At 40.3% G+C, this 116,178-nt stretch overlaps 1 long non-coding RNA gene across 1 annotated transcript; it reads right to left on the bottom strand.

Moving 5' to 3' along the window:
• Positions 1 to 4,929: 4,929 nt before the first annotated feature.
• Positions 4,930 to 64,106, bottom strand: LOC134537802 (uncharacterized). Its single transcript, XR_010076045.1, has 2 exons — positions 63,988 to 64,106; positions 4,930 to 10,518 (listed from the first exon to the last, which is right to left on the bottom strand). It is a non-coding gene; the product is annotated as an uncharacterized LOC134537802 (long non-coding RNA).
• Between the last annotated feature and the right edge of the window lie 52,072 nt (positions 64,107 to 116,178).

Raw genomic sequence — 116,178 nt, 5'->3', positions numbered from 1 at the left:
GAAGCCTATACACCCTACTATGCGGGTTTCGAACCATGCAGGACAAGGGCGCGTGCAATCGTGTGCGTAGTGGGGTTTACTGGCCAGCCATGGCTGCAACCCCGCACTTTCCTCAACAAAAGCAGTTTGGCATCTGTCGGTTCAGGATGGAAATATTACCTGATATGACCAAAATTATTATTAGAAAATCAGTTTTAATTAATGCAAAATGTAATAAAATATAATACTAAAAAAGTATAATATTATAAAATAATTGAGTAAATCATTGAGAAAATGGCATAAAAAATTTCCGGGGGGGGGGGGCCGCATCATTAGGTTAGGGGGGGGGGGGGCACCTCTGCCTTCTATACTGGTTGCTTTAGTATGTGGAAACTGAAACTGTCATGTAATGCATATAGAAGGCTCTGCGATTGTAATTAATCGTTACGCTTGTGTTTCTTTATTTATGTTTTGGGCTGGCATTCTTCTAGTGAATACAGCGCAATGGAGGAAGCTGATGAATTTCTTGTTCAGCTTATCCAAAATTTTCCCTGCCTGTACGATAAGTACAACAAAGATTTTAAAAATAATCATGACTTATTCCTGAATTTTTTTTTGACGTTGGCGATGGCCGGCGTCCTTGCGTTTTTTATAAACGACTGTGAATTTCTTGCGGTTGTCGCGTCCTGCTTCTTGCGTTTCTGCGTTCTTGCGTTTTCTATAAACCCAGCCTTAGTAAAACATACACACAACTTACAAATCTGAAATACTTCCAAATCTGGTACCTATACGACTTTGAAGTTGAAGCTGAACAACTGATTTATTGCAAATAATCGAGAAAGTATTGAAGATGGCACAATAAGCTATGATGTTTCACTGATTAAAACAAAACAAAAAAAAAATACCTAGCTGGATTACGTGTAAATTCATCGTTCTCAAAAAAAGCTAGTCTAAAATTTAAAACGAAAACACTTGAACTCCTGGAAGACGTGCAAAACGCTCAACGCTGTATTCTAGAGCTGCTACAAATCAGGGGAAATACGTGTTTGTTAACTCAAATTATTTCACTGGAATCATATTTATGCATGCGACGAGTTTTTTCAGTGGTTGTGGAACTTTGCTCAAATGAAAATTAACCAGACGCTTAGTGTTTTCCATTTTCAGAATTTTTTTCCCCGTTCATTTGCAATAACTTAAAACATACAGATGTTCAGCTCCTACTTCAAAGTGTTACACCAGTGTTGGGATGTTGGGAAGCGCTTTAGACTAGAACGTGTTTCAATGTTTCCAACTTAACTTTTTTTTTTCGTTTTGAATTTGCAGTTCACGTTTGTTTTACAAATTTATCAGACTTGACTCTGAGTGGGTCTGGGCACTGCGCGTTGAGACTTTATTGCGAACTGTTTAATCGCAGCATGCATGCTTACTTTATCTGATTAGGTACTTGGAAATAGTGTGCGTTGCTGTTGTTAGGATTTGAATCTATGTGTTTATCTTTGTTCGTTTATATGTGATTGGCAACAGTGGCGCACTGGGCGCAAGAAAAGGCAGTAGTTAATAGTATGGCGGCCGTATGTTGTTGTGTAGTAAAGGAAGAGAAGTAAAGATTAAGTTTTCTCAAATTATGATCACCTTTAAAGGCTAACTTTAACAGCTGTCATTCTTCACAAGAAGCTTTTATTTTTCGCATGTGTGTGTGTGTGTGTGTGTGTGTGTGTTTCTACACCTGGGTACTAACGTCGTGGGCAGCCGAGATGTTTCACGCAGCGGGTTGATGCGCGCGAGGGTCGTGGGTTCGATGCCCAACTCCTCGACGTGACACGGGCTTGCGAACACACAGTTGGTACCCGGGTTGTTCGGAACCTGCTATCATCTCGGAGGTCCCGTCGCCTTCGAAGCATGGATTAAGAGCATGTTAATCGTGTTGTATGCAGTCTTAAATTAATCGTTTGTGTGTGACTTTTGTCATGATTTACTTAATTTTTTGAATATCATATATACCAATAAAAAAATATGGTTTTCCTACAATTCTACAAACCTGTGAAAAAATCTAATTTTTATTAATTTATAAATTTATATACAAAATATAAAGTAATACGTGTAAAAGGCTACACATAAAAATTATAGGAAGCAACACAAAAACTATGGTAGCAAAATAACTTAGGATATTACCAACTTTTCGGAAAATCACGTTTGTATTTCATGTAGTAAGTACTGAACTGTGCACAGAGTACTAAATATCCTATTTATTTTATAAGAAATTTTAAACAGAGTACTTCTTTACAAAATTAAAAACCGGAGCTAAATTATACCCAAGTTAAATTATACCCAAGAAATTAATTGTGCATCTTCACATGCCCTGTGAATCAAAACTTTGATTAAATGTTATACAATCTGAGTACAATTTGTTCAAAAATATTTTGCGAAGTGCTAAAATAGAAATGGCACTCCTGGAGATACCGAGGTGATAAAACGCTGCACAAAGACGACTGCAGTCTTAATTTGTCTTTTTTCTCGGTGATAATATATCCTCAAGTAGATTTAACTAAAACGTTTTTTCCTTGTGCATCATAATCCTCATAAAAAATATTTTATTTATAAAGTTTTTTTATTAATGAATTCTGTGTTTGTTTGAACGATTGTGCGCACAGGAGCAAACATTTTCCGCGAAAATAAACAGGACCATTATTGAATAAGTAATGCTCGGGCCAGTGTTCTCTTCCTTTGTGATTGGCGGCCGTCGCCAAGAGAAGTCATTGCCTTAAGTGTCCTGGCCATTCAGAAAGCGTTTACGGGTCGTTACCACAACGCCGAAATACCATAACGCCGAATGTCAAAATTGACCACAACGCCGACAGCTAGAATACTGCTGTGTACCACAACGCCGAAATAACAACTTATTGAATTTGTGTGTGTTTCTTAAATGTACCTTAACACCGAAATACCACAATCAAACCTAACCTAACCTAACCTAACCTAGCATAATATAACCTAACCTTTCTTAACCTAGCCTATTCTAGCCTAGCCTTACCTAACCTAACCTAACCTAGTCTAACCTAACCTAACCTTTGTGGCAGTCCTGCAATGACATTTTTCGGCGTTAGTGTATTTCGGCGTTGTGGTAATTCGGCGTTGTGGTACACAGCATTTTTCTAGCTGTCGGCGTTGTGATCAATTTGGCATTTCGGCGTTGTGGTGCGTCCCCAGCGTTTACTGCCGCACAGAACTACTGCTATTCGTGTGCCAACAGCGGGCGTGCACCTTAAACGAAGCACTGCCCATTGCGAAGCACAGACATGATACCGTGATTTAACAACTTAACATGCCTCTATTTATACATATAACAAAAGATTTAAAAAAATTACTACTACTACTACTATAAAATAGGAACCCCCATATCGACATTGGCTTTCAAAAACTCCAATCAAACTCAAGGATAATCGTTTACAATCGGAACACAAGAGCCACTGTATTTATTATTATTATTAATTTCTATTTCAAGTTGTAACGAGAGAAGTTTTCCCCAGAAGTGCTTATATTTCCAACTCAATAAATTGATCTGATCTGATATGATAAACAGTTGGTTAAGCTTGCGTAAATTCCGTAAAAATGTGCACCAGACCGTGAAAACATTTGAACGATATCGTGGTGTGAATGTCGGCAGTTTACATCATTTCCAACAACTAGCAATGTTAAGCACCGGTTGCTCGAAATCACCTTGGTACTTGGCCAGTTTCTAGGCAAACTCACACACAACTCACTTTCCAGAAAGATGACATCCGATTCAGGGAGTGGAGTGGACACCGGACTTGAATTTTCGCCTGATCTCAGTGATTACTTTCAAGAAATTAGACTAAACTGGTGATTGTTATAACTTCCATTAAATAAACAGAATTTTAAATGATGTATTAGTTGAAAGTTTTTCAATTCAGTGACATAAAAATCAAATTCGGAATTGTACTTTTAAAACTGAACAAAAATGTTCAGTGTAAATTGAAGAATTTATTTTTAACTAATACTTTGGTATAATGTTGCTCTCCGTTTTTGATTTTGATTTAAATAAAACTCTATTTAAAATTTCTGCTAAAAAAAATTCAATGTTTACTAAATTATACGCAGTTCAAAACTTAGTACATGAAAGAAAAAGGTAAATTTTTGTAAAGGAGTTAATATTCTAAGTTATTTTGCTTCCATAATTTTGTATTGTTGATATAAGTTTAAATAAAAATGTTCAATATAATCGCTTGTGTGCAGCCTTTGACACGTATTACCTCATTTTTGTATATCATTTATAATTCAATAAAAAAATCAGTTTTCCACAGGATTGTGGGTAAACCAATTTTTTATTGATTTATGAAAGATACACAAAAATGAAGTAATACATGTCAAAAGATACACACAAACGTTTCATTTAAAACTGTGTAGAACATGATTACAGGCTCTTAGATCATGCTGTGTGTTAAAATATGGACATTTAGTTTCTTAAAACTATCAAGTAAATATTTTTTAAATATATAAATCACATTCTTTTTAACAATTAACGATAGTTATCTTATGAATGTATTAAAAATAATGAATAAATACATGAAATTAAGGAAGAAAAATAATTTGGGTTACAACCCCCTTAAATGACTCTATGGAGAGTTATATATTTAGTTACTTTAACATTTAGTTAAAATATCGTCGGTAAGGTACTGAATATAGTAAAAATTGAACGATTATTTTACGTCCTTCTTTAAACTAGATGAAGATCATACTCATAGTAGAAGCAATGTGATTTTTTGTTTCATAACCACTTGTCTTGCCATTGACATATTACATTTCTTTACAGTCAGAAAAAACACCACTACTGTAGATTTAAAAAGATGTATACATTAAAATGGCTTCTAGGGATACATAAAATACTTTTCTTTAAATGTTAGCTGTCTGATAGTTTAAAAGAAATACACATGGTTTTTATTGTTTTATTCTAATCATTTGTCTTAAATGTTTTATGTACATAAATTCATGTAGTAACACACAGTGTATAGTACAAAATAAATTAAGTTGAAAGATTGGAAAGACCAGACATGCACAGTTTTCCTTGAAAAGAAACCGATCACATAAATTAACAAGAATCAACAGCTAATGCTACAGGTTACTCATTCTTGAATATTTTAGCAAATTATGCATCATGTTTATATACACATACACAATATAATGTGCTCGTAATTATTACCAAACACAGACATTTTCTACTTTCAGTAAAAAAAATCGATCATACGTTTTAATTTCATTAGTACTAACGAAATTAGGAGTAACTTCATAATATACTATTACAGACAGATTTATCTTCAGTACATTCCAAAAGAAACGGTGAAGGTATTTGCTTCTTAAATTCTAAAATTTGATGTTTTATTTGCAAAGCGCAATTTTTATACAATTGTATATACAATTCATATGCAAATTCCAGCATTTAGACATTATTCTCCTTTCAAAGTATTTTCTGTACACTTGACAAATAGTTTCCTGGGCTTATTTCAGTTCCATGCTTAATTTTTGGGAACAAAATTTTCTACTAGTGCTGAAACTCATCACCTTATAGAAATATTGTCGATTTTTATAACTATAAATAAATAGTTTAAATCACTTATTTAATTTGCAATTAAAGAAAAGTTATAAACGAAATATATATTTTCTCATCTGTGCAAGATAGTTGGTATATGGCTTTATTGATCAAACAGTTGCGATTTGTGCGTTCTCTAGAATCTGCTTAGGTATCTTTTGGTTTAACTTTATGCCATCACCGCTAATAAAACCAATTACTTTGCTGTTAACACTTAATTTCTCTCTGCTGTAGACAGCATTCTGCGTATCGAAATGGAGATTTTAATGAGGGCATGGAATAAGCTAATTATATATTGTGTCAACGAAAAGTAACAAACAGACCAATGAACCTGTTTCGCTGTGGCTGTCTTAGAGCTGGACAGATTTGGGCTACTTATATAAATCATTATTGCAAATAAAATTCATTACTGGGTAAAGTCAGTTAAGTTTGATTCCCTCCATGCTAAAATTACGGTAAATTCAACTTTAGTATTACAATAATATTGGTTAATGTGATCAGATTAATTATCTACATAAAAAAATTTTAACTAATAGAGTAACACTTAATATTTCTTGTTTACTTTAGTAAATTTATGATTGGATACCATCAATTAAAGCACAAAAAGTTGCTAGAAGGGGATGATTGTTTTTTAAAAAAAGGGTCACATTTTTACCTTCCTAAAATAAATAAAATAGCTATTTCATCGCCCAAGAAATTTTAGGCATATTTTATAGGCTGCCTAAAGTATAGCGTTTTCACGTCTTATAGTTAATGACAGCTATAATTTTTTTTCTTCCAGATCACACAAAACTATGATGTTATCAGGGAAAACTGAGATCAGTTTTAGGTATTAAATGCAGAATTATCCTGCTATAAAGTACTCTATCCCAAAATCTGTTCCTTATAGGTGCCGTATACTTCTGTGCTTAGCCAGTACTAGGCCAGCGCAATTCCTTCATCATCGAGAGAAAGAGAGAGCATGTTTAATTGACATGAATTGCAGCCGGCTTGGTCACATCTATCATGAACCTATGATTCAACTAAATTTGTGACTAAAATGTATTATTATTTACTGCCAAGGAAGATACCTTATACTTCTTAGGAACGTAGATAGTTAGATCATTTTCAGGATAAAAACAACCAGATGATTACCCACTGTGTAAAATATTAAGACACCAGGAATCGTTCAAATTTAAGATGTATTATGTAAATGTTTCTTTGGAATGATGTGTGATGTGACGCTATTTTTTTCTATTGTGATAATATTTCTAATCAGTCTTGGAAATTAATTAAATGTTAATTCCAATCAAACCATACTTTATAGGATCACTGTTTACTTTGTGGCAATCCATTCGTTCACTATGGCTTGGTAGAGACAAAAAACACAAGAATTTACTTTACATAGAGTGGTCAAATTGCATTTAGTGAATACAAGATGGTCTACACGTGTATATTTTACCCGAAGATTCCACATTATTTGAATCTAAGTTTACTTTTGTAGTAGTTAAATCATGCACTCTTAAATCAATGCATGCATATATAACAAAATACCGCGTCCGCATCTTAACAAGGTTCGTTGTTGTACTCTGCGGTAGTCCATTCGCACACGCTGTCTTGGCAGAGTCCTATTCCCAAACATGCACGTGGCGTAGAGATCGTGGCTGGAAGCAGATGAATGCCAGCAGGTATCTGCCGGGATCTTGGTCGGCGGTCACGCCCCGAGCAGAGACTGGAGGCAGATGAATCCCAGCATGTCTCTGCCGGGATCTTGGTCGGCGGTCACGCCCCAAGCAGAGACGGGAGGCAGATGAAGGTCTCTGCCGGGATCTTGGTCGGCGATCACGCCCCGAGCAGGGACTGGAGGCAGATGAATGCCAGCAGGTCTCTGCCGGGATCTTGGTCGGCGATCACGCCCCGAGCAGAGACGGGAGGCAGATGAATGCCAGCAGGTATCTGCCGGGATCTTGGTCGGCGGTCACGCCCCAAGCAGAGACGGGAGGCAGATGAAGGTCTCTGCCAGGATCTTGGTCGGCGGTCACGCCCCGAGCAGAGACTGGAGGCAGATGAATCCCAGCATGTCTCTGCCGGGATCTTGGTCGGCGGTCACGCCCCAAGCAGAGACGGGAGGCAGATGAAGGTCTCTGCCGGGATCTTGGTCGGCGATCACGCCCCAAGCAGAGACGGGAGGCAGATGAATCCCAGCATGTCTCTGCCGGGATCTTGGTCGGCGGTCACGCCCCAAGCAGAGACGGGAGGCAGATGAAGGTCTCTGCCGGGATCTTGGTCGGCGATCACGCCCCAAGCAGGGACGGGAGGCAGATGAATGCCAGCAGGTATCTGCCGGGATCTTGGTCGGCGGTCACGCCCCAAGCAGAGACGGGAGGCAGATGAAGGTCTCTGCCAGGATCTTGGTCGGCGGTCACGCCCCGAGCAGAGACTGGAGGCAGATGAATCCCAGCATGTCTCTGCCGGGATCTTGGTCGGCGGTCACGCCCCAAGCAGAGACGGGAGGCAGATGAAGGTCTCTGCCGGGATCTTGGTCGGCGATCACGCCCCGAGCAGGGACTGGAGGCAGATGAATGCCAGCAGGTCTCTGCCGGGATCTTGGTCGGCGATCACGCCCCGAGCAGAGACGGGAGGCAGATGAATGCCAGCAGGTATCTGCCGGGATCTTGGTCGGCGGTCACGCCCCAAGCAGAGACGGGAGGCAGATGAAGGTCTCTGCCAGGATCTTGGTCGGCGGTCACGCCCCGAGCAGAGACTGGAGGCAGATGAATCCCAGCATTTCTCTGCCGGGATCTTGGTCGGCGGTCACGCCCCAAGCAGAGACGGGAGGCAGATGAAGGTCTCTGCCGGGATCTTGGTCGGCGATCACGCCCCAAGCAGAGACGGGAGGCAGATGAATCCCAGCATGTCTCTGCCGGGATCTTGGTCGGCGGTCACGCCCCAAGCTGAGACGGGAGGCAGATGAAGGTCTCTGCCGGGATCTTGGTCGGCGATCACGCCCCAAGCAGGGACGGGAGGCAGATGAATGCCAGCAGGTATCTGCCGGGATCTTGGTCGGCGGTCACGCCCCAAGCAGAGACGGGAGGCAGATGAAGGTCTCTGCCAGGATCTTGGTCGGCGGTCACGCCCCGAGCAGAGACTGGAGGCAGATGAATCCCAGCATGTCTCTGCCGGGATCTTGGTCGGCGATCACGCCCCAAGCAGAGACGGGAGGCAGATGAATGCCAGCAGGTCTCTGCCGGGATCTTGGTCGGCGATCACGCCCCGAGCAGAGACGGGAGGCAGATGAATCCCAGCATGTCTCTGCCGGGATCTTGGTCGGCGGTCACGCCCCAAGCAGAGACGGGAGGCAGATGAATCCCAGCATGTCTCTGCCGGGATCTTGGTCGGCGGTCACGCCCCAAGCAGAGACGGGAGGCATATGAAGGTCTCTGCCGGGATCTTGGTCGGCGATCACGCCCCGAGCAGGGACTGGAGGCAGATGAATGCCAGCAGGTCTCTGCCGGGATCTTGGTCGGCGATCACGCCCCGAGCAGGGACTGGAGGCAGATGAATGCCAGCAGGTCTCTGCCAGGATCTTGGTCGGCGATCACGCCCCGAGCAGAGACGGGAGGCAGATGAATCCCAGCATGTCTCTGCCGGGATCTTGGTCGGCGATCACGCCCCGAGCAGAGACGGGAGGCAGATGAATCCCAGCAGGTCTCTGCCGGGATCTTGGTCGGCGGTCACGCCCCAAGCAGAGACGGGAGGCATATGAAGGTCTCTGCCGGGATCTTGGTCGGCGATCACGCCCCGAGCAGGGACTGGAGGCAGATGAATGCCAGCAGGTCTCTGCCAGGATCTTGGTCGGCGATCACGCCCCGAGCAGAGACGGGAGGCAGATGAATCCCAGCAGGTCTCTGCCGGGATCTTGGTCGGCGATCACGCCCCGAGCAGGGACTGGAGGCAGATGAATGCCAGCATGTCTCTGCCAGGATCTTGGTCGGCGATCACGCCCCAAGCAGAGGCGGGAGGCAGATGAATGCCAGCATGTCTCTGCCGGGATCTTGGTCGGCGATCACGCCCCAAGCAGAGGCGGGAGGCAGATGAATGCCAGCAGGTCTCTGCCGGGATCTTGGTCGGCGATCACGCCCCGAGCAGGGACTGGAGGCAGATGAATGCCAGCAGGTCTCTGCCAGGATCTTGGTCGGCGATCACGCCCCGAGCAGGGACTGGAGGCAGATGAATGCCAGCAGGTCTCTGCCGGGATCTTGGTCGGCGATCACGCCCCGAGCAGAGACGGGAGGCAGATGAATGCCAGCAGGTATCTGCCGGGATCTTGGTCGGCGGTCACGCCCCAAGCAGAGACGGGAGGCAGATGAAGGTCTCTGCCAGGATCTTGGTCGGCGGTCACGCCCCGAGCAGAGACTGGAGGCAGATGAATCCCAGCATTTCTCTGCCGGGATCTTGGTCGGCGGTCACGCCCCAAGCAGAGACGGGAGGCAGATGAAGGTCTCTGCCAGGATCTTGGTCGGCGGTCACGCCCCGAGCAGAGACTGGAGGCAGATGAATCCCAGCATTTCTCTGCCGGGATCTTGGTCGGCGATCACGCCCCAAGCAGAGGCGGGAGGCAGATGAATGCCAGCAGGTCTCTGCCGGGATCTTGGTCGGCGATCACGCCCCGAGCAGAGACGGGAGGCAGATGAAGGTCTCTGCCGGGATCTTGGTCGGCGGTCACGCCCCGAGCAGAGGCTGGGCTACAGCTTCTCCTGGACCGCCCGCCGAAGCTCCTCCGTCGCCTTGTCCAGGTCCCGGGACGCGAACCCCCGAGGCTTGATGGCGTCTCGGGACGACACGTCCAGGTAGTCCTTGGGCGGCTCCGCCGGGGACCGCGTCGACGAGAACTTGGGCCGGGGAATGCGCACCCGCTTCACGTCCAGCAGCCAGGACTCCATCTCCAGTGCTTGCTGCGAACAGAACAATGCCATTGGTCAGCGCCTCGGAGATGCACTGCACTTGTCTTTTGACAAGAACACATTCAGTACACACTAGTAGAATCAAGAGTAATCGGCCACAGTCTACAATAACACGTCACAGCATTGACCTGGTGTAAATCTGGAAACCTGGGTCATCCAGAAGGAAAGCTCAAAATTTTATAGTTTCTCCGTATCCTGTGGTTTATGGATTGCAGTTTCATTTTGCAGCCAAGGCCATCGAGATGGATGGGGAAAAATTCGATGTGCCCAGGCTCCAAAGGGTCCCAGTTCAGTTTTTAGATTATAAATATAATTCATAGGAAACGTTAGAAATTATGTGATACGTGAAAATCACATTTAAAGTTATGGTCACAGTGACATTTAAAGAGTTTTTTTTTTACTTTAAATTTTAGAGTTTGATAAGTTCTGCATTAAATAATAGGAAAGGGGCCCGTCAAAATGATTTTCCTTCAGGGCCTTGATTTCTCTTGATACCTCTGTTTGCAGTGATATATTGAAATTAATATAGTGTAATTTGTTCCCAATAAAAAGAGTTTATCATATAAAACTTTAAAGTAAAAATAGAACAGATATTAATTTTTTGTTTTAACAGTTTCAAGTTAACCATGAGCGATACATGACTTGATGACCTAGTGCGATATAATATTCGTTGGCAGGACTTTCCGAAGTACTTAAAAACCTAAATTGCATCGCATGTTGAAATGTAGGTCGAACCGATGGATACTTTTAAGCCTCTGGAAAATTCGTATTCTAGCAAACAACCAACCCTTTTCCCGCTCTCTTCTTCAGGTTTTCCGCGCCAGTTCGCGACCACGGCGAGTGGCGAGTCTGGTAGTGTGGAGTGGCGAGTCAGGTAGTGCGGAGTGGCGAGTCAGGTAGTGCGGAGTGGCGAGTCAGGTAGTGCGGAGTGGCGAGTCTGGTAGTGCGGAGTGGCGAGTCAGGTAGTGCGGAGTGGGGAGTCAGGTAGTGCGGAGTGGCGAGTCAGGTAGTGCGGAGTGGCGAGTCAGGTAGTGCGGAGTGGCGAGTCTTGTAGTGCGGAGTGGCGAGTCAGGTAGTGCGGAGTGGCGAGTCTGGTAGTGCGGAGTGGGGAGTCAGGTAGTGCGAAGTGGCGAGTCTGGTAGTGCGGAGTGACGAGTCTGGTAGTGCGGAGTGACGAGTCTGGTAGTGCGGAGTGGGGAGTCTGGTAGTGCGGAGTGGCGAGACTGGTAGTGCGGAGTGGCGAGTATGGTATTGCGGAGTGGCGAGTCTGGTAGTGCGGAGTGGCGAGTCTTGTAGTGCGGAGTGGCGAGTCAGGTAGTGCGGAGTGGCGAGTCAGGTAGTGCGGAGTGGCGAGTCTGGTAGTGCGGAGTGGGGAGTCAGGTAGTGCGAAGTGGCGAGTCTGGTAGTGCGGAGTGACGAGTCTGGTAGTGCGGAGTGGCGAGTCTGGTAGTACGGAGTGGGGTGTCTGGTAGTGCGGAGTGGCGAGTCTGGTAGTGCGGAGTGGGGAGTCAGGTAGTGCGGAGTGGCGAGTCAGGTAGTGCGGAGTGGCGAGTCAGGTAGTGCGGAGTGGCGAGTCTGGTAGTGCGGAGTGGCGAGTCTGGTAGTGCGGAGTGGGGAGTCTGGTAGTGCGGAGTGGCGAGACTGGTAGTGCGGAGTGGCGAGTCTGGTATTGCGGAGTGGCGAGTCTGGTAGTGCAGAGTGGCGAGTCTGGTAGTGCAGAGTGGCGAGTCTGGTAGTGCAGAGTGGCGAGTCAGGTAGTGCGGAGTGGCGAGTCTGGTAGTGCGGAGTGGCGAGTCTGGTAGTGCGGAGTGGCGAGTCTCGTAGTGCGGAGTGGCGAGTCTGGTAGTGCGGAGTGGCGAGTCTGGTAGTGCGGAGTGGCGAGACTGGTAGTGCGGAGTGGCGAGACTGGTAGTGCGGAGTGGCGAGTCTGGTATTGCGGAGTGGCGAGTCTCGTAGTGCGGAGTGGCGAGTCTCGTAGTGCGGAGTGGCGAGTCTGGTAGTGGGGAGTGGCGAGTCTGGTAGTGCGGAGTGGCGAGTCTGGTAGTGCGGAGTGGCGAGTCTGGTATTGCGGAGTGGCGAGTCTGGTATTGCGGAGTGGCGAGACTGGTAGTGCGGAGTGGCGAGTCTGGTATTGCGGAGTGGCGAGTCTGGTAGTGCGGAGTGGCGAGTCAGGTAGTGCGGAGTGGCGAGTCTGGTAGTACGGAGTGGCGAGTCTCGTAGTGCGGAGTGGCGAGTCTGGTACTGCGGAGTGGCGAGTCTGGTAGTGCGGAGTGGGGAGTCAGGTAGTGCGGAGTGGCGAGTCTGGTAGTGCGGAGTGGGGAGTCAGGTAGTGCGGAGTGGCGAGTCAGGTAGTGCGGAGTGGCGAGTCTGGTAGTGCGGAGTGGCGAGTCTGGTAGTGCGGAGTGGCGAGTCTGGTAGTGCGGAGTGGCGAGTCAGGACGCGTGGAGTGGCGAGTCTGGTAGTGCGGAGTGGCGAGTCTGGTAGTGCGGAGTGGCGAGTCTGGTAGTGCGGAGTGGCGAGTCAGGACGCGTGGAGTGGCGAGTCTGGTAGTGCGGAGTGGCGAGTCAGGTAGTGTGGAGTGGCGAGTCTGGTAGTGCGAAGTGGCGAGTCTGGTAGTGCGGAGTGGCGAGTCAGGTAGTGCGGAGTGGCGAGTCAGGACGCGTGGAGTGGCGAGTCAGGTCGTGCGGAGTGGCGAGTCTGGTAGTGCGGAGTGGCGAGTCAGGTAGTGCGGAGTGGCGAGTCAGAGCCTTGCGTTTAGATGCTATACTGCGCTAGAAGAACCAGCGAGCGCTGCGCTTATCATACCGCCTCAACAACACACATACACCCCTGACGAGGCGGGCACCCGTAGACGGTTCATTGGGAGGTCGTGATGACCAGCAGTAATCAGGTTCCCACGGCGCGGAGGGACATCAACCTCCTGCCGTGCGCCGTGGGAACCAAGGCTTCGTAAGGTCGACACGAGAAGCCTGCAGCTATTCACGTAGCGCGCTAACCGACGGACGAGCGTATATATATTTTTTTTCTGTTCGTCTCGTTTGGGTTGGAAACGACCGGGTGTACACTGTAAATTTTTTTTTGCGAGTGGAACTAAAATATTTATGTAGAATTACATTTGCATGATGATGTATCACCGCAAGATAAGAACTCGCAGCGATGCTGGGTTTACATTCTTACCCGGACATTATTTATGCTTTGTATTGTCCCAGTACCTCCAATAGTTAAAAAAAAAGAAGCCTATCGTAAACCATTGCCTGAATAGTTTTCCAATATTAACAGCGCAAATAATAAGCATGATGCAACAAAAGTAATGTCAAATTGTTGAATATTCGATTATCTTTTCCGTTAAATTAAAAAAAATGATGCTTGTATGAAATATAAAAAAAATTGTGCCAAGATTTTTAAGAAATGCTCAGTTTCATCTCGAAAAAAAATGTGTTTTATATTTGCAAAAATAACCACAGCAATGTATTGTACAAAGTCACGATATATTTCTTGTAGTATTACAAACTGGTTTCCAAAGGAATCTCTTTTTTTTTTTCTGTGAAGAGAGTTTCTGGCCCCGAAGCCTCCTTGCTCACTTTACTTTTATTTTCCCCCGCATGCAATAGCGCAGATCTCCGGCCAAGTTCAAGGGTGATCCGGCACGATGTGGCCATTAAGGGGAAAAAAATGATAAACGAGAAGAAGGAAATAAAAGGAGGAGGAAAACAGCATCGGCCGGGAGGTCTTTTGTCGGTGTACACAAGAGCGCTGGAGATGAGTGGAGGGGAAGATGGGAGATAATGAGTTGACCGCGTCTCCACTCCCCTACACCCCTCCCTTCTCCACTATATCCGCCGAGCTGGGATTTCCACACATTACACCCGGGTGGGCTGTTCCGACAGCGCGCGGAAGCACGGCTCGCCCGCCGCCTGTACCCGAACCGACGTTACGAAACTACTTGCTCGGGCCTGCGCGGCCCCGCCTCAGCCAGTCCGGACCCGAGCTCGTAGCACGCGGAGTCCACGTGTCTCAATGAACCAGTGAACAATGAATCACGAATCAGTTGGATGAATAAAGAATGAACGCATGAATGAAAGGTGGATGTATGCATGAAAATTAATGTATGATGTATGAAGTAATGGAAAAGTTGTTAACTCACAAAAAAAAAAAAAGGTACAAGCATTTTGAGGGAAACAGAAAACTATGTCTAACAAAAATACTTATGTGTAAAACACTAATAAAGAATATACTCTGCACTTCCTTAGTATTTACAGAGACATAAATTATCTGAAATATTGTTTTTAAAAACCTATTTTCAAAAATTTTATTGACCTTTTTTTTTCCAGTCTAGCATACTACTCCTAATTTATTCTTGTCACAAGGTGATAGTTCCCGAAGCAGTTAAACAGCGAGTTATGCACGCAGTTGTAAAAATAAATGGTAAAAATCAGTGAAAGCGGAATGTTGTTTTGGGTGATGCAAGGTGAGCAGTTACAACATTGGCAATGTCACTGCGTAGGAGGCCGCGTATCCTACCATTATTTTTCTAGACCCTTGTGTCAGTGATTTAGTGTCAGTCGAAATTATTATTTTTTTTTTTTCACTTTTCCAAATTTTAAAATTGTTTCCTATTTTCTGTTAAATCCCCAGCCACTGGTTCTGCAAGTTCTACATTCAAATTCAGATCCACTAGGAAACCTGCGTGTATCTAAAATAAAAATAAAATAATTTGATCGAGTGTTTCAGTGCTCGTCTGTGATGTGTAACATCTAACCGCGGTAACGAGCAAATTCATGTCTTTTCATGTTGAAAATCATACGAAACTCTTTATTTAACGTAGAATTCCTTAAAATAATGCCGAGCTTGATACACATACGCAATTTGTGTTTTCGCATACATTTTTTGCCGCTAGAATTCGTTGCCGGAATCGTTCTTTTTGTAGAGCGAAATATTAAACTATACCTTTAATGAAAACAGCTTCGATAAAGGCGAAAAATACTTGAAACAATACTAAACCGTGGGTCTGGACCCGTTTTTCCGAAATGAATTTTATTTAAATACTGCCCATCTTGTTAAAAAAAAAATTTAAAAAAAGTTAATACTAATAAATTTCCCTTTGGCTTTGTGATCTTTGGTTCGTGCCATCCGCCAAAGATGGCAGCACCGTGGCATAGGCGTGCCTACAGGGGGGGCCAGGTGGGCCATGGCCCCCCCTAATGTAATCACTCAGATCGGCATTTTCTCTAATGCGTTCGTTAATATTCGTATATTCCTGCCACTGTGACACTCAAACTGTGTTTCAGTGTTGCAGCATGCTAATTAACAATATTTTTAAACATTTTATCGTTCTGGAAATACAGCCGCCTTAGTTTATTTAAAACACGAGGTCCCTTAAAATGGCCAAGCAAAAAAATTTTTTTTTTAAGAGGTTTGTTAAAGTTCTGTTGTCTGAATTGCTGTGTTTGCATTCACTAAAAAGAAGTTCATTTCAAGGGAGATCTGGACCAAGCTATTGGAAAATTTGAGGGGGGGGAAATGTGTAAGTACCCTTTAATCATTGTCTATGGAAAAAAAAAAAAACATATTTTCAAGATTGTTAAAATTATACGGATATAAATATTAACTAGTAAACATATCTCGTTGATACTGCACAAAAATATAAACACGGCAATGAGTGAATGTATTTGGGCTATTTAACATTCTGAATTCAGCTTCTGATTTAAAAATTTAGCAGGGCCCCCCCTAATGGAAATGTCTGGGCTCGCCTATGCACCGTGGTAAGGGAATTCCGTTCCAATGCGACTTGAATTCCATTCAAGGAATTAACTCCCACCAAATGCCGTGTACCGAGATATAAGATGTTGAGCTTAAAAAAAAATAAAAAAAACATCCGGCAGGCAGCAAGCCACGCAGCCGGTCTGGTCTGGACGTCCGTCTTCGTCCGTCTCCGTCCGTCTTCGTCCGTCTCCCCCCCCCCCCCTTCCCCCGGACCACCTTTGTTGTTTCCCAAGCGGCTGTGACCAGAAGTCTGACGTTACTCACTCCGGCCACGGGGCAGCGGCCGACCCACACCTCGTCCGCTGACCCTCGCCAGGGAATATTGCAATATTGATAACCCCGCACACGGACCGCCGGATTGCTCGCCTTCCCCCACCCCGCTTCCCCTTCCGACCGTCCACCGGGGCCTGGGTGGTCTTCGGACGGGAGCTGGTGCCTCGTGGGTCGGCACGCGATGGTGCTGCTGCACCTTGGGAACTGTCGGGACGGCACGTTGTGGCGTGGTTCAAGTCAGTTCCTACCCCTCCTCTTCCCCCCCCCCTTCACGGGCCATTCCCGCAACGTCTGGAACACTACAAATAAAAAAAGGTTCTTCACCACGCATGAAGACGTTAAAGACACCCGCCTACACTCTCAAAAAATTTTAACCTCTTCAAATCACGAAGATCGCTGGTTGCAAATTAATTATCCAGGGGTGTTACGCGAATTTACGGCTATCTTCGTTCGTTCACTTTCCCACGAACAATAATTTCAAAAGATCATCATTGGTATACCAACCTAACGTTCAAAAACTACTACAAGTCCACAGGTTTGTCCACGTGTGTGTTTGTTTACGTTTGTTTTTGTATCGAAACATACAGCTTCGGAAGTCGAAATCCCGCGTTACTTCTACGAAGATTGAGTTATTTGTAATTACGATGAATTCTGATAAGAAAATAATTGCTTTTCAAATATCAATGTTTCTGTATGCGAATCACTCGCGTACTTTCTGCGCCCGCCGCTAGAATTCGCTGTCTGAATCGTAACCGTTGCTTGCCACAATCACGCGCAGGTAGCAGCACAGAACACTCTGGGAAAAAAATACTTGAAAAAAACTTTTAATAATATAAAGTTTCCGCACACTTTAAAAATTACACTTATACACATATTATAACACTTAATATATATTTAATTTTGTTTTTGCTTAAACGACTTAAAGCAATCCATAAATACTTTGTACAAATAAAATCCTAAACCTTATTCAGCGGATTCAGCATCAGGATTACATAATATTTAATTATTTAATTATTTAATTATATATATATATCCAGTAACGAGGTATGAACCACGTCAAAATTTCGCCCTGAATATTTACAAGCACTCACTCTACCGCTGTTCTAGCGAGCCTGTAAGGATTTCGCAAGGAGAAATTATGTAATAATCAATGTAATGCTACTTTTTACGTATTTTTAAACTTGATATTACTCTTTACTATGACTATTTTAGTTTACAAAATATATTCCAGGGTAGTTTCACCATCATAAAGTATCATTTGGCACACCAATACGTATGGTACGACCCCGGCACACCAAAACTTTTTGTATGACCCCTAATGTTTACGAATGTGACTATATACGGGTTTATGTTGCTACACGTGGGTCCGCCATCTTGACGACTTCGGCACCGTGGTTACACATTTCCGTTCATTCGACTTCCGTTCCATTCACAAAATCACTCTTACCAAATGCCTTACAACCGAGAGCTACGGCTATCTTCGTTTAATAATTTGTTTAACATGAATAAAATATGTTTGGTACCTAACCTTTATAGAAACTCATTTTAATATGTATTTCGTGTTAATTGTTATGCGATTATAATAAATTATTACAACCAAGATAAAATGCAGATTACATTTTTTTAATAAAAAAAATTAGTTTTTGTTACAGTTGTAATTAAACTACCACAGCTATGTGTCTTATTTCGACATAGAGTGGTAATTTAGGCTATTAAACCTTCATTGCTCTTGTGGTGACGAAAAAATATACTTATTGTTAATTTTTTTAAAAAAATTTTATTTAGATGTCTATAGTTTTAACTGTTTTTCACAGGCGTTGTTTACGAGTTGTGAAATTTTTTTTCGTTCTTTATTTTCGTTTAAGTAAAATAATGTAATTTTTTACCCACGATGACGGCTTCACCACAGAACATGGTACGAGTACCTGGATGGTGGTACCAGTCAGGGCCGGATTTAGGGGAGGGCAACCGGGGCGAAAGCCCCGGGGCCTCCACAAACGGAGGGCCCCCACAAATCCTTTGATATACTTTTTTCGCTGTTTTACCTTTACCTACAGTACTTTGTACATATACATGATTATATTATTGTTAAATATTAACAGAAATATTCATTAACACTTAAAATTTAATTTCATATAATTCTTGTCTCCGATTATATTTATGTATGTTTTTTTTTTTAAATACTAAGAGAATCTACTTGATTTCACAATAAATTATTTATTGGAAAACTCGACTGAAAAAAAAAATGGTTCATTTTACTTGTAAAATAATTTGGGGCCAGGGGGCCTCCGCTCCTCTGTGGCCCCGAGGCCTCCAGACCTCTAAATCCGGCCCTGGTACCACTGGCTTGTAAATGGTGGCGAGTACCTTGATAATGGTACGTCCAGACATCCCGGCGGCCTGGTGCAACAGGACCCGGAGACCGTGGAGGGAGGAAGGAAGGCGAGGAGAGAGAGAGAGTGAGAGAGAGAGAGAGAGAGAGTGAGACGCCATTGACGCCCCGTAGTGGAGTAACGGTACGTTGCGTACGGTTCCCACGGCTGACCCCCGGCGGCGCGACCGTCGCGTCGGGAAGTCCTCGCGGGGTCACGACGGGTATAAGAACCTCCCTCCCTCCCTCCCTCCACGACATCCTCGCTCTCCGGACCACGAGAGTGGGAGAGTGCTTCAACGGGGCCGCGGTCTGCCTCTTGCGGTACCCTGAGCCCGTTCGACCCGACAGACGCTGCCTGGGACCTCCTGTCGCAGTTCGCCGCTGGGAAACTCCGGGTCGTTACCACAACGCCGAAATACCACAACGCCGAATGCCAAATTGACCACAACGCCGACAGCTAGAAAACTGCTGTGTACCACAACGCCGAAAATACAGTAACGTCGAAAAATGTTGCTGCGGGGTGGTGGTGGGGGGGGGGGGGGGGCACAGGAGCAAAATGGAAAAAACAACTGAATGAATTTGTGTGCCAACCTTACCTAACCTAACCTTCGTGGCAGTCCTGCAATGGCATTTTTCGGCGTTAATGTATTTCGGCGTTGTGGTACACAGCAGTTTTCTAGCTGTCGGCGTTGTGGTCAATTTGGCATGTCGGCGTTATGGTTTTCGGCGTTATTGTACGTTCGGCGTTGTGGTATTTGTATTTCGGCGTTGTGGTGCGTCCCCGAAACTCCAAAAGCAAACGACTTCCAGGCGTCTGCCTGCAATTTTCAATGTATCATACGTAACATATTTTTACAGTTAGGAAATTAGATACCTTAACCAAGTTAAACGTTAAACAAAGGGTATTTTTGTCTGTCTGTAAAAAAAATAATTCCACCAAAGCAAATGTGGTACTCTTTCAGAACTCGCCAATGATGTGTAATTCTCTAACCTCCGTAACGAGCAAATTCGGGTGTTCTCGTGTTGCCAAATACACTCATTGTACGAAACTTGGACCCGAAATTTTAAAGTAGATTTATTATTTTTAATAATGCCGAGCGTGATAAATATACAAAATTTATGTTTTCAACTACATTTCTTTGACGCGAATCACACGTAGTTTCCACGTCCGCCATTATAATTTCGCTGCTGGAGCAGCTACGTCGATCGTTGAATCGTTCGATTTGCAGCGCGAAAGATTGAACCATGTAATGAAACGGCTCCAATAAAAATTAAAAAGACTTGAACAATACTAAAAAAAACGGCTTTGTTAACCTGATTTTTTTTACGAGGAATGTTGTCGAAGTATTTCCCAACTTGTTAAAATTCACAAAATAATAAATATTATAAAGTTGCCCTTTGTCTTTGTGAACTTTGGTTCGTTCCATCAGTCACAGATGGCAGCTGTGTGGTTACACATTCCTGTTCCGTGCGACTTCCGTCGCAATCACCGAAATCACTCCTACCGAATGTTAAGATGTTACACAAAAATATTTATATGTATATGGCATAAAAGCTGTTGGAAACGATATGTTGTTTTTAGTTTCCTGTCTCGCGCCCTCTCTCCAGGGAATCGTGCGGCGACAGTTACGCAAGTCGCCGAGAGAGACCGCAATGTAGCTGTGAAACCACGGGGAGGGGCTAAGTACAGCTCTTGTGATCACGACCGCGACACATCAGCTCCGCGCGACTGCGGTGAATTAACTGCTGGCTCGCGTGAACGCGACGGTGAAAGGTTACTCCAGCGTCTATCCCGCTGCGGGTAGGCGTCTGCGTCTACTTCGCTGTGTTTCCAGTGCTCATAGTTAGCGACACGGAAATTTCGCAGATTCGTCTGGCTTCAGAGTAGAATGTAAGGTAATAGCGTAGAGACCCGACAAATTCGTGGGTTCAGTGACCTCCAGGATAGACTCCAATATCCTCTACACACTCGGGCAAACGCCAACTGTTCATTGGCTGCTGACTTGTGTGTCGTCTCGACTGGGTGGCCTGTGATTCGACACTTCTATGAGTGAGGGTCTCTAATTGGCCCTCAGTCCTCCAGATTAACAGTGAACCAATGACAGAAGCAGCACTAAGGTATAATTATTTGAATTTTAGCATAACACGAAATGAACCCGCAAATTTCACGGGTCTCTAGTGCTCAACCCATGTTCGCTTTCCCATTGGTCGATTTCTTAGCGAGGGCATGTTTATCCTTGTTAATCGGTACTACCCGATTCGCCTACTTCTCTCCTAGCTGTGGGCGTCGTTGGCTCACGGTCTCGGAGGGGCGTGTCCAAATAACTGCAGTCCAATCATGAACACAGTGCGAGAGTGTGAAGGTTTGCATTCTAACTTGCGACTAAATGAATGCGCGAAATTTCCGTGTCTCTACTCATAGTTAGAGACCGAAAAAATTCGCGGATTCATTTCGCGATACGCTAAAATCCAAATACATATACCTTTAAGATGCTTTTGTTATTGGGTTCACCGTTAATCCGGACGACTCGGGCCAATGGGAAATACTCAACCAAAGAAGTATCGTATCACAAGCAAACTAGTTGAGACTACTCGCAAGTCAGCAGCCAATGAAAAGGCGCTATTTTACCGAGTATAAGTACTGAGGACTGTGTAGTCTATCTTGAAGGTCGTCGAAACCGCGAATTTTTCCAGTCTCTACTCATAGTCGACCGAGCGAAGCGAGGTTCTGTTTATAACAAAAGTGATCGGCGTTTGTACGCATACACGTGACTTTGTACGACGATAACTGTCGAACCTCTTTGAATGGATTTTTCATAAAACTTAGCGGGTAGGCAGGTGTGGCCAATAGAATTTCTCTGTTCATGCAAAAAAAAAAAGTAATGGTTTTTTATATGTTTAATGAATTCACGTGAAGCTTTCCAAATCGAAAGTATTATTTCTTTTATGGTTTAAAATCCATATATGTTCATAAATATGATAACGCATGCCTCAAAGCGGACTAAAGAAAAAAAAACAGTCAGTAAAATGTAACTGAATTTTATTTTATTTCTTGGAATCAAATCTGCATAGTGTCCACAGAGATCATCACACAGCATGTCTCAACGTAAACCAAATAAAATAAAAAATCAATTAAATTTAAGTGAATTATATCTACAGCTTCTGTAATGGTGTATACATTGTGTGACTTAGAAAAATTTTGCACAGTTATCTAAGTTTCTTATTATTTAGTCGGTAGGTCAGTTATTAGTTATGGGGTTAAATTTTCAAAAGTCACTAAAAACGGAACATCTGGAGCTGAACTACTACCAAATACCCTAGCGACTTATACCGGATAGCAATAAGATTTTTGTGTGAAAACCTGACGTTGTGACGTCAGTTCGATAGATGTCAGGCGATATGCCCATTATGAACGACGTATCTGTTTAATACTTATGTAACAAACATTATGAAATAGAAAAATAACTTACTTCTCTCTTAGAAAAAATAGAAAAAACTTTGTATTATTATTATTATATAGATTTATAGGAGATAATAAACTTCCAGAGCTTCAATTTCTTAAAAATAAGTTACTCATGTTTGACAATATATATTTTAACAATTCATGTGTAAAATATTTCTGTGGTCACATCTCTTACTGCTAGGTTATTTTTCACTTTTTCGTCTGTGTTGTTAGTATAGAGCAGTCCAGTATTAGTCTCTAGAGTATTTGCTACTACTATTACCGTCCAAATGTGTGTGACTATGTAGTATAATGACCTCTATAAATCACGTATCACGATTCCCACGCACTTTCTCTAACCGATTCCCCTGAGATTTGCCTGTTTTCCTAGTACAGCCAAATATTTTTCCTCTCTTTATCATCACTCAAACTTGCAAGATAAAATAAAATAATTAAATTCGTATACATACAGTATTTATACATACAAATACTTATTAAAGCACTTTACAACAACATATAACATTTAAACTTGAAAATAAAATTGTTTCCCTCTCAATGCACAGTTTGCACTGTTATTTCCATGTGAGATAGAAAATTAATTTCAACAATTCATTATTAAATGTGACCTTGTTCATGACTATTGTCATTATTCCTGATTCAAATCATTAACTAAATACACAGTTGATTCGTTATTTTTATATCTGGATTAGTTTTGATAAAAAAAATGCGATTTCAACCACACCTGAATTTTTGACTAAAGTACAGACAGTTTTTTAGACACTGGTGTTAACAATGACTATTCCAGTTTGGTACCTGCTAACATTTTATTTCCTTGTGTTTTCCAGGGTTTGAAAACATATTTTCAATTATCTCAGCTTCTTTTTCCTGTTTTCCAGATTGTCAATTTATGCAGGAACCTTATGTAAAATTATTTACATATTTCGTTACTCACGAAAATGCACAGCAGAATTCAAAGTAATTCAGCGATGCCATAAATTGTAAACCATAACTTTTTTTAAATTAAAGCTTATTTATTCATCCTTTAATATGCAAATGATTCAAACGATGCATGAAAATTATTCCATCACCCAATCACTCTTAGCCATCGTAATTAAACTGACGAATATAGTAGTCACTCCGATGACAGGTTTTATGATCGCTGGTCGTCGAGCTAGCTTGCCGAATGGAAGACTGTCTCTAAAGAAAGAAAATTTGTGATTTATTATTGCTAGGCCATGATAGGGGGAGGGTAAATACTACTTATTCAAAAATTGGTTGTCTGTAAAGTCGGTTTACGGACGATAGTTTAACGTGACAACGTCATAACAAAACATTGATGAAATGATTTATCCAGAAGAAAATGAAATATATTCGGCCTGAGACTGAGCCGCAATAGGTTTTTGTAACCAAACCATTTAGGCATTAAAAATATTATATTCTTTGAAAAAGAATTTTTTTTAAATTTTTCTATCTTTTGTATGATAAAATCTCCCTCTGCATACTTTTATGAATAAAATTGAATCATTTTTATTGAATTATCACTATTTTGTATGGATACAAAGAAGGAGTGAAATTAAATATACAATTGAATAAATAAATTTACTTTTATTTGCATTCATTAATTCAAATGTATTTATTACTTTTGAAGTGTCGTGCGCGCCGTATTTATTTTTACAAGTACAAAAAAAAATTCAGCCGCCGGAATTTAATCCGTTAACCTATCGACAGCGTTGCTAACCTCACAGCCACGAGGCCATATTGAAAACAATTAATTGTTTCAGATGTTATAGATTAATAATATTCCACGCACGATATTTGTTTGAATTTCTTTTAACTAGCATATTCTCTGTTGGACTCGAAATATTTACAAGCTCGTGGGCGCATAACTATAATACGGTGTGTGATTTAGTTGATCAAATAATAACTATGTGGGACATCCGTAGTGGGACAATTTTTCGTGCGTGCAGCCAGCGTTCATCGATTTATTAGACGTTGTCACTTCAAAAATATCGCTATATGTGACAAGTCAAAATTTGACATATTTTAAAAACCGAGCCATTTTTTAATGTTCGAAGTATAGTTATTTTTTTATTTGCATTCAAATTGAATCTAGCTTCAGGTAATTATGCGACACCTAAGTTATAATTTGCGGCCATTAGTCACGCCTTTTCATCACCGCCAACTACGATGAGCGTTATTAAGCTGCGGACGGCGGAACGAATATTAAGGTCGTGGCCCTGTCGCCTTGAGATGAAAGGGGGAGAGAAAAACGCCTGGCTTAAATCGCGTTGATGAGCTTCATTCAGCCCACGTTCGCGATAAGAAGACCCGTGCTTCTTTCCGTACACTGTGAAGGACGCCCTGTCTTCGCTACACTGTTAAAAAAATCTTCACATTCAATTTACGTAGAACGCTGGTTACAAATTTTCCAAGGCTTTCTTAAATGTACGAATATCTTCTGAGTTCACTTATTCAGAACATGGATTCAAAAGAATTGCCTTGGTATACTAACAAAACATTAAAAAAAAAAATATTAAGTCTACCGCAAGAACTCTCTTATTTTACCTAGGTGTGTGTGTCCTTGGTTTAGAACGAAACATGCGATTCAGAAGTCGAAATACAGCGTAGTTTCTAAGAAGATTCAGTTATTTGAAATTTAACCAGAAATCTTCGTTCATTTGAGGTAAGTTCTTCGTTTAAAAGTCAGTAAATTTAATTTGATTTCTAACAGTGTACGTATACGTGTGTATTCGCGGGAGTAAAAACAAAAAAACAGGTTTACATCAATATGCATAAGTTTGCCTATTTCTTGGAACTGCTGTGTCAAGTTGTTATTTTTCTAAGATTAACTGTATGTCTTCCACATAATTTATTTTAGACAAAAACACATTTTTTTCCCATCTTCACACATCTTCACATTTGGGTTCTGCGTAGCGATAAACCAACAGAAAAATCAACAAAAATCTCAGAAACGTATCCTGAAGAAATGTTGGCAGAAGGTGTTTAAAGTTATTCTTCTAGTTCAGGGGTCGGCAACCTGCGGCTCGCGAGCCACATGCGGCTCTTTGGATGTGAAGCTGCGGCCCTTTAGTTCCGTTCCAGAAATACTGCATCACCAGGTCATCTATACAGAAAATACTTTTTTATTACAAACCAGTAGTAAGCCTGGTTTTTTTCCACGCTTGTTAAATTTTACTAAACAATTTGTCATCTACCAGTTAAATTATCAATTTAAAGCTATCCATCCGCCCGAGGTTTTCGTTTTACTAGTACTTACGGGCAGTGCTGTAAGTGTTTAATTGTTTTAATTTTTTACTAATATAATAAGTGATTATCTAATAAGACCATTTATATTATCAATTTTGTTGTGAAAAAACACTTCTTATATATATGAATATATTTTTCTTATGAATAAAAAAATAGATTAGTTTTTTATCGAAAATCTTTATTATGCAAGTACTATTTATTGTTGGGAAGAAAACTTTTTGTGGCTCTTAAAAAACTTTGAAATTTTGTAAATTGTAATTTTTGGCTCTTCCGACTAAAAAGGTTTCCGACCCCTGTTCTAGTTGCATCATTATGCGCTGTTTCCCTAAATTGGGAACGAAAAGAACTGAATGATGCCATTAACGTTTAAGTAGCTTTTAGGCAATAACAGTTTCGTATAGTTTGATTTTACTTCGGTAAAGCATATTGATGTATAATTTAGCTGAATGCCTAAAACTAATAACAGTGACTAGCTATTTCCCCTGTGAAGTCATTGACGTCCACTAATGATTTGATTTTTGGGAGTGAATACAATTGTAATAATACTGCCAATAGGCACTATCGTATGGTCTTTGAAAATCTTTTAATGGGTGCTATCTGCCTTAACGAAAGAAAATTTCAAAATTAAAAGTTAAAAATTATGTCATATTTTACTTTATTTTTTGCTAAAAAATAAATGGAGCTCGTTGGTATTTTCTCTCCAGCAAGAATAAGCTTTCATTTATAATGTGCACGCACACATAGACGTGTGTGTGTTTGTGTTTGTGTGTGTGTATATAAAGCGAAACGTGACGTAAGAAAAAAAAATGGTTGTCTGTAAAGTCGCTTTACGGACGATAGTTTAACGTGACAACGTCATAACAAAACATTGATGAAATGATTGCATACTTTTATGAATAAAATTGAATCATATTTATTGAATTATCACTATTTTGTATGGATACAAAGAAGGAGTGAAATTAAATCTACAATTTAATTGATAAACTTACTTTTATTTGCTCTCATTAATTCAAATACGTTTATTACTTTAACGAAGAGATTATTTTAACTATAACTTTTATAAATGTTTGCTATTTAACTTCTTCCAATCTGTGTTATTCTGTTAAGGATAGGACGATGATAGGAAAAGCAGGAAACGAATGGGAGTGTTTAAAGTTTAATGTGCCTCGAAAAAGTCAAATCGATGGTTGTTCCAATCGAGTGGAAGAGAGATAGATGCGGCGCAAGCGTACAATGAGCGTAACGGGACTCAGCATAACGGGACAATGTGCGTAACGGGACACTTTTTCGTGCGTGCAGCCGGCGTTTTTCGATTTATTAGACGTCACGTCAAAAAGAGCGTGTGTAACTCAGTAGGCTACACGTGATGGAAGTGAAACTTCTTTGGAAATTCAAATCTCAACTAGTAAGTATATCGTAAGGGGTAAAAGCGGCAGAAAGAGAGAGAGATATAGAAAGAAGAGAATTTTCTAAAAATGATTAATTAACAATAAATATTACCATTCAAATACTCAAACGATAAATAAAAACTGTGCTTGTTACTGTTTCTTCAAACAATTCTGCAATTTAAAACATGCCAAGTCTCTGAACAAAATATGAAATGCATAACAGACAGCGCTATCTATGCGGGAAATGCAGGGACTGTCTCAACAGCTCTCTCTACGCTGCTGGTTGAACAAGGAGGAACGCGAGTGAGCTGGTAGCAAATATAAAATTCAAGGCATCGACAGCTGACTGTATAGGACACCTATATCGTTTTTTTTTTGGGGGGGGGGGATAAAAAATGTGCACACTCACTGTCTTATTTCGTTTATATATATATGTGTCTCTTTTTTTTTTGCGACGGTATTATCGTCGCACAAAGAGAACGAAAACAAGCCCAGCAACGTATATACATAGTGCTCTCTGTATATATTTCGGGCCAGTTACCTATTCTTTGTCCTTTTCGAGTCGGAAATATTTCACTACAATGTTTCACAAAAATATTGCATTAAAATTCGGCCTTGAAATTTTACTCTTATCGCGCCCAAAGAAGCTTTGCTTCGCTTCAAAAAAATATATAACATGGAATCTTGTACCGAAATGATACGTTTCGCTGCAAGACATGCTGTAGTTCAAAACCTGTTATCATTGCAGGCACAAATATTACATTAAAAAAAACCATAAGCACTACACTTAAAAATTATTTCGGGTGTATTGATTTCATGTTCTGCCTTTTTTCCTTAATGGACTGAATTTTCTACCACTAGCCTTGAAGGAAAGAACCAAAGTCTGCGTAAAATAAGTACCAGCTGTCACTTGCAAGTCAACACATGGTTATTTTGTTAACAAACACTGAGAATGACGTGACTTTTTTTTTTTACGAGCAACGTTGACAGAACAACAGTGTGGCAGAAGGATGAAAAAAAAAAAAAACATTACGACATCTTTCAACAGCTGTCAAATATGAGACACGTTACACGACACGTCATTCTTCCGGACTGACACGCGTCTGCTGTCTGCTGAAGTCGGGAACGTACGGGTGCAAGGAGTTTGGTCTGACCACCCAACAACCTCGAACCCTCCCACGCAATGAGTTCCGTTCTCACGGGGTTACCTTGCGTATCCAAGATTAAATATTCACGGTCCACCTCTTCACCAGGGTCTGAGGAAGAATGGCGGGTCATGCCCCAAGATTAGGGGTTCATACACCCCCCCCCCCCCCCACTTATTCAGCCGAACAACCCAAGACTCAAGACTTGAGATGTGCGGGGATCTTGAAGTGGAAAAAATTTTCAGACGTAGTGTATAAAAACTACGGGCTTTAGTCTATGCACTAATTATGAGCTGTTAGATTGATGTTCCGGCAGATGGGTTAGATAATTTATTTTCCTACAATCACGTACTTAAGATTAATTTATCATTTAAGTATTGATAGGTCGAATCCCAATTTTCTCATATCCAAATCTCGAGTTCGAATCCCCTAAGAGTACATCGAATATACCCCTTGAATTTGGATCTATGTCTAAAGAACAGTCGAAAAAAAAATATAATGTATAAGAAATGAAAAAAAAATCTATAAACTGTGGTGTTGTAAATTAAACCCTTTAAATGCTTGTTTCACAAACTAAGTTTCTAGTATTGATATTTATGTAATTACATGTTGAAAGTACACTATCATGGGGAATGGTAACAGGATAGGTATGAAGAAAATAAATTTACCTAGTAAATTTCAGAAGTTATCGGTGTTTAATTTTTTTTTAATTTATTTTTATTTTCTCTGGTATTTTTCCTTCAAATACCGAACCCTTCGAATACTAAGGTTTTGATGTGATTTGAGGGGATTTGAGGATTCAAATGGCCCATCCCCACAATTAAGTTAAAACAAACAATCAAATGTGAAGGTTAACTATTGTTGACTATAAGTGGTTGGCTGAGGAACCTAGCGAGACGCGTACTGTCATCTTGTTGGTGCCAAACGGCGATCACGCACGCTTCGAATTACGTTCCGCCAATTACACCCGAATGTCGTGTCCAACCTCATTTTCCCCTTGCGGTGTCATGTCCGTCCGTCACCGTCTGTAGCAGCCGAGTCCGCTGCCCCGGTGTGGAACTGGGCTGCACTGTTGTTTCAGAGGCAAAAACCCACAGAAGTGGTCGAAAAACATTCCAGTTATAAACACCATCCGCCTCCACAAGCCACTCCTGTTCCTTCAGTTATGCAAACAACTTATCCACATAAATTATTTTACATCTAAAATTTTTATTTTTTTTTTTGACGTGACAACGTCTAATAAATCGATGATCGCCGGCTGCACGCACTAAAAAGTGTCCCGTTACGCTGTGTCCCGTTACGCTCATTATACGCTTGCGCCGCATCTATCTCTCCTCCACTCGATTGGAACAACCATCGATTTGACTTTTTCGAGGCACATTCCCCTTCGTTTCCTACTTTTCCCATCATCGTCCTATCCTTAACAGAATAACACAGATTGGAAGAAGTTAAATAGCAAACATGTATAAAAGTTATAGTTAAAATAATCTCTTTGTTAAAGTAATAGACATATTGGAATTAATGGGTGCAAATAAAAGTGAATTTATCAATTAAAGTGTAAATTTCATTTCACTCCTTTGTATCCATACAAAATAGTGATAATTCAATAAAAATGATTCAATTTTATTCATAAAAGTATGCAATCATTTCATCAATGTTTTGTTATGACGTTGTCACGTTAAACTATCGTCCGTAAACTGACTTTACAGACAACCAATTTTTTTTGTCATGTAGCCTATTGTAAGGACGTGTACATGACCGTTGCGGGAACAAAGGAGTGTGGAAACTGTTGACGTGATACGTTACTGTGCGCTGGCTACAAGCGTTAGAAGCGTGCCGTTGAAGACGATAGACGCGAACAATGAATGGCGCGGCGAGGATGGAAGTGAGGAAGGGAGGGGGAAGAAACTAGTCCGCGGCGGAGAGAAAGTGCAGAAGCGTCGGCGAATGTGCGCGGAGGTATAATTTGATTGCTTCTGCTCGAGTGGGCGGGGTTGCTACTTGCGGAGAGGGGAGGAAAAGGAGGTGAAGATGATTAGTTTGCACGCGAAGAGGCGAGAGAAGGGCGGTGAAAGGTACTGAATCCGATACGAGCATGCAGAGTAAGTAATTTTTTTTTAAATAGAAAAAAAAAATATTCATGTAAAATTACAGATATTTGTGGATTTGTACATTTACATGAAAACAACTGTACTCGGTTCGGATTCTTTCCCGAGCATTTATGCTTTAAGTTGTCCCAGTACCTGCAATAGTTAGAGTTATTTTGTAAACCATTCACTGAATAACTTTCCAGTATTAACTGCGCACATTAATAAGCATACTGAAACGAAATAAAGTCAAATTATTTAATATTCGGTTTTTTTTCCTATGGTTAAAAAAAATTGTTTTTTAATAAAACATCAATTAAAATATAATATTATGCGCCAATTCTCGTGATAAATCCTCAGTATTGTCTCGAAAAACATATTTAATATATGTAATAATAACCATAATCGTGTATTGTACACGGTTACAATATCGTTATGTAGTATTACAAACTGTTTCTTGGCAACTGGTTTCCAAAAAAAAAAAATCTTTTTTAAAAAGTTCAGGAATATTTATTTCTTTATACCGGATTATCGAACGTCAAAATAGTTTTTTCACGACATTACCAAATGTGAAAATGTGAACTGTACTCGCCGTAAAACAGTGAACGCTGAACTGAAATGGAAACCGCCTATAACGATAAACTCCGAGGTAACTAATAAACGCAGGCAGCCCGACAAAGTCGGAATCACCCCACCGGGGGGGAAAAAATAAATCCGCACACGAGTTGCTAGATTGGTGTCGCATTATAGAATATGGCGAACCATACAATGCCAGGTTAAATATCGTTCTCTGCACAGGGTGACTAATAAATCTACATAGGCCTATAAATGGTGAGAGCAGTGACTAATTTTTTTTTTTTTTTCGTTGTCAGGAAGTAAATCAATTGAAAAGCGATACCGTTAACGAAGGGAGGCCGGATTTAACATTATTTCATTAGTTTGGGAGTGTTAACCATCCTACATGTAGCGCGTGCATTAATCATAGCTCTCACCATCTGCATGGAGACTCATGACTCTTCGTCTAGTAAAGTCGAGAGAATGCTTTTTTTTTCTGCTTCTCGGAATTGCCTGGCCAATGCTCTTTATTATTTTAAAGAGTGAACACCCAAAAGCAGCGGTACCCAATTTTTTTTCGGCCAGCGGAACCCTATGATCGGCTTTTATTTTGGCGGAACCCCAACTCCTTCGAAGAAGATTATTTGACAATAATTGAGAAGGTTGCTGCAATAAGAGCCTATGAGACTATGGGCCCTTTTTTGTGGAGAATACAAAAATAAATTCTACATATCTTAATCTCTATGGTCACCAAATATTATTCAGAAATTTTAATTTGTTGTGTTGGTATGAAAAGTTTTATGTGATGGTGTTATGAGTCCTTTTTGAAGAGAACCATTTCAATTGTTAAAAGTTTTCAGAAATATAGATTACCTATTATTTTTATGTGTTTATTTATTGATAGTGAAAGATTAGATATACATTTATTTAGTAGGTTACAGAATATTATTCAATAACTTATGTACGTATGTGTTCATTGGAGTAACTGTACATACTCCGACTTCATGTGTGCCACCTTGATATCTCAGAACATTGTTTTGGAGCATGGGCCCTTATTGCAGCAACCTCCTCAATTGTGCCTGCTTTATATGACATTCTCCTGACTCACGGAATCCCAGGGTTTCGGCAACACCTTTTGAGAACCGCTGCCCTAAAGGTACACTGCCAATACACCGAGTCTCAATCCGAAGTGAGTTTTCCAAGTCGTGCCCTACCTACCCTTGTAAATCATCACTAACCTAAAATACTTTGTAAAAATCGATAAACGCTGGACACAGCGCGTCGATCGGTCTCGTGACACGGCACTAAGTGGTGGGCTGGTTTTCATAAATGCTTGTCCAAGTAAACAGCTCACTGTGGAAGCCTTTACCTTAATGCTTGCTTGAAAGACAGGACCTCTTTCCCCCTTAGACAAATAACAGTGTTTCTTGTTATGACAGCACTGTTAAAAATATTTATAATCCTATAATAATTTATTGTCAGTAATTTATTAAATATTGTTTGTAGGTAGATGCAAGCATATAGCAATTGATGTTAAATGTAATTTTATTGCGTTAATACAATTCCCGCGATAGCTACCCTCTTTTTAGAGTCCGGCGACCATCAGATGCGATACTGCCTCGGGCGGGAATTGCTGAAGCCTGTTCACGCTTGAATGAACATATTCGGGGCAGCCCTGCACAAGATCTACTTTCAGTGTCCTTCCGCCGTACGCCCGATAAGCATGTCGTGAGCCTATCGGCCTGCAGATACGACTAAACCGTTTCTTCGTTGGAAAAAAAAAGAAATTTGAGATCACGTTCAATCGTATTGCAACTAAAAAAATTATGAAAATAATAATCAGTTTAGACGGCCCCAAATTCCAATCAAGGTACTTTGGCTTACTCCTGTGTGCATAAACTGTGTGTCCTAAATCACTACGCTTTACTTTTTTTTTAGTTTTACAGTGACTCGTACAATATTGGTGCAAGTACACTGTACTACCTGGAAAACTTACATATGTGTGACATCGTGTTCCACAGAATAGAAAAAAATTAACTTCTTCTACCTAAGATGAAATTTGGAGTTTCGACAGCGCAATTTCGAGCTCCCACATAACGTGGCTCATTGAATACTATTTAGCATCCGTGAAAAACATAACAAACAAGTAAAGTTAAATAGATTTGTAAGAAAAATTTTTAATAAAAATAAAGTACAAACTACTACTCGTCCATACAACTTTCGTACTTTCGTAGCAGCATAGTTTGGTGTTAAATGGAATATCCAAGAAGGGTGATTTCAAAGAAACTGTTTATAAAATAACTTGAGCTAGCGACGTCAATAAACTGTATTGGATACAAATCTTCCACCACTTGGATCCTTCTTGGCCCATTGTTTATAATTTTTTTTTTTTTTTACTGAAAGTACTGAAGTTTTCATCGTAAATTTACTTAAGAGTACTGGTTAAAATTATCCTGATAACTTTTGTTAATTTAGGAGTGTCTTCGAAAATTACACGCGTGCTGATACAAGTCACATTGAACAATAACTCATAAAACCATAATTGGTATGTCAACAAAATATTCCAATAAATTTTAAAGTACACAGCTAACGCCATTTTTCTATTATCCATGTGCCTTTTTACCCTGCTTACAGAACTCCTGTAGTTGTAATTCGGCATAGTTTTACGAGTATTATTTGTCTTGGAACTACTGAGATCCCATAGTTTATTATTGTATACCACTGTTTGATTACAATTTTAAATAACGTTGCGATGAACTTCAACCCCCCCCCCCCTCTTTTTTAGTACGTTTGTTGGCGTAGTTTTTAGGGAAATGATATAGAAACCGAATGACGACACATTAGTTTCAACCGTTTTTAGGCTATAACAGTTTTGTATCTTTGAATTTTCCGAATATAGCTTAGTATTACTTAGTGAAATGCCTGGAGTTAATAGTATCTGGCTGCCACAATGGCCTGAGAAGTTATTCGCACTTTAAACTGAAATTATATTTGAGGCTGACTACGTCTATAATAATACTATCAACTATCCATATTTTGGGCCATAACGAAGGCAATATTTTCACTACTAAACGGTAAAAATATATGGCCTGAAATACCGTTGAAACCAATATGGCGTATTTTGGTTCCTAAAACTGGACTCCCAATGATCCGTCACATCCGTCCGTCACCCGTCCATCCGTCAATCACGTGACCTGCAGCCAATCAGATGACACGAAAAATACCATCCGTTCGACCATCAAAACTTTGCCAGGTTTTAACTGTCGACGACTTGATGGAAGAAATTACAACCATAAAAATGTCTGAAAGGCGTTGTCTTTATTTTAAAAGTTTGTTTATTTGCTAAGCATTATGTTTCTAATTTGCCTATAAACACGTTTTAAGTTTTATATTTGGAAAAAAAAATTGTCTGAGATACAAAAGTAATTAATAACGCACGGTAACTCGAAAATAAATTTTATAGTATTTTAGAATTTGTTTAATCGTTTATAAGTGCTTAGCGTGCATGATTATCAAACTTGTAAACCTTTACAAGAAAAAGGTTTCTCAAAAATTTAAGACTTAATAGTAAGTAATTATTATTACGGACGTGCGGATCATTGTGAATGACTCGGCTTGCTGACGGGCGGACCGACGGGTGGCAGATCATTGTGAATGGCTCGGCTTGCTGACGGACGGACCGACGGGTGGCGGATCATTGTGAATGGCTCGGCTTGCTGACGGACGGACCGACGGGTGGCGGATCATTGTGAATGACTCGGCTTGCTGACGGACGGACCGACGGGTGGCAGATATTGTGAATGGCTCGGCTTGCTGACGGACGGACCGACGGGTGGTGGATCATTGTGAATGGCTCGGCTTGCTGACGGACGGACCGACGGGTGGCGGATCATTGTGAATGGCTCGGCTTGCTGACGGACGGACCGACGGGTGGCGGATCATTGTGAATGGCTCGGCTTGCTGACGGACGGACCGACGGGTGGCGGATCATTGTGAATGGCTCGGCTTGCTGACGGACGGACCGACGGGTGGCGGATCATTGTGAATGGCTCGGCTTGCTGACGGACGGACCGACGGGTGGCGGATCATTGTGAATGGCTCGGCTTGCTGACGGACGGACCGACGGGTGGCGGATCATTGTGAATGGCTCGGCTTGCTGACGGACGGACCGACGGGTGGCGGATCATTGTGAATGGCTCGGCTTGCTGACGGACGGACCGACGGGTGGCGGATCATTGTGAATGGCTCGGCTTGCTGACGGACGGACCGACGGGTGGCGGATCATTGTGAATGGCTCGGCTTGCTGACGGACGGACCGACGGGTGGCGGATCATTGTGAATGGCTCGGCTTGCTGACGGACGGACCGACGGGTGGCGGATCATTGTGAATGGCTCGGCTCGCTGACGGACGGACCGACGGGTGGCGGATCATTGTGAGTCTGGCCAACCCCTCTGTCTCAACTACTGAGACAGTCGCCTGGGGCGGGCAGAGGAGCGCTGACGACGACCATGCAAGACGCTGGCCTCTCGCCGTTAAGTGTGTTAGTTTTGAAGGTTGCGCCGGCCGATTCAACCGCACCTCGACCGCGCCTCGGACGGTGTTTGTAGGTTAATGGCACAGCGCCGTCACGTCGTCACACCCGGCTCGCTCGCGTTGGCTGGTCTTCTTGATTTACAAAAAAAAAAAATGAATGAATGAAACGAGTAGTCGGGTTTGCGTTTTTTTGTTAGTCCTCCCAGTACTTTTAATTCAGAAATGTTTAACGATGTAAGGATCACGGAACTGAGATAAACGTCAACGTTAAACTATTAATCATCCAGCTAGCTGTACGGGGCTTTTTAGGATTTGGATTGTTTTGTCAACGGGAAACGATTAATAATCTAGCTAGCTTTACGGGGGGGGGGGGGGGCTTTTTAAGTCTTGGGTTGTTTATCTCAGACGTAAACGTGACCGATAACAAATTAAAAAAATATATCTTATCAGTGACAAACCACTTTTTAAGCCGAAGGAACATACAGTCACAGGGTATATTTACTAAATACTGCCTGACAAGTCGACAGAGATAAAAAAAAAAGATTAGTTCTGAAAAGTGTTTGGCTGAAAAATAATGAAGTTGTATTTTTATACAGGAAAATCGTAGCTTGCGCTAGAAAACAAACATTACTTGCTAATACTTTTATCTAGATTGAAAATTTAGGTCGTAACTTGATTAAACTTTTTTTTTCTAATTCGGACTAAGATACGCTAGTTCTCAGTGTACAGTCCGAATTTCAAATTTGATTTAAGAACGTTGTTTCGCCACAATTGGTTTTGTTCACCAACCCTAAAATTGTTTTTTCCTCTATATAAGATCTTGAATCAAGAAATTAAAAGCTATCCCACGAAGATTGAAACTCAGCCATAAATGTTGTTGCAATGTTCTTTCGTCACGACAGGCAAAATCCCACTCTTTGAGGAAAGTTTTAATGAGGTCTGCAGTTGAGAAATTTACTCGAGAAACAAAAAACCATGGTCGATGTGCGCTTAAACGCTGAAATAAAAGTTTACCCCTCCAGAATAGAGAATGGCAACTTTGTTAATTCTTTTCTGTAGTTTCTTTTTACGCAAATCAAAAGTTTTTTTTTTTTCATTTTTGTTATTTACCCTTTTAACTCAATTATTTACTAATTAACTTAAAAAAATTACTTTAAGTACCCCAAAATAAATACTTTATTTAGAACAAAATTTAATAATTTTATAAAAGTGAGTTTCAAATCATCTTATCATTTGAATGAATCTAAAACAACGAAAAAACATGCATTACAAATTATGCTCGAAAGGTTTTTTTTATGTGCGCGCGCTACGTAAAAATTAATTATCATCATTTTTTTTATAATGCGCCTAAAAATGTAAAACTTCAAAAAAGGTTACATACAAATAAAAATTATATATGCGCTTTTAAATCTTAATATTTTGTGATCTATATTGAATACTGGTCCATGTCATTTAAAGTATTTATTTATTGTGAATATTAGTGATATAAAGTGTGATGATAAACTTTTTCAAGTGTATTTTAAAGTGTATTTATATAAGATATGTTATACTTCTTTAGGCCCGTTATGAAAAAATAATAAAAATTAATTTTTACGATGCACGCACAAAATACAAAAAAATTGAGAATGCAAAATGGCTACATAAAAATAAAATAAAAATTATATATGTGCTTGTAAATTATTTACTCTAGTGGTTAATATTTAATACTGGTTTATATAATTTAAAAAAAAAAAAACATTTATATATTGTGAATATTAGTGATAGAAATTGTTTTATAAACTTTTTAAAGTGAATTTATTAGTGAGGTTATGTTCCCGTATGCATAATTTATATGCTCAATTAATCATTAATTATTACATTATTATTGAATAACTAATTAAAATTAATGTATTAGAATAAACATTCAGCATATTTATTATTGTCATCGTTAATTACAATTATCTTGAATATTTTACTGAATTCAATCAATTATTTAATACTCGTGTTTTTTTTTATTAATATATTACCGAGTATTAATTATAAAAAATATTAATTGAATTTATACTTTACCAGCAGTATTTATATTTTCACTCCAATCCTTTTATTTCTGTGAAATTTTTGTATGCAAAATTAAAGTCAGTTTTTTTTTATCACGCTTCAGTTTTTTTTATCACGCCAAGTGTGTGTATATATATATATATATATATATATATATATATACATATTATATGAGTGTAGAAACATTTGTAAATGCATATACTAAGTTTATGTGACTATGTGCGTCTTGTCATTGATCCCCGAAAACGAAAGATTGTTGTTGTGTATTTTTTTAATTACACTCGTGCACGTACATACTCCACGCCTGCCGGCTGCCGAATGTAACCCGTGTGCAATCCCCGCGCCAAGTCGGTCAGTCGGTCGCGGGCTGTATTCGCGGGGGTCCGCCACGTGGGAGGGCTGGGTAAGGAGCGACTGGCGCACTGGCCGCCGGCCTTGGAGGGCAGCCGGCTTCCCGCCTCCGTCCGGCGAGACGTCCCTGCCCGAACACGCCCGAATATTCACCTGAGGCCAACCTCGCGTATATTTATATTTATATTTCTCTGTTTATTTTTATGTAGTTATACTAACCTAACTAACCGTCCATAGTGTTTTAAAGTTTTTTCTTAATGTGGCTAACCTAACCGACCACTTTTAAATATTTGAATTCATTTTTTCCTGCGCAAAAATAAAACAAATCCCCGAGGTTTGCCGAAGGTGAATATTCGGGCGTGTTCGGGCAGGGACAGAACTTGATGGACATCTTAGGCTTCTCGTCCGGCGAGCAGGAGCCCGGCTGTCTCCCCCCCCCCCCCTTCCCACGGTCGAGGCGCCCCCCCCCCCCCCCGGGCCAGTGCCCTATCGCGCCGTCAAACTTGCGCTTCCAGCACCTTCCACTGCGTTGCTTCGAATAGACCCGCGAATTTATGACGTCACCTGAAAACGTCACTAGCGCAGCCACGTTTGTTTGGCGAATTGGTTGGCTTCCCCCCCCCCCCCTTTTCGAGAAATGATAGAATCCATTTAAAAAAAAAAAAATTGGTTGTCTGTAAAGTCGGTTTACGGACGATAGTTTGACGTGACAACATCATAACAAAACATTGATGAAATACTTTGATGCATACTTTTATTAAAAAAATTGAATCATTTTTATTGAATTATCACTATTTTGTATGGATGCAAAGAAGGAGTGAAATTAAATCTACAATTTAATTGATAAATTTACTTTTATTTGCACTCATTAATTCCAATATGTTTATTACGTTATCGCAGAGATTATTTTAACTATAACTTTGAAACATGTTTGCTATTTAACTTCTTCCAATCTGTATTATTCTGTTAAGGATAGGACGATGATAGGAAAAGTAGGAAACGAATGGGAGTGTTTCAAGTTTAATGTGCCTTGAAAAAGTCAAATCGATGGTTGTTCCAATCGAGTGGAAGAGAGATAGATGCGGCGCAAGCGTACAATGAGCGTAACGGGACAATGTGCGTAACGTGACACTTTTTCGTGCGTGCAGTCGGCGTTCATCGATTTATTGGACGTTGTCACGTCAAAAAATAATTTTTCTTCAAGTTTCTTCAAGCATTTAATTTAAGCCATTATTGTATGTAGCCAGCTTCTCTCAGTTCTTTGAGTATGAAGGATATTTCTTTTATGTTCGAATAGTTTCCTGCACAAAGCGAACCATGTAGAAGTAGTCTTAGCCTGTCAACCAATATTTTAGGATCTTATAGAACATAAGGTAAGATGCCCGAAGTTCGTCCCCTGACCTAATATCGTCCCCCATGGTTTCCGGACTAGTAAGAGCCGCATTTTAGCGGCAGTCGATGGAACTCGGAGAGAACAACGCACTAGACATCTAGTAAGGCGCGCAAGCGGGTCGCTTTCTGCGCTGTGTAGTAATTTAAGTTTGTATTTTATAGCAAAGAGAAAAACCTGTTAATTGTACTTTGTTTAAGGACATTTTCTATTGAAAGGTAAGTTATTTTTTCGCTTCAACATAGCAATGTATTACTTATAACCTCTATTTTCATATTCATGTGCCATTTCGTTCTGTTCGTGTTTGTGTTGGGAGAGACAGACGGCCATTTTGAAAAACTCGACCTGTCCAATTTCCGTCCCCATGTACAGTGCCTAATTTCGTCCTGGGGACGAAATTCAGACCAGTGTTTAAAAGGCTGTTAAAAAATAAATCCAGTGCCATATATCACACAGACATATGTTCCAGCATAAGTTTTATAAATAATTATGAATTACACAAAAATTTAATGCGCTTTTGAAGAAATATTAATTTCGAACCTTTTTTTAAATGTTATTTAACAGCACAGAGCTGCCTTTGTTATATATAACAATATGAATTTCACTACAAGCTATAAGGTTTTTACATACATAATTATAATTTTGTCTTCTGTAATCACAGCAGCATTGTATTATTAAGGGGAAATTATCTCTTATATTAACGGTTGTTTATTTGCTCTTCACTGTATGTCCTTACACAGCTTGAATTGCGATTTGTGGCCTGTTTCATACATTTCAGATGGGGAAACGGAAAACATGGAATAAAGACTCTATGATCGCTGCAGTGAAAGCTGTAAAAGAGAAGACTATGGGCTATAAAACAGCATCTAAATTTTTTAATGTTCCAAGAGCGACGATGAAAGATTATGTCAAATCAGATCTGTCTGCTGATATGAGGAATGTGTACAAAGGAAAGTTGGAGACACCCAGTGCTACCAGAGGCAATAGAAAAATTGTTAGTCCAATACTGCTTGGAGATTGAAAACAACTACTATGGATTGACGGTCAGTGATCTAAGGAGAAAGGCTTATCAGTTAGCACTAAAGAATAATCTACCACATCCCTTTTAAAATGAGACAAAGAGCGCAGGGTTGAAATGGAAGATACTTTTCTTTAAAAGGAACCCATGCCATACAATAAGGCGACCTCAGAATTTATCAATCGCAAGAATCCAAGGTTTCAAAAAAGAAAACGTATACAATTTCTTCTGCATTTGAAAAAAGAGCTGGAAAAAATATATTTTGATGGAACAAGAATTTTTAATGTAGACGAGACAGGTATTTCCATCGTCCTGCACAAGGCAAGTAGAATTGTAACAGCAAAAGGAAAGAAGCAAGTGCATAAGTTTTCTTCAGCCGAACGAGAAGAGACAATAACTGCTGTGACATGCATGTCTGCTGCAGGGCAGTATGTTCTACAACTGCTTATATTCCCCCCCCCCCAAAAAAAAAAAAAAACTGGCAAATTGAACTACTTGATGGAGCTTCTGCAAGGACGATTGGTGGGTGTAGTGAGTCGGGCTGGATCACTGCAGCCCTATTTTCAAAATGGTTTGACCATTTCATTTCAATTGTTAGGCCATCGAAGGAGAAACCAGTGGTACTTGTTCTCGACGGGCATTTTACCCACACACGGAACATAGACGTCATTGATAAGGCTCGTGAAAATTATGTCTCAATCATGTGTCTCCCTCCTCACTCGACAGATAAGTTGCAGCCACTCGATGTTGCATTCATGTTTCCCTTAAAGTCGTACTACGCCAAAGCCATTGAAAATTGGTTAGCCAACAACCCAAACAGGGTTGTGCGAAAGCTGCAGGTCGTGAAACTGTTTGCAGAGGGTTACGAACGTGCTGCAACCTTGCAAACCGCAGTAAATGGATTCAAGAAAACAGGAATCTTTCCGTTCAATCCATAAATATTTACCGAGGACCAGTTTCCAACCCTAAACCCAGAAGTCGTAACTGAAAATAGGAGAGCAGAAGAAACTCCAGTACAACCAGTTGTCAGTCCAAAAGACTTGCGAGATGTGCCAATAATCCAGCTATCTACATCCAACCGACCTGGGACAGCAATTCTGGTGACAGGAACTCCACATAAGGGTAACGTACAAGAATCTCAGCAAAAGAAACGAAATGCAAGAAAGACATCTCAACACAAGGAACCAAACAAATTGCGAAAGAGATTTGCTTTGGATCTTTCTTTATGTGATCCCTCATCTCAACAGGGTAAGCTTACATCAAAATCTTCAGTTGAAGTAGTACAGGCATCTACATCCACTCTCAAAGAGAAGACTAAGAAAACAGCAAAAGCAGCTAAACGATCAAAGAAGAAACAAGTTGTCTCTGACTCTTCTAGTTGTGATAGTGAATGTGTTTCACTTGTTTCAACTTATGACGAATACAGTGAGAACGATGTTAACTGTCCTTTTTGTTGCAAACATTTTTCTGCTGACCATCGTGGAGAGAAGTGGGTAAAATGTACAAAATGTTTTCAGTGGTGCCATGAACTTTGTACATCCCATTCTGAATAGGCAAAATTCATTTGTATCTTTTCCTGGACAGTTAAATGAAATCCTTTAATTATTTCTTGAAGTAAGTCAAAAATTGCAAATTTTTATTCATTTTTACCACTTGTCTCGAATTTTCATGGATTTAGTTCTCTTTTTACAGATTTTAATATTTTGAATACTCAGTTAAAATATTACTTTTCTATTTTATACAAGTATACAATAACGTGTGTTGCTTTAATACATTTCTTAACAATGTTTTCTACTTTCCTTCCTTTTTTAAATGTTAAGCTACGACATTTTGCAAATTATTGTAAAATAGATCATTTGTATTTCAATTCCAATGTTTGGTTTGCAAGTTATATTGATGGCACAAAATTTATAAATGCATGTTTTATATCATTTATGTGTAAAAAAACATTTATAAGAGTTTTGATGATGACTTCCGAATGTATTTTAGGTTTTTACCATTTAAAAATAGGGGGACGAAATTAGGACCCCATTTTCGAAAATGAAAATTTTTCTATTTTTTCTATTTTTGTTTATTTTTTATTACACTTTCACTTAAAATGCTTTTTGCTTACATATGTAATAGATAGGTAACCAAGCTACCAGTTCATAATTTTTCTACAATTTTACAGTCAATTTTTTGGATTTTATAACAAAAAAACAAATGGGGGACGATATATGGGCATCTTACCTTATAGAACGACTTCTAAAATATTTTTAACTTTGGGTGCGATCAGCCCATCAAATTCGAGCCTGCCGGAAACGGAAATGTCGTCCGCTTCAGTCACGACGAATCCTTAAAATGTCGAAGAAGACTTGTGCTATTCATTCACGATGTTGTAAAGGTGAAACACAAAAAAAAAAAAAAAGTTTTGGTATAAATGTCGTATGCGAAACAATGTTACATGTAATAAGTTATTTATGCGTATACAACTCTTTGACACGCTGGGGATTTATTTAATAAATTATGTAACGAGTATTGATGTCACTTAATTTAACATATTTTCAAAGTTAACAAATGTACAAAAATCATATAACAAATTCAAAAATATTTCCAGCAATGTAATGCACAATTTAATTTAAACATGAATTAAAAATTAAAAAGTTTGAAATAGTTCAGACCAAAAAATAAACGTTGATAGTGTGACATGATTAAAAACATATTTTGAGGTTATCTGTCCAAGATATTGGATAGAGAAAAGTGGAAGCCATTTTCCGTCCAGTATTACCATTTCACCTCTATTTTCAAATATATATGGAGACACATAGCTGACAGGGTGACATGGCAAGAAGTGAGGCGGGATGATAAGTGCGACGCTCACTAGCGCTTCTAGCGCGGTATCAATAGCCTACTAGCGCAAGGCTGCGCACCAGCCTACAATACGAAAATCGGGAACTAAATTTAACGTAGAATTCTTAAGAAATAATTCCGGGCTTGATAAATATACGCAAATTGTGTTTTCAACTACATTTCTGGACGCGAATAACTTATAGCTTCCGCGGCCGCCGCTAGAATTCGCTGCCGGAGCAGCTACATCAACTGTTAAATAATTTAATTAGCAGAGCGAAATCGTAAACTATATAATGAAACGGCTCCGATGAAAGCGAAAAAACACTTGAAAAAAAAAAACTAAAAACCCCGTCTTTTGACCAGATTTTCGACCAGCAATTTGATAAAAAAAAAATACTGCCCATTTCGTTAAAAACTCTTCAAACACTCGATACTATGAAGTTTTAATCTGGATTTGTGAACTTTTGTTCTCGCTGTCCAATCACAGATCGCAGCACCGTGGTTGTCATAAATTTTCGTTCCTTGACTTCCCTTGGCATTCACGAGATTTCTCCCGCCAAATTTCCGTATACCGAGAGCTGAGATGTTGCGTATCAGTAATAGGTATGTTAGGTACTGGCTTTCTGGGGCTGGAGAAGGTATGACGGGAAAGCAGAGACTGCTATACGTACGTTCGTCCAGTGCTCCGTACGTTGAGCGAAGGGTGTTTGAGCGAGGAGAGTGAAGCAATCTCACCTAGTCGCTCCACCGTTCATCTAAGTCTCCCGCTGGAGCAGGTACCCCGCCAAGACCTTGCGGAAGGTACAAGGGCGGCCCCTGCAAGACTTTTCGGGAGGGGCTACATCGTACAAAGAGAAAAAAAAAAAACAATTGCCAAACATTACATGAAGCAAGTCATTTATTGGCCTTGGAATATTTTATAAATCCATGGTCTCAAATATCGATCCCGAACCTTTGATGAAAGAAACTTTTAACGCAAAATACAAGGGTTTTAGTAAATATAATTATACTCTTCAAAATAAAATTCGGACTCGGGAAGGGTTGTCGTCCCCAAAGCTATCCTCCCCACCCCACCCCACCCCCCTTCTCACTCTATCTCTCACCCCTTGGAGACGCTTTTCACTCCACTTCTGTTTGCCTGCAATTTGTTCAGCTTCGAAAGATCCACCCAAAGCCTCGTTTCACTATCCCTCCGCCAGATGGCAAATTCGAAACTGGCCGTGGGTCCATTGAGCGTTACTCACGCCGATGAACTATCGCATTGTCACAGAAATCAGTACAGAAATGTATGACGTGGGAATGTATGTGGGACGTGTAGGGAAGTTTTTTTTATTTTGTCAATTGTTTTCTTATTTACGTTGCACATTGACTTACTTCTGACTATGTAAAACCTGTACTAATATATATACCTGTATTATGTATAGTAATACAATATATACCTATATTTTAGAACCTCTTGATTTTAATTTTTTTATTACAGGTTTAAACCAAGAATTTAACGTTTCTTACGTATATGTTTTGTAAATTATTTTTCGTATAAAATTTACTTCTTTTTTGACGTGACATCGTCTAATAAATCTATGAACACCGGCTGCACGCACGAAAAAGTGTCCCGTTAAGCACATTGTTCCGTTACGCTGTGTCCCGTTACGCTCATTGTACGCTTGCGACGCATCTATCTCTCTTCCACTCGATTGGCCTATGCGTCCGAGGAGAAGAAAGACAGCGGCAGCACACAACTACACGTGAACTGTTTCGTCGACTGTTTATAAAGTGAAGTGAAAAGTTAATGTGGTTTTCATTGCTTATTACAACAACAATTACGGCAATAAAGGTTAATTAATCTTGCATTTTAAAAATCTGATTACTAGTATAATTTTAAGTATTTATTATTTTATTATTAAAATAAAAATGATTTAATTTTATTCATAAAAGTATGCAATAATTTCATCAATGTTTTGTTATGACGTCACGTTAAACTATCGTCCGTAAACCGACTTTACAGACAACCAATTTTTTTAAATTAGATTTCAGATTAATTTTAAAAAAACTCCGTGATAAACGGCCAGGGGCTAGGTAAAAGGCAATCCAGAATGGCCGTGACGTCATCCAGCATGGCGGACGTGACGTTGGAGCGACCGTGACGCCGGCGCGAGCGTGACGCGGGGTCGCCTGTCGTCGACCTGCGCCGCACTCCCCGCACTCCCCGCACTCCCCGCACTCCCCGCACTCCCCGCACTCCCCGCACTCCCCGCACTCCCCGCACTCCCCGCACTCCCCGCACTCCCCGCACTCCCCGCACTCCCCGCACTCCCCGCACTCCCCGCACTCCCCGCACTCCCCGCACTCCCCGCACTCCCCGCACTCCCCGCACTCCCCGCACTCCCCGCACTCCCCGCACTCCCCGCACTCCCCGCACTCCCCGCACTCCCCGCACTCCCCGCACTCCCCGCACTCCCCGCACTCCCCGCACTCCCCGCACTCCCCGCACTCCCCGCACTCCCCGCACTCCCCGCACTCCCCGCACTCCCCGCACTCCCCGCACTCCCCGCACTCCCCGCACTCCCCGCACTCCCCGCACTCCCCGCACTCCCCGCACTCCCCGCACTCCCCGCACTCCCCGCACTCCCCGCACTCCCCGCACTCCCCGCACTCCCCGCACTCCCCGCACTCCCCGCACTCCCCGCACTCCCCGCACTCCCCGACACCGGACACCGAGGCCTCCAGAGGCCGCGCCAAACTGCACTGCTCACTGTAATTCTTACACAAAAACGACCTGAATTTCACGCGGATGGGAAAGCAATGATGTGAAAGGCATCCGACTTTACTTCAAGCAGTATCGCTCATCCTAGAACAACTTTCTCCTGGCCAGAAATTCGAAACGAGGCCACCCGGTTGCCCGCTGCGCTGCTCGAAGAAGGCCCAAATGATTACAAGAGTTGACGGCTGAAGGTTTTCACAGGTTCTCGAGAGCTGATGCTCAGTGGCGGACGCAGGGGGCAGGGGGGATGTGGGGATAAATCCCCCCTCCCCTTTTCCGAAGTTGGGAAAAAAATATCAACATATCAGTGAAGGCAGTATGTTATTTTGGATGATGCAAGGTGAGATCTTACAACACCTTCATTCAGAACGCGCGTCGCCTACGGCTACTTTTTTTGGCCCATATGTCAGTTAACTTGTGTCAATAGTAATGTAGGGGGTTTTAAATACACGTGTTCAAATTTTATAATTTTTTTTCACATTTTTTTCTTCAAAACCCACTCCTCCATAAAGAAAAATCTCTATCCGCCACTGTTGGTGCTTATAAACAAAAGGAAAACATCAGGAAACTGATTAGAGTTTTCAGTTGCTTTGACCAGCTAGCGTGGCCCGAGAGCTTGACACCACATAATATAAGGAACAGAGTTTAAGTCTGTAGGACATACACTTAGAAATAAGAGGATTGGGACATCGGACATCGTAGTTGTAGACAGGGCAATTTCCCGTGCGACAATGTGACGTCACTCACTTTTGGATAAGCACACGGATCGCCCACAGGTTGGGACTGTTGTAGACGGGCCTTAATTCTTTCACGGAATTTTCTGCGCGGTCTTTTGACATCGTGCGATTTTGGCTGGTTTTCTATGTGTCTGGGTATTAATCTTTCTTGACCATTATTGAAGGTTTCTCTATGAAAAAAAAAAATACAGTTTAATCAGGAATGGGGTATGTCATAAAAAATAATTAATTCAGTTAACTACAATTTGTCGCTGCGGTCTCGTGGAGAAACTTAGAACATCGTTGTCCGACTCCGAAGGCTCAGCGGTTGTAGTCGGTGCTGGCGAGACATCTTCAACTGAGCGCGCGAACGTCAATCCGCCCCGGATCCGTGGATCGATACACATTTCCTGTTCCTTTGCCGCTTGGTTTGAGGTCACGGACGCCTGGTTCCTTAGTAGGGGGGGAGAGGGGAGGAGGGGAGGTTGTAGATCAGCCGCAGGAGATCCGAGCACCGGGCTCCCTCAGAAGTAGCGTCCCAGCAAACACTACAGCCTCGATTACGCTTGGGAGAGAGTGAGAGAGAGAGAGAGAACCTACTAGCCACGCTCGTCCTACAGATTTGCTCGCCGCAGCAAAACTCCCCCCCCCCCCCCTTCCAAGTGCGATGATCACCTCGACTCGTCGACTCGCTCTCCCCCCCCCCCCCCCCCCCCCCCACGTCGAGTGAAGGTGAGAGAGGACTGGTCTATCTATACCTTCCTCGCTACGGGAAGATAAAAATTCCAAATCACGACAATCCCGTCGCCAACTCCCATGCGTTATCCCGTCTGTCGATCACGTCACACACAGCTAGTCAAAATTCCCGAAAAATTTCGTCCACCCGCGAGTCAAAAATTTGACGAACTTATACTTTTGACGAGCGGAAGGATTATATATATGTATATATATACATACATACATACATACATACATACATACATACATACATACATACATACATACATACATACATACACACATTAATAGAGACCGGAAAAATTCGCGGATTCCTTTCGAGACAGGCTGGAATCCAAACTCGTTTAGCTTAATGCTGCGTCAGTGATTGGACCGCAATTTACCTGAAGGACTCTGAGCCAATGGCAAACACTCAAAAAAAGAAGTATCGTATCATAAGAATCGCAGTAAACAGGTGTCCCGAGTCGGTAGCCAATGACCAGGTGATAGTTGCCCGAGTACATAGAGAATCGTGGAGTCTATCCTAGTGGTCATTGAAACCGCGAATTTTTCCAGTCCCTACACATTAATAATGTTCGCAGGCTTTCGCGGCCATTGTCTGAAGTAGCTTGGCTTCTGGGTTGTAGCCCCGCGTCCTCGGCGAATAATTCACCGACGTTTCGGTCGAAATTGCAGTCGCCATCGTCAGAGAGCAGTTACCTGCTCGGTGAATTATTCGCCAAGGACGCGGCTACAATCCAGAAGCCAAGCTACTTCATACACACACATCATGGTTGATTTTCCAGTCGGTGTTAAAATTTTTACGTAAAAACATTGGGGTTCATGTATGAGATCCCAACTGTGACACTTGACTGTTTCCAAATATTTCCCAGTAGACTGCATTACGCATGGGAGCACGGCATGAATACCAAACATCGTGATAAATTTCCGAAAGAGAAAGCACGTGTTGTTGGCTGCATTGACTCAGGGGAATGTTTCGACGGACGGATTATTTCGTGTCGTGAATCACTTGGCGCTTACGGGCGGAAGTGTGAAGGACTGGCGGATTTCGGACGAAAGCGACAGACTATTTAATGCAACTGAGTTTCCCACGATCCTACAATCAAGAGTTTTTTTTCCAGATTTGTGGAGTACAAATTTTATTTATTTATGATTATATACCAAAAAAATATATGTTATGCACGACTGAGGCGACAATTTTCTAAACTGAATACAACACCATTACGTGTTCCTAGTTAATGCTAGGGTTGACATTAAGATTGGCCTTCAAGTTTTTGAAAGATAATAAATACGTAAGTAGGTATTGAAATTATATAAAAAAAATCTTTTTAAAAAAACCAACGATAGTTAATTTATGAATTTATTCACAATAAAAGCGAAAATATGAAATTATCGAATAAAAAAACAACATCGCGCGGTGCACAGCTGACACTAATGTGTAGTGTTGGTGTTCACGTCTACGTCGACGACGAGGGGGACGCACCACAACGCCGAAATACCACAACGCCGAAATACCACAACGCCGAAATACACTAACGCCGAAAAATGTAATTGCAGGACTGCCAAAAAGGTTAGGTTAGGTTAGACTAGGTTAGGTTATACTAGGTTAGGTTAGGCTAGGCTAGGATAGGCTAGGTTAAGTTAGGTTATATTACGCTACGTTAGGTTAGGTTAGGTTAAGTTAGGTTTGATTGTGGTATTTCGGCGTAAAGGTACATTTAAGAAACACACACAAATTCATTCAGTTGCTATTTCGGCGTTGTGGTACCACAGCAGTTTTCTAGCTGTCGGCGTTGTGGTCAATTTTGACATTCGGCGTTATGGTATTTCGGCGTTGTGGCAACGACCCCGTCGACGAGTCGCCGAGCTGAATCAAGGAAACCCAGAAACGGGTCACGTGGCCAACAGCGCTTGGACGCGCTCCCGTGGCTGTCGTCGCCCGGGAGACGAGCGCGACCGTCGTTAATTGGCGAGGCCTTCTTTCTGCCGCGGCGACAAGCATCTACCGTTCCTTTGTTTACTGTAGTCTGCCCCACGCTCGGATTGCACTGCGCTTCATACTACCTTTGAATATATATACTGTATAGAAGTCGCCAGCCCAGGTTAAAATTCCTAATACGGTTTTGAGGTAGTTGGTTAATTCACCGCCGCAATCGCCACACATCTCTAGGGCATCGACTTGTGGTGGTCCCTAGCGGACAAGTGTCGAACTCTTCAAACACCCCTTCCCCCTCCTGTTGAACGAACTTGAGCTGCAGTGAATGATAGGTACGGGGGTGCGGGGGATGACAGCGGGCGACAGTGCTGCGCTCTAACGTGTAACTAACAACTAAGACGATACAGGGCGTTACGGCAGCACACTGCAGCGGTGAAGTTCCCAAGCTGCTCATCATACGCTTCTGAATAACGTAGAGTAAATCCTATCCACTCGCGACTTCTATACAATATATATATTCAAAGATACTACCTAGATTATCAGGGCAAACACACGGTGTGCAGAGCTTCAGGAAAAAACAACGCGATTTGATAAACTACTCAAGATATCCGAGTGATGGTCTAGTCACGGACAGCATTTAAGATTTCGCTGAGGGCCGAAAACTAAATTTTGATTTCGGATTAAATTATTTAAACTGTATTTTTAGTAAGAGTTTAAAAATGGCTAAAACGCGTGTATTCACAGTAATTTTTTTAGGCGTAAAACAACCGGTGCAGATTCTTGAAAGCACTTAAGGGACTTGCGTTGCACCTTTATCTTCATCTCCGCCATATAATGTTTCGGTCACCGCTCAAATTTCACAGTTATCCTGTTACTACGAGAAGAATGCGCGCCAGTCCAGAGCCTTGCGCTTAGAGGCGATACCGCACTATAAGCTTATCATCCCGACTCACTAACACATTTACACCCCTGACGATCTGGGCCCCTTAACATTAACATTAACATTAACCTTTAATTATTATAAGGTTTAATATATTTTTTTTTAATTACACCGTTTCTTGATTTTTCTAAGACCATAAAATAGTGTCAGATGACAGTATTATTGCGGTCATCCTGACAGAAAAAAAATTGCTGAATGCTAAACACTAATTATTTTTTTCACAGGAGAAACTATGTGTAACTGTCAGGCACTATTACTAACAAGACATTTCAAAATTAAATGACATAAACATAATGCTAACAAAGGGTTGAAATCAAAATGGCGGTTTTCAATTAAATCTCCGTAAAATTAAAAAAAAAATGGAAATGATCAGATGATGCTCTTGATGAAATACTTTAGGAAAATGTATTTCCACAATCCTCATTCCAAATTTTTCCTTACAAAATACTATTTTTTCGGATGCTGTAAAAAAAAATTTTTTCATTACATTACAAAGTTGTGTCTGTAACTTTTGCGCTCTATGGCGTGTGTCTGGCGACGGAGCGCACCTCAACAAGGGCAGTGCTAGTGGCAGAAATCTTGAATTGGAATTGCTATCCAAGGATGTGATGCGCTGCAGCTAAGTACCCGTGCTCCGCTAAGGCAGTCTACAGGTAGGACATTCGCAGAAAGCCCTTCCTCGTAGATACGCCATTGCCGCGACTCGAATGGGAAAAAAATCAAACAAGTCAATAGCTGTTTTCGTGGAGACGACGAGCGCATCAGCAATGCAATAGCGAAGTTTCATCAAGAATTATCAAAATTCCGCTTCAAGAGGGTTTTTTTTGTTGTTTTTTTTTTTCGAAACTTTACGTAGACAGTGACCTTCATCGTGTTTCGAAGGTCAAGTGTGCAAAATAATTTCATCAAGTTCGGAGTAAAGCTGTACATTTTTGTAAGAAACAAACAAAAAAAACAAATGGAAACTTTAAAATGTAGCTCTTGGCTGTTTTACAATTGATACGTGACAAAACAAAACTAAAAAATATATATATTTATACACCATTGAATATCAACTTAAACTACCTACTAATACAATACAATTAAAAAAAACACGTTATAAGAATACGTTACAGGACTTTAACATTGTCTTTAATTTAACAGGTTTTGCAGAAGGAAAGATCTAAAAAATTTTACAGAACAAGACAAGTGATAATGTTTTAGCCTCTCCGGTAGATCAGTCCATATTAATTACGTGCCACTTGAAACAAATTCTTATTTTTCGTGTCGTGATAATGAACGAAATTGAACCAGACAAGCTTATCTGTAAGATATTGTGTTTTTTTGCCTACTTATCCTTTCAACTGTGTTCTAGAATGGTATGGCATTCTTTTTTTTTTTTTTTTTTTATGTTCAGCTGTTTTGTTGATTGTGCGTGGCCCGGGTTCGTAAAATTGCAAATATCTTAGACACGCTTTCTGGATTTTTGTACGCGATTTTGTTAAGTTCTGCAGATATTACTCAGCAAACTAGCAAACATGCGCAGTAGTTAAATACGGATAAAGCTAAAGCATCGAAAAGATTAATTTTGATTCGGTTTTTTCATTGCCAGTTAACCGAATCAAATTTCATATGTTCGATGCCTTAGCTTTATCCGTATTTAACTACTGCGCATGTTTGCTAGTTTGCTAAGTAATATCTGCAGAACTTAACAAAATCGCGTACAAAAATCCAGAAAGCGTGTCTAAGATATTTTTAATTTTACGAACCCGGACCACGTACAATTAACAAAACAGCTGAACATGAAAAGATAGAATGCCATACCATTTAAGAGTTTGAAGAAACACAGGGTGAATAGCTAAAAACTAATTATGGTAATGTCGCCAGATTTATTGTCCAACAAACAAAATTGACGAACAACAAAAGTACACCTAAATGTGTTAAACTTTGGCTGGGAAAAATATCTTCAATATTTTGTGGAGAAATTGTATGTTTTGTCTTTATTTCTGTAAGTTATAGCTTCTTTAAATAAAGATACCGTTTAAACTGTAAGCTAAAAAAATAAATAATAATAACAGTTTTGTAGCTACAAACATATTTTGTAATATCACGCTACCGAATAATTTTTGGCGTTATAAATAATTTTAATATTTTAACTAAGCTATATGTTAGTGACAGTAAAAAAAACTTCTGATTGTTTAACTAACACGCTTATGATCATACGAAATTGTTTGATTGCCACGACAAAATATATTGTAATATTGATGCTTGCAAAAGTATTTTGCAGCAATTCAAAAATAAATTTTTCAGGAAGATGTCTTATTTTTTCTCTGATGTTTATCTCCAAGGTACAAGTTCAAAAGGTTGCAATTACTCTGGGCAGGTATTATGATAAAATTCCCCTCATTTCGTACCAATTAGGGGAGGAACCCATCCTTTTAATAACCAATCATCTGCTTGGGTTCGACGGTACTTTAAAACCTCTTAATCATGCACGATCATAACTAAAATTTTAATCATCTTATTGTATTATCGACAGAGAAGGGGAAGAAGAGAAACAAAAAAAAGATAATTGAACCTTGTGACGTCACAGTCTCTCCAATTAAGGCTTCGCGTTGAAGGGTTCGTATTTTCGCGATGCCATCTTTCATGGTGCCGTCTAAAACTGCGGCTATTATTAACTTGCAAAACAAAGCGTTATGTGACGACCCAAATCTGACACGTCTCGTTAATAATACAGGTGTTACTCTGCTTATCCATTCCCTGACTGTCAAATGGTGTTTGTTTACGAACACTAACAAATCACATTAATTTTTTTTAATGCTGTTGACAGAACAAGTGGCAGAAGAATACACAGGTTCTACTTTTGGCAACTGTTAAATTTGAGACAAGAATCATGCCGCATAGCCAATACATTAATTGGAGCGAACGCAGAATTTCGTTTCGTTCGCGGGGGGGGGGGGGGGGGGTGTAGAACCACTTTGCCCGCTGTTCTTTCAAATTCTTTCCTAGGGGAGGGTTAAGGGGAGCTTTATGCCCCTCCATCTTACCCCTTGCGTACGTCCATGTTTATTAAATTTCCACGGCAATACCTACAACGCCTGGGAAACATCAGTAAATACACATTCAAAAAATATTTTCATATGTATTATATGTACACTATGTACAACACAATGACGACGATATTGTGGGGTCCAATGGAAACACATACCAACACAAATCAGGAAAATTTTGTTGAAGAACTCGGTCACGGCCTGTATAAGAAACCACCCAGGTATTTGCTTGTAGTAATTTCAGGGAATCGTACAGGCAACCAGGATCAGGAATACTGGGCAGGTTCATATCCCTGGTACAAGCTCTCATGGTCTTCATTACAAGTGACGACGACACCTGTGCATATTTACAATTTTTTTTTCCCCCGGTGTTTAAATGTTTAAGACTTGATGACTGCATGATACTAGCCGTTGTCAGGTTTTTCATTGCAAGAAGTGTCCCCCCGTCTTCTGAAATGCATCGCCACATCAGTTAGTGGAGTTCACGATTAATTAAAATATATCGAGTGTTTCGTTGGAAAGTGGGCAGGTAAGACTTTTAAACGAAGGACGAACGTGAAATTTGCTTGCTGGATTATATGACCTCTGACGTCAGTGATTTTGTGCAAAACGTGCACGAAACAATTATGCAACTCAGAACCAAACGAGCCAGTGCCAGAACTGGGAAACTATATGGAAGAGTCAATAACTGTTCTTTTAATGACAAAACGTGCACGAAACAATTATTCTGTATCTCAGATACCAAACGAACCAGTTCCACCACTGTGGAACTTTAGAGTAGAGTAAAAAACTTATCTTTTAATGACTCAAGAGTTTTCCGTCAACCTCCATATACGTATGGACGGTTAGAATGAACTTATGTGTAATTTATTCCCAGTGGGTGACATTTTGCAAACAGCCATAAACATTGTAACTGTACTAATGTTTGCCAGGCTTAGCTAAAACTTTCAAGTCAGTTAAATCTTCCGAGTGTTTCAGTGACGTAAGAGTTCATTTACTTATTCAACGGTGATTATTACTGGTTCATGTGTGGTGGCGACAATTACGTATGGAAGATCTTGGGAGATACGAATCATGCACACAGATTGGGATATATAGTTCAAAATCAGAATTATAGCAACAAAAAAAATGGTTGTCTGTAAAGTCGGTTTACGGACGATAGTTTAACGTGACAACGTCATAACTAAATATTGATGAAATTATTGCATACATTTATGAATAAAATTGAATATGTTTTTATTGAATTATCACTATTTTGTATGGATACAAAGGAGTGAAATGAAATCTACAATTTAATTGATAAATTTACTTTTATTTTCACTCATTAATTCAAATATGTTTATTACTTTAACGAAGAGATGATTTTTTTTAACTATAACGTTGATACATGTTTGCCATTTAACTTCTTCCAATCTGTGTTATTCTGTTAAGGATAGGACGATGATAGGAAAAGTAGGAAACAAATGGGAGTGTTTCAAGTTTAATGTGCCTCGAAAAAGTCAAATCGATGGTTGTACCAATCGAGTGTAAGAGAGATAGATGCGGCGCAAGCGTACAATGAGCGTAGCGGGACACAGCGTAACGGGGCAATGTGCGTAACGGGACACTTTTCCGTGCGTGCAGCCGGCGTTCATCGATTTATTAGACGTTGTCACGTCAAAAAAATGTGGAAAAATTCAAGATGGCGGGTCCTCATCTCCCTTAAGTTTTCTCGCTGGCCGATATCAAGGTCGCGCGGGCTTTCCATCCTACGGACTGGAAACAGCACTTTTACTTCTCGGTTGTTGCTGGCTCAGGGCCGCCCAGGACGGGTAGACAGCTCTCGTGGTCGAACCATTTAAGAGACGATGACGTCCTCGTGCTCCGAGTCAACTTTTAAAAATAATTAATCCGTGGAAGTCCTCGGCGCCTATAATTACCGTTGCACGGCGGCAAGTCTGTCTACGGACCGTTGCCCCGGGGTGGCCTGAGATTCACCTACCCCAGATAAGTCCCCGAACTTACCCGGAATCGACAGCCAACTCGTGCAACGTAGTGTTCTGCGAGAACTCGTGCATTACCCGCCATAAGTTATGACCATCGCGAAATTCGTATAGAACGTTCTTGGAATTAAACAAATTGTACCTACAATATTTTTGTAATGCATTTCCCACAAATGTTTTTTGTCAAAAGATGTTTTTTTATTTAAAAATACTTTTTTACGTTAATTAGTTTACAAGTTATTAAATTGTACAGTTTAAAGTAAATAGAATTTTAGTTCATTTGAAAGTGTGGAAAAATTTGTGCACATCATAAAGTTTCTGGTATCTTCATATTGTATATTTTTTTTATACCTCTTTATATGTAATTTAAATAAAAACTAAAACCAAGAAGAAAAAATTAGCGTTAGAATATTATTAAAATATAACAATTTGTACTTCTCATATGAACCTAGTTATATAGGGGTTTCAGTGTTTTTTTTTTTTTTTTTTTTTTTTTTTTTTTTTTTTTTTTTTTTTTTTTTTTTTGCTTACGAAAGCGCATCAAACTTCTTCTTGATGCGATTTAGGAAAATTCAAGTGATTTATTTTCGAGATTTATTTCCAAATAATTTGAGAAAAATATGTAAGTAAAATATATTTCCCTTCTTTAATTTAATTTATCTTTAAGGTATACATAATGGGGTAATTAAAAATATACATACAACACTAATATACCAGAAAGTGTATTGTGGCTACATAATTTTCCACATAAATGCATATAATAATTAATGCATAAATAATGCATTAATACTCTACTTTGTGAAACACATTACATTTCATAACTTCTAAACTACAAAACCAATTTAAAATATTTAACTGAAAAATTCATATGAAAACAACGGAGGAGAAATGCACAACAAAAGATTTCATCAAGTTTTAAAGGACAGGGAAGTTTTGTACGGATATCATAATGATTATAAACCTCTGAATGCACATATTCAGGGCTTAAAAGTGTTTTAGAGTGTTGCACACCTAATGTAACAAATCTTTCATTTTAGTTACGATCACTAGACGTGGAGAAAAATACCCTCTCTGAAAAAAAAATTTAATTTTGCGAACATTTTATTTATCCAACCCACTTAACCTAACCTAGCTTTCTTACTATTAATAACAGCAAAAAAATGTGAACGAGTGTTTTAGTAGCCGCCAGTGATGTTTAACGTCTAACCTCAGTAACGAGCAAATTCATACGCTTTCATGTTGCAAATACACTTATAATACAAAACTCCTACGCGTAATTTAACGTAACTTGATGAATATACGCAAAAAGTGTTTTTAACTACATTTTTGACAGGAATCACACGTAGTTTCAGCTTCTGCCGCTAGCATCGCTGTCTGAACAGCTACGTCGACTATCGAAAATTTACATTTGCAACCCGAAATTTTAAAAGACTTGAAAAAAAAAAGTAAACCCCTGCTTTACACTTGATTTTCGACATGGAAATTTATTAAAATACTGCCCTTTTCGTTGAAATTCACCCAACAGTTAATACTATGAAGTTTCCTTTCCTTTGTCTTTGTGAATTTTGGTTCCGCAATAGATAGCAGCACTGTCTGTTACTTATTTCCATTCCTTGACTTACGTTCCATTCTCGATATCACTCCCGCCGATTTCAGTACGCCGAGTACGCCGAGAGCTAAGACGTTACACGTTTAAAAAAAATATATGTGTGTGTGTGTAGATGCACAAACGCGTTCTATTCGGGCGTTTGACTCGAGGCCAAAGGATCTGAAGTTTCGCTTCTGCCCAGCGCAGTTTCGCAGTGTTTCCCGCGCCGGGCCGTGACGTAACGACCAGGCTTCCTGTTTTGGGCAACCACTCGCGAAGGAAACGAGGCCTCCTGTTGGCGGATCTCTGATAGGTCGCGTCGTCGACCCACCGCGAGAGAGCATATTCTCGTGCAAGCACACGGCGGTCGTGACAGCGAATCCCGCGATCCACAACGTAACTAAAATTGGTTGTCTGTAAAGTCGGTTTACGGACGATAGTTTAACGTGTCAACGTCATAACAAAACATTGATGAAATGATTGCATACTTTTATGAATGAAATGGAATCATTTTTATTTTAATAATAAAAGAATAAATAATTGAAATTATACTAGTAATCAGATTTTTAAAATGCAAGAATAATTAACCTTTATTGCCGAAATTTTTGTTGTAATAAGCAATGAAAACCACATTAACTTTTCACTACACTTTATAAATAGTCGAGTGGAAGAGAGATAGATGCGGTGCAAGCATACAACGAGCGTTACAGGACACAGCGTAACGGAGCAATGTGCATAACGGGACACAGCGTAACGGAACAATGTGCGTAACGGGACACTTTTTCGTGCGTGCAGCCGGCGTTCATCTATTTATTAGACGTTGTCACGTCAAAAAATAAGTGTGTTTGTAGGACGGTTCCGGGATAAGGAGGGACCTAGTCGCGTCTCAGGCCGAAGCTTGTACGCCCAAGTCTCGCTGGGAATTAGCAATGCGTGTGCTCTGTGCGGGGATTGGACCAGCCATTGGCAGCGATAGACACGAGGTAAATCCCTGGGCACAATATGCGGGGGGGGGGGGGGGTCAATGGGCATGCATTAATTGCGTAGGAGTATCACCGACCCCCGATCAGTCGCCAAAATTTTTTCCGATGTTTGCCGTTCTCTTTTACGACTTCGCAAACGAAGTAATAATAAATCATATCAATAAATTTAATACATTTTCAATATTTCAGTGAATTTTAAATGTCCGCTGACTTAACCTAACCAAATTCTTCATTTAAGTAACGAGTATCTAGACGTGCGAAAACTACCCCACCTGGGAACAAAAGAGGTTCATGTGGAACGGATTTTTACGAGGTATTTATTTATGTAACACACCTAACCTGAAAGACGTGTTATTTTTGCAACATCTAGAAAATCTGGGTCAGTAAATGGCAGGGTACTCCTTCCAGTAGTAAGATTGTTTTTTTTTTGTTTTTTTTTTCAAGATCTGATCTTGATCTTGCGGAAGAGTGGAAGTGTGCCACGGAAGGAGCGCACGCGGCCGTGTCACACGATGCCTTCCCGCCGCTGCGGCTAGAACTACCGCAGCGTTCGTTTGGCTGGACATTCTTACAGTCGCTTTTCTTAAAGGCCGCCATACACGATCAGTGCCGAAATGCGAACCAACAGTTCGGACGTATCTGTCAGAACTGCCGTATGTGAACAAGAAGGAGGTGGACCCATAAGTAGGGACCGGAAAAATTCTCGGGTTCAATGACCTGCAGGATGAACTCCATAGTTCTACGTACACTCGGTCAAATGTCACCCACTCATTGGCTGCTGTCTTGTTAGGCGTCCCAACGTAGCAGCCTGTGATTCGATAAAGCTTTGGTCGGGTGTTTCTCATTGGCCCAGAGTCATCCAGGTGAGTTGTGAGCCAATAGCAGAGGCAGCACTGAGTTACAAATATTTGTATTTGAGCCTATTGCTAAATGAATTCGCGTATTTTTCCGGTCTCTACCCATAAGTTGGAACTGATGTACTGACGAACTGATGGCTTCCCATCAAATCGTACTGTGGGCTCGAGTGTGTGTGAGAACAGCGTCTCACCAGTCCAAACTGCCGGTCCAAACAATCATTCCATCAGCTGAGTGTCCGGCAGACATCTTTGTTTATACTCTTTTTTCCTTTTTTTTATAACTAAAAGTGAAACTACAATTGCAACATCCAAAAGTTTCTTCCGTATTCTACGATCAAACGATACATCCAACAGCAACCACAAGACTGATCGTGTGTGAGGAAAGCTTCATTTCGGTCCAAACTGAAAACATCAAACAGTCGACTTAAGAAAAATGTATTAAAAAACAATTGTAAATAAAAACAATGTTTTCTTTTCTCAAGCAAAATCGTTACTTGAATTTCTATGAATAAACGTTGGACTTGTAACGGTCTACTGTTCCCTGAAATTCTAGTGTGACTGTGTTCTTTGAAAAAAAAAATTGGTTGTCTGTAAAGTCGGTTAACAGACGATAGTTTAACGTTACAACGTCATAACAAAACATTGATGAAATGATTGCATACTTTTATGAAGAAAATTTAATCAATTTTTATTGAATTATCACTATTTTGTATGGATACAAAGAAGGAGTGAAATGAAATCTACAATTTAATTGATAAATTTACTTTTATTTGCACTCATTAATTCAAATATGTTTATTACTTTAACGAAGAGATTATTTTAACTATAACTTTTGTATATGTTTGCTATTTAACTTTTTCCAATCTGTTAAGGATAGGACGATGATAGGAAAAGTAGGAAACGAATGGGAGTGTTTCAAGTTTAATGTGCCTCGAAAAAGTCAAATAGATGGTGGTTGTTCCAATCGAGTGGAAGAGAGATAGATGTGGCGCAAGCGTACAATGAGCGTAACGGGACACAGCGTTACGGGACAATGTGCGTAACGGGACACTTTTTCGTGCGTGCAGCCGGCGTTCATCGATTTATTAGACGTTTTCACGTCAAAAACTCAATTCTAAGAAAAACTTACTCATAAAGAATGTTTTAACGGGTATTCCGGAGCACCTCCTCCACAGAATCCTGGCCACGGCTCTGCCGATGATCCGCGTGGCGCAAGTGAAACTGCTCTGCGGCCGGCGAGCGTTTGGGCGAGGCGATGACGTCATCAGACCGTGACGAATAAGTAGCGTAACGAAAAAAAAAAAAAAAACAGGGGGAGGGGGGCGGGTTAACGCTCAGAGCGTCGCGTCGCGGAAAGCTAATCGATCAGTAAAAGAGAGGTGTAGCTGGATTGCTGTTTGGCGCCATGTTTGGTCCGCTTGCACTTGTAGGGCGACGCGCCGAGCAATTGGGCGTGGCCAGGCCTTGTGGCTGCAGATGCAACTGCACATTACATGTTCATACGTATATATATAGGGGCAGGCATTTTTCGCGAATAAATCTTAACGCCTATTAGACTGCAACAAGGTATGCCCGCACCAGTGGTTTCTCCCTTGTGATTGGCGGCCGTCTGCGAGAGAAGTCGTTGCCTTATTTGACCGAGCCACTCAGGACGCGTTTGCTTCCGCACTGAATTACTGTGATTGGTGTTGTAACAATCGACATGCGCCTGAAAGGAATTCACCCAATCACGAAATACAGACGATGCTACAGTGTTTTAACTTATAACTGATCTCGGAATCTTTTCGCGAAATATGCATGGTCATATATATATATATATATATAACACATAACTTACACGTAACACGTAATCGTACTGTATCGAATTTATGTATCGCATTTTAGCTAAGATTCTGTCAAAAACACAATAGGGCAACAGCAGTTGTGCCGTTAGTGAGGTGAAGTTGAACCGCAGCAAGTCTGAGAATGTTCACTTGCATGTACTTGAACTGCATTCTCGTTGGACCATATGAGTAGCAGTTGTTTTGCACACGCTCCAAAGGAACAAGGAACCGGTAACTACATTTTAAAAAAATTTTAATTATATTTTATCTCGCTCCTATGACCGAAGCCGGTGATATAAGTATATGTAACAATAAAACCACATTTTTTTCACAACCAAGTGCACCCCAATGTAAGGTGAGCTCCCATTCCAAGTTATTCATATTAAATGGGGTTCGGTTTTTGAGTGGACCTTGCACTGGATGTCACGAGGGCGGAGCTATGAAATATCATAAAATATTAGCAAGATTTTATGAAATTTCGGCATTTCATTGATGCTTTCTTCGTTCCCATGGAAACAGCTTTTTTCAACGACAGTGGCGCACCCACGGGGAGGAGCATGTAAGTACAATGGGCAGTGCGAGTGTGTTCTGTCTGCAGACTGCCGTAGCGAAGCATGGGGCGGAATGCATGGGCGTGAGGAAACGGGGAAAAACCCCACAAGCTCGCGGCAACGTCCGCCGTGTTTCCCGCCCGCTAACAGATCATTCCCGTTGGGAATGGGACCTGCGATCTCCTTGGTGGGAATCAAGTAATGTTACAGATGGACCACCAAGCAGCTGAGTGAACTGAGACCAACTGTCTTTAACAATAGCAGCGAAGGGTAGCCTGCTCCGATTGATTTTTTACACGCTTTATATTAGCTTCACCTGTATGTTTGTATGTTTGTGACCGACTCCTTTGGGTGCGATTTTGACCCACTTTAAACGGCCAGATTTCATTCAAACTTTGTAGATTTATCGAGGACCGATGACAATACACTAATTTGATAATATTATTCCATTATTTCGCAACCGAAAAGTTAAGCAAACGAATTGTAGTCGGTCAAATGATTATTTTTGCAGTCCAGGTAAACACAGAGGCAATCCTTTTAAAACAAAACCATATATATATGTGTGTGTGTGTGTGTGTAGGTGTGTGTGTGTGTGTGTAAACTTGGAGATAATAGACAGTAATAACAGGTAAAAAGAGGTGTCAATTCTCATTAACTTTATAATCTGACTATAATTATATTTAATGAAAAAAAATGTTTCATGAATACATTAACAAATTACTTTCTCCAGAAAACCCCTTGTAAAAACAAACCTGACTTACTACTAGGTATACTTCCAGCTCCAACTTGAACTCCTAACTATCGACTACCCTCAAACAGCTACGTTAGAATCGATCTAGCTCATCTTCCTTCGGGGCAGCTCTAGTGCCGATGTCCTGTGGGAACTTGTTCACGACCCGTGATATCCGGAGGTCAGCAGTAAGGAGTCGAGGTAGCAGACACATCTCCAAGCAATACAGAGAAGAAAATTTTTTTCTGTAATTTTACAAAAGATTCTTTTGAAAACCGGTTGCCGAGAAATAGTTTGTAATGCTACAAGAAATGCGTTGTAACCTTATACAACACACGGCTATGGTTATTTATAGTATATTATATGTTTTTCTAGTTAATGCTGAGTGTTTGTTACGAAAATAGGAGCATTATTCTATATTTTATTTGAGGTTTCATTCAAACATTTTTTTTTTAACATGGACAATATAATCGAATATTCAATCGTTTGACTATATCTTGTTGTATCATAACGATTTACAAATAATTTTAACTATTGGAGGAACTGTGACAACACAAAGCTTAAATGTCCGGATAAGAATCCGAACACAGAATTACTGCGATCACTATTTTGTAGTGTAAAATTGTTTTCATGAAAATGTACAAATATACAAATATATGTAATTTTACTTGAATATTTCTGTTCCTTTAACAAAGAAAAATGTGTAATGTAGCGGATATAGACACGAACATCATTGTTAAGCTGTAAAAATAAACTTAGAATTCTACATTTCAAAAGCAACAAAATTGCTTTAATACTTCCTTGTTTAGGAAATATTTATCGTTTTGTCTTTATCCATGTTTTCATTGTAGTACAGTATAAAAAACTTCATGATTACAAAAAATGTACTGAGTCAACAACAAATCCGGTAGTGCCATTTTAAAGTGAGTTAGGTACATGTCCTATAAGACAGTCATGTTTTCAAATATCCGAATCCTACTACAACGATATCTAAGTATACAAATTTTAGCAGTATTGTAAAATTTCAAGGTTTTTTTTAATATAATTAATGTAAATGTAATTCAGCGATGTGGTGTTATACAACTTATTAGAAGTTAGCTTAATGAAAAAAGTACCCATAAACTACCGTACATATCTGTAAATTTACTAATATCCCTGGAGAAATTGTAACCTATTTTCTTGGTAAATTTTAAGTGAAAATTTTTCAACATTACAAAATGCTATTACGTGTAACTATTTTAACATTTACGTTACTTAATTATTTTATCTTGTATAAAAATGCCCAGCTGAAATAGCAACTAACATCTACTCCACTTAAAGGAGAAAATCGCTATTTAACCTTTATTGGATTTGGAAAAGGAGGAGGGAAAAAGAACACATGCGGAAGAATGATTTACTGAAAATATCACGTTTTACACATTTGTAACTTCAGCGCGATGGATAACGCGGTCTTGATGACTTCCCAATTCGTTACCGATTTTACAGAATCAACATCAGATTTTATTTTCGAATGTTTTCGTTTTGTGCGAACATTTTAGTACGTTAACGTAAAATTATTTATTTTCGAATAAGTATTAATTATTTGAAAAAACACATTTTTATCTGAAACATGTCATTTAAAACCAATATGTAGAACTGGATGGATGCTGTGTAGGCTATGTATTTCGTATGTAATGGCAATACTTTTTTTTTAATATAGTTGTTGGTTTCGGTTAATCGAGCTGTTAAAAAAAAACATGCAAAATTTTTGTTTTGCTATCGCATCGCTCTATTGTTGATTCCGTGATTCCAGCGTGATGTGTAAAGCTGGGTTTACGATTGATTTCCTTAAGAATTATAACTTAACATCGAGCACACGATTAAGTCAAAAATATATTTTCCAGTTTATGATTGACATAGAAGTCGTTAATTCTAACCAATCACAGCACAAAACACATGGTCGGCCATTGTTCGAAACGGAGAAGCAGGTTTGAAATAGGTTATTGACAAATGGGATATCTATTTTTCGAAATGGATGATGATTACAAATGACAAATATACGAATTCTAACCCAAAATACTGCCTTGCTCGGTCCAATAATAAGACATAAACTTCCGGTTGAAAGGTTCCGGTTTGTTGTGATTGGTCGCTTCCCTTAAGTCTTAACGAAAAATATAAAATATAATCATTTCTGTTAAGTCTAAGTCATCATATGGTTCGCACACGACCCGTCAAAATTCACACACGACAATCATAAACCATTCCACTAGTTTACATAGAGTCATATGGTAGGTATCCGACTAAGTCTTAAGTCTTAATTCTTAATTTTCAATCGTAGACCCACCTTAACAGAAGTAGGTGGTGGGTGTCCGACATAACCTCACTCCTCACCTGGTTTCCGTGCCGTGCGAAGGCAGCGCTCCGGGTGTCGCGGCGCGGCAACTCAGCGCCCGCAGAGCAGTTCCCCCTCCGTCACACGCGCGCGCGGCCGTGGCTGACCATGAACTGACGGTCGGCCGGGTAGCGCCCGGCTCTTTTGTTAATCGCAGGGTAAGCGCGGAGAGCGACGTTGCCGCTTCGTGCGCTGTCGCCGTCTCTCTCCCTCTCTCTCCGTCTCCCCCTCTTCGTCGGCTGGCCAGGTGTGCTACTCCCTCGCGAACACTCTCCCGCTGACGTTGCGTTGCGTCACGTCCGTCGCCTCTCGCGCCGGGAGCAAGCGTGAACACACTGGCGGATCATTTCAGCAATGGCGGCCACAGACTCTGCCAGTTACTATTGCGGAGCCATAATATTTTTACAGGGGACTTATCGGGGGGCTTGGGAGATATGGGGTAGCCCCCAGAAACTTAAAAAATATATATTTTTTGCAAAACTCCAATGGCCACCGCATGGGGAGCCCAAGAAAAGAAACGGACTCCCCATTCGGAAGCCGCCTGGAAGGTTTTTTTTTCTGTTCCACCCACCGTTTCTTTTGGTAGCCTGACTTGTTACAAGGGATTGTATTCCTACCAGAGAAAATGCCACCATTTTGTCTGGGCAATCCCGCCTTGGAGGAGCCGGGGCGCGAACCCGGGTCCTACAAGTCACAAGGCTGGCGCTCTACCCCAGAACCAGAGTGGTAGAGCGACTATCCGCAGTCTTCTTAACACTGACATGATGTTATTCCACGAGTTTACTGTAGTTTCGTGTGTCCTTAACACGTGCAGTAACATCTAACCACGGTATCGAACAATTTAATGTGTTCTTATTTTGTTCGTTCAGCATGAATTATGTAATTTCAGAACAGTGAAATATAATTTGTATAACTAGTCTGGCAATTTTTTAGTTGATTTTCTGCAAACAACCTTACAGTCCTGCTGTACAATAATTATATAGACATATAGACTAGTAAAAAAATATGTAAAGATCTTGCACTGTCGATGGTAAAGTTATTTTGAAATAAATGTTAGATATTAAAAGAACGTGTTTAGTTAAAATATGTGTGTGCTTACAAGCATGAAGATATTGTATAAAAATTTTATTTATTTGTTTTTAAAGCCACAGAACTATCACTTTTGGCTTTCTTTTGTTTTTCCGTGCTTAATATTCGCAGCTAATACTGGAAAGCTATTCAAACAACTGTTTGCAAATAGGCGTTTCCAAAATCTTAAATTAAGTACTAAATCTATAATAGTGTTGGAGATGTCAAATAAAAATATACATTTTTATACTGACATCGTTGGAATTTCAGGTAATGATAGTACTGACCTTAAATCGATCAGTTTTTGAAGACTAAGAATTTATATGACACTAGTTTTGTGAGATTTGTTTACTTATTTACAAATATTCACATCATTTTAATACAACTATATTTTATTGGAACTTACAGTACTCCTGAGTACAGAATTATTGGAAATAGCTTACCTCAGGGCTAAGCATGAGCATAAATCAGAGTTTAGTAGGAGCTTAAGTGTTTTATTTCATATGATGAAACCCTCAGAAAATTAATTGAATCATCGGGATTATTAAACATGAACTTCTTTGAGTACACAACCACAGAAAGTTTTTTTAAATATTTGTGCACATCGTAGTGACATCTCCATTTAATTATTTGTAATTTCAATTGTAACAAAAGTTGGAATACGGTGTTTAAAATATTTTGGTTGTGTAATATTTCTACGTGTAATAATATAAAACATGTATTGTTTTAACTGTTACAGTATCAAAAGTTCATTTAATGGTTGTGTATGTTTATTTCCGTCCAAAAAAATATTTTGTACAATATCCTTCACCAAGAGATTTTTTTTTCTTATATTTTTGTTGTTTTAGATTATTATGTTCGAACTTTCCCTTAAGTTTAATAACTTAAGTAGATCTGATAATTTCGCATACTACACTTGATATTTTGAGATTATTACTAAAAAATTGGTTGTCTGTAAAGTCGGTTTACGGACGATAGTTTAACGTGACAACGTCATAACAAAACATTGATGAAATGAATAAAATTTAATCATTTTTATTTTAATAATAAAAGAATAAATACTTGAAATTATACTAGTAATCAGATTTTCAAAATGCAAGAATAATTAACCTTTATTGCCGAAATTGTTGTTGTAATAAGCAATTAAAACCACATTAACTTTTCACTTCACTTTATAAACAGTCGACGAAACAGTTCACGTGTAGATGTAAGTTGTGTGCTGCCGCTGTCTTCTTCTCCTCGGACGCATAGGCCAATCGAGTGGATGAGAGATAGATGCGGAGCAAGCGTACAATGAGCGTAACGGGACACAGCGTAACGGAACTATGTGCGTAACGGGACACTTTTTCGTGCGTGCAGCCGGCGTTTATCGATTTATTAGACGTTGTCACGTCAAAAAAAACCTAATCCTTAAACAAATTTTTTAACCAGTAACTTTTTTTGATGGGTTTTCTTATTTATGTTAGAAATTTTAATATCCTTTCGTAATAAACGGGTTATTTTTATTATGATAACCATCAAATTTCGGTGAAATCGAGTCTTTATACCAGGCATTAAGAACTTTTAGAAAGAATTTCTAATACGAAATCATGAAAACTCATTTTAAATATCGAAAGTTATTGACCAGCAGTTTGAATTGAATGATTACAAGAATTTAATACATCAGTTTCATATTATTTTCTATGTTTTTCACAGAAAAATAAATTTTTAAAAAGAAGGAAAATGGGAAAGGTGTGGCGCGGGGCCCCTGCATTCAGCAGGAATTTTTTTTTTCCTTTTGCTTTTACACACATTCGAGCGACGATAGTCATCCTGGCTAAAATAAAATAAAATAATAAATACAATTAGTAGAGAGACGAGTAAATTCGTTCGGAGGTCAGAATACTTGAAGTACAAACAGTTTACAATACCAAAAAAAAAATGTTATACAACACCTTGATTTCCCTGCAAGCATGTGGTCAACTATTTGCTGCAGGCGGGTAATCAAAGTGCCACATTTTACAACACCGTCCACGAAGACTGATCATTAGGGGCATGCAGATTTCGCGAAAAGATTCCGAGACTAGACGAAAGTTAAAACACTGTAACACCGCCTGTGTTTCGTGATTGGGTGAGTTACTCCCAGGTACATATTGATTGCAACAACACCAATCACAGTGATTCATTGCGGAAGTAAACGTGGCCTGGGTGGCTCTGACAAACAAGGCAACGACCTCTCTCGCAGACGGCTGCCAATCACAAGGAAGAAACCACAGGTGCGGGTATACCTTGTTGCAGTCTAATAAGTGCTCAGATCTTTTCGCGAAAAATGCCTGCCCCTACTGATCATTCATTTTATGTGGCCGTTGACAGCACCTTCCACCTTTACTTCCACAGAGAAACTCTTCCGGTTCGTAGCAGCAGAATTATTTTTTTTGATCATCCATCGGTACTTCTCGTTTACAGCCTCTACGCGCCATTCAGTGTCCTGTTCGAGCTGAATCGGTTGTTCTTCCTGTTGTGTGAGATGCTACTCCTGGTATGTAAACTACTCAAGAACGGTAGAGCGCAAATACAAAACTGTTCAGCAACCATATTTCAAAGTACCGGTTCATAAACTACGCAAGGCGCAACTACGTCACGGAAGTATTGTTCAACTAACTAATTTCCTCGCGTTGTGGCTTGCGGTTTCGATGGCCACATTTGAAGATAAGTGTCCCCAAAAAAAATTTTATTAGCATATTTATTTATACACACATAATGTTTACACTCGTTAAACTTTAATACAGTGAAATAAAATAACACTTTTTAAAAAAATTATTGGCTATTTCTTTCGTTTTCGTGATAAGAATGTTGATGCCTGTAGTAGAAACAAGGGCGTCGCCAGCCGATGACCAAAAAAGGGGGGGGGGAGTTGTGGGAAAAATATGTATTTTTTTGCATTTGGCTACATTTTTTTTTAATCTCTAGGGCTCTGAGGGGGGGGGGGGGAGCAACTGCCCCCCCCTACCACCCCCCCTGGCGACGCCCTTGAGTATAAATTAGGTTCTACTTTTCTTCGAATTTTAATTTAATGGTTGGTGACGTCTTTGCGAGTTGCGTTTTTCATGAACGACCGTGATTTTGCGCTGTTGCGTTGCTTCCGTAGTTTGTTCACCCGGCCTTAGCACTGCCGCGCTTTTGGGCCGGTATCCCAAGACACAAATATTAAGGGTTTAGTAGTTGAATATGCTACTTCTGTACCGTAACAGCATTCCTAGTGCACGAAACGACACGGCCAGTCCCTTGTTTATAGGCAACGGATTTTGGTGGTATCATATCCGTTGCCGATCTGTTGCACGAATTCTGCGCGTGCGCAGAGCTCACTTTTGCTTTATTTCGTCTAGATGGCGGACTCGCGCCTGGCGCCATTAACTCGTATATGGGTAATTTTTGTAATCATCGGGGGACGTACCAAGCGGGTTGGTCTGCCAAATGAAACTTAATGGTAGCGAAACTATCCTGGAATATACATTCCGTACACTTTAATGGCCATAACAATACCTATATAATCACGACTTAAAAAGTACTTGTGCATATTAGAAAAGCGGTTCCATTATTGTGCGATGGTGCTGCTGTCTCTAGTATTTTTTTTTGTCTTGAAAATTGTATCGATGGTTGCCTAACGTCCGCTAGAATGCGTTGGAATCAGTTTATAGCCTCGCGCAGGGCACCGTTTATTAAAACGGTTGCCGATTTGTTTCCTTACCGGGATTCGGTTTTGGACTCGTTCTGGAATACGGCCCGTGAGTTAGGTTACTGTTGTATCCCAACAAGGCAGAGCTTATTCGCTACATTCGCTATCTTGTCTTGGGATACCGCCCTTAAGAGCTCTTGAGCCCAGCCAGGCCTTGACGACGGGAAACTGAAGCGGGCTGCCCGAAGCATGACGGCTCGTCAGAAAGAGAGAGAGAGAGTATACATAACCTCCAAGTGCGTGCGCGCAGCCGTGAACATGGTTTCTCTTGCGTGGCTGGCGTGGGTGCGTGTCTGCTGGGAGGGAACGGCGGAGTGATTCTCGCGCGGTGTGTGGAGCAGGGAGAGCCGAGAACAGCTCTCTTCCTCCGGGAGTGGAGACAACCTTTAAGGCCCCCGCCTACCCGGGCACACACACGGTGTGCAGAGCTTCAGGATAAACAACGCGATTTCAAAACTACTCGAGATATCCGAGTGGGGTCTGCTTACGAAAAGCATTTAAGAGTTCGCTGAGGCCCGAAAAGTACTTTTAATTTTGGATCAAGTTTTTAAACTGTATTTCTAGAAGAGTTAAAATGGCCAAAACGCCTGTTTTCAGAGTAATTTTTAGGCGTAAAACAACCAGTACAGATTCTTGAAAGCACTTAAGGGACTTGCATTACACCTTTATCCTCATTTCTCGACCATATAATGTTACGGTCACCGCTAAAATTTCACAGTTATCCTGTGACGACGAGAAGACTGCGCGTAAATTTAGAGCCTTGCGCTTAGAGGCGATAACGCGCTAGAAATACCATCGAACGTCGCGCTTATCATCCCGCCTAACTAACACACATACACCCCTGACGAGGCGGGCCCCTTAACGAGCTGTCTGGGCCCCTTAACGAGCTGTCTGGGCCAGCTTGGCCTCCACGTACAAAAGGTCCCAGGGCACAAGTTTTTTTTTTTTTTTTAGGGACTTGTGAATTCGAGATGCAAAAAAAAATAGGACAAAAGAATTCAATGGACGGGAAAAAATATTTTTTTTTAACGTACGGTAATATTTGATTTTCAAAATTATATGTTTCTATTTTTTTTTTTTAATTAAATTTGTTACCGTAGGGTATTTCCATGGACAATGTCAATGGGAGATGTTAGTTTATAAAAACCATTGCGGTGCGCTTAAAATTATTAGGCCTCAAACAAAATACTAAAGAAAAATGTTTAGATCTCGTTTAACAATTTGCAGTAGGTACTAGTTGAAGTACCCGTGCCTTGCCCGGGCTGTAAACACCATAATAAATATAAGGAACATCACCACCGAGTTTCCAAGTCTGTAGGACATAACACTTGAAAAATGGGAAAATTTAGATTTCAAAGTCACATTGATTGCACTATCTCGGTGCATCAAGGCTACGTATTAGCGAGAACGGGACGCCGATCTTCAGTTTTCATTTTGTGGTTAGGCAGGTAACTCCTAGGCAAGACGTGACGGACGCACCAAACGATAGCGCGTTACTAATTCAAGGCCACGCCATCTACTGACGAAGTTCTAGACTAAACTGTTATTAGCGTCTTTAGTTCGCTAGCAGCCGCGAGCTTCACTAAGCGGATGGATTTCGCCAAGGAGAAGGATAGGAAGATGCCAGACCTCACTATTTGACCGTGTGGCGGACATAGAGAAATGACACAAACTCACTGTGAGACTATGTCTTAACTCCTATGATCTTTAATTATAATTCATCCCTTTTCACTCCATTAGGGATGAAATTTCGTAATGATATGTCGTCTATGTCACTCTCCGGCCTATAAACTATCTACATATATGTAACAAATCATGTTGATCCGTTGCTGCGTTGCTGCGCGAAAGAACAAACAGACAAACATACTTTCGCATTTATAATATATAAATCATATAATAATGAAAAGTATACTATAAATCATGTTTTATTACGGTTGTTATAACAGCCGTTTAAAACTACAACAACAATTTATTTAATTTCAATAAATAAATAAAAGAAGAAAACCGCCTATATCTATGGAAAATCTTAGTATTAATTTTTACTAAGTGATGTTTTAAAACTGATTGTGAATAAGCTTGAATTTGTACAATTATATTATGTTTTATGGGAACTGGAACTGACGGGGGGGGGGGGGGGGCTAAAGATTATTTTCCCATAGCGCTGAGGCCAGCGGTTCACACGTGGAGAGAATTCCCCTCCCTGAAGTTATGAATAAACATCCGAGATCGCGGTGTGAAGGCAGTGTGGTATTTTAGATGATGCAAGGTGAACTGTTACTACACATCCAATCACAAACTTCAAAGGCAGCGAAGCTTGTTTATTACCACGTTGATTCAACTGTATATTTTTTTACAGAAAAATTCTTATTTTATCTATTTTGCTAAACCTCTTCCGAAATAAATTATTGTGTCCGCCACTGGTCCTGGCTCCGGAAAAATCTAACTACGCTTGAGAGAGAGAGACCTGGTTGTAAACTACGCAAGAAGCTTAAATACGACGTTTTCGAACACCTGTTCTTTTATTACGCAAGACGCAAAAAAAACGCAAACGTAAGCATCGGCCAACTTTCAAATTATGTAGCCTACGTTTCAGCCTGCGTTTCCGCCTTCCATATTTGAAGTGTTTCAAAAAAAAAATTAAGGTGCAGATGTCATGTGCATCAAATTCAATGACCGACTATGGTTATTTTTGCATATGTGAAATACGTTTTTCGTGATAATACTGATTATTTCTTACGAAAATAGGCGCAGGATTTTATACTTTAATTGATGTTTCATTCAAGAATTTTTTTAGTATGGAAAAGATAGTTGAAAATTAAATATTTGTATTTAAATTTTTTTGTTATGCTTATGTTAATACTGGATAGCTATTCAGTGAACGGTTCACAAATAACTTTAACTATTGGAGGTACTGGTTCAACACGAAGCATAAATGCCCGAACCCAATATTACTGCAAACATTATTTTGGAGTGATACAGTTTTTTTTTTCATGTAAATGTACAAATTTGCAAATATCTGTTATCTTACATGAATATTTCTGCTTAATTTACAAAAAAAAATGTGATGTGTGATGTGTGCGTGCAGTAATGAGCTGATTCTCTACTTGTGCGGGGTTTGGTTTATTTAACTGTGAGGCACCTCGCACAGCGCCAGAAGTTCGTCGGGAAAACGTCTGCCCTTCTGACATTCCTGTGACTTCCTCCCTAAAAAAAAAAAAAAAAAAAAAAAAAAAAAATTTTTTTTTTTTTTCTACTCCTGTTTACGTTTTCATTCGTAGTGAGCTATGTTCTCAATCGAAGCGCTGAAAAATGATTGACATTTTTCTACTGAATGTTTTATTTCACAACTGACCTTCGAAAACATTTTTTTAACAATAATCAGGGCATCAAGACCAATAAATAACTTTAAAGTGTCTCTAATTTTTTTTAAATATTACATAGGCCCTTCTTAATCATCAGTTATTTTCCAAATTTCTTTGAAGGGGAAAATTGGAAACCATTATCCGTCCAGTACTATTCCCCCAACTCTATTGTCCAATATAGAGCTCTGCACACCATCTAGCGGCCCTGTCAGTGTGTCTGCGTGAGTGGCGACATCGGGACGGAGTGACGTAACCGCCTGTGATGACGGAGGCTGGAGTATCGGCCACTTAGCGCACTCGTCTCGTCTTCGGCCAGGTCGTCAATCCGGTTCCTGCGCCGTCACTTTCCCTGACGGCAGCCTGTCGTCTGACCGCGATGCCATCAGTCATGGGCAACCGAGCCGTCTCCTTTCGGTCTTGTAGCCACACCACTCCGTTTCCTTTCAGTCTTCTAACCGCATCACTCCGTTTCCTTTCAGCCTTCTAGCTGCACCACTCCGTTTCCTTTTAGCCTTCTAGCCGCACCACTCCGTTTCCTTTCAGTCTTCTAACCGCAGCTCTCCGTTTCCTTTCAGTCTTCTAGCCGCAGCTCTCCGTTTCCTTTTAGCCTTCTAGCCGCACCACTCCGTTTCCTTTCAGTCTTCTAGCCGCAGCTCTCCGTTTCCTTTCAGCCTTCTAGCCGCAGCTCTCCGTTTCCTTTCAGCCTTCTAGCCGCACCACTCCGTTTCCTTCCAGCCTTCTAGCCGCACCACTCCGTTTCCTTTCAGCCTTCTAGCCGCACCACTCCGTTTCCTTTCAGCCTTCTAGTCGCACCACTCCGTTTCCTTCCAGCCTTCTAGCCGCACCACTCTGTTTCCTTTCAGTCTTCTAGCCGCAGCTCTCCGTTTCCTTTCAGCCTTCTAGCCGCACCACTCCGTTTCCTTTCAGCCTTCTAGCCGCACCACTCCGTTTCCTTTCAGTCTTCTAGCCGCAGCACTCCGTTTCCTTCCAGCCTTCTAGCCGCACCACTCCGTTTCCTTCCAGCCTTCTAGCCGCACCACTCCGTTTCATTTCAGTCTTCAAGCCGCACCACTCCGTTTCCTTTCAGCCTTCTAGTCGCACCACTCCGTTTCCTTCCAGCCTTCTAGCCGCACCACTCTGTTTCCTTTCAGTCTTCTAGCCGCAGCTCTCCGTTTCCTTTCAGCCTTCTAGCCGCACCACTCCGTTTCCTTTCAGCCTTCTAGCCGCACCACTCCGTTTCCTTCCAGCCTTCTAGCCGCACCACTCTGTTTCCTTTCAGTCTTCTAGCCGCAGCTCTCCGTTTCCTTTCAGCCTTCTAGCCGCACCACTCCGTTTCCTTCCAGCCTTCTAGCCGCACCACTCCGTTTCCTTTCAGCCTTCTAGCCGCACCACTCCGTTTCCTTCCAGCCTTCTAGCCGCACCACTCTGTTTCCTTTCAGTCTTCTAGCCGCAGCTCTCCGTTTCCTTTCAGCCTTCTAGCCGCACCACTCCGTTTCCTTCCAGCCTTCTAGCCGCACCACTCCGTTTCCTTTCAGCCTTCTAGCCGCACCACTCCGTTTCCTTCCAGCCTTCTAGCCGCACCACTCCGTGTCCTTTCAGTCTTCAAGCCGCACCACTCCGTTTCATTTCAGTCTTCAAGCCGCACCACTCCGTTTCCTTCCAGCCTTCTAGCCGCACCACTCCGTTTCCATCCAGCCTTCTAGCCGCACCACTCCGTGTCCATCCAGTCTTCTAGCCGCACCACTCCGTGTCCTTTCAGCCTTCTAGCCGCACCACTCCGTTTCCTCCTTATTTAACAATCTTGTTAGATCCCGCAATGAACACATTTACATACATGCAATCAAGAACGTAGTCAGCGATTGGCTATCACTGCCTTCTAAAGAAACTCATTAACTAGTTCTGGTAATAGTTACAAGTTTTCAAGATGACGGCCGCAACAAAAATTGCAACGGCTATTTCATAATTCAAATTGGCGGAAAGTTCTAGAAAACAAAATGGCGGAATCCGAGATGGCTGATTCATGGTTGATCCAAAATGGTGGCCGGGGTCAAATTAAGGTCAAAAGTCAATGTCAAGGTCTTCCAAAATGGCGGATCCTCCCGGCTGCTCATCCAGAACGCAGTCCCCGGAGTACCAATATTTACTTCTGTTTTCAGACTAAAAATTTTCATCCATATTTTTTAGTGCCGTTTCTTTAGCTGCCACTTAAAATTTGCCAATATTAAATTCACTGTGTAGGAATGACAGTGTCTTTTTTTTTTCGAGGGGAGATATCTAATGCCAATTATGGGAAATTGAGGTATTTTCCAGGTTTGTGGCATTTTTTTTTGTATGTTGCGCGATGAAATGCAAATACGTGTAATTATTAATCAACAAGTTTTAAAAATACTTTTAACTAACCGGTTACGTATAGTGTCGCTTCGGTTACGTTAACATATGGGAAATATATAAATTGTTTAACTTTGTTGGTGTGGTTGTGATGTGTCGGACGTGCGTGTCACGCGATTGCGGGGAAACTTCTCTTGCGAGCCAGCCCCCTGCCGGAACGGCGAGTGGTCCGACACGAGCCAACCGATGCTGGCGCGCGTCTCTCGACAGCTTCCTCTCTCCTCTGCCAGCCAGCGCACCGAGGCTTTCTCCCGGAGCGCTGGTCGTGTGTGTGTGTGTGTGTGTGTGTGTGTGTGTGTGTGTGTGTGTGTGTGTGTGTGCTGAGCTCCTCTCGTCTTACAAGAGCGCGGAGATTCTGAAGGGGGGGGGGGGATAAATATGGGAAGACTTCCTTGCCCACCGCTGTTTCGCCATCGCTGTCGATTCCGCCGAGTCATCCGTTACCGGGGAGTACCTTCCGGGTGTCTTTGTAGAGGTGGGTTGGGAGTACCGAACCAGCAGTGGAGCATTTCACCACTCACTTAGCGCTAATTGGCAGAGACCGGAAAAATTTCGCGGATTCGTTGCGCGTTATGCTAGAATCCAAAACACTATGTACCTTCGTATTACTTCTGTTATTGGCTCGCAGATTATCTGAAGGACTTCGATCCAATGTAGAACCTTCAATCATGGAAGTATCGAATCGGAAGCATCCCAGTTGACAGGTCTCACAAGTCAGCAGCCATTGAGCATGTGGCATTTGCCCGAGTATGTAGGGGATTGTGGAGTTTATCCTAGAGGTCAATGAAACTGCGAATTTTTCCATTCCCTTCTAATTGGAACCTTTGGAAGAAAAACTTTACGCGAGCCACTCAGTGTTACTTATATTTCGACATAAATATGTTTGGTTTTTTTTTTAGGATTTTTGTTTGCACAAACGTCATTGATGGTTGCATTTTATGGCATAAGCAACTTCAATAACGGACATAAAGATGGATATACAAACACACAGGAAACAAGCCAAAATCAGCAAGTGTCAAAAGTTCAAAAGAAGAAGGAAAAACATTCGTTTTTTTAATCAATTTTTTATATCTCTTGATATTAGAAATTTTAGCTCTGTCTGAACATCGGACATAATTAATGGAATGCCATGCTATTAATAGTGAGAGACTGCTACAAATAGTGAAAAAATAATTGGCATTTGTAATTCGTTTTTTTCCTTAAGAAAAATTGACATATACAACTGTAATAATAGTACCAAAACACACTATTTTATGGGCTTAGAAAAATCAACACATAGTAAAGTTAAAAATATACTAAATCCTATTATAACTATCGATAGTATGCTAGTTAATCACTTGAATGGTAACAAGTGAGCCCACATGGCATATAATCTTGCGGCAGGCTTGTAGTATGACTTGATTTCGGCTTGCCACGCAAGCTCGAATCAAGCTTGATTCAAGACTTCTTTGAAACCATGAAACCACTGACGCAAGCTTGGGGGCTTGCCATGGAAAAGCTCTTTGCAAGCTCGTCGTGGCAGGCTCTGCTGCAACCTTGTCATGTGGTAAACTAGTTAGCTTGAGTCGAGCCGACAAAACTTACCATCGCAAGCTTGATCCAAGCCTGTTTCGCTCTCTGGGACAGGTAGTACCAGCCTGGACGCAGTGGCCGCCGTTAGCGCTGTTGTACTGCGCTCCAAGCTCAGGGCCTCGTGTACTCCAGAGAGGACAGTGCGTTGGTACCGCCTTTGAATATATATACTGTATAGAAGTTGCGAGTGGATAGGATTTACTCTACGTTTTTCAGAAGCGTATGATGAGCAGCTTGGGAACTTCACCGCTGCAGTGCGCTGCCGTAACGCCCTGTTTCGTCTTAGTTGTTATTTACACGTTAGAGCGCAGCACTGTCGCTCGCTGTCATTCCCCGCACCCCCCATCCATCATTCACTGCAGCTCAAGGTCGTTCAACGGGAGGGGGAAGGGGTGTTTGAAGAGTTCGACACTTGTCCGCTAGGGACCACCACAAGTCGATGCCCTAGAGATGTGTGGCGATTGCAGCGGTGAATTAACCAACTACCTCAAAACCGTATTAGAAATTTTAACCTGGGCTGGCGACTTCTATACAGTATATATATTCAAAGGTACCGCGGAGAAAGAGAGTCCCTGATCTTCCCCAGCCTCCTGCTTCCCCGCGGGCGAAAGCGTGGACTCTGCACCTCTTGCGGCGCGCGGCTGGAGAAAACAATAGATAAACCGACTGTTCCGCGAGCACGGCGTGACGGATCGCCTGCTGTGAAATTCGCCTTGAGAAAAACCAAACATCTTGAAACGATTCCAGCAAGCTAATTCCAGGGTTTAACGTTGAGTACATTCTGTCGATGTCATATATTATTCCCAACCATATTTGAGCTGGCGGAGCTCAGAGCCAAACCAGTCTAAGTCCGAATTTGACGATCTTTATTGTTTTATTGCGGATTATGTCTAAAAAAAATGTGTCTTCCATTGTACCACAAACATAAAAAATTTCTAAATCATTCAGCTAAATTATAAGAGTCTATGTACAAAGAGTTGTTTGCGCTAGGCAGACCGTAGTCCAGTTACATTTGGAATAAATCAGTCATAAGTCCCTTCTTTCCGGCCATACATATGTGGAGGTTGATGGGAAAACTGTTTCAGTGAAGGAACAATTATTTTTACTCTCCTGGAAACTTGCCGCTTTTAAACTCGTTTGTTTAGGACCCCGCGCAAGCTCGGTTTAACTGTCGGTTCATCTGAATCCTGGTCTGAAAAATAAACTGAACGGTTAATTCAACTGGACGTTTGTCCAGTCCCTCCAGTTTTTCCATCAGCTGTTTCAGTTCTTCGGAAAAAATTGTATACTCTAACAAACTTATTTTTAACCACTTCACGGTTAAAAGGCGGTTCAATTACTTTTTACCTTTTCCACGATTACGTCGTAAGTAGCCTTTTTTTTTAACTTATTCTAAATCTCATACCTGGGGAAAGGATTTGTACGTTTCTATAAACAAAGGAGGCTCTACCTTTTCGATACGGCCATCGCGAATATTTGCCACGCTACTGACGGGGCTGAACGACCTGTCAACTGACTGGAGGGAACAGAGGTCACGTGTCCACGCCAGACGCCGGATGATTCGCCGGACAGAACTGTGCAGTTTCTGTAGTTAATCGTTCAGACATAACGTCACACGTGAAAAGCTGACTGGTAAACAGAGCGAGTATGCCCTTTCGTGAAGTACCAGAAATGTAATATAATACGCACCGGCATTATTTAATTTCTAACGTGATCCCGCACTTGTATTCCTACATATTGGATGTTTTTTTTTAATGCTACGGGAAACATCGTACTTCCTCGTATTATCTCAACACGCAATATTTATCCGTTAACTTGTAAGTCCAAATAAGTTGAAAAATAAAACTGTATAAGTGTAAAATGTATGTAATATTATATTAAGCACGTGTCTTTCAAAGTTTCACATTTATTCGTTTCGTACTTGTTTTAGAATTTAAGAAGTATTAATGTGAAATTTTTTTTCTGTTGTCAGATGAATTTGGTAGAAAAAAAATTTTGCTGCGTGCAAGATGTCTTTTAACTCTTCCCAAGTTGTTAAAGTACTTGATATTTTAGCACAATGATACTGAGAAAATGTTCAGCGAACTATTTTTAAGACTGATTGTTTTTTTGTCAAAAATATTGCAACACAACTCGAACAGTACCGAGTTTTATCAATGGAGTTTTAACAATAATTATTTAGCAACACTTTTAAACCATTCTTAAACTACTAAATAACAACGATCTCCTGGGGTGACGAATCAGCTCAAAGAAAATGTTAATCAACGCCCGTTATTTATCTGTTCTTGTTCCCACCTATTGATTAAAGTTATCATGTCTACACGAAAACCAACAGATACGTAAGGAGGAATTTTGTTTTCTTTCAGCTTAGGCGTGGCTCTAAGACTGTGTGTTTAGTTAGGAAACCCGTGTGTTTTCATTTCCTCCTCCCCCATCTTCCTCTGTTTGTTTTGACGTCGAGATAGCTTTAAAAAAACATTGGAACCACCGCCTCAATGCAGTATTTATCTAGTGGTTGTTGGAGTCATCGTACGTGATAAACGCTATTACGTATATCCAGTCCTTAAGGCTCTGCTCCAACAACCATGTTGACTGACTGCGTTTTCACGTCCATCTAAACAATTTCTTCTAATTTTCCACGATAAGAGCATAACACATTTCGTTATCAAATGCACGCTACTTATTGTCTGCAATTTGTAAAGAGTGAGGCTAATTTTTTTATTGACTATTTGCGTCATGTCCACTCACAAATTTGGCTTTCCACATCTGGAATGAAACATATGGAAAAGCTTCTAAAATTTTGTTTTAGACATATTTATTGAATAAATAAAAAAAACTGCAGTAAGCGAAAAAAATATATATATGTCAGATGAACCGTACAGGCTTATTAATATTATTTTTTACACACGAGTTTCCTGAAACTGACTTCTCCGACATCGTTGTACAAACTTGTACGGACTTCTTTTATCTAATGCATGCAAAATTGAAACTGCCCACCTGGTAATCTAAGGACATGCATGCCGGTTTCAGCGTAACCTTCGGCCACCTCACTACGTGAGCCGAGCCCACAAAGTACGCGTGATAGCAAACAAAAATATTTTTTTCAATACACGTGTTTTTGTCGTGACGTCTAATAAATCGATAAACGCCGGCTACACGCACGAAAAAGTGTCCCGTTACGCACATTGTCCCGTTACAATCATTATACGCTTGCGCCGCATCTATCTCTCTTCCACTCGATTCGAACAACCATCGATTTGACTTTTTCGAGGCACATTAAACTTTAAACACTCCCGTTCGTTTCCTACTTTTCCTATCATCGTCCTATCCTTAACAGAATAACACAGATTGGAAGAAGTTAAATAGCAAGCATGTACAAAAGTTATAGTTAAAATAATCTCTTCGTTAAAGTAATAAACATATTTGAATTAATGAGTGAAAATAAAAGTAAATTTATCAATTATTTTGTAGATTTAATTTCACTCCTTCTTTGTATCCATAAGAAATAGTGATAATTCAATAAAAATGATTCAATTTTATTCATAAAAGTATGCAATAATTTCATCAATGTTTTGTTATGACGTTGTCACGTTAAACCATTGTCCGTAAACCGACTTTACAGACAACCAATTTTTTTTTGGCCACTTGATGGATCCGTGCCTATTCATTTAGCGCCATTAAGAAATGAAGAATGTGTATTTATCCATATTTCGCCGCTTGTCGGAACTCCGCGTGAAGGCCCTGAGGTAAGTTGACGCCCCGAGCGACAGTTCAGCACACGTGCAGTTACACGTGCTGCGTGCCCAGTCGCTGCGACCCGACATCCTGTTTACGCGTCCGTCGTCACGCGGATAAACACGTACGTGCGTGTTAAAGTGAAATCAAACTCCTTACTCTACTGCATGTTCGCTTCCAAAGTTTTTTTTTTCCTACTACGCCCAGTAGTATCAGGATGAGAAGATTCATTGTTGGTAGAGACCTGAAAAATTTGCGGTTTCGATGGCCTTCAGGATAGACTGCACATACCCCTGTACACTCGGGCAAATAACGCAAGTTCATTGGCTGCCGACTTGTAAGTCGTCTCAGCTGGTTTGTCTGTGATTCGATCCTTCTTTGTTTGAGGGTTCATAAGTGGTTGAGATTCGTCCAGATGAACAGTAAGCCAATAGCAAAATTTTCTAAGAGGTATATGTGTTTGAATTCTAGCCTATCACCGAATGAATCCGCGAATTTTGCAGGCCTCTAATTATTGGTAGGGGGACGCATTTTTCGCGAAAAGATCTTAACTCCTGATAGACTGCAACTAGCTATACCCGCACCAGCGGTTCCTTCCTTGTGATTGGCGGCCGTCTGCGAGAAGAAGTCGTTGACCTTTTTAACCGAGCCACTCAGGACGTGTTTGCTTCCGCGCTGAATTACAGCGATTGTAGTTGTTACGATTTGCATGCACCTGAAAGAAACCTACCCAATTAACGAGACACAGACGATGCTACAGTGCTTTAACTTTTAGTTAGTCTCGAAAACTTTTCGCGAAATATGCATGCCCTTAGTTATATTTTATTATGGGTGATGCAAGGTGAGCTGTTATTGCGCTTGGAACTACAAAATACACAGGAAGTGATTTAAAAGTCCAAACCTCTTGTTGTATACGTATGGTTTTTTATACATAAATTCTATTTTTTTTCTGTATTTTAATACCGCCCTTCCATCCCTCCCCCAATAAAAAAAATTTTTCTTCATCTGCTAATGGTTCTGTTGTTATGATTACTACTAGAGATGTCAAGGCCGTGTCAGCTAAGTTCGCAATAGCTGTAGCAATAGGAAATGATACATGGTTTGACTAAACTTTGAATATGTGGATCCAGGGTGTATCCTACATTCTAGTCGGCATCATTTTTTAGTGCTATGAAAAAAGTTATAATATAAAAATTATTTATGAATATGTAATTTAATTAGAGCTTAAGATTATCACTACATGAAATATAAAAAAAAATTAAAATGATATATTACGAAATGACGAAGTGTGACTGAAATAGTTAAGGTAAAGATGTGAGTCGGCGGAATGGACTGATTATAACTCCGCGTTAAAAGATAAGTAATCCAGCCTTATTGACAAACAAGTCCCTTGGTCCTGGGTTCTTCACTGCTTTTATTCCACTTTCTTCTCGGGTGGTGTACATCCCAAGTCAAAAATTTCATTCCTGGCGGAGACATTTCTGATATTGAGTGGAGAAAAATAAACGCCTGTTCAAGGCAGGGGTATGCATTTTGGTAAATACTTCGCTGAGTTTATCGACTTTGCTGTTTGGAATTTTAGTTGTTTTTTTTTTAGTTTTTTTTTCTGGCGTTATTTTTTTATCGTGCTTTCTTGATTGAAACAATTTTTTTTTACTCTCTATCTTCCTCCTTCTCTTAGTTAGTTTGTTATCTCTAGGGTATTTTTGACTGTCTTTTATCCGTAGTTTTCGCAGGAGACAGTGGAGTGGAGAATCGCAATTTGACCTGACATTAATTAAACAGCTGATTTCAGCTGGGAACGAAGGAAGATAATTAATTGTGGGTTTCGCCGTCGTCACCAGAGGTAAAAAAAAATTTCCCCTAAAATTTGTTTTTCAGCCACGCTAGCCACCACTGAAATGTCGACGCCACATTTTGTCAGGCCGGTTCTTTGTGACCTTTCCTTATTGGTTAAAAAAAAAATCCCTCATTATCTCGACGAGCGCCCATCCATCGGATAGTCTCACAGAGACTTTCATCTATCGACCAAGCCAATTTCATAATTTAGTGAATTTTTAAAATGGAATATATATATATATATATATATACCCTCAAAATTAAAACTTTTAATATTTAGACATAGAAAACCTCTCATATTGTCACAAAAAATATCTTTGTACGGTAATTGTTACTATAATATATTCCACCAATTACATTTTACTGATAAGTAGGTAAATTTTCAAGATATTTTAGTTTGAGAGCTAAATGTTCTTCCATTAATTTCTGTGAAGGATACTACTGGGAAATAGTTGAACATAACCTAGTTTTTTTTAAACAATTTTTTAAATTTTATTTAATGAAATATTTACTGTTGACTGACAGCCTGATAGTTGAAGTGAAGCTGTATTTGGGGGGGGGGGGAGGGTTGTATGGACTATATTATTAGTTTTTACGTCAATCGAATGGCGTAATTAATTATATTTACTCAGGGAACCAGTGGTTGAGTGAAGTAGTTGCTGATTCTCTAGAAGACCCTCAAAGCGCATTCGGATGCTTAATGGCTTACAATGCGAAGGGTCATGGATTCGAGTCCCAGTTAAGGCATGTATGTAACGTGCAGCTTTTTAACGTCTAAATTTAGTTACAAACATGTTACCAAAATTCAAAATATAAATTGGTAATAAAGTAATATATTTCAAAAATTAATATGAGTGTTCTGGTCGCTAGCCGCACACCAGGGATATTCGTGTTCGATTACTGACGCCGTTAAAATTTGATTTTTTTTTTTCAAGTAGCGAACGTGGCGGACGATGCCGTTAGCTGAACAGTTTTCTCGTGGTACTCCCGTTCCCCCAACCACACATTTCGCCAATGCTTCATTCCATTCTCATCAACTCTTCGTCGGCTCTGAATTACCACGAAGCTGATGAGGCCTTATAGCCCTTATGTCGTATCCGAGCGGCGAGGATTTTTATTAGGCAGACGTTGTGGGAAGGTGAGCGGAGTCTTAAAGCAATAACTTTAACTTCTATGATGAACCTCTTTCCTTTTATTGATTCTGTGTAACATTCAAGGATTTACCAAGACATTACATTTCCTTACTATGCGTACTTTTGGAAGCGGAGCCAGAACGGTTGCGGAAATTATGCGCATCGGCCGAATTCAATAATTCCGAGGTTAAATTAATGATTTATGTCGCGAACACTCTGCCGCGCCCGGAACCCTACTTGGTCCATGCCTTGCGACCGTCGTCCTCCAGCTTCTATGTTCAACCCTCTCGTCTCTTCCTTAACCACGCTCGTGCTGCGTCTCCAGTCGCCATCCTTATCAAATCCCCCCCCCTCCCTCCCTTTTCCGCGAGGTCACTATCTGCCCGGTCTCAGTACACATCGTTGCTCACTTGTTTTCGTCTCCAAGCTAAGAGGCTGTTTGCTATTTACTTTTAAGTTTCCGATAATTCGTCCCGCGTACATTTCCAGTCATCCCCTGACGTCAAACTATCGTCCACAACCATGATTCAGATATGCTATAGCACGACGCTTCCGCCTTGATTAATCTATAGTTACTAATAAAATGAATTGCAAGTTATCCTCATAACACATTCTTATATGGTTAAAAATTAATATGAACATTTGCCCTGTTAGTTAATACATAGTAATTTGAAATTTATGCATATATATCACACTTATTCATTCCTTCATTCATTGCTCCCATTGCCAACCTAGTAAACTTGAAATCTATAGTGTATGCCGAGTCTGACGCAGAGTTCAGGGTGTGGATCGTGGATGGGGTCAATGACCTACCACCATCTTAGATTTAAAATTTAATTATTTTTTTTCCTTTGACATCTGCGGCCTACTGGAGGCTGTTAGATCAGGAATGTAAGCCAATTTTGTTACATTTCACCATATTTTATTTTTAAAATAATTTTGAGCCTAAATTACTTTTTTTGGCATCGACCAACGATAAAACCGAGGACAGGAAACGATGAAGGATGGATAATATTACTCAACTCTAGCGAGTTTAAATAATATGGTGTCAGTGAACTCTAGCAGACGATAACAAAATTCGCTGATCCGAGATCTCATGGTTTCATTTCATGGTTGTTGGCATTATATAAATATATATATCCTTGGCATTAGTTGTGGCTGGGAGGAGGGGGGTCAGTCTGCCAGCAGTCACCACTCTGGTGTCTCGAGCAGTGGTCTCGTCTGAAGCTCTGCACATCGTGTGTGTGTGTGTGTGTGTGTGTGTGCCCTGAGGAGGATGGATGACGGAGAAGAAGAGGATGCGAGAAGCGCCGGGTTGTCACGCGAGGAGGGAAGCGAAGGAATAGGTTCCCCCCGCCCTACGCCTGCGACTAGCAGCAGTGAGGAAGGCTGGAGGGGAGAGAGACCGGGTGAAAGTTGACAGCGACGTACGCGCCTGAGCCACGCCCGCGCGCCGTTGAGTGACCTCTCTTCGGACTTCGGAGACTGCCCTCAGGGGGGGCCCCCTTGTGGAGAAACCAGTCTCTTCCCCTCCTTCCCCTTCCCAAGAAACCACCCTGACCCTCTCCTCCGCTCCCCCCTACACCAAAACTCCCGTGGTAGGTGCGGCGGGTTCGGCTAACGGCGCGGCGCCTGCCTCGGTTGTCGCGTCTCCGGATGCAATTCTCCCGGGTGTTTCCGGCCGCTGAATCGTTTCCGACGTGCGACATCTATGGCACGGCATTTGGCAGGAGTGATTCCGAGAATGTAACGGAAATTTTGTAACCATCTGTGGCGGATGCCGCGAACCTTAAACTCACAAAGCCAAAGAGGAAACATTATAGTACCAACTGTTCAATGAATTTTTTAACAAGATGGCCAGTATTTTAATAAAATTCCGTGTCGAAAATCAGTTCAAAAGCCGGGGTCTAGTATTTTTTTTTTAATGTCTTCTTCGCTTTTATCGGTCCTGATTCATTATATAATTTAAAAAAAAAAATCAAATGATTCAATAGTTGACGTAGCTGCTCCGCCAGCGAATTCTAGTGGCGGGTGCGGAAACTACGTGTGATTCGCGTCCAGAAATTTAGTTGAAAACACAATTTCGTGTATATTTATCACGCTCTGCATTTTTTAAAAAAATAACTCTACGTTTAATTTCGCGTCCGAGTTTTGTATTATGAGTGTGTTTGCTACATGAGTACTCATGAATTTTTCTTCATATATATATTTTTTAACGTTAATTGCGATTTATATGTACGATTAAATTTAGTAAAATAGTAAAGACCATCCACAATTTATTTTTCCTTTTTTTAAATTAAAATTATAAAATTAATATCGATATTGGATCTCAAAATAAAATCAGGTCCCACCCAGGTTTATACTCGGATCGCTGGATACAGAGCCCAGAGTGGTGACCATTACACCAAGGAACCTGTTCATAACTTTGGGCCCGAACGAGTTATTTATTGAGACAATATCGCAGCACGGCGCACAAGTGAAAACTAATATTCTTAGAAACATAGTTCATTTATTTTTTAATCACAGCCGTCCTAAATATTAAAAAAGAGAGACAAAACACCCAATTATGCAGATGATTTTCAGATAATTGTAAATTAACTGTTTGAAAATACTTAAAATTGTAAAAGATAGGCCAATATTTTCTTCAGGAAAAACTATGTCATAAACGGACATGGTCATCAGTAGCGGAACAGGAATTTTTCCGGAAAAGGGAGGGGAGGGTGTAACTTGAAAAAAATTAACATATCTAAGTATTAAACTGAAATATGTACTGAAAGGATTAAATCATGTGGTTTTACTATTTTGGATTAACCCTGTTCTTTGTTTCAACGAATTTATTCCGGAGGACCATAAATATATTAAGAGTCTGATTTAGTGAATACAACTCTGACAACGAAACGATAGCCAAATACAAATCAAACGACCCGACTGCACGCGGCCCGCCATCTTGCCGAACTGTTTATAAACAAAAGCCAAAAGGGGCACAAGTAACACTTCACACAACAAGGACGTAAGTCACAAAGTCCGAACATTCCGCCCCCTTTGTTAGCTCCAGGTAACAAACACAAAGGTATATACAACAAGGAAAAGAAAGCAATTTGTTACAGATTACATGATCTTGTTAAATTCTGTCCTAGATCATAACCATTGTCCACTGGCAAAGGGCACAGCTTAATCAGTGGACGTTGCAAGACACTTGTAGCAGTCCGGATAGTAGCCACCCGGGGAATTCGGTCTGGTCCTGGGTGAAGAGCTTCAATTCGAGCGAGACCCCATTTGAGTGGAGGGGTGTGCTCATCTTTGATCACGACCAAATCTCCAATCTTGGGCTGACCACCTGGCTGTGTCCACTTGCTTCTCTGCTGGAGTGAGTACAAAAATTCCTTTCTCCAGCGTTTCCAGAAATCTTGAATTATACTTTGGACCAGCTGCCAGCGATTTAATCGGTTAATGTTGAGGTGGGTGATGTCAGGTTCGGGTAATGATGTTATGGGCTGTAGAATCAAAAAATGAGCAGGTGTTAGGGCATCAAGTTCTGACGGGTCTGAGCTGATCTCACAAAGAGGACGAGAGTTTAAGACCCCTTCGATGCGAATCAGGATGGTCGAGAGCTCTTCATAAGAAAGGATCTGTAAGCCAATGACTTTAGTTAAGTGTCTTTTAACAGACTTCATGCCAGCCTCCCATAACCCGCCAAAGTGCGGTGCTGCTGGGGGGTTGAAATGCCATGCAATTCCTTCCTGACTCAGCTTACTGCTCACTTCAGTGTTATGGGTTGTCTGTCTTACAAACTGGTAGAGTTCTTTGAGTTCTCGATGAGCTCCAACAAAATTAGTTCCACAATCACTGTAAACATGGGCTGGCCTTCCCCTTCGAGAGATGAAGCGAGAAAATGCTGCCAAGAACAAACTGGTTGAGGGATTAGAAACCAATTCCAAATGTAGGGCTTCGGTGGCAAGACAAACAAACAAACATAAGTATGCTTTTGTGGACTTGCAACCACGAGTGCGCGTCGTGGTAATCTGAAAGGGCCCACCATAGTCCACACCAGTATGGTGAAAAGCAGTCACTTGTTGGACTCTAGGAGATGGAAGTTCTCCCATGGTTGGAGTGAACGGAGAGGGATTAGTGCGGAAACACTTAATACACCCACGTAAAACCCTTTTGATGACAGAGCGCGCACAAAGAATCCAATATCGTTGGCTCAGGATGGCTTGCAAAGTTCGAGGACCAGGGTTCAAATGTAAACAATGAAAATGATTGATTACCATTAACGTGAATGGGTGATCTTTGGGCAACAATATAGGGTGTTGAACAGAATACGGAAGGGATGCCTGACTTAACCTCCCTCCTACGCGGATGATACCCACATTATCCACGAAGGGGCACAAGCGCCGAATTTGATGAGAACTGCACTGCCCCTTGTCCAAGTTAACCTTATCAGCTGCAAAACATTTTTCGGCATGTCTGATGCAAACGTCCAAGCCCTTTTGCAGTTCCGTAGTTGTCAACGGTCCCAGAGAGCGCCTTTCCTTAGGTTGACGACAGTTGTCTCCAAACCGAAGGCAGTAAGCAACAACATGCTGCAGCTTGCTGAAGGAAGAGAATCTGGCAACAAACTCTAGGGATACCTCTGTCACACAACTTATTGCTGTAAGTTTTTCTTCACATGCAATGGCATCATCGATTACCACACTACCCAGGGTATCGTTTGGCCACTGGCTGTGAGGCTGTCTAAGCCATGGGGCTCCAGACCACCACAGAGGATGATCAATAAGTTGTGAGGGCAACAAGCCACGGGATGCACAATCTGCTGGGTTGTTTTCAGTGCGAACATGTCTCCAGAATTCCTTTTCAGTTAAGTCCTGTATGATGCTGACACGATTTGTCACAAATGTTTTCCATCGGTGGGGTGATGATGCAATCCAATGAAGAACAACTGTTGAGTCTGACCATGCATACACTTGCATGATGTCCAGCACCCCCTTGTATGCATTGGTCACGAAACCGATTAGCTTGGCTAACATCACAGCTGCACACAACTCAAGGCGAGGCAAAGAGATCCTTTTCACCGGTGCTACTCTTGATTTTGCCATCAATAGTGAGACCTTGATTCTGCCATCTGAAAACATTGATCTGAGATAGATGACACACGCATAGCCAACCTCTGAACTGTCGCAAAACCCGTGCAGTTCATGAACAGCTTTTACTGAGCCTGATACACACCGAGGCAGTCGAAGTTGTGACAACAATGACAGTTCAGACTTAAAATCACACCACCTGCATAAGACCTCTGGAGGAAGCTGTTCATCCCATCCTGCTCCAGTGAGCCACAAAAACTGTACAAGAGACTTGGCATACAAGAGGATGGGCGTCAGCCATCCAAGTGGATCAAAGATCATGGCGATATTTGAAAGAATTGCCCTCTTGGTGCTTGAGCTGTTTAATGGAGTCATCTGATAAGAAAAACAGTCTGAGCTAGGGTTCCACTGTACACCAAGCACTTTCACCACAGCTGGCTGTTCTTTGTCAAAAGACATAGATGCTGGGGATTGTAGCTGGTCTGGGTAAAGCCATTCAAGCACTTCACTATGAGTGCGGCAAACTTCCTGAGATGGAAGCCACCAGCTGCCAACAAAGCAATTAGTTCCTTTTGAAGAGCAATGGCTTCTTCAACACTATTGGCCCCTGTGACAACATCATCCACGTAGAAATCAGACTTCAAAACATGAGCTGCTTGAGGAAAGTTACATTGCTCATCTTGGGCCAGCTGATGCATGGTGCGAATTGCTAGATAAGGGGCAGATGAAACTCCGTAAGTAACAGTCTGCAAACGATAGTCCACTATAGGATCGGTTGGAGAACAACGCCACACAATTCGCTGGTAGTCTTGATGCTCCTTGTCCACCATTATTTGCCGATACATTTGTTTGATGTCTGCAGTGAATACAACTTTGTGTACACGAACCCGAAGCAGAATTTCTCGAACATCTGTCTGTAATTTGGGCCCGGTCATCAGCATGTCATTTAGACTCACGTCTCGCTGGGTCTTAGCGGAAGCATTGAAGACAACGCGCAGTTTGGTGGTGGTGCTTTCTGCCTTGATAACTCCATGATGAGGAAGATAATAGGCTGACTCAACATCATGCAATGGGTTGGCAATTACCTCCATGTGACCACTCTGCAAGTAGTCCTCCATGAAGGCCTGGTACTCTGTACGCAGTCCAGGTTGATTGACCAGACGGCGCTCCAAGGCCTCTAGACAGCAAACAGCATGTGCTCTTGAGTCTCCAAGTATTGGTTTAGGTGAATGGAATGGGAGGGAAACCATGTAATGTCCAGAAGGTTCTAGATGGTGAGTGGTGATGGTGAGTGGTTTCACAGGCTTCATCTTCTGGTGATAGATGTGCACAGGTGGGAAAGTTCTCTATTTCCCAAAATCTTTCAACCACAGTTACCAGAGATGGCGAAGGGCATATAGTCGATACGAAGAGAGTGACACCATGGTTGGTTAGTACAATGGGACTGGGCACTTTACCCATTAGAATCCAACCAAAAACTTAGGTCCCTCCCTAACCCGGACCCCTCCTAAAAAGTACACTTAGTTTTAGTTAGACAATGAATAAAATAAACGTTTTCAATGTGGTCTTCTGTCTACGTCTTCATCATTTCACGAATCGCACATTTATGTTGGCGCCACTGTGGATGACTAGAATTTTTTTTTTCTCTGATGGGAAACGTGAAATTTATTACAATACTGATTATGTACCGGAGAGAAAATGAATAGCACCGATAGTTTCCCGACTCGTGCACGCAACGTACAACTGATGTACCCGTACTTCGCTACGGCAGGCTACAGGCAGATAACTTTTGCGCCGCTCATTATACATGCCCCTCCTTGTGGGTACGCCACTGCCGCGCGATGCCCGTTGCCATGGAGACGCAGAAGGCATGAACAATGCAAAATCCTGTTCTCATGCAGACAAAGTACCCACTGTTGCCAGGTTTCAACCACCTATGGGATCTAATTTTCGGAAAATGTCATCCTGCGTAACATAAGGAACATTACTGTGAAGTTTCAAGTCTGTAATATATATCTACTTGAAAAAATGGCAATAAAAACCCAAATTAAACTCAGAGAGAGGGAAAAAAACAATAGTTTAGGTTTGCGATTTAAAGTGATAAAAAGTATTTAAATACTAATTGAACTCTTATGAGGGTACTGATTGCTTCGTTGCTAATATCACACGGGTGCTTTTTACTTGTATGGGAAAATTAAGAATGATAAGGCATCTAGTGCGTGGCAACAATGTTAATAGGCAATAGGAAATAAACTTCTAGCGCCTGCGGCATTGTCAACACACACTTCGTACGTGTACTGCATGTTGTATCTAACCCCCTTCAACGCATTTGATTCTAAATTGGACATTTAGTAAGGATCCCTAATGCTATTGATAATATAATATAGCCTATAGCCTTCCTCGATAAATGTACTATCCAACACTGAAATAATTTTTCAAATCGGACCAGTGGTTCCTGAGATTAGCACGTTCAAACAAACAAACGAACTCTTCAGCTTTATAATATTAGTATAGATGAGTGTGTGTGTGTGAGTAAATAAATAAACACTGGCAGGACAACGTCTTCCCGGTTCTGTTAGTGAATTTATATTTCTATACCTCTGAACTTCACTTATAACTATCAACCTGGCCACCATTTGATGTTCTTTCTAGTGGAATAGAACACTAAGATATAAGATGTGTCGAAAATTCGCGTATTCTGAGCAGAAAATAGTTGAGTAAATACGTGAGGCACTGTTCAAAATTCTTTAATATGGTTTTTTGTGACATAGTGTCTTATGCATCCGAGGTGCAGATTTATCTAAGGCTGACGTGGCCTGTAATGGAACCGGTGTGACGAGACTCGATGTAGCTAGGATTTGCAGGGAGGCCATCCAGTCAGCTGGCAGTACTGCCGTTTCTTTGAAAGGGGCGTGGCTCGATAAGTTCATAATATGACGCTTTCATACCTCATGGGGGGAAAAAAACATATATTTTAGATAACTGTACAACTGTGATATCTGAGAACGACGTTTTACAACAATATAGTTTAATATCAGTAAAACGTTTTCTATTTCGAAAATAAAATCAGATATTCAAAATTTCTGCATTCGTAGTACCATATTTTATGTCTTATTAACGACGTTACTTCAATTTTTTTTTCATTTCCTGTAGCACAATTTGTCTTTCTGGTATAAAATAGCAATGGAAATATTCGGAAAAGAAATAAAAGAATAATTGTAATTATAACATCGTTATAATAGTCCACGGTTGTATCGAGTCACAATATTTAGACGTCACTATGGTTTTTTAAACGTAACATCAAGTTAAGTATATTTCGACAGCGAATTCCCCTCCCCTCCTAATTAAAAGATTATCTGATTACAGAAAACCTGGGAGGAATGGTAACCGAAAGACGGGAAATTGATTTCAAAAGTTCTCATGATGTGACAATTTGGCGAAATTGGGCTTCGTTTAGGCAGACGTGACACATTGAGAAAGTTTCAAAACCACGATATAATATCTATTGACAGTATTACTGGAGTTGTATAGCATTCCCGAAAATGAATCAAATTACAAATGCCTATGATTTTACAGGGGGAACTATTTGTAGCAGTCAGTCGCTATTAACTACATGCATTACGTTAAATTATATATATTTTTTTGAAGAAGCCAAAATTTTTAAGAGCAAAAATGGATTAAATTGTAATGAAATCAGAATGAAGGGCTTTATGGAGCTTCTCTGGACACTTGTGGAACGAGATGGCGCAGTTGTAAGACTTTGGCTTCGCAGTCGTGAAGATCCGGATTTCTAACTCCACTCCGGCCATCCTGATCTCGGTTTTCACGGTTTTTTTTTATTATAATTTACGTAGTTGACGTCATAGCATACATATTTAAAGTACTGGGTTATGAAATGTCAATTAAAACTTAACTAAACATAATAATGTTACATTTGACGAAAAATAAATTTTAATAGTTGTGATTAAATGAAAATTGACACAAATTTACATTAGTGTAATATTTGTTGAATGTCACTGTGTTATTGAATATATATACTAATACTAATAAATATTTATTCCTATTGATTTTAGAACCCAGGTTTATAGAGCTAGGCTAACATGTCTCTTCAAATTATTTTGTGGCGAAATTTGGTAACACACAGGGTTCATAACCATTGGTATTGATTTCTTCCAAATCATCTTTGATGACTGTGTTTTCTCGAGACTTGAAGCCCGAATCGATATGTGTAACAATATTGTAACAGTCGTGCCACAACCGCGGTACAGTAAACTTCCGATAATCCGCACGTGGGGACATTGCTAGTGTCGAATTACCAAACAAAATGCCGGATAAACGGACCGTATATCCTTTTATCGATAATCATTTGAGCAGATACGTCTGCAAGATGGTGTTCGGCTGCAAATATTGCTCAGCAGGAACACAAGGATGAACATTTTAACGCAAAAACAACAGGCCACTTGCTTTTTTTTTAACCCCTTGAAGTCGAGCAATGTTCGTTACCTACCCATTTACGTTACCCTGTGCTTATATTACTAGGGACCGGAAAAATTCGCGGGTTCAATGACCTGTAGGATGAACTCCATAGTTCTACGGACACTCGGTCAAATGCCACCCACTCATTGGCTGCTGTCTTGTGAGACGTCCCAACGTAGCAGCCTGTGATTCGATAAAGCTTTGGTTGGGTGTTTCTCATTGGCCCAGAGTAATCCATGTGAGTGGTGAGCCAATAGCAGAGGCAGCACTGAACTATAACTATTTGTACTTTAGCCTATCGCGAAATGAATTCGCGAATTTTTCTGGTCTCTATATATTACTATACCGGCTGTCAAAATGTTTCACTTGAAAAAGCGCTGCTAGATGGACGTGTTGGGGAAGAAAGAGGGTGCCATCGCTTAAGGGGCTTAAAAATTCCAAACGACGATCTCTTGAGCAAACCCACGAAGCGGCATGGCTGGTATAAACCACTACTTGGGCATGGGGAAGTCCGTGAGCGGCGAGTTTAAGCAGCAGAGACACAGCGAAAATAACGGCAACTACGAAGCCAGACCAGTTACGTGCATTCTTTTATCGGTTTCAAACACTTCACCTCGGGTTGCCAGCCGGCGAACTAACCTGCACAGCTGGTGCGGTTCCAATGTCTCGAGTGACTAGCTTCGTGATAACAACTAGCCGCTCAACTTGTCGCAGGACAAGCTATGCGTTAAAGTGTATACACCCCTTCTTCGAACACCCATTTCCTGATCTTTATGGGCATGCATATTTCGCGAAAAGGTTCCGAGACGAGATGAAAGCTAAAACACTGTAGCATCGTCTCTGCTTCGTGATTGGATGAGTTTCACGTCGATTGTTACAACACCAATCACAGTGATCCTCCGCGGAAGAAAACGCGTCCTGATTGGCTCGGTCAAATAAGGCAACGACTTCTCTCGCAGACGGCCGCCTATCACAAGGAAGAAACCGCTGGTGCGGGTACACCTTGCTGCAGTCTAGTAGGCGTTCAGAATTTTTTTTCGCGAAAAATGCCTGCCCCTACTGATCTTTGCATTTCTCGTTGACCACTGAGCGTTACAGTCCCGTTACGCCCTGGTGACGTCATCACCTGGTCTCACCGTGCCGGCTGTAAAGAAGCTTCAATTTAAAAACCTGAACATATTCCCAAGTATTATTTGGCCCCGCAAAGACCGCGTGGTGAGAATTAACGCTTCATGCTCTAAATACGTTTTTAAGTATAAACTACAGAACATTATTTCCTTTTTACTTATCTACATTTTTTTGTCACGCATTTCACCGAGAACTCGGAGTGGGGGTTAGATTCCTCAGCACGGTTTCCATCATGAGTAGGGGCATGCAGATTTCGCGAAAAGATTTAGAGACTAGCTGAAAGTTAAAGCACTGTAGCATCCTCTGTGTTTCGTTATTGGGTGAGTTTCTTTCAGGTACACGTATTTCGTAACACCACCAATCACGATAATCCAGTGCGGAAGCAAACGCGTCCTGAGTGGCTCGGTCAAATAAGGCAACGACTTCTATGGCAGACGGCCGCCAATCACAAGGAAGAAACCACAGGTGCGGGTATACCTTGTTGCAGTCTAATAAGTGTTCAGATATTTTCGCGAAAAATGCATGCCCCTAATCATGAGCAGTCGGTTGGCTCGGAATAATTGCTTAATGAAGCGACCCCGTGCAGCTAGCTGTCTCCGACTGCAGCTGGGCTATCGTCATCCTCACGGCGGACCCGAGAGCTCAGCCCCAGGACAGGGCATCGGTAAACCCCGGGACTAGCAGGCGAACAGTCGTATTTGTTAGCGAGGTCAGCCAACCAGAAGAGAAGAGGCCGCTGATTGGCCAACAGCCCCCAACCAATCGCAGATATCCAGCTCCGATTTGCCAAACCAACCAGAAGACAGGAAGGCTCTGATATGCCTACAGCTGCGGTCAGTCAGGAAACACTCCACTCTTGGACCATATTATTTAAAGGCAAGAGAAATTCTTCACACTGACCATAGGCCACTTGCAATTTCAGCACACGTACATGCCTCTAATGCTCATCAACATGACACTACATCACGCCAGTTGGCCGACCTAACTGGTGGGGAGCTTCCCTCCCACGCCGGCGACAGGTAGCCTACACGTAAATTTCCTTGGCATTACACAACCAACCAGCGCACACAGGCCCGTGTGCCAAACCTACCCAGCAAGACACGCGCCCCGCCCGTCGATCCAAGTGATTCTAACAAAAGTGTGGGGTGCATCTTGATTTACTATGCACTGAGCGAGTCATAGAAACCTAGGTTTCTGGCCTCGCACACACTTAATGCCCCTGTTGGCAGTGTGATGGATCGGCGGCACACTGACAAGTTTATGAAAGCTCACACGTCGCAGCACTACAACACACCAGTTAGCCGATCCAACCGACGGGAGAGTTTATCTTTCCTCCCCCCCCCCGGGCTAATACACCAATACTTAATTATACTAGCCTTGTACTACAAACTGCTGTAAGGCACACTTCAGGCACATGTGCCAAATAACCCACCCCACCCGTTGATCAAAGTGATTCCACAAAAGTGCGGGGTCCGTCTTGTAACACAGTGCGCAAAGCGAGTTATAGAAACTTGGGGTTTCTGGTCTCCATCGTATTTCCGTCAGTGTCAAGACCCTAGGTGAGTAACTGCTGCCCTGAAGATGGCGACTGCACGTCGACCACAACGTCGGTGCAATCTTCGCCTTTGGACGCTGCCAGAATCCACGAGTCCAGCAACTTCAGTCGTGTTTGTTGTTCTGCTTGACACTTTTTTGAATGTTATGTTTGCGATGCATTTTCCCGGGGTCTGCGACCCCCACATCCCTTTCTTTTCCTTACCGGTGTTGACGTCAGCGCAGAGTCGCGATTTCTTCGCTAAAAGCAATTAGCGAGTTTTCCCTCGGCTGGTGTGTTTACGTTCGCGACGGAAGTGTGAGCTTGGCAAGCAACGTGCAAGCTGTGTTTATTCCTCTAATTTAAGTTCCACGAATAAAAATAAAACGTGAACTGGTGTGATGTTATGATTTTTTTCCTCAGACAAATTTTACTATTCAAGTCATTTACCTTATATATATTCGTATATTTTACGTTATATAGTCAGCGAGGTCGTTAGAAACTCAACAACGCAATTCATTGAGAGGAAGGAATCAGCTATAGCCAGTAGTTAGGCCCCATTCCAACATTCGCCTGTATTTATATCTGGGAACCATGGTAAAACCTTAATCCAGTTGGCAAACTATTTTTTTTATTGGGTTCTTCTTTGTAATTTTTTTTTCAAATGGTAATTAATAATTTAAAACAATGATTACTTATTGTAGCCGTTACCAAGGTGTGACTTTTGGAAATGATGAAACATTTTTTTTTGTCTTTTGAATGAAGTAAAAAGGAAAATTACAATGCTAGTTTTGAAATTACGCCATTATTTCGTAGCTGTAATGATTTTTTAGACACTCTTTGCAATTAAAATAGTGAATGATTGAAAACAAACTTTCAGGCCCAATAACGGATAAAGTTAATCATCTAAATAACCAGTTATTCAATCAGAACCATAACTGCCCTAACTGATATTGGAAAATAACAATTTCACTCATTCCCAGCTATCTGCGTTTAATGGTGGCAAGCTACGTTTACGATTCAAACAGCGAATTTTAGCGGCAGGCGCAAAATGTTTGCGTGTGATTCGCATCCAGAAATGTTGGTATTTGTAAAGCTACTATTATTATTTATCAGTTTATTTATCGGCATTGTTTTAAATAAGCCTATTTTAATTTCGTGTCCGAGTTTCGTATTATAAGTTTATTTGAAATATTAACTACAAGAGAACACGTGGATTTGTCGTTACCGAGGTTGGGTGTTTACACATCACTGGCTAGTACTGAATAATCGCTAACATTGTTTTTTTTGTCTGGTTTTAGATACCATCAACAACGAGATCATGAGAGACTGTCAAACACTATACAATACAAGTCAGGAAAATTGAGTTAGTAATAGGTCGTAACTTTCCTGGAGTGGTTTCAGCAAACGATTCAAAACCGAAATAATTGTGAAGAACCGATATTTGAACCCGTGACCTCCCAAATGCGAGGCTACAATTTTACCGTTGCGCCATCCTCGCTCTGTTTTTTCGGGGTGGGGGAGGGGCGGTTCCTTGCTTTGATTAAAATATCACAAGCTAATTCAGAAGAGCTGCGAGAATTACATGGTTTAATATTGTGTTGTGTGTGTAAAAGCACAGATATGAAAGCAATATTTCTTTGTTGTTTCACGAGAAACAAATGGTTCATGATTTGACAGTAGTCTCTACATTGTCCAGTGATGTAAGTTTTACGCTCATTGTGGAAATTTTCAATAAAATATTTTGCGTGGTTTTTGTTTAATTTATGTTAAAGGAAAATAACTAAATGTTTTAATATTTTTTTTAACACTTAAATACATGTTTGCCTCAAGTTTTTGGGGCTGTGGTTGCCTCCCGCCTGGGTTTCAGTGCCTCGAGTGTATTGGTGAGTTTTCGATACTGCGACTGCTCCCGTTCGTCGGCGAACTGAATTCGATGTCGAAGCGTCGGTAAAAACTTCGCGAAAGAGATTACGTCAGCTAAGACGAAGGAAAAATTGTTTGACACTTTTGAGCCGGAGATTACCTCCCGAACTTCCAAGGATTAACTTCTCATGCCACGGTTTTTTTAAAGCTAGAAGCTGTAATATACTTTCTCGAGAGAACGTTTTCAGTCTACGTGTGGCGACTAGTCGAGATGAATGAGCAGTGGGAGAGAATCCTAAAAAAAAGAACAAACATCCAAGTGGTTTCACAAAAAGATGGTTGCCAGCAGTATGGAAACGAACGTGTCTACGGGTTCTGCGCAGTCATTATCGTTCGTGTAAAATGACTTTGTCAACTGTCAAAACGCACAAACGATATTCCGTGTGTAATATTTCAGCTGGTTTCAGTATCAAAAAATTGAGCTTCGTCTAGACTCTCACACAATAAAATTTAATTTATGCAGATTACTTGTAATTTGTACCTTCCCATAAAAATGTTTTATCGAGCCAATTCTTCAACCGGGTGATAGGGGGGTCGTCTTTGGGGTCCATGATACCCAAGAAATATTATGGAAATGCGTTATGACTTATTGTAATATATAAAAAGGAATTTACAACAGTTCATCACATATATATGTTGTTAATAAACTCGTGTGTTCTTAAGACTGAAGATGTATTGTGCACGTATTTTTTTTTAGTGCAAAAGGCACCATTTTTGTTACAATATGCTGGAACTCCCCCCCATCTCCAAAATTAATCCATCCACCCAAAAAAAATTCTAGTCTACGATGCTGTGCATACATAATCATTTCCATAGTCCCTTTCCAATTGGCTTGGTTTCGAGACGAGAGAACTTCAGGTCTGTGAACCCTGTCTTTGATGTTTATATAATACATGTAATTTCATGTATACTGTTTACTTGTACGTACTGTGTTCGTACACAAGTAAGAAATGTACCTGACACATAAATCACCTAAACCACGAAATAAACAGCAAATAGACAGTCTCGCACGATAAGTCATCTGTTTATGTGAGGCGAAATTGTAAGTCATATCTTCCCTCACGTATCACATGAACGTTTGGCTTTATATGTCGATGATGCGAATTTCCACAATATTAATGCCCTTGAATTTATTTAATGGAAAACTGCGACCATGTATTTTTATTAATTATTAAAACATCAAAAAATTTTAAGTCCTTGATTTTTACTCATCCCCGTTCAACATAATCAAGATACTATTGTAGAGCTAAGTGTTTAAATATTTGAAACTAGATCGAATGTACCTACATTTTTTAATTGTGATTTCTTGCAATAAAGTTTCTAAGGGCATGTATTTTTTCCGAAAAGATTTCGAGGCTACCTGAGAGTTAAAAATATTGTAGCATCGTCTGTGCTTCGTGATTGGTTGATGGCGTGGTCAAATAAGGTAATGGCTTCTACAAACGGTCGCCAATTACAAGGAAAAAAACCGCTAACGTGGACATACCTTAATGCATTATAATGAGCGTTCGGATTTTTTTCGTGAAAAATACATGACCCTAGCGATACATTAACACGCGATATATGTTTACCCCTCACAGTTGATTGCAATTCATTGTCATTTAAATTATGATTAGAACTGGATCTTAAAAAAGGTTAGTTGATATCTCTCTTGTAAAACAACAATACGATAACTAATCCTTCACATTGAACCCTTTCATGGATATTTTTATTTCTGTATCATTTTGTAGTTATAAGTAATTAGTATGGTTTTATAGTAAATTATTTATTATGACTAGTTCCCACGTAAGTAAATGCCTTGAATGATAAATTACGTGTGATTAATACAAACTAAAGTGAATCTAAGTAGAAAATGTAAATCTACTCAAAGAACCATAATGAAAGTGCATGTAGTGTTTGTAGTTATTCCTTTCGTATTTAAAACATATTTTGTTTTGAGTGTCAGAATTCTTGTAATTTATTTTTAGTATTATAGGTACATTCATTCAGTGTATTTTACGTAGTTGGAATATATTTATACATAGTAACATTGATTCTGTCAGCGTTAATTTAGTTCTTTAGCTATGTCATGTCTGTAGTGGTCTTTTAACATTAGAATTTTCAGTCAAGTTCACAGCACTGGTGAAGTATTTTTGATAACTTCGACCAACAGAAATTTACTTCATAGACTTCATACGGCACTTCAGTGACCTTATGGAAATTCAGGAACTTTTAGTTTTGTAGGTAGCTAATAACCTCAGTTATCAGATGTAACGATAATTTTTCTTTCCATGAGAGAACGTTATTTTAGAGGCAGCGTCTTTCCTTGAGCTTTCAGCTTCAGTTTCTCTCTGCAAAATCTCAATTGTGGGTTTCTTATGATAATTGCAGTTTCTGTAATCGGATCACTCCGTGATTTCGCGCTAAAAAAAATGTTTCGAATTAGTGTTTCATTGTGTAACACGGTTTGATATCAGGCACATGAGGTGACCGCGCGCTCGTACATGAGTTTCGACCTAACTCTTTGACCTTTGTTTAGGGAATACGCCCCATGTGTTTTAGCCAGGTTCGGTACTTATTTTTTATGAGTTCAATTGCTGCCTCTTTGCAATTCATAATTAACATCAGGGCAGAGAGTTATATTGTGTCCAATTTTAATTTGTGAACGTAACGATAGCTCAAATAATGTAGTATTAAAGGTTTACATTAAGTTAGTAATCTTGAATTTTCTTAAAATAATAGTCGCGGGAAAATAAATTTCAAGCATGTATTGGTAGGAAGGTATGTATCGTTTCAGACTATTTTATCTCGAATCAGTGTGTCATTTTGTAGGAAATTTCGAACATTTCAACTCTGTGAGCCGGAAATGCACAGTGCCTAAGTTTTTAGAGAGGACCTTTTTTTTATCTCTCCTGTCACCAGAGTAGTTTTTTGGTCGTAGAAGTGACCCATGGTTCCCGCCTCCCGTCCAAAAGCAGACCAACATTCATCGTGCCTAAGGATCGCAAGCTTTCGCGGGGATCGTTGTCTTGGGTTTCTTGGCTTGTAGAGAGTTAACCAATATTTCGGTCGATATTGCTGTCGTCATCATCAGGGTAAAATTCTCCTGCATCGAATCTTGGTAATTGGTGTATAGTTGAAATTTTCCCGAGTAAGCCTATGAAGAGAACTAACTGTGAATCCATCCTAGAGGTGACTGGACCAGAGAGTTTTGTTTTTCCTGTCACAACCAATCGCATCTGTAGAATAAACGCACACGCACTTTAAATCTGAACACACAAGCCAATAAACCTCATTCATTGTGCATATCAAGCTCGGCTTCTATGATTCTGTAATACGGTGCTTGGGTAAGGAAATGGTGTTGGGTTTTGGGGGAGGGGGCAATAACATAATAACTAACGAGCCAGCGTGTGGTTTGGGCGCTCCACCTCTCGCGTCTCTCTATGTGAATTGGTCTCCTGAGTGTGTGCGAGTGTGTGTGTGTTCGCGGGTCACAAGAGGGTGCAGTCTTTGTGTGACGGGGAGGGTTGTGGGTTGTTTTCAGTGCGGATACCTTGAAGGGCTGCGCTCGCATTTTGGAGGCTGGACGCAGAAAATGAAGTCTTGGTACTGGGGGAGGCCTCTCGTAAGTTAGACTCTCCAGACCTTTTTTTTTTTTGTATTTATTCACCAAAATTATCACCTTTTAGACTCTCCCCGATGTTTTATCTGCACAGTTGTTTTTATTGGCATGGTAGCAGTTTTCATTCTAGAGCACAAATCACATCTACCTCCTTAGTGGCACTGTTATCACGTCTGTTTTTTTCCTTAGGTTCTTCGTAATTTTACAGAGCGCGAAATGTATTTAAAGAAAAATAATAATATCTCGTAAGCATAGTTAGTAACTAGATTTTCTTAAATAAAAGTGTAGTTGTAGATCGATATTAAAATGCGTAAAATTTTAACCCTGTTAGTTATTTTCATAATTAAAATTAGAATAAATAACGATCATAAATTAAATAAATCTTTTAATCTGATCTGTAGCAGTTAAAATTTATAAGTTTGTATCAAAGAATATTACGTTGTAGTGTATTTTTGAACAACTTATATTTCAATGAAAATCTTAACACGTCAATCACTTTTATCATTTAAATACGTGCCGCGTCTTATTTATCCATTATTTTTTTTTTTTGCAATCAATAAATGAGCGATATTTTACAGATACTATTTGAGCGATTTCAGCAGATATAAACAAGCCTTAGAATTTGTGAGTGAAGATTATGCTTTTTCACAGCAAGTATTTCAAGCGTTTTAAACATAATATCTGTGTCACCGTATTCCTTGGAGACTGCAATCTTGGCGGTAGTGATACCTCGTTGTAAATATACTGCACTGGTTTTCGTGGTCTGTGTATAGGTTTTATTTTTTTTCCCCTTAAATGAGCTGCAAGAATGTTCCACGCTCAACGATCACTAATGGAACACGGCGTCTCTTCGAGGGTGCGTCGCACAGTTCTCTATCTCTTCCTCCCTGACCGCGACCCACCGCGATGCATGATGGTCCTTGTTCCCTCTCCACGCTGTCTGTAGTGTGCAGTGGAATGTAGAGGATGTGCCATGATGGAAGTTTTCCTCCGATTGATTCCTCGCTAGCTCACGTGGCCGCTACCACGGGAAGTTAAGTTCCTCTGGCCGTTTTGGATTTTTTGTCCTTTCGTAATTTTTCTCCATTACATTTACTACAGGAGATGGGAAATAAACATATGATCGTATTGTGATCTAGGGATCAGTGTATCTTTTTTTTTTTAACTATCCAAATACGGTTTATTTTTTAAAACTTTCTTCAAAATCATTTTAAAAAATCAGGTAGTAAATAAATATAAAAGCTAGATCGTAGGCTGTCGTGGCCAATTCACTAACCACTTCTCGGCTCCCCCGAAGTTTTGGCGTGGTTTTTTTGATGCCATCTTCAGTTACTATTAATAGTCCTTTAAGGTGGCTGCAACAAAGTTACGATTAATAATTCTTTAATGTGGCTGCAGTAAAGTGCCTTTTTGATGCCAACTTCAGTTATCTTTAATAGTCATTTAAGGTGGTTGCCATAAAGTGCCTTTTTATTGCCATCTCCAATTATGATTAATAGTCATTTAAGGTGACTGCAGCAAAGTGCATTTTTATTGCCATCTCCAATTATGATTAATAGTCATTTAAGGTGGCTGCAGCAAAGTGCCTTTTTAGATGCCAACTTCAGTTACGATTAATAGTCCTTGAAGGTGGCTGCAACAAATTATTCAAAACTTCCGGCACTCCATCATTTTCACAGACTTGGCCTCAGCCCATAATCCGAGAAGCATGTAGTAGAAGTATTTTAATTTCCGCAGTAAAATGAACACAATTACTTGCTCGCTTTGCGGAAGCTGCGAGGGAAGTATCACGGGGCAGGTTGTTTCCTCGGGCAGCATGTTTCCGGTAGAAACTATCATCGGAGCCTGCGCGGGACCTTCCATCGTGGCACACGGGCCTGGGCCTAGATGACGTGTGTAGCAAACTGTGGTTGTTTGTGCAGTGCAATGCCTCCTCAACGCATAAGATCCTCCAGGGGTCGCTCACACCAAATGTACTGGCGCACAAAACAACTTATTTGTTTTTGTGAGGAAGTTATACGTTTTAAGAATTTGGTTACTACGAGTTTTCAGCCAACTGCTCGTGCAGATTTTCTTGATTCACGTGATTTACAAACGTCTTTCAAACAAACATGTTAACGAAGTGACGATAAATTATGTGTGCACGCAAACTGTAAGTTTTTTGGAACATTCCCAAGAAATTGTAACGGGTGTTTTTAACCTAGATAATTACATGGGAAATACAACACACAAATATGGTTAACTTAAATTTTCCTGAAAGACATATTATAAAGAAACCATATTTAAAATACGATTGTATGCATTACATGTGTTCTATCATTACCAATAATGGTTATTGAGTGCAATCTGATTAGACAAAGAAAATCTTAGCTAACCAATGTCATTGCTGCGTGTAATCAATCCCACATCATCTGGGCCTGTCACCACACAGAGATAGATAAAGGCGTTGATGATGGACATTGTTTAGCTGCACAGTTACCATCCACGCAGTCAAGCAGGACCCTAAATGCGTAAGCCGTGCGTAAGAGCATCGGTTCTTTAGTTTATTAACATGCTGGTGAAATATTTTCATTTCAGTCTTAAAGTTGAACCGTACTTTGTTTCGCATTCTTTCCTTGCTCGAATGCGAACTTCTGCGATTCGTTAGAATCAGTGCTAAATATCTGAAGAAGCGATAGTTACATGAGTCGTGTTGCGTTCGGAGCGAAGAAACGAGCCAAGTTGCTCATTGATAGAACATCAACGTTGCATTCGGAAAGACCCGGTTTCTAATCTGGGTCTCTGACCATCCTTATTTCGGTTTGCTATAGTTTCCTCCGAAATCACGTCAGGAAAATTCTGGTGCGTTTCCTTATGATATGCCGTAGACGATTCTTTCCGCATTTGGTCTCCAAATTCTCGCATGTGTACGTCTGTAGACCTCGTATCATCCCTATGGGATAGAAATATTTATTCGAGGCAACATTTCCAAGTGCACGGCTCTCTCCGCTTGTAGACAACCGTGGCTCTTGCACATGGCTGCCATCAGACATCCCGACTACGGCTTTAGGCGTTGCCGCTCCAACGCTTCGCCGTCCTCCCAAAGATCTTGGGTTGAGGAGTCCTCACTTGGGTTTAGTGCATGAACCAGTTTCTCACATCTCGCTCACCAGCTCCTCATTTCACCTTTCTTCCTCCTCTATCTTCTGGATGTTCTCTCTCCTTTCTGTCTCTATGTGTTTGCTCTTCCGTTTCTCCCCGCCACGTCGATTGCATGCGTATGTTGTATATGTGTATTAAGCCGTAGTGTGTGTGGTGTTTGCTAACTAAGATGTCTTAAGGCCATGACAAGCAGATAATTAAGTAACATGGCCTCTGTTTCGCTTTACTGATATTTATGTAGACATGTGTTTACTCGAAGTTTTACACTCAAAAAACATCATGTATGATTGTAGTTATATTTACTAAGTGGCTTTATTTGGCGTTCACAGTTATTTTTAGAAAATGATTTTTGAAAACTAGTTAAATTTAAATGATGTTAAATATGAGTGACTCAAAACCCAAGTTAATGAGGCAGGTATGTTTTATGAGTTGCTTGTAGAAAAAATGGTAAGCAGCTCAGAATATAAAAGTTTTATCATTACTTAGTCCATAAACCCAAGAATTATTTGTGGGTCAAAATTGTATGTTATTACAGGTAATATGTGAATGTGTCATGTGAGATCACTTTCTCCTGGTGCTAAGAAGCATGACCTCAAATCGGAGATATGTGAAACGTATCAGTATTCACAATAGGCATATATATCTTCCTTGGAGTTTACGGTGCCTTAATGTTTTTCTCACCAAGAATCATTTTGAAAGGAGATTATAATGGAGAAGTATGACGCAATTAGCACAAGTCTTGGTAATTTCGTAACACTGTCGGTGCCGTGTTTTGATGTTTTGTGCATTCGCATCTCTAAGGTGGACCTGAACGATATCTTTTGTATCTCTCTCTCGGTGTCCATCAGTAAGGACGTGAGGTATTGAAGAGCTGATGGAAGTGTGTGAAAGAGAAGGCGCTCGCTTCATGCTTTTTCTAAAGTTGTCCTTTCGCTAGCGCTCCATACATGGCTTCGCGGTCACTTTCCTGCTTCCTTTCATTGCCGCTGCGATACGCTACCATGCCTTACAATCCTGCCCTCAGCCCCACAATCCAGTGCAGTTCCGAGCGCGCCAAGGCTGAGTCGTTGTCCGCTTTGTTCCCGGCAAATTTATCACGATTGATGTACCTCTCTTGCATATTGTTTTTCGTCTCAGATTCTCTCAACAGATATTTACTAGATATAATCTAATAGCTGTAAACATTCACGCAAGCTTTTTTTGGTATTATAGTCACTTGCGTGACCTTTTTTTACAAGTCGAAAATAAAGTTAAGTAAATATTTGGTGTGGAAAATACATTATACATTTTTATTTTCTCCACTTTTATCCTCCAAAGAAGCTGTCTCAGAGCTCTGCTTACGTGGTGAATATGTGCATTGTTTGCGTCGGATAGTCCAAGGTAAAATTAAAAAGGAACTAAAAAAAAAATGTGAGTCTTTCAGTACTCCCCATAGATTTGTAACATCTAACCTCGGTAATGAGCAAATTTATGTACTCTCATGTTGAAAATACACTTATAAATTAACGTAAAATAACGTAGAATTCTTAAAAATAATGTTGAGCGTGAAAAATATGTACCAAAATTGTGATTTCAACTTATTTTATAGACGCGAATCAAACTTAGTTTTTGCACCCGCCGCTAGAATTAGCTTCCGGAGCTGCTACATTGATAATCGAATCATTCAATCTGCAGAACAAATTTTTAAACAATGTAATGCATCGGCTCGGATAAAAGCGAAAAAGACGTAAAAAAAAATACTAAACCCCGGCTTGGGATCTGACTTTCTACAATGAATTTTATTAAAATACTGCTCAAATTATTACAATTCATTAAAAAGATAATACTATAAAGTTTATCTTTGTCTTTGTGAGCTTTGATTTGCACCATACACAACAAATAGCAGCACCATGGTTGTTATACATCTGCGTTCCTTGAATTCCGTTGCATTCACAAAATTACTCCCACCAAATGCCATATACTGGGATCTAAGAGGTCCCACATCAAAATGCGTGCGCTTAAGTTCTTGAATAAGAGGTACAACAAAATTATTTTATGTCGTCTGATCCCATTTTAGGTAGATTTCGAAGAAATACTACTTACCTATTTTAGTCGTTGCCATGATGCGACTTCCGGAAAAAAATTATATAGTTTTTCGTTTCATGGTCCATAGACCCCAAGACCATTCTGGACACAATAACTGCCGCAATTCTTCACAAATCACTTCCAAACTGATACATAAAATCTAGTTGTAGAAAATATCGGTCGAGTTCGTTAATGGCCAATATCCTATCAAATGGGTAAAAACGGGGAAGGTTTATTTAAAAAATAAAATAAAATAGAAATATCGCTATAACTCCCATAATATGATGAATATCACATCCGTTTGAATGTATTATATACCCATAGGAGTAATGCCAAAAACTTTTGTCTAAAAACATTTTTGATACGACCAACCATAACTGCAAAGGGGTGATAAAAAACAAGGGTTGGAAGACAAATAAAAATCCAACTCTGTTTGTAGGCACACCATTGAATTTGTTCAAAGTGTTTGTAAATCTTATAATTCTGATCCAAAACTTTTGTCTGAAACAATTTTTGAAGACGAAACATTGCTGAAAGGGGTTGAAAAAAGAGGGGTGGAAATTAAAAAAGAAAAATCACAAAATCCGTACCTTGTACACTATTAAATCCATTCTTTTTTTTTTTTGTAAAACCTAAAAATATTATCTACAACTTTCGTCCAAAATTTTTTTTATATGACCAACCATTACTGCAAAGGGTGGAAAATAACAGGGCTTGAAAGACAAAAATAATCATAACTCCCTTAATATGCACACTATTAAAAACTCCTTTTGAATTGTGTGTAAACCGTATAAACATTATGTAAATATTTTTTTCTGAAATAATTTTTGATACGACCAACCATAACTGGAAAAGTCAAGTTTTGGGAGACAAAAAAAAATCATAGTTCCCTTAGTAATGAAATAATCGAATCCGTTCAAATTTATTGTAAATATTATAATTTTTCTCTGAAACGTTTTTCTGAAACAATTTTTGATAATACAAACCGTTATTTCAAGGGTTTATAAGAAACCTGGTGTTGAAATGAGAAAATAAATAAAACTTCCCTACCCGGTACACTATCAAAACCATTCTTATTTTTGTTTAACATTCTAAATATTGATTTAAAATATTGTTAAAATAAATTCCTATCTAACCAATCATTTATACGAGGGGTAGAAATAACAAGGTTTGAAAGTATAAAATAATTATTTTTTTAATATATGATATCAAATCTGTTATATTTTATTGTATGAATCCTAACCTTCATCTAAAACTTTATCTGAAACAGTTTTTGATGAAACGAATTATTACAGTAAAAACATGGGTTGATATGTTAAAAAATTTCAAAACACTCTTAGTATCAAATTAGTTCGAACTAATTTCTTTATCCATCTTAATATTATCTTAGCCCTTGGTGCAAAGCAAATTTTTACAACCACATTAGTGAAAGGGATGAAAACTTTTAAGATTAAAGAATTAGATAATTACCTCAGTTGGCATATAAATAAAATTCGTTCTAAACTATTCAATACTGCGTTCTAAGCTATTCAATTGAGTTAAAAATATTCGCAATATTTTCGCGGCATGGAAAATGAACAAATATTTATTATATCATTTTTTAATGTTGGAGATCAATAATTTGTTATGTTCTTAAAATGATCTAGAAGTTTCCAAAATATTTCCATAATGAATATGTACTTAGAAGTCTACCTACGCCTGTAGGCTGTGCTGAAAGGGATTTTTTTTTACTTCATTCAGAGATATTGTTTAGTGGCTTGGTGGAAGCGGATTAATAAAAAAGTTAATTTGCCCTTCATAATAGAGAGAAAAAGGGTAAAAACATGTTTTAAAGTGACGTACACATAATTAATCTCTTTTTATCACACTTGTAATGTTGCAAGAATCATTTCCGTTTCTGCCTCACATTTGATTTATATTATGTTTAATTTATTTCCCTGAATACCCCTTTTTTATCGGCAAGGATTTTATTTATTAATATTTGTATAATTATTGTATTTATTTAAGTATATATTATATTATTATGAGAGGGGAAAACGGGTTCGTAAGGATAGCCCAATTAATTATTATATAGTTTTATTTATAACTAATCTTTACATCACTAATTAAATAACCATACTTAATGTCTGTTCACAAAATACTAGCACTTAAAAATGTCTCAAATCACTATGTATCTGTCAAGTCCACAGTACGCACTCCTCACTGGAGCTAGGCTCAACACTGGTTCGTCACTTAAACCTCGCGCCTGTCCGCATACACACAGTCTCGCGCCACTCAGTCGCACTTCACTCAGCTCGCTTGCGAGAACTCTCGGAACTCCCGCGTTGACCGGCGTTGCCGCTTTTATGCCCTTGGAAGTCTTTCTGGAACCGACGTGCCACGTCATCCAAGGGCCGACCCCGATGCTCGAAGCATCCAGATCAACGACGCGTCATTCGCGCCACTCCGTGCAGTGACTCGTGTAGTTCCCAGCCGCTAAGGGATAGATAATAGCTCCGCGGAAGGAGAGCGCTTGCGGCCGGGGGGAGAGGGTGGCAACGCTGGGCCACCATAATACCCGAAGGTATGCGTGTGACGTCAATGGCCTTGCAGGCAGATCAGGTAACAGGCGCGCGTCGCGGCCTTGTCTCCCGCGTTCGTAGCAATATATTTGGTATTTTGTTTAGGTGATAAAACTATTTTTCAAGAATCGTTCTTAGTTTGAAGCAGTGTGAAGCACCGAATTGTTTAACGCAGCAGCTTTCGATATCATAACTACATTAAATGGCAAAAATATTTTTTTTTTAAATTGAATTCGACATTCTTGGGTCGCGGCCAGTACTTCAGCCAAGTATGACATGCATTTGTAAAAAAATTAATACACGTACTGGATTTATCAGAGTGAAAATTGTTGTAAGTCAGTTAAGTAAGTTTCAGCCAGTTAAGGTCAGTTTTAATGTGGGCTAGCGTTAAAATATCATAAAGTTAATTCATGTGAGACTTTTAACAAAGTTTTATTTTTTTATATTTACAGATTTATAATTCCAAACATACCCAGGAAACTAGAAAAAAAACCTCTCACAGCATAGAATCATAACTATCATTTATTAGCTATTATAACACGGTGTCTATTTCGCTTCTACATAATATATTATCAATAAATAAGTCACTGTAACTGACAAAAAATATAGCAAGAATAATGTATGTTTCAAAAAAAAGCCTGAGGTAGATAATAAATGAATTGTAGCATTTAAAACAATAAAACTTCAACGTTTATCATAATGTCATTTTTTTCCAACAAAGTATTTAACGATAGGTATTATTTGCTTCTAAAATTTATTTAGTTAAATACAATAACTAAATTTATTTTTTCCCCGCTGTTTGTAAAAAAGATTGTATTAATCATTAAATGAAATTTATATAATATGTTTTGTGAATTGTTATGTCATATGGTTACTTCGTTTTGTTATTTAAGTTCTCTAAAAAAGTTTTAACCTCATGTTCACTTGAACAATGACAACGAATTTTACTGTCAGCATGTTCAGTAACACCTTCACGTCACCTCAAACAAGTGTCCCTGACGGTAGTTATCACCTTGCTCACACAGTGAGAGTCACGGTTTCTATCACGTCCCTCAACATAATTCAAACTTAAGAGCACCGAGTTCCTAATTTAAAATTGGACATCCAATTTAAAATTGCATGTCCAAACGCCTTAAGCCTTTTTGTAAACCAAGTAGAAATAATAATGTTATTTTTTCTTTAACTTTCAACCGAAAATAAATTAAAACAATCTAACACTGATAAATATCGTCGCCGAACAAGTTTTAAGTGTACTTTCAGATATAAGTTTGGTCGGAGATTTTAATGTTTCGTATTTAGAAACAAAATAAGTTAATACTTTGGAATTTGGTGGGTAAAGGTTTAAGCATCTCAGTCTCATTAAGTCCTATATAAAATATATTGATTCCAAAACGTTTTGTATATAATTATGTATTTAACATTTCTCTTACATATTTAAAAATAATAATACTTAACATGACATGATAAACACATGCTTAAAACTCGTCTTGTTTCATCTACGTAATTATTTCTGTATTAAAAAATCTTATGCATAAAATTGTGAATAAATAATAATTGTAATTTAGATTTTTTTAAATAATTTTTTTCTGAAGTACAGTTACCTTTCAAATGTCATAGTTGTCCTATGCACGTTGAGAAGACTGTCAGTTCAGAGCCTTGCGCTTATAGGCGATACCGCGCTAGAAGCACCAGCGAGTCAACATCACTAACACAAATACACTTCTTGGCTAGGCGGACCCCTTAACCGGAAGAATCTTAACGGTCACGCTGTGATTAATGGGACGAAGTATATTTCCCGTGTGTTCCACGCATGATGCATTGGTGAAAGCAGCAACTGTTGACATCTTATGATGAACGCAGTTTGATTCGGGACACCTTCAACGCAGCTGCCCCTACACGCTACCGACTGTTGGTCGTCGCGGTACCTTTTTCTGACGGGAGCTTCGTGATAACCGAACGACAGCGCATCCCATTCCAGAACACGTTCTCCGCGCTCCGAAGTGTCGTTCGTTTGTGGAATGTCGCTCTTTCATGCCACGTGTCTCTGTGCTCCTTGAGGCCTGTCGTGGTCTCCTGTCGACGTCGGGGCATTGGGAGGGGAGCTCTTAAGAGGCCACTCCAGTGTTTCAGGGGCACTACGCAACCCGCGTCAACCTCATAAGATTCAATGCTATTTTCATTTTGCTTATAACTTATTAACTAATATAGATTTCGAAATGATGCTTGCTTGATATGTAAGACAACGATGCTCTTATCAAAGCCCCTTTCTTCAAAAACGTGCATAAATTATGGTTCAAACCTAGACAATACACTTATGCATATTAGTAAAGATTAGTATAAAACCATAATTTATGCACGTTTTTTAAGGAAGGGGTTTTGATAAGAGCATCGTTGTCTTACATATCAAGCAAGCATCATTTCGAAATCTATATTAGTTAATAAGTTATAAGCAAAATTAAAATAGCATTGAATCTTATGAGGTTAACGAGGGTTGCGTAGTGCCCCTGAAACACTGGAGTGGCCTCTTAAGGTGGGTTTACGATTGAAAATTAAGAATAAAGAATTAAGACTTAGTCGTGTACTTACCATATGACTCAATGTAAACTAGTGGAATGGTTTATGATTGTCGTGTGTGAATTTTGACGGGTCGTGTGCGAACCATATGATGACTTAAGACTTAACAGAAATGGTTATATTTTGTATTTTTCGTTAAGACTTAACGGAAGCGACCAATCACAACAAACAGGAACCTTTGAGCCGGAATTTTATGTCTTGGAATTGGACCGAGCGAGGCAGTATTTTTGGTTAGAATTCGTATATTTGTAATTACGAATTAATTTAGACATGAGTGAACATTCTTATGCAACAGAAAAATAGATATCCCGTTTGTCAATAACCTATTTCAAACCTGCTTCTTCATTTCGAACAATGGCCGACCATGTGTTTTGTGCTGTGATTGGTTGGAATTAACGACTTCCATGTCAATCATAAACTGGAAAATGTAGTTTTGACTTAATCGTGTGCTCGATGTTAAGTTATAATTCTTAAGGAAATCAATCATAAACCCAGCTTTACACCCACATTCGGCTCCGTAGAGTCTTTTGGTTCAAGGAAGACGCGTGTTACACCACCTCCGTGTGCGCTGCTGGAAATTTCGAGTCGCGGAACTGTAAAAATTTTCCCCAATAGCCCGGAGTGCAACGTGTAAAAACTGCTCCCCGTGAACAATCCAACAAAGGGAAGGTAACAATTGTGTTATTTTACATGAAAAAATTGTTCAGATCAGTAATTTTCGTTGACACCATCACCGGCAGGTGTTGCGAATGTCTGCGGTCCAGCTAGCTAACCCATTTCAAATCTTGTTACCTGGTTTAATAAGTATTATTAAGAGCTGAAGGAAACGTTCGTGTCATTTATTGAAAAAATATATATAATTTGTTTTATACCGCAATTTAAGGTTAAAAAAATTTCAAATGGTTTAACTTTTAAACGCCTTTTTATTATTCCAAGGGTGTTTTAGGTACTAGGTGGAATTGCGTCAGTTCACAGTGGCAATAGTTTATTGTAAATAAATGTAATTTAATTTATTATGTGAGCTGCCATTTTTTTAATTATGCGTGTAAAGCCCGACGATCAAATGCCGAAGCAAAATATTGCTCTGTAAGCACATTCTTAGCGAGTTTCGGACAGTTGTAATCCATTACTGTGCCCCTTCTCATAATTAGTTTTGGCATTTTGGAGAACTATTGTTTTTTTTTGTTTTTTTTTCAAGGGAAGCGGAAGAATGAGTACAACTATAACACTTCCAAATGATGCAAAAATGAGTGGAGTCAGGCTTTAAATGGCTAGGTATCATTGAATCAATTATCATGCAAAGTCTTTTATTGAATACTATCGTTTTTTTCTTTGCACAAACTTATTTTATTTAGTCTTGGTCCTAATCTATATCGACTATTATTAGTTACAGCTTAAGATATAAACATAACCTATTTTACTTTACCAACATCCTTAAGATTGCGGAGAGTTTGTTGACTTGATACGCACACACGTGTACATTAAAAGCTATCATTTGAATATTGTGGAGCGAACCACTCGTAAGTATGTGGAAAAAAAAGGGGGGGGTTGTCTGTAAAGTCTGTTTACGGACGATAATTTTACGTGATAACGTCATAAGAAAACATTGATGAAAAATTGCATACTTTTTAATTTTCAAATATTATTTACAGTTTCTGCAAAGTTAATTTAAATAATTTGTTTAAATATAATCACAAACAATTAGTTAAAAAGCCCGCCTTAACCTGTTTGATATTATAGAAGATTTTCTCGCACGGTGGTTGGCCGGTTCTTGCACGCTCGGCTCAGGCGGAACGTGACAATTTTTCGTGCGTGCAGCCGGCGTTCATCGATTTATAAGACGTTATCACGTCAAAAAAAAAAGTATTATTATCTTGCGACATTTAACTGTGGGATGGTCCAATTTCCCGAAGATCGCTGAAGCTTACCAACTCGCGGTGTCCACGACTCGCTCGCACAGACAGAATGGTTATTCACGACAGGATGTGCTGCAAACGGGAAGCCTACGATTCACGCCGAGTATTCGACATGCCCGAACATTACCGAATACCTGCCTTCGGGTGACTTCGGAATTCTTTTGTTTTAGCTATGTAGCTAACCTATCCTAACCAATCATCCTAATTTTGAAGAATATTAAATGGACCTAACCTATCATAACCCACTGTCCACACAACCTAACCCAACTGACCATTTTCATTCTCTATATCACATATTTGTAATACATAAACCTAACCTAATCATTTGTTAAAATGGTGAACTATTAGATCACAATGTCAGATAAACCTTGTCAAAAATGTAGTTGTTTTTATTATTATTTTCCCTTTTATAAAAATTACTCACCTTAATAATTTTAAATTTATTATTTCAGAAGAACAAACATGAATGGTGTTTTATTTCTTTTTTTCATTCATACATAACTTTCCAGTATATGTAACACTCACATTGACTAGATTTTCTCATTGGTAGCATTGGAGAAGTTAGCATTGACATTTCCTACGGCATTTAAAACAGACGTTTTTTCCACCTAAAAAAAAATTATTCCGAAGACACCCGAAGGCAGGTATTCGGTAATGTTCGGGCATGTCGAATACTCGGCGTGAACCGTAGGCTTCCCGCTGCAAACTGCTCTGTCATCGCAGAAGTAGCGGGGGCTCTGTGGTACGGGTGCTTCGCCGGGCTTCGAACCACGGACCCGCGCAGAGTCCCTGGCTCCGGTTTGCCGCCCTTCGCCTCTGGCAGTGAAGTGTGGGGTTCAGGTTGCAACTGCTATCAGATACAAGCAGCTCGTGGCAATTGTTTTTTTTTTTTTTTTTTTCATTCATTCGTCTCGTTTGACATGTGGCAGATTTTAAGGCGTGGGACAGCTTCTTGTCTTGTGTACCCTTAAAAACATATTTAAAAAAAAATAAAAATATATTACTTTTACAAATAAAATTAAACAGATGTAAACAAATGCGTGGCACTTCGAAGAATGACTAAACTATGAAAATAAGCACCCACTTAAACTACAGGGAGGAAAATGTATTTAATTTTTAATTCAATACGTGCTCTCAAATGGTGGTCTGATTTATTACAGAGAGAAATTACACATTATAAACATAAAATTTAAAATATATATATAAGCAAGAACAAAACCTATAGTTTACCAAATATATATATATACCTATGTAAACTATACAGTATTACTTTAATAACTAAAAAAAAACTATTATTTATTTAACCATGAAAATAAAGCTAATTTTTTTTGTTGCATAAAATGTATTTGACAATCATACACACACACACGTACCTGAAATGTTTTGGAATAAAGTTTTAAAAAGGTTTACATCCACTACCACATTTCAAGTTACGATAATTATTTTTAAATGTTCCAAAACAGACCTTCTGTAAGCTGAGTGTGAAATGTGTTGCCTTTCTGGCTCTCCGAGTGCATTTAAAGCACGTTATGCAATTACAGAGAATCAAAAAAGAACGCGTTATTAATTTCAGGTTAATTATACAGATAGCTCTCGGTACTTGAACCTGCGCTGTGTGTGTTTTGCAAATATGTTAATTTGAATTGTCTGAAACGGAGTAGAAATTAAAGTTAACGACATTCGGGAATGCGGGTTCGAATCCTCGTGGAAACAGTTTTTTTTTCTCCTGTCCTGGGAGCCTGTTCGCCAGTGCTTGTCTGTTAGTTTGGCCACCCGTGCTTGTCTGTTAGTTTGGCCACCAGTGCTTGTCTGTTAGTTTGGCCACCAGTGCTTGTCTGTTAGTTTGGCCACCAGTGCTTGTCTGTTAGTTTGGCCAACAGTGCTTGTCTGTTAGTTTGGCCACCCGTGAATCGACAATGTGGGTTGTTGGCGTGAGAGTGGAGGGGTAGAGAACTTGTTTTCCGTGACGTCACCCACCATTTGGATGAAACCAGCTGTGCGATATCCCCGTTTCGATAACCTTTTGACATACGTGAAGCAGTATCGATACCTACGCGATGTGTGGCTCTTTGTTAAGTATCGATATTTGAAGGCTATACAAACGCTAATGTTAGTGTGTGTCGATGACATCGGCAACGCGGAATAAACACCTCTAATATCGACTCCACCATCACCGATATTGCAAAGTTTCATTACAGCAGCATTTATGAAACTTGTTATAAGGAACTACATTACAAACATAACTTACGTAAATGTTAAGAATACCGAACGAGCATGCAACACACTTTTATTTAAAAACTGCAATAAGAAAATAATTTGGTGTTACGGAAGAGAAGGTTAGGACAGAAATTTCTGACATTCGTGAGATGCCAAAGAGAATCTGGTTTATTCTGCAACATTAGGACCCTGACTTACGTTTATAGTGTTTTTGTGCACGTAATATTTTGTAGGAATGTTTAAAGTCAGAGTTCAAATATTACAAGTACTCGCAGACTTTCTTTTGGACTGTCCCGAAGATTTGAATTTTTTTGAATCATCGGTGGTCGTTATCTCCAAGGTCAGTTCCACAATGGCGCGGAAACGGAGACGGGCCACGTAAACCGAGACGAATTTTCCGGAGCATCGTGTCTACTGCTTTCACAATGCACGGAAACGAATCAAGCGGCAACCAATGAGATTGCGTTTCAAGGTTACGACATATTAATTTAATGCTTCGAGATCATAGCATAGGCATAATTTACGCATATAATAAAAATAAACCACAATGTAATAATGGAACACAAGATATTCGTGTACCTGAAACAGTTTTTAACGCAGGCTATTTATAACAAAAACAAACATGTCTACCATGACAGCCAAGTGCTCTGCTTCTATTGGTCGCTTGGAGCAACGTAAACGGAAGAGCTCAGCATCGCCGAGCTAAATTCGTACGGGTCCGTCTCCGTTTGCGTGCTATTGTCTGAAACAACTGTTCCGCTTACGTTCCGTTGTAGCACGGGCCTAAACGCGTCACGCTCGCGCGTCGAAGGCCCGGGGTTCGATCCCAGCACTCCTGGAAGGACTCGGAACTTCAAGAGCACTGATGGTTTCCACCCAAGTGGTTTCGGAGGCCGATGCAGTCTCACGAGCCACTGTGCGCGACCGCGCGACTCAACACACTTCCGTAAAACCACATAATATCGCCGAGTGTGACTGAAGTATCGCAAAACGATGCAATTAATAGATTTTTTTCTTTCATAGTATCGCATTCGCGATGTTTTTATGTATGTATATATAAATCGGTACCAGTGTATCGACATATAGCACAACCCTACGCGCTTGTCTCTGTGTATAGAGAGACCTAAGATTCGCTGGAATTGAATCAGACACCCGAATA

The sequence above is a fragment of the Bacillus rossius genome, chromosome 12, assembly GCF_032445375.1.
Source record: "Bacillus rossius redtenbacheri isolate Brsri chromosome 12, Brsri_v3, whole genome shotgun sequence".
In the NCBI taxonomy this organism is placed as follows: Eukaryota; Metazoa; Arthropoda; class Insecta; order Phasmatodea; family Bacillidae; genus Bacillus; species Bacillus rossius.
The sequence above is the reverse complement of the archived record's forward strand: the minus strand, read 5'-3'. Positions and strand labels throughout refer to the sequence as shown.